Source organism: Canis lupus, chromosome 3 (assembly GCF_048164855.1).
Source record: "Canis lupus baileyi chromosome 3, mCanLup2.hap1, whole genome shotgun sequence".
NCBI lineage: Eukaryota > Metazoa > Chordata > Mammalia > Carnivora > Canidae > Canis > Canis lupus.
Window position 1 is genome coordinate 83,871,470 of NC_132840.1, and position 144,179 is coordinate 84,015,648.

The 144,179-nt window shown below is 45.8% G+C and overlaps 1 protein-coding gene and 2 long non-coding RNA genes across 4 annotated transcripts; 1 reads left to right on the forward strand and 2 right to left on the reverse strand.

Moving 5' to 3' along the window:
* Positions 1-10,983: 10,983 nt before the first annotated feature.
* LOC140631237 (uncharacterized) lies at positions 10,984-17,216 on the reverse strand. The gene is made up of 3 exons (XR_012028871.1): positions 16,816-17,216; positions 11,772-11,924; positions 10,984-11,201 (listed from the first exon to the last, which is right to left on the reverse strand). It is a non-coding gene; the product is annotated as an uncharacterized lncRNA (long non-coding RNA).
* Positions 17,217-18,016: 800 nt separating this feature from the next.
* Positions 18,017-91,584, forward strand: BARX2 (BARX homeobox 2). Its single transcript, XM_072822696.1, has 4 exons — positions 18,017-18,265; positions 77,150-77,450; positions 82,423-82,507; positions 90,562-91,584. Exons 1-4 carry the CDS (start codon positions 18,079-18,081, stop codon positions 90,826-90,828), a joined length of 840 nt encoding a protein of 279 aa, XP_072678797.1. The 5' UTR covers positions 18,017-18,078; the 3' UTR covers positions 90,829-91,584.
* Positions 49,402-58,112, reverse strand: LOC140631238 (uncharacterized). 2 transcript variants are annotated; one of them, XR_012028872.1, is made up of 3 exons: positions 57,703-58,112; positions 51,674-51,916; positions 49,402-50,655 (listed from the first exon to the last, which is right to left on the reverse strand). It is a non-coding gene; the product is annotated as an uncharacterized lncRNA (long non-coding RNA). The 2 variants fall into 2 exon arrangements; XR_012028873.1 differs by lacking the exon at positions 49,402-50,655 and adding an exon at positions 51,408-51,578.
* Positions 91,585-144,179: the final 52,595 nt, after the last annotated feature.

Here is a 144,179-nt window from a genome sequence, read left to right on the forward strand (position 1 = left end):
GCAGTATGTCATCGCAGGATGAAAATAGTATCTGAGGCCAGGCCTCAATATGTCCAGGAGGCACAAGTGTTTTAGTTACGTATCGCTGTGCAACGGACTGCTCCAGAACTTAGTGGTTCAAAACAATGACTTATAATTTCTAGTAACTCTGTGGATTGGGAATTCAGGAAGGACTTGGCTGGGCAGTGCATCTACCTCCTGTTGTGTCTCCATATGGTGAGGTCACCAGCTTGGTGGGGCTGAATAGTCCAAAAGGGTCTCACATGCCTGGCTCCATGGGACCCCTTTACGTGGTGACTGCCTTGCCACATGGCTGGTCTGAATTTCTTCACAGCACTGTGGTCCCTCAGGGTAGCTAGACTTCTTACATGGCAGCTGACTACCAAGAGAGAGGAAGAGGAAAGTAGAACTGCCAGTTCTCCTAAGTACCTGGCCCAGACGACGTCGCTGCTGCTGCATCCTGTCAAAGTCAGTCAGAATCCCAAGTCAGATTCATGGGAGAGAGGAAATAGTCTCTACCTCTTGAGGAGAGAAACCTCAAGGCCATAGAATTGTGGCCACGACAGTAAGTAAATGATACAAACAGGTGTCTCAGATTCCTGTGTTTTGTTTTGTTTTTTATCATCAGCTATTTCCACAATTAGCTTCGAAAAAACTCTGAAGCTCAAACCAGCGATGGTTTACGCACATGGATTGGCAGGTGGGCTGAGGGCTGACGGATTTGGCTTGAACCTGGTGAGGTTAATTTGGTTCTCCTCTGCATGTCTGTCATCTGCCTTTGGGGAGCAATGACCCAGCCTGGTGACTTCAGAAGTGAAAGAGTTTCAGTACAAAGAGAAAAGATCTCGAGTCCAGACAGACACAGAACAGACACATCACCTCTGCTTCATTCTATTGGCCAAACAAGTCATATCGCTGAGTGAAAAGGTGTGAAAAGTTGCATGATGAATGGATGGATGGACACAGGTGCCCCTGGCTCAGTTTATTTAAAAAAAAAATTTTTTTTAAGTAGTCTCTGCACCCAATATGGGGCTGGAACTCATGATCCCAAGGTCAACAGTTGCATGCCGTGCTGACTGCACCAGCCAGGAGCCCCCGTATGGAGGGTTATAAGCAGGGAAGAACTGGACCCTGAGCACCTGATCATCTTTATCCTCCACTTTCTCTTTGTAGATGACACTTTTCACCTGATGCTCTTTGAATGTGGGACTTGCAGTTCTGTTTCTCACTGAGAGCTCAGCCTGGGGTAACTTACAAATTCACTCATTCATCAATCTCAACTCAGAATCTACTTTTTTAAAATAAGATTTTATTTATTTATTCATGAGACACACACACACAGAGAGGCAGAGACACAGGCTCCATGCAGGAAGACTGACGTGGGACTCGATCCCGGGACACCGGGATCACGCCCTGAGCTGAAGGCAGATGCTCAACTGCTGAGCCACCCAGGCGTCCCGAATCTAATTTTTTTTTAAAGATTTTTAAAAGTTTATTCATTTGAGAGAGAGAGAGAGAGAACACAAGCAGGGGGAGAGGCTGTGGGAAATGGAGAAGCAGACTCCCTGCTGAGCTGGGAGCCTGAGGTGGCCCCATCCCAGGACCTGTAGATCATGACCTGAGCCAAAGGCAGATGCTCACCCATCTGAGCCACCCAGGCGCCGCTCAGAGTCTACTTTCTCAGGGGGGACTTTTCATGCATCCCTCAGAAAGATTTATGGTACCCTTCTCTCAGCACACCTGGTAGAAACATCTTCATTATAGTCATTATATGTAATTGTTTGTTCACAGGGTAGTAACAGCCACCATCGGTTGAGTACCTTCACTGTAGTGACGTTTTATGTATATAATTTCTAAACCTATATGACAGCTTTGCTAATTAGTCTTCTTTTGCTGTGAAACAAATCAAACAAATCACCACAAACAGCATTCGTCTGTTAGCGGTTCACAGTTCCGTAGGTCAGAAGGCCATGGTGCCAAGGACGGATCATCCTACCGAAGGCTGAAATCAAGGTGGCAACTGAAATCTTCTCTGGAAGTTCTGGAGAAAGTTTTGCTTCCAAGCTCCATCTTGTCACTGCCAGGATTGAGTTCCTGGCTGCTTTAGTTCCGGGGTCCCAGACTCTTGGCTGGCTCACAGACAGGGCTGCTCTCAGCCTGCAGAGGTCGCCCCCATTCCTCACCACGTGGTCCTTTCGATCTTCAAGTCAGTGGGGGTGCATTGAATCCTTCTTGTGCTGTAGATCTGCCTCTGACCTCTCTGCCCCAATCCAAAGGCTCAGGTGATTAAGCCAGACCCACCCACATTATCTCCTTATCTTAAGGTCAGTGGATTTGGAACTTAATTTCATGAAGTGGATCATTGGGTTCTTTCATTTCCCCCCAGGCTGTTTTTAGATTTCTCTAAATTGGGAACCCAGCACCACTGCCAAGGACCAAACTGTATTCCCTCCAGATTCATACGTTGAAGCCCTAACCCCCAGTGTATTGATATTTGGAGATGGGGCCTTCAGAAAGTGATTAGTTTTATATGAGATCATTAGGATGGGGTCCTCGTGATGAATTAGTCCCCTTACAAGAAGAGACACCAGAGAGCCTGCTTCCTCTCTCCCTCCAGGTACACACGTTGAGGGAAGGCCACGTGAGGGGATGTAGCATGCAGGCAGGTTCTGCAACCAAAGGCCAGAGCTGTCACCTGCTGACACAGACCCTGCTGGTACCACAACGTTGAACTGCCACTCCCTAGAACTGCGAAAAATAAATTCCTATTGTTTAAGACACCCAGTCTAGGGTGTTTTGTTAGGCAGCCTGTGCTGACTGAGACAATAGTTTATAGGGAGCATCAGCGAGGTCAACAGGAGACAAAATTGAAGCTGACTTCCCCTTCTGAGATATTTTGCTTATCCTACATTTATCTAAATAAGCCAGTCATTAACTTTTAAGGGCACTTAAGAACATTTTTAAAAATTGAGATAAAGCACACATATGGTACACAGCTCTTATGTTTATAGCTCTGGGAATTTTTTAAAAAGATGTTTTATTTTTTAGAGAGAGAGCAAGTGAGCACACGAGTGAGGGGAGGAACAGAGGGAGAAAGAGGGAGAGACCCTCAAGTAGACTCCCTGCTGAGTGCAGAGCCCCATGCAGGGCTGGATCCCAGGACCCTGAGGTCATGACTTGAGTCAAAACCAGGAGTTGGATGCTACCTGACTGAGCCACCCATGTGCCCCTCCAGGGTTTTTAAAAAAATATTTTATTTATTTATTTATTTATTTATTTATTTATTTATTTATGAGAGAGAGAGAGAGAGAGAGAGAGAAGGAGTGGGGGAGGGGCAGCAGGAGAGGGAAACTCCCCATTGAGCAGGAAGCCAGACACGAGGCTCTATCTCAGGACCCCAGGATCACGACCTGAGCTGAAGGCAGTTGCTTAATCAACTGAGCCACCCAGGCGCCTCCAGGATTTTTTAAAAAAAGATTTTATTTATTTATTCATGAGAGACACAGAGAGAGAGAGGCAGAGACAGAGGCAGAGGGAGAAGCAGGCTCCATGCAGGGAGCTCGATGGGAGACTGGATCCCAGGACCCCGGGGATCATGCCCTGAGCCGAAGGCGGATGCTCAATTGCTGAGCCACCCAGGCATCTCTAGAACTATTTTCCACAACAGCCGGACCGTCGTACATTCCCACCAGCGATATACAAAGCTCCCATCTCTCCACCTCCCTGCCAACACTTGTTATTTTCCATTTTCTGTGATTATCGCCATCCTGGTCGCTGTGACGCAGTATCACTCATGGTGGTTTTGATTTGCATTTTCCTAGTGACTAATGACGTTGAACATTTTTGCTCGTGCGGATTAGCCCTTGTGTATCTTCTTCGGAGAAACATCTACTCATGCCCCTTGCCTCGTTCTTAACTGGGTCCTTTGTGGCTTTGTTGGTGTGAGAATTCTTTTAATCTTGGTAGTAAATGGACCTCACTCTTCACTTAGACTTCCTTATTTTCCCACATCAGAATCATTCTTGAGAGTCTCAGGTTCTATTTTCTGAAAACCACTTCAACCTCTCCTTTTCTCTCACCCTCTTTACTTTGGGAGACCACTGCGTCTCACTTGGGGTAATGTTGTAACTTCTGGGCTGGGTTTCCTGCCTCCAGTTGGAGGCTCCTGCTCTGCTCCGGTCTGTACTCTGCAAGTGTCGTGGCCAGGGCTTTCGGAAGCACAGACGGGGTAATGTCACTCTCCTGCTATAAACCCTTCAGCGCCTTTCATTGTTTCAGAATAAAATGTGCATCGATAACATGGCCTAAGAGATGCTTTACGATCTGGCCCTACTTTTCTCACTTCCTCTTCACACTCTCCCCTCTAAACCTCTGCTTCAGCCACAGTGAGCGCTGCAGATCCCAGGACCACAGGACACTGGCACTTGGCTCCAGGTCTTACATGTGTTTCCTGTCTGTCCCGAATGCTGTCCCCCATCCCTTTACCCCTTGCTCACTCATGCTCTACCTCCAGGCTGTAGCTGGGCTAACAGTTCCTCTGGAAATCCCTCTCTGGTCCTTCTTGACAGCTACCTCTCTCTTGTGCTCCCACAGTTCCCATAACATAATCTTGGGGATCAGTCTGTCTGTTATGGGTGTATCAGTCTGAGGACCAGCTTTGAACAAATTTGGTGACTGAGGCAAAATGGATACTTAATAAATATTCATAGGATAGAAGATCTCTATGTTCAATTTGCATATAGTAGATACATCACAAAACCACAATGCCCTGCCACAACTAAGGCAATGCAACGCAATACAAAGAACATGGTGTTAAATATATTGAAATATAGCAATAGCCTGTCCCCAAACTCAGTTCTCTGATTGGCCGAGCAGGCTGAGGAAGGCAGCACGTCGGCTAGCTTCTTAGTCACTGTCCGTGGAGTCATGGTGGTTTTAGCAAGTTCCGTGAATTGAAGTTTTGCTTTGAAAATTTTGTGGAGGGAGGTGGGGGAGTTGTTGCAGTTACGTACAAACTTGTGTTTCAGACCTGACAAAACTGATCTGTTCAGGATGATCCATTGCAAGGAGAGGGAGGATAAGGAAATAGGGTTTGTTTTTATTTTTTATTTTTATTTATTTTTTAAAAGATTTATCTATTTATTTATGATAGACATAGAGAGAGAGAGAGGCAGAGACACAGGGGGAGGGAGAAGCAGGCTCCATGCCGGGAGCCTGAAGTGGGACTCGATCCCGGGACTCCAGGGTCATGCCCTGGGCCAAAGGCAGGCGCCAAACTGCTGAGCCACCCAGGGATCTCTCTCTTTTTTTTTTTTTAAATTAATTAATTAATTAATTAATGATAAATATATATATAGAGAGGCAGAGACACAGGAGGAGGGAGAAGCAAGCTCCATTGTTTTTAGTTTCATGAGAAAAATAGCAAAGTCACTCACTGGCAGCGTTGAATTTGCAATTTGTAGGGTCAGGGTTTTCTCTTCTGGTAGGAAATAATTGAGGTCTCTCTATTTCTCCTCTTTTAGAGTCATCTTGTTATTAATATCTTACCTTTTGCATTCTCCTTTGTTGGATCTTCAACTCTCTTTTTCTCAAGAGGGTTTACAGCCTGAGAAAGGAGCCCAGGCCTCATCTATGAACTCCGAGTACTGTGAGCGCACCCCATCCATGACTAAAGTGTAAAAGTCGGTACGAACCGCTGAACACACGGGAGATCTACCAGCATGTGCTCATTACATCTCTGAGACTAACCCACTTGGGGGAGCAAGCCTTTCTTCACGGTGGAGGCCCCCAAACCTGCGTGGGACGAGACCCGCCACCTCCGTCAACCCCAGGTGTGGGGCTGTCTGGGGCCCTGTAATGACACAGCCTCTCCTATATGGGGCGCTCTTCTCACCTGCTCCCCTGTGAAATGCCCTTACTAAACAGAAGTAGGATGAAATCCTATGGAACTCTTAGATGGGGAGTTTCAATCCAGATCTTCGGTAATGAAGGGATTAGGGCTGAGACTAGAGTTTAGGAGCAGCAGAGGTAAAGAGTGTCCCCTTGAGCCGCTTCACCACGACAGGAAAGCACAGCGAGTCCTGACCCCTCCGGCCCGGAGCGGGGCTTAGGGCGCCCCCGGAGCGGGGCAGAGGGGACCCTGGGCGCCAGGGCACAGCTACTTCGGCGTGTGGGTCCCTGGAAGCACGGCTGCCCGAGCAGAGACGACGCGGAGGCGGGACCCCGGCCCCGACCCCGGACCCGACCCCGCTTCCCCGCTTCCCCGCTTCCCCGCGCCGCTGCGGTGTCGTGACGTTTTCCGCCGGGAGAGGGAGACGGGTCCCCGCAGCCTGGCGCCGCCGAGCTCCGCGTCCGCGAGGGGGCGGTGTCGGCCGCCGCGCAGCCCGCGGGGCCCGGAGCATGCTCCGCGGGGAGGGTCGCGGGGCCGGGAGGATGCTCCGCGGGTCGGGGGGCGCGGGTCCCGGAGGATGCTCCGCGGGTCGGGGGGCGCGGGTCCCGGAGGATGCTCCGCGGGTCGGGGGGCGCGGGTCCCGGAGGATGCTCCGCGGGTCGGGGGGCGCGGGGCCGGGAGGATGCTCCGCGGGTCGGGGGGCGCGGGGCGGGGAGGCGCTGGGGGGGTCGAGAGCTCAGCCGAAGCCCGGGACCGTCCCAGGCTACCTGCCGCCGCGTCTGCCCCGCTGCTGGGACGGCTGTTAACCTTGAGCCGCCGGCTGGGACCGTCCCTGCTCGGATCGCTGCTTGCCTCCTGACGGTGCGCCGCAGACACCCTCTTTGAGATCTCTCTTTTTATTTTATTTTATTTTTTTATTGGAGTTCAGTTTGCCGACATATAGCATATCACCCAGCGCTCATCCCGTCAAGTGCCCCCCTCAGTGCGAGATCTGACTTTAGGATGTGTCCTTATTGGACTTGTTAGTATCGAATTTATCTCAGTTTTCGCAAATGCTTAGCTTTTTTTTTTTTTTTTTTAATGCAGAGGATAAGAAAAATACACCATCGTAAAACTGGACTCCAACCTCCCCCCACCACCTTTTTAAAAATTTATTAATTCATGAGACACTGAGACACACACAGAGAGAGGCAGAGACACAGGCAGAGGGAGAAGCAGGCCCCACGCAGGGAGCCCGATGTGGGACTCGATCCTGGGACCCCGGGGTCATGCCCTGGGCGGAAGGCAGACGCTCCACCGCTGAGTCATCGGGCTGCCACCTTTCTAAAAAAGACATTAACTGGGATCAGTGAAGAAACAATGTCCCGTGGAAGGTATGCTGTTGAGCTCAAAAGGACCCGGGTTTTCTGAAACCCTAGGATTTGCAGCGTTAGCAGCATGTGGGTGTCAAGTAAACCACTTACCTTCCATTTCCTCACCTGTAAAATGGGAATAAGTCACCCATTTTCATTCTCAGGAGTGTGTGAGAGCTCACTTGAAGTCACATACTTGGAAATTTTCTGTAAAAGGAAGAGCTATACAGACATAAACTATTATTGAATCACAATTCATTTTTTTGAACTTTGTATAATGTTTTTGGGAGAAAACAATAAATGATCATTGTAAAACAACCCAAACAGTACTCAAAGCTTCAGAAAGAAAAGTAAGTTCCTTGAAATCCCACTATCAAGAAATTGTTGCTGTTAACATCTGAGCCGACCTTCAGACACCTCCACATGCTCACATATGCATGTGTATACAGTGCCTCAAAAATGGAATTTTAAAAAAGATTTTACTTATTTATTCACAGAGAGGCAGAGACACAGGCAGAGGGAGAAGCAGGCTCCCTGCAGGCAGCCCAGTGTGGGACTCGATCCTGGGACAAAGCCAGCCACTCAACCACTGAGCCACCCAGGCATCCCTCAAAAATGGAATTGTATTATACATTCTATTATTTAAATATCTTCCCCCCCAACATTGCATAATATAGCTAGCATTGGTCTACCTTTAACAGCACATCTAAGGCTTCTATGTGGAATCCTTCCTCAATCTCACAGCAATGACACTGAGAATGAATTTTTATTGTAAAGACAGGGAACTGAGGAGCAGAGATGTGAGAGAGATTTCCCCATTCCTGCAGTTTCGTGTAATTTTACAATTAACATATTTGCTTCCACTTACAGCTTTTCCCACTTTTATTATTATCTCTTGGGCGCCTGTTTGTTAGACAGTAGCAAAATTAAGAAGGCTGCTTGTTTAAAAATATCAGTTCTCACACCTACGGATCTCTGGGGAAAGAGACCCAGGAGTTGGGAATTTTTAAACAAGCTCTCCTCCCAGGTTGTTATGTGTACAGTCATGTCTGAGAACCACAACCTTGGTTTAAATTCCTAGGTTGGGCTTACTGGATTGATTTTGAATTTGAGACCTAATGCCGAACTGCCTTCCAGAAATGTCATACCAGTTTACATTCCCACAAACAGTGTGTGACTAATTTGGCTTCTTTTGTTTGGGTCTCTGTGTTCTACGATATTACCTGGTAAATGACTTCTTATTTGTCATCAGGACAGTAACCTACTTGTAGGCCACTTTGTGCGTGTGTGCGTGCCTGTGTGCGTGTGTGCGCGTGCCTACCCTAAAGTTTTAACTCAAGGTTGAGCACTTTCCTTCAAGCTCGTCAATCATTTTGTGGTTCTCAGGACCGTATCCGCATATTCTGTTCCCGGTATTAGGTCTGTGTCTCTCATCTCTTCAGTGCCCTCCCTTATGCCCTGCTCCTTGTCTGGTCATCAGGTCCTCGTCTGTCGTCAGAGCAGTGACACCTACTTTTCCAAAAACTATACCGAATAAATGAAGGCATAAATTCTGCATAATTAGCCCTTACAGATGGAAAACAAATTCTGGTTCTTTCCACAAGAAGTCAACTACGATCTACCCTCCGCCCCCTGTTTGATCTTCCTCATTCATCCAGTTCTTAGTTCCAGAATCTAACTAATTCTCCAAAAAATCTTAACCCTACCAACCTCCAGCCTCCCCGTGTCAAAACTAAAATCCTCCCCCTTGGCCACATGAACATTGTTCCTTTCCCGAACCCTATATTTTATTAAGCAAGATTCTCATCAGATTCAAGTTCTAAATACAACTCTTTTTTTTTTTTCTTTTTCAAAAATTATCTTCCTCTTACCTGGGAAACTGGGTTTCTTTTCATTTCTTTGGTCTTGAAGTAAAGATCTAGTTTCTCTCCTAAAGGAGACAGACTTTTTTTTTTCCCTTACTAATTAATTGACAACCCTTAACAGCTAAGCTCTAGACATTTAACAAGTTATACACAAATATCAGCCTAAGAGAATGTGTACTCTGGAATATTCAGTGGGAGAGTGAGTCATCTCAGACAATATAAAGTTTACATTATTCGGTTATAACAATAAGTATTTCTAATTGTCTATGGCTTAAAAAAACCTTCAAATAAATGTACAGAGAATAAAGCCATATAAAATTGGACATGGGTAGATTAGCTGTACTTAATATTGCTCGAAATGCATATGGAAATATTTTCATCTAAGTGCATTTATTCAAGTAAGAGCTCACATTCTAATACAGATTTCTGAACTCAATCGTTCCATAGAACGTTTTGGATCAGAGGATTTTTTTGTCCACGAGTGAGAATCTTCATGTGAAAGGAAAATGGGGTAATATGAGCAGAAAGTTGGACTGGAATCCCAAACGCTCCCTCCCTTTCTCTGAGTATTTGTTTTTTCTTGGGTCTGTCTCTATGCGCTCCATAAAGATAATGATTCAAAATTCCAAACGTCCATTGAAGATATCATGTAAGAATCTGAAGAAATAAAAGAAGTGCATTATTTCTACTTTCTAGAGAAACACTCTGTGCAACGGTGGTTTAGATGAAAAGCTATACGCACCTACACGTGGTCATTCAAATCATGTGTCAGACTTCCTCAAAGTGGGGTCCCGTACTCACAGGGACGCTGGTAGGTTTCAGGGGGGAGTAAACGCTATTCTGTGATTTCTAGTTTTGCTACTTTTATTTCTCAACATTTCGCCTGCGCCAGTCTGCCCTCATTCTGGCGTGGTCCCAACCTTGAGAACATTGAATTCAAATGAGCACAGAATTGTCTCAGAAACGTGGCTAAGTCATCTTCAGACCCATAACATTCTGGCCTGAAATTCTATCAGGACACCTCCCAGACCTTAACTTGATAAAAATCACAACCTCCTTCAGGAACTATGGACCGTATTCTGGTTTCAGAAGAGGAAACCAAAACCTTTTGAGCTGTATCCCCTTACTGTCTTCCCTGAGAAAACAATCCAGTGTTCTGCCTACAAAGGACTAATTTGACTAATTTTTTTTTCCCCTTCCTTGGCAGAACCTTTTATTGAACTGATTGAAATGACCAGATGTTTTGGCAGCTTATGTAGACATAATCTAAGAGGCTCAATAATTGACTTAAGTAAACGTATCAGGATGTGGATTGGCAATAGTATCGGGGATTCTCTGTGCTGTGATGCCTTCAAATCCCCTTTTAAAAGGCAGGCGCTTATGTAATTGAAATGCACAGAGATTGGCACCACCTCATTCATATACTTCGGTAATTTACAGCCTATGGAACTCTGAGCATCCCTGTAACTTTTGAAAATAAGCAAGGAAAAGCATTAGAGATCTATCGAGATTGTCCTTGAGCTGTGTCCTTGAAGGGAAATGAAATATTTCTCTGCATTAAAGTCTCCGGATGAAAAAAAATTGGAAGCAAAATTTCATTTGACTCAGATTATCTAAACAAACAAACAAACAAACAAACCGTGATGTTTGCTTTTTTCCTAGTTTCTGGGCGTTTTAGATGAGAGTGTTGAATACCAGAACTTTCCACATTGTTTTTTGTGTGATAATTTATTGAAGAGTCTTATTTTTATTATTTATTATGATTTTGCTTGAGCACATTTTGCTGTGCTGTAATCTCTACTGATAATAAAAGTATTCTCTGTGAATAGCTCACAGGGGTCAATTTTCTCTTGAAAGCCAACCGTCGCAAGAAATATTTCAAATTAGAGTTTATTTATTAGAAAAGGAAATTCTCCTGGGTGGCTCAGTTAGTTGAGCGTCAGACTCTTGGTTTCCACTCAGGTCATGATCTGGGGTCCTGGGATCGAGCCCCACGTTGGGCTCTGCGCTCAGCATGGAGTCTGCTTAAGGATTTCTTTCCCTCTCCTCTGCCTCTTGCCCGGCTTGTGCGTGCGTGCTCTCTCTTAAATAAATCTGTTGAAAAGAAAAAAGAAGAAAGGTGGGGATAGATTAAAAAAGAAGAGGAAACTGTCTATATGCCTTTCTGTGCACGAAAGCCTGCCAACCGAGGCTGAGCCCAGGACAGAAGGATCCTGCAACTGGCTGGGCCACTTGACTCCATTTCCCTTCTCCTGAAGGCTTTCTTTTGAATTTGTTTAGCCAACAAATCCTTTTTATTTTTTTTAAAATTTATTTATGTATTTATTTATTTATTTGTTTATTTATTTAACAAATCCTTTTTAAAAATTCCTCTTGCCCACCCATCTCTTCAATCCCTCTTAAAAAAAAAAATAGTTTGCAGCCTGTGCACCCAGGCAGGTGTGCGGAGGCCACCCTTTCGCTTAGATCTAGGTAGGTGCTTAGCGCCTGGGTGCAGGTTTTCTACAATCTCCTTCTTACGAATCCAGGGAGCAGAGAACATCACGTTCCCTGTTGGGCACCCTGCACCCCGTGTTCTTAGTAAATGCTGTTCTGTCCCAGCTAATGGCAATCACGCCGGCGGAGTTCCGCAACCATCCGAGGCTCTCAGGGCTGTTGTTTTACCTTCCTGTGTCCAGAAGGCTGACTGGCCGGCCAAGCCTCTCCCTGTGCCCGCTGACACAGGGGCCTCCTGTCTGTGCTAACAGGCGACACGAGTGCCCACCTGCTCCGTGCTGGTTCCCCAGAATCCTGCCTCTCCGGCCTGCAGACTGGCCCCTGCGAGAGGAAGATGACAAGTCATGAGAGACCCTGCTGAGGTCCTCCTAAGGTAAAACAGAGAGGAAAATATTTGACAAGATGATTTGAATGAGATGTCACCCAGTGGTTGCGGGATCATGGTATTTACTTATTTATTTAAGCAGACCCCCTCCCCACCCCGCCAAGTAACAAGTGTAACCGAGCCAGCGTCTTGTGATGTGCGGGGGAGAATGATTGACTCCTGCAGATGTGCTGGGGCTGTGGCGGGAGGCGCCAGATGTTAAGCAGCACTTGGGGACTCTTGGTGGCCAGGCCATCTCCTTTGTGGTTCACAGTAGTCACCGGCTCCGGCACCTCCTCCGCTCTGTATTTCTCGCTTGATCTCAGCTTTTGAACGTGGAGCCCGAACCAACCCCAGTTGCATGTGAGACAGCAAAGGCCCTGACGCTTTCTGGAACTGCAGTTTTATTTTGTGATGGGTTTTGGGAGCCAGTTGCTGCTTTTACTGAACTGAAGGTCAAGGTGGTGGGGGGACTGGGGTTGCGGAAGCGAGAGCCTGGCACTCACGCTCATCCGTGGAAGCCTCCAGCAGACCTCGCAGTTGGCTGTCATCACCCACACGTGGCTGTTGGAGACCAGAGGTCAGGGGAGTGACCAAGTGACTGGGTGGGGACGGCACCCCGACTGGCCTAGCCCAGGGGTTCCTTCTGCTGACCCCCCCATGGCCAGAGCACTGCTCCCCTGCGCATTGAGAAGCTCCTTTTCTCTCTGCTTGTAGCTTCCCCCTTAGTGAAGGGTTAAAAATGTCAAAGCCAGGGATGCTCTAAACTTCCGTGTTTCTATTCACCGCATCATGACGACGACGGGAGAGGTGACATTTTATTTTCCTGGCTATGTCCGTCAGCTGAGAGAATCGAGGTGCACAGGCTGTTGGCAGAAATAGGGCTGTTCAAGGTCAAGGATGACACCAGTAACAGAGGGACTGGATGAGCAAAACAAATGATTTTAATCTGTGTACCAAACTTCTCAAATTTTTGGAAACATTTGGTTGATTAATGGCATTTCCCCTCTGCATATAAATGTTCAGTGCTGGACGGCCAGCTATTGTCTTTGTTGATTTGCTTTTTTTTTTTTCCCCCAGTTTAAGCTTTCCCTCCAGAAGGATGTTTTGAGAAAGGACAGAAGGACTTAGACCTTCGCAAACCCATTTGTCAAGTGGATTACATTTGTGCCCTCCCTTAAAAAGATGCTTTACACTCCAAGAGAACAGTTTTTGTAAATTAATATCATCATTACAAATAAGCTAGCCTCCTTGTCCACCCCCTTTGACTTCTTGCTGTTGCAAGGCTGCCCTGCTGGGCTCCACAGACAGCAGTGTGGGCATGGTCCTGGGGCCCGGGGGAATATTAACTTACAGTGCTTTCCCTACATTGCTTTTACATGTCTGAAACTATTTCAAAACGTAGCAACTGAAATACAAGTCATTAAATACACTTTACTAGAATAGAAAAAGTTCTTTTGTCCCTTTCTCCTCTTTGGAGCAAAGATGGTTGGGAACGTACTTGGCAGGGCTGCTTCGGAATATCTGCATCCACACATAGCCGGAGATTGTAGAAGGAATAAACTAAACTAAAGCTGAGGTCACCGAGGGTTAGAGCCTACATGCAATTTAAATGTTGCCCTAGGACTTTAGTGTTTTTAAAATGAAAAAAAATTTTTTTTATTTCTTAAGATTTTATTTATTTATGAGAGACCCAGTGAGAGAGGCAGAGACACAGGCAGAGGGAGAAACAGGCTCCCTGATGTGGGACTCAATCCCAGGACTCTGGGATCACACCCTGAACTGAAGGCAGATGTTCAACCATTGAGCCCCCCAGGTGCCCTCAAGCTCTAGGAGGTTTTTTTTTTTTTTTTTTTTTTTTTTAAGCTCTAGGAGTTTTAAAAGCCATTTTGGTTTATGGACGTCTGGGTGGCTCAGTTGGTTAAGCTTGGGACTCCTGGTTTCAGTTCAGGTCATGAAACAGAGCTCCGCATCAGGTTCTGCACCCCGGGGTTGGACACCGTGCCCCATATGGGGCTCCAAGCTCAGCTCAGCATGGAGTCTGCTTGAGATTCTGGATCTCCATCTCTTATGCCCATTCCCCCCACCCCACCGAAATACATACATACATACATACATACATACATACATACATTTTTTTAAAGACCCCATTTTTATGAGCTCTAGTTGAGTGGAGATACTAGGTATGAGCTGAAGTAGAAAAGAGGGATTCCTTGGTTTCTGACTGTCAGAGGCCACCTGAGATTGCAAAGATGTCCTTCTCCCCTTCTTTCTGGCTGGGCTCTGTCCCCGGAATCAGGTGCCAGATGGAACGGGGGAGGGAGGCTGATTTCCTGGAGCCTCTTGGAGGGTATGAATTGCTCTCCCCTTCTGTGACTGCCCAAGTGTGCCCCAGCGCAGACAGGCCTGTTCCGCTCCGTGTGTGTTCCCCTGGCTGGGCACCGGGGGCAGACACTGCCTGGGTGCCGTCACCAGAGGCTGGGAAGTGTCTGTGGGTCTCCAGCAGCTGGAAAAGGTTTGAATCTCTTTGGCAGATGTTTGCTGTTCCAGCCACTTCATTAATGTTGGAAACTAAACCCCTGACTATTCCTGACCAAAGCCCCACTTTGTGATTGACAGCCGGGGTGTGCTTCCTCCCACAGAAGCCCTTTACAGTCTGAGGGAAGGAGGGAGCGAGTGAAAAGAGAGAAATGGGAGCAAAATGGGAATTGGGCGAGTTGCCATTGCTAGAAACCAAAAATATCAAGAGAGTGGCAAAAACTCATTTGAGGAGAAAGACAGATTCAGTGCAAGAAATTAAGATTTGAAGTCCCATCATGTGCTTGGTGCTTGGATCTTTTACACACGTGGAATGAGCTCAGCTTTCACGCATTCATTTTTAAAAAAGATTCTATTTATCTGTTTGTTTATTTATTTATTTTAGAGGGAGGAAGGGCAGAGGGAGAGAGAGTCTCGAGAGGACTGGGACCTGAGCCCACTCCAGGCTGGATCTCACCCCTGAGATCATGATCTGAGCCGAAACCAAGAGTCCAACACTTCAGGGACTGCCTCCGAGCAGGTGCCCCTCATGCATTGATTTATTTAAGACACACTTACTGAGAACCTACTATGTGCCCGGTGCTATGCTCCAGAACACACCAGGAGCTCATTGTCCCGCGGGTGAAATAAACTTGCAAAAGTTAGTGGAGTAAAGGAACCACTGGGCAGAGGTAGGAATCAGCAGCCTTGGGGAGGGGGCAACCTTTCTGAGCAGAGGTGACATTTGAGATGGGTCTGGAACCAGCTTTTCAGGCTGGGAGGGAGGGAGGGATTGGGCTGTGGAGGGCATTCCCACGCGGGGAACAGCTTGTGTAGAGGCATGGATTACGAAAAGGCCAGCCTCGTGAAGTAGTTAGGTATTAGGAGGAGCACTCATCAATGAAAAAAAAAAATGAGGCTCAGCTTTGATTATAAGCGACAGAGGGCTCAAAGCTCCAGACTCCAGATCTGGGATCTCTCTCTCCGCGACACCTGGGGCGTGTGCCCTCAGGCCCCCTCTGAGAAAACTGGAAAAGGTGGAAAATCCCAGGAGTTGAATCGAAATTGCTCAGCTCTTTAAAACACTGCCGATTTCAAATCAAAGGACAGTCGGTCTCCCCGGGAGGGAGGGAGCGTGTGGGCCAGCCCAGGCCCGGGCCGAGCGCCCGAGCGAGCGGGGAGCCGCGGGCCGGCAGGTGACCGGGCTCTCGGCGCTGCCCCGCCGCGCGGCCCGCGGCCTCCCTCCCGGTGGCGGCGCCGGGGCGCAGGGACACGCGGGCGCGCCTCGGCTCCGAGTGTGGAGGGAGGCAAGGAGGAGAGGAAGAGGAGAAGGGGCGAGGGAGGGAAGAGGAGGGCGGGGAGGAGGAGGGAAGCTGAGTTGGAAGATGGAGCGAAGAGGAGAAGAGAGAAGGGGCAGGTCGCAGGCGGAGGGGAGGCGGGAGCGCGGGCAGGAGCGGGGGTCGCAGGGCGAGGGGAAGGGACGCGCGGGGTCAGGCGCCCCGGGAGCCCCAGGCACCCGGGAGGGAGGCCTGGAAGGAAGCAGAAGCGGGCAGCGGCAAAGGGCGGGCGGAGGCCGGGCCCGGGAGCGCCCTGCGGGACCCGACCCAGTCCACGCGGGGGGGGGGGGCAGCGCCTCGCGGGCATCGCCCCTCGCCGCGGGCTCTGGATGGGTCCCGAGCCCGAGCACCCCGCTTCTCCGCCCCTCCAGCCCCCGACTCTCCGCGCAAAGCGCCGCGCGCCCCTGGGGCCGGTGCCCGGCTCGTGGCGCAGCAGGTCCCCGCCGCGCCCGCGCCCTGGAGACCCCTGGGGGCCGCACCCGGCGGCGGGGCGGCTGGTCACCCGGCCTGGGGCGCGCCGGACACCTGGCCGCAGTCTTAGCGGGCCCCGGGCCCGCCCGCTTTGGGGGCGGGGGACGGAGAATGAACGAAAACAACTGTAAATGGAGAGCAAGGGAGGAGCAGGCGCCCCGGCACACGTGGACGCGTCGCGGAGGGAGATCCGCAAAGTCGCACCGCGAGCCACGGCTGATACTGGGCTCTAACTCGGCTTATTGCTCCGCTTTCTCCAAGCGCCCCCTTATCAGTCCTCCAGGTGCGTCCCTTCCGTCCGGCTGCAACCACCCCCGCCCAGGGCCGCGCGGCCTCCTGCCTCCGCCTCCAGGTTCCCAGCCGGACGCCAGCGGCCCCACTGTCGTCCCGACGCTCCGGCTCCCTCCTCGCCAGCGTTTGCCTCCCTGCCTGCCCCGCGCACAGCACTTGGGAGACAAAGTCGTGGGAGACCGGGGCCGCCGGGCGGGGAGGCAGGGGACTGGGTGGGGGGCCCCGCGCTCACCAATTCCAAGGGAGGGCAGCCCGGGTGCTCAGCGGCTTAGCGCCCGCCTTCAGCCCAGGGCGCCCAGGGCGCGATCCTGGAGACCCGGGATCGAATCCCACGTCGGGCTCCCTGCACGGAGCCTGCTTCTCCCCCTGCCTGTGTCTCTGCCTCTCTCATGAATAAATAAATAAAATCTTAAGAAAAAGAAAAAAATTCCAACGGAACACACAAGTCCGTAGGGATACTGACTGCAACAGGCCCGCAGGTTGGGGGAGCGCAGGAGGAAGAGGGCACGGCCCCCACCAAGTACGCGTCCTCGCGGCTCCCGAACCCCGAGCGCGGGCGCGGCCCCGGGAAGCCGGGAGTCGGCGGGACTCCTCCAGCGGGGTGACCCGCTGCGCTCGCCGGTCCTTGCGCGGCGAAAACGGCTTCTACACGTTAGAACCTAAAAAACAAAAAAAAACCCCAAAAACACACGCACACACAACAGAGGACGCACGCTCTGGGGGGCTTAGTTTTTCAGTTTTACAATTTATTATTGGGATAACGGTCAGGGCAGGGGGCATCGAGGGCTCGGGGTCCCGCGGGGGGCGCGGCGCGGGCAAGTGTGCGGCTCCGCGCGGGCCGGGAGCGCAGTGGGTCCGGGGGAGGCCGCGCGGGTCGTCGGCAAAGCCGGGGAGGGCGCGGGGGGCGGGGGGCGGAGACGCACGGGTCCTCGGGGCGCCTGGGCACGGACGCGGCTTCTTTCCAGCGGCGACCCGGCCGCGCCTGCCCCGCGGGCTGCGGGCGCGGCCCCGCCGGGAGGTGCGCGGGGTCGCGTCCCGGGGGAGCGGCGGGGGCGGCGCGCGCTCCCCGCACGGCGCGCACCCCCGAGCGCGCACCCTGGGCGCACACACCTGGAGCGCGTCCCGGGAGGGGGGCGGGGAGGAGAGCCGAAGCGAGCGTCTTAAAATAGAGAGGCTGGCAGAGGAGCGCGAGACGCGGCGAGGCGGGAGGCGGGCGAGGCGGGCGCGAGGCGCGCAGGTCGGCGGCCGCTGGCACGGGCGGGTGGGCGCCGCCGCCCCTCGGCGCGGCTCGGCCGGGCCCCGCGGGAAGCGCGCGCCGAGTGACAGCTGCGCTGGCCCCGAAGGGCTCCGCGGGGATGCTGGCCCGCGGGTGGGTGTAGACGCGCGGCCGGCGCGCCCGGTGCCCGCTCCCCTCCGCGCGCCTCGGAGCCCGGCCCTGCCCCCGCGCGCGGCCCACGAGCGGGTCAGGCCCCGGCCGCCGCGCCGCCCGCTCACCATGCACTGCCACGCCGAGCTGCGGCTCAGCTCGCCCGGCCAGCTCAAAGCAGCCAGGCGGCGCTACAAGACCTTCATGATCGACGAGATCCTCTCCAAGGAGACCTGCGACTACTTCGAGAAACTTTCCCTCTACTCCGTGTGCCCGTCGCTGGTCGTGCGCCCCAAGCCCCTGCATTCCTGCACCGGTGAGACGCGCCGTCGGGGTGCGGGGAGGGGAGAGGCTGGGGGGGGGTCAGCGGGGCGCGGGGCTCCCTCCCCGGGGCCGGGGCACTGGAGGCGGCGGCGGGGACCCCGGGGGCGCTCCCGCTCCCCTGCGCAGCCCCGGTTTCCGCGCAGAAAGTTGCAACACTTGCCCCGGTTCAGCGCCCAGCTCGCGGTTGCAGAAAGCGGGGGTGCAGCTCCCCTCGAGCCGGCGCGTCCGACCTGGCCTTGCCCCCTCTGGGGAGCCTGCAGGCCCCTCGGTCGTATCCCCCAGGCTCTCGACCGAATCCCGAAATCATTGAACTTTTTACTTGAAAGGCTCTGTTCCTCTGGGGCGGCAGCTCTGGAATCCGTCGCCTTGCGGTGCGAGGCAGAGGAGGTCACCCCCTTTTGTTTTAAGTGGCTGAAAAAACAACAGTTACAACAATAAAAACATTCTTCCCGTCTGGTTTTCTCTATCCGCGAGGGCCGAAGAAGACGGCTGGGGAAAGATCAACATTTAATAAACACACTGAGAAAGTCCTAGGTTTATGTGGAAAGTAAATCCAGAGGTTTTTTTATTTTTTATTTTTTAAGCTTTGAGTGTGTTAAGAGAAGCTCCAAGTTTCAAAGTGCCCTGGCTTTGGAAGGATTTAGGCTATTGAAAAGCAGGTATAGGAAAGAAAAAGAAAAAAAAAGTTGAAGCAATTTTTATCAAAAATAAGTTATCAGCAGTGCTTTCAACTAAAGGTAAAAATTCAGTATTTCCCAACTAAAAGAAACTTTGAGGTTATGTTTGTTGCACGCGTGCCCTGAAATAAATAATTTTGTTACAACTTAGGTTGAAAAAGTAGAGTGAAGAGCTAGCAGTGTTTTTTTTTTAAAAGATATTTTTTGGAAGCTTTCAGCCAGAAGCTTCTGGTGCACAGTGCTTGGAATCCTCTATTTTCTTTTGGTTTGAGGTTGTCCGTGGAACAATCAGTGAATAATAATCAGTGAATATGTAAATACAGCAAAGTTCTTTCGAAACCAAGTTGTTTCCACATGTATTTGCTTACAAATTAAATACAATATTCAGTTATGTCTTTGTAAATTAAATTTTATCTGTAAAGTGGAATTAGGCCTGATTCAGCCCATCACAAGATTTGCAATATTGAATTTTAAGAATCAAGAACTATATAAGGCGAGGAACAAATAAGACACTTTAGAAATAAGGTAGATATCCTTAATATTTATATTTTTGCATTTGTGTGCTGGCCTTGCATGTATAAACCCTTGAACGAATAGTTTGCACATATATGGGATAGGGGAGGTAGGCTGAGTCTTGTATTGAGCATAAGTCATCATTTGGTATGATAACTCAAACCTCTTGACGGGGGGAAGAAGATTTAATCACAAATTGCAATGTACCCTGCTAAGTACATTGCATTCCTGCAGGACCCTCGGACAAAATAGAACGATTCGGAGCACCCAGGTATAGCGCAGGGCGAGCAAAATTTGTAGGGCCTTTGTGCTATGCGTTGACCTGAAGGCAGATTTTCCTGGCTTTTAGCAGTTATACAATTTGGATCATAGTAAAAACATACTAAAAAAAGAAAAAAAGTAATAAATAACCCCAGAAAACAGTGATCCAGTCATCAATAGGGGCTGAGTAAGTTCTGTTTCACTGAATCTTGTATGGGAAATAAGTCAGAGGAAAATAAGATGATTCATATGTAGTTTTGAGAATGTTAAGGGTGAATTGCACGTGTATCACGAACTAAAAGTTTTGCTCGGTCTTGTGCTTTTGAAGTTCACTGATGGTTTGGGTGAAAGGGTGGTTGTTGGTAATGATTTTCTTGCCCTGTCATTCCGGTGTTTACTTTCTTTAGAATGTTCTTTGGAAAAAGTCGTGATTTTGTGCTAGTTGAGATTTAAAATATAGAAACTGGGATTTGCCAGCGGAATTAAACCCATAAAAACTGGCTACAATAGTCCATACTTTCAGGTCGTAAGCCTTTAGTGGGTTTACGATTACAGTTAAAGCCTTACATGTATTAGATCATGGGAATCCCATTAGTGACTTCTCAAGGGTTTTGCAAATACCACACTTTCAAAGCATTTTTGCTGTTTTTAACAGTTATGTTCAAGATCAAAAAATCTTAGACTGGATAAACTTAATCTTTTATATTAATTAAAAAATGGCATTAAGTTGCTGGCATTCTACATTCAATTCACTGTATGTGTGTTTTTATGTATACATATATATCTTTTTTGTGTGTGGAGTTTTTTTGTATATATGTATATATATATATATATTTTTTCTGGATAGGGATAAATATTTAGCACTTTTGGTAGAACTGATGTATAAAAATTTCAAATCAAGTGAAAGGCATACATTGGAATTAAAATTACTAAACTTTCTCTCATCCTTCCGTCTGCTCTTTTTAAAATTTAACTACCAGAAGTGAACTTTGCCAGGTAAAATAATGAAATAAGATTTTTTTAAAAAAGTTACGACCTTGCATAATAAGTATATAAAATTGGGGTGGATATAGAGCCACAGCATTTAAAAAGCCTCTATATAATTAAGCAGTCCACAGTGTTTAGCTTTAGTGACCCAAATGTCAGTTTATGGTACTGAATCTCCTCAGAGGGAAGAGCATGTATTCAAGTAAACTGAGAAATGGAAACATTTTTCATTTGGCAGACCATCACCTGACGGTAATTTATTATTAGACACTCTAACCTTGATGGAATACTCACCTTCAAAAAAAATTATTTGTTTTAACAGGCCCTTTCTTTTTTTTTTTTTTTATTTTAATAACAGGCCCTTTCTTATTACAAATGCAGTCATTTTAGGCTTAGAAGGCTGTCTCTAAATTTATTTAAGTTTCCCAAGAGGTGCGCTTGGGAAACAGTAGACAGCGAGAAAGGGAATCCTAGTCTTTGAAGCCAAACTGAAGGAACATTTGTCATTAGATTGAAAATAAAATTTAAAAAATCCAGCCCAAAGAGAGCCTCCATTTGAAAAAAAAACTTGTCACTCGGACCACTGATGAGGTGTGAAATATGTATAGAATTTACTTAGCATGTAACACAGTTTTATTTTAAAATCTGGTAATAGTCCTCCCCATTTAGAATGGAAATATATTGCCATTTAGAAATCAGTTAACAGTCTCTCATCAACCTTAGAACACTGACAGTGATTAGAGGCCAAAAGTGAGGTGCAATTTAGACTATCTTAAATCCGATTTAACTCCCGAGTGCATGATTTCATTTTTCTGGTCGTGATTAGTGTTTCTCGGTGGAAGAGTCGCATGAAGAAGTCTGGCTTCTCGGGACGGAGTACGGTGCAGATACACCGGCAGAGTCATTTCTGAAGGCTCTCCTTTCAGTTCCATCTTTAGAAACCAAGCAGAGTTTGGAAAAGATGAATAGCCTGCTTCACAAAAAACGAGGATAGAACAATTGATCCTAAGAGTTTTCTTGAGGATGGTGACCAGCCAACCTACTGTGCTCAGGACTTACAATTTTATTACAGTTATTTATACTTATAACCTAGAATTACCCTAGACTTGCACATGCGTGTTTTGGCCGGGGAATGTGGAGGAGGGGAGGGAGGTGAATGCAGATATTTGGACATTTTATAGCCTGTGACCAGCACATGGCTTTTAATTGATCCACTGAAACCTAGAGGCGAATTTCTTTCTCCTGGTCTGGTGGAACGGTTCTCTGGGATCTCCCAGTGATCTTCAGTGGCCAGTCTTCTAGAACCATCGGTGGAGGTACAGAGCTGCAAGGGGTCGCAGAGATCACAGACCCATCTCCCCAAGCAGAATGTACTTTTTTTTTTTTTTTTTTTGGTGAAGCGCTAGGGTCACATCGTTGCTTAAACGCAGTTTCAGTCCACGCTATACACTTGCCGTCCTTCTTGTTAGGGTACTCGCAAATCAGCAAGGCTTTTCCAACTTGGTTACACACCCGGGATAAATCCGTGCAGTCACACCCAAGGGACAGTCAACCAGCCAATTAAAAGGGGCATTTGGGGAAGAGTGTTTAAGAGGTGGTGCTGAGAACATTTTATCCTTTGGTGGGTCCAAGAGAAACACGTTCTTTGGGGTGGTGTCTTGGGTTCATTTTTATCACCAAGATTGGGTGGCATCCCAGTGAAAAATGAAATGAGGTGGGGACGTGTGTAATGACTTCTTTGGGAGGTAGGCAGCCAGCTATTGCTTCATGGAGTTGGCAGCAGGGATTCCCCAAATCTCAGCAGGGTCTCGCAGTCTGAGACCAAAGCCCACGGGATCTTGGGAACCTGAGGGTCGGGGACTGGAATGTTAATGGAAAAATGTAAACTGGGGTCCGGGAGAATGATCATTATCAACAGGCATTTGTATTGCTGCCAGAGGCAGATGGGCTTTTATTAGCGATCCTTCATAAGTGCTTCTCCTGTTCCCATTCTGAGGGTGAATAAGTCGAGAGATGCACGGCGTACAGGACTCCTCCGGGGTCACAATATATTTGGAGCTGAGCTCTTTTGGCCTTGTCAGTTGTTGTCTCATTTACTCCTTAAATTTTATAACTCCCTTGTGAAACAGAGGGGCTGAGGGGGTCCCCAGGGGTCCCTTTTAAGTGGTGACTGTAGTTCATCAGCACTTTCTTCTCCGGTTCTGGGTTCCTATTAACCAACGGGAAACTGATAAGAAATTTAGTCCGCAAGTTAAAATGCCTCCCCAAGTGTCTACAGTCTTTAGTATCATTTAATTCAACAATTTCATTCAACAGATACTCATTCTTGCTTGGTGATGGCACCGAGTTCAGGACATTTAAGTTTATTCTGAATCCTGACTCATGGTTGGGATACTTTAAAAATTCCTCTAAACTTCTCTGTCCAACCACTGCCAAGCCCTTCTTTGTTGTTCTCTAGAACGTATTGGGCAGTTCGGAGTTGGGATTGGGGGGGGGGGGGCGTCATGACAACTTAATACTTCTGCTCACCAGATGGTATCTTCTGTTTGAACTCCACCTAAGGGGTGTTATCGCCAGCCACGTTGTCCCATCAACCTCGTCCAATGGGGCCTGGTACCTGTCTTACGAAGGCCGCCTCTCGTGTCCTTGTGGGCTGTGGCTCAGGATTGCAGGTGCTTTGGGAGGTGAGCGTGGACTGCATAGAGGTGCTCGCTGTACCCACGCCGGGGATCCAAGTGAAAAGATTATTAGGTTGAAAAAAATCCCATGGATCTATAGGAAAAGCTGTAAGGATTATAAAAGGTTGTGTAAATCGTAAGGAGGCATTAAACTGAAAAATAAATACATAAAAATCCCCCAGAAGGAAGGAATAGGAGAAAAAGGAAAAAGCAGGTTTCCCTGCAACTCCCAGGCTACTGGATCTGAGCCTCGCGTGTCGCCCGGTGTCCTTCAGCTGCGCTGCCCGGGCGAGAGTAAAGGCGCTTCTCAAATTCTTGTCACTTTGCGGGTAGTAACTGGCTAAGGTCGATTTTACTGAGATGCACGTGGAGCCCCTTAAAACAAGGGATCCCAGGCCCCAGCATTCAGCGTTCACCGGGGAGGATTGAGTAGACGTCAAGCCAGAAGCATTGGTAGGTGTCACTTGCACCTTATTTTGAGGTCCGTGAGGAACCGGGGTGAACAGCTAGGGAGGCCACCCGATCTGCGTGAGGGTCCCTCCTTGGTGGGAAGCCCGTGAACTTGGGTGGGGGTCGCGGCGCCCGCCCCGCCACCCGGGCCCCTCGGGCCGGCTCCAGAGCGGAGGGCACTCAGGTCCTGTGGCTGAACCCGTCGGTGACCTCTTAACTGGAATGCAGGACCAGAGGGCTGGAACAGAGAGGGCCGCAGGGATTGGGATGAGATGGGCAGATTCCAGCCCCCTTCCACATTCTTCCTTGGGGAATGCCGCTGTACACGCCGTCTTGTGCAGCAAGCAGGTGTGTTTCGTGTGGCCCCAGAGCCGAACCCCACTCTCCCAGCCTCCTCGCGGAGGGCTCCCCTGGGTGCAGCACACGGAGAGTGGAGGGCACTGCGGGATATTCGGGGGGAAGGCTCCCCACCTGCGACAGGCCCTGTGTGCCTGCCTCTGTTCCAGCGGCCTCTCAGATTGGAATGGTTATTTCTTCCGCCACAGCACAGATGACGGGATGAAAATTGCCATCGGGACGTATTCATAACGGGGTTCAGATCAGAGCCTTGCACAAACTTGGCGATATTACCAAAATACGTGGTTCCAGAAAGAAGAGGTTTTTGTTTGTTTGTCTTTTACCAGAAAACCTCCGCAACCCCTGAGGATTTAATTTATTTTTATTGCGGCTTAATAGCAGTTAGAAAAAAAAAAAGTCTTGTTAAAATTAATGCTCTAAATAAAAACACAGTTAATTTTCCATTACAGTGTCTAATTACTCATCATCACCAGGGCAATTTTATATGGCAATTTAACTTCTTGAAAGTGGAAACTTGGCACACATTTAAGGAAGAAAGCAGTGCTCCTAGATAGGTATCAGAAGATGGTCTAATTATGTTTGGGCTAGAGTTGACTCTTACACATGATTGCCCTGGAGAAGATAGGGGGGTAGAGGGCCTCCTTCTTCAGTGGCAAAGGAAAAGTCTCTGGTTTCTTCAGTGCCAGTTGAAATTGAATCCGGAGGGAGAGAATTCTGAACGTTAGATGATGTGCAAGTACATCTGAAAAGGGACCCTGCCAGTCACCAGTTGAAGCTGATGTCAGGACTACTTGATAGGCCTGGAGCACAGCGATCTATGCTTTCTGACTCCACTGGCAGAGTTCATAAAGATGAACATGGCCTTTCTCCAAGGCAAGGTCAAGATACGACTGAATAGAAGCCAATCTGGGAGGATCTCCACACGAAACTAAATATGTTAAGAGTCCAAGCAGACAAGCTTACGTGGCATCCCTCTAGCTTACCGGCATGTCCTTAGGAACATGTTCTTCTGTATATCGGGGTTAGATAGCATTCCCACAGTGTGTGTCAGATGGGATTGCCTGTCACCTCGGGGATGTCAATGTCATTATTATTATTTTTTTTTTTTTAAAATCTTATAAGCCATGTGATGATTTTCTTTTTGCCTTTTTTTTTTTTTTTTTTAATTCAAGGATCGCTTATGATGTGTGGGAAAATGGAGTGGTCTTGGGCTTGGTGGGTCCTTAGGAGGCTGTAGCTGTTATTTCCACCCCAGGAAGGCTCAGCTGGTCCCTAACACTGGTTTACCTGCCGGCCTCTACCACCCACTTCTGTCTCCTCGGAGTTGTTTGCACTCTGTGACTTAACCTTGGTTGAAATTCAGAATTATGGCCATTTCACAGATGAGATTACAGCCACTTGCAGATTGAAGGAAGCATAACATGGATGTTTAGTTTACACGATGTCCAGGAGAATCGTCTTTGTACAGTTTCCTCGAGGTAGCTTACAAACAGCGGGGTCCCGATATTATGTCTTCGGTGGTGGGGGAGAACCTGGGCCAAGAGAGTTGCTGAGACTCCTCCTGAGTCCTGCTTTATTTATCCCAAAGGCAGCTACAAACTTGGGAGAAATGCTAGAAATACCCTTAACCCTTCTTCACATTCGTAACAGTAACAGGAGTGATTTTTTTTTTTTGAGTGCCTATTACGTAATAGGCACTGGACTAAGTGCTTTACCATCAGCCAGAGATCATCCCTGATGGTAGGTAGGATGGAGGTAGGTATTATTATTGCCACACCTGGGAAGCCAAGATATTAAGTAACTTTCCTAAAGTCACAGGACACATAAAGATTGCTTACAAAGCAATAAGAAAGAAGGCAAGTAGAGAAATTTGCAATTCATTGAAATGAGTATTGAGGCAGTAAAGATGAAGGCATGGCCTGCCTCCCTGGGAGTCAGGAAAACACAAATTAAAATGAGATACTATTTCACACCCATCAGATAGGCAAAAATGAAAGAATCTGACAGTATTGATTGATGACAGCGATGTAGAGCGATAGACATTCTCATCCGCTGATGGTGGGAATATTTTTTGGGTACATTTGCTTTGGAGGGCAATGTGGCAACACCCAGGAAAGCTGCAGACTCACACCTACTGCGCAGCTCAGCAGCTCCGGCTCTGGGTTGACGTCTTGGGAGGACGTCGTATGTGTGCAAAGGGACACACGTTTAAGAATGGTCATTTCTGGGACGCCCGGGTGGTTCAGGGGTTTAGCATTGGCCTTTGGCTCAGGGTGTGACCCCGGGGTCCTGGGATCGAGTCCTGCATCAGGCTCCCCACATGGAGCCTGCTTCTCCCTCTCCCTATGTCTCTGCCTCTCTCTGTGTCTCTCATGAATAAATAAACTCTTACCAAAAAAAAAATGGTCATGTCTGTGCTGTTTGCGGTAGGTAGTGACAAATCTAAAACAGTCAAGCCACCCTTCAGAAGGAAGAGGAATACAACTGCATGTGCTCTGTTCATGCAGTGCAATTCTATGTAATGAAAATGAATGAAGCAGCAAATGAATGAGCCAGAACCATATTTTACGTGTGTGTATCCACTTATCTGTGGATAAGTTTCAGAAATACAGGGTGGAGAAAAAAACACATTTCTAGGCTGATACTTACAGTCTGATACTATTTACATACTGCTTGAAAACATGCAAACTAATATTGCATATTGTTGTGGGAGGCAAGGGTATGGGATGAGGAGGGCTACCCACAGATTTTTATTTTCCTGTGTAATAAGAGGAAAAGAAGAGGCTTTAAGACATTAAGACTTAACAGCACTTGGTCATGAGTGTATCGGTGTTCATGACATTATTCTTTGTAATTTTCTGTATCTTTGAAATTTTTCATGATGTAACGAAAAATGATAGTAATGGGAGATCCAGAGTCACAAAGCTCTTGATCTTGTGGAACGTTTGGTGGCCTCCTTGATGGCTCTTCTGTCCCGAAACAGAAGCTTTTGGACGCGGGGCTTGTTGTATGCAGCCTCACAGTGGGGAAATGGACCGCTTTATAATTAGACGCATGTGTGCAACCCTCTCTAAAACAACCACGGTAGCTGCTGTAATTGGCTTTTGGATCTCACTTACCCCCCTGGCTCAATGGGGACACTATTTATCACCAGCATAGCTGCTGTTCCCTCAAGTAATACTTTGGCATATGAGTAAACGGTCTCTGAGAAGGGGATTGCTCCGTGAAGTGTTTGTTTACTCCAGATCTGCATCAGGAATCATGCACACAAGAGTCATTAGGTTTTTACCCTTTTCGTGATGTTTTAAACACACAATTTGGCTCTTACTGCATCTTGGCTTTTGTGTATATTTGCTGAGATGAAAAACCACCCCTGGCTTTTGACCTGCGATCCGTTGCTATTGATAATTTAACTTAAAAAAAAAAAATTGTCTAGGGACAGCTGGGAATAGGAAAGAATCTACAAATGTTAAAATGCCCCTTATTAGCCGAGAAGAGTCATGTTGGTGTTGACATAGAAACTGGCTGAGATCTCCCTTGTGTGTTGGACCCGTGATTTTGTGGGAAAACTTCGATGTGGGGTAGCAGGGCTTGTTAGGAAGGGATGAGCACCGTTGCCGTGGAAATCCCACAGATAGACAATAACGGGCCATCCTGTGGTTTGGAGAAGTTAACCTAGACCGCGTTCCTCTACCATGACATCGTGGTGGGAGATGCTCTGCTCAATCGATCTTATAAGCCAAAGACCCTTCTCTTCTTGCTGAAGAAGATAGTTCCAATTTAGAAATAATGCTTTAAGGCATTTTGACCCAAAGGTAGCCTTTGAGAGCTTTATCCTTCTGCATCCCTTTAGAGGGCAGGTGCTCGTCCGTGTGGGTGAAACTGTGCAGTGGAGAGCAGGCCAATGCGCTCCCCTCCTAGCCCACCCCTCTCAGCCTGAGCACAGCAGAGCCTGGAACAGCACAGGTTTGAATTGCACAGGTCCACTTATGCAGGGATTTTTAATTTTTTTGGATAAATACAGTTCAGCACTCCAGCTGTATTGTTTTCTTCCTTATGATTTTCTTCGTGACATTTTCTTTCCCCTAGCCTGCTTGCTTGCAGAATGCAAAATATGTGTTAACCATTTATGTCATTGGGGAGGCTTCTGATCAGCTGCAGGCTGTTGGTAGTTAAGTTCTGGGGTGGGGGGAGTCAAAAGTTGAACAGTGATTTTTGAGCACACCCCAAGCCCCATATTGTTCAGAAGTCAACTGTACATACAGAAAGCAAATAAATCCCAAGCCCGCGTCCCACCCAGACCATCTGCAGCCGGTGTCACAGAGCTTTGTTCAGTGCTCGGCAGTGGCAGCCACGGTCAGCAGGAATTAATGACCACATCTAGAGGATTGTGGCCAAATTGGACATGACTGAAGGGACGGTGGATCTGTCAGATTTGTTGCCAGTGAACAGAGTCTCATGAGTTGCAGGAGCAAGTTTGCTATTCATCTGACCCATGTAGATGCACACAGTGGCTGGAGGAAATCGGACGGACTGAAATTCTCGCTTTGTCGTGCTCAGTCAACCTTCTGGATCTTTTCAGTGAAATCTTATTCCTCGTAAAATGGGCTAGCTGGGCTGGAGGCTGTGAGTGGAGAAAACATTACGAAGAAAAGTTCCAAAGAGCTGCCGTGCAACTCTCTAAGTAAGATAAAATGCAGAAAGACTTGTTCTTGCAACCCATGAAATCTGTTCTCTGGCAACAAATCTGATAGATCCACCTTGGATCTTCTGTTTGGAACGACTTGGGAGAAAACAGGCGGGGACTTAGAAAATTTACGGTCAGTTTTTTATTTTTTCTTAGCAAGTTTTACCAAAGGACAGAGAGAGGAGAATATATTTCACTTCGTTTCCAGTCCAAGTCCTTTTCTTCTCATGACTGAACATTTTATTGAAATAATTGGTAAATCACCCCAGAGGAGATTGTTTTGGAGGATGTTGTTAATTTTGTTATCCCTGGATATCATGGCAACTCATTATTGCTCTTAGCACGTTAGACAGCTGTGTATCTTGGAAGCATGTTTTCAATCCTCAGTTTAGAAAGCACAGCATAAAGGAACGTTCTAATGGAGGCTGGTTTTGTTTTGTTTTGTTTTTAAACTGGGACATTGAGCCTTGGCACTTGGAACAATTAGCTGCGCAAGCAGAGTGCATTTCACTTTTTAGGTAACCGCAAAAGAAACATAACTATAATTTTAGATGGCAAACCTGTGGCCGACCCCAGGTGCTTGCCTACGTGAGGCATGTAAGTTAAGGAAACAGTGGTTGTGATCACGGCTTTTTGGGTGAGAAAAGGGAAACTGCTCCCGGGCAAAGAAGTGGCAACAAGGTCGTGTGAGTAGGTGGGAGAGTTGAGGTTGGAACTCAGGTCTGTGTCTTTCAGTATAAAGCTCCGTATAATGTATAATCATATGAAAGTATGCAAATTAGAAGTCAAGTCTGGCCCTTTCCGTGGAGGGTCCATACTGTGTGTCCAGCAGGGTCCGATGAACATGAAGGAACTTAATTTGCACCTGTTAATAAGTCCTTTGGACATATTTACAGTCACTTAGCATGTGCCAGTCAGTCCTTTCCTGTGGTTAGTTTGGGTCTCTGCATGATTCTAGACGAATTCTAAGAAGGGTACACTGTCCTTGGAGGAAGTGAGATCGTGGACCTACTGCCTCCTGGCCATGTGATTCTGAACCCATCTCCTTGCTCCTGGGTGTCAGTGTCCTTATTGGTGTGACAGGCCTAAGGCTGCTTTGGTCACACTGCTTCCATGAGCTGTGGTTCTCTAAATAAAGCTTTTCTCTGAGGGTCAAGGATGGAGTTCCCATCCATCCATCCATCCATCCATCCATCCATCCATCTCCATCCATCCATTATTGTGAACCAGAGAGAATATGCTTAACGACGAAATGGCAGCCAATTGCCTGGAGAGTTAAGACTTGGAATATTTTTCATGAAATACTGTTAAGTTAAAAAAAAAAAAGAAATATTGTTAAGTTTAGTGGGAGAAAAAAATCTGTGTACTTGTTTGGCATCATTTAAAAGGTTAAGAGACTGATCTGCTTCCACATTATATGTTGTGGAGCTGGAGTGGGTTCTGGGAATCTCTGTTTTTAGAAAGAGATTGTAATTTTTATAATGCAAAGTCAAGTTTGGGACCCACTGTAGTGTAGATACCAGGTTAATGGTGAGATTGATGTAATTTGAATGGCACGACTCAAATATAGGAACCTGTTTCATGGAATGATCCTAGTGGATGGATTTTGCCTCAGATGGTACTGGGTTTGTGTGCATTTTATTGTTTGTCTGACCTTAGGCAAGTCACTTAACCTCTCTGACACTCAACTTCTTCATCTATAAAAGGAAGATAATATTATCTGCCTAATAGGGTTAGTCATGCAGGTTAAATGAGATAATGCACATAAAGCTCTTAGCATAGTTCCTGGCACGTAAGTACTCAGTAATTGATAGCTTCTATTAAAAATAATAATCTTATAATCATAACCACATCTTGGTTGACTGGAGCACAGCCCTTTAGAGAAAGGTCACTATTCTTGATGAATTAAACTCAAGAAAAATGAAATACCTTAAAAAAAAAAAAAAAAACCACTTCACTCCAGGGCATTCTTGTGAGTTATGTCATTGCACTAACTGCCTCTGAAGGCCTCTCACAACCTGGGTGGTCTGTGAGCCAAGTTCAAGTCTTCATGAATAGGTATGTTTGATTCCCCCACTTTCCTGTTTTATGATATGAATTCAGAATTTTGTAAATTCCTAAATGAGCGGTGCAAACAGGTCAACACGACATCGTCACAAAATGTGCTTTGTTACTTTATTTTTTTTACGAGAGTTAGCTCGGGATTAGTTACCCGTAGGAAATGTTTCATCACCCAGCTGTGTATCCCAAGAACTGTTTCAGAAAAATGGCATAATTTCTCCACAAGTTTAAATTCTTTTCTTCTTTGAAGAGTACAGTTAGGGATAGTCTTTTCTTGTACAAGAGAATATGAATATTCTTCTCTTATTTCAGCGTACTGAGAGAGGAAAATACTTCAGCTGTGATCTTTTAAAATTGGTGATGTGGAAAAGGTAGCAGGTTGGGAAACAGTTGTCCTAGTACATTATCGGGTCTGTGATTCACAGGGAGTTCCAAATAAAGCCCCTGTTTTACAGCTTTTAAATTGCTCATGGGGCTAGTTTAAGGTCGCATTCGAAGTGGTACTGGTGGCTGTGGTGCTGAAGGAGCTGCGTGGACAAGGGTTTTGCGTGGACTTCCCCTGGAATTGTTTCTCAGGTAGGCACTGGTATCTTAGGAGGTCCAAAATCTGCTAATGAAATACTTTCATGGGTGAATCCCCTCCACAGGGCGAGAAAAATTCTCTTGATGAGGAGTTCTCCTCTTCCATGGTGTGAAGGAAGGCCCAGTGCACAGGGCAGTACCTCTGTCCCACCATGTACAATGCTGATTCCTACAAGCAATGTCTAGTGACATCATCGAGGTTCGGTGGTGGGTGGGGGGGCCAAGTGGAAGCAGGGGGGAATAGGACGGGTTGGTGTGTCATCATGGCCACCGTGGGGGTGGGACTGATGTGCATAGAGAGGACTCACCTGGTTCCCTAAATTCCTCAGGACCATTGTTGGAATGGGACTCAAGTTTGAGACAGGGATTTTTGGCAGCTTGTTGAGAATATTCTCTTAAAACTATGAATTCAGAGCAGTGTGAATGCGTTTGTAACCCGCTAGGAGAGGATTAAGTAGAAATAGGGGAGGGGTGGGAGGCGGGGTGTGGGGAGGAATGTCGGCAAGTGGGGAAAGAAGAGTCAGGGGTCAGGAAACAGGTTATACTCCTGAAGCCTGAAGCTTGGGTCCTCCGACACCCGTGCAGCACGTGCTGTCCCCAGAAGGAAAACAGATTTAAAAACGAGAATGGAATATTTCATTTTGGAAATTGCCCTGTGAGTACCTGCTTATTACCAGAGGCGTTCCTCATCACTGACAGCTGATGACTTCTGCTTGGGCAGTGGCCCACCCAGCCGCACTTGTTGCCTAATTATCATATATATTAATGATGTGTTAAAGAATTTCATCATCCTGGGTCACAAAAGATCACTATTATTATATGATAATACAGTAATCGTATGCGTGCAGCGCCAGGCAGGCAATCGCGTGTCCTTGATGTAAGGAGGCCGCGTGGGAGCCGAGTTCAAAGTGGAAATCCTGTCAGAGAACCTCTCTTGGGCTCTTCACTGCCTCTGTTTCAGGGTAAGAACGTACACTACTGAGTTTTTCTAGACAGCCAGACCAGAGGCGGCCAAATCTGGCCTACCACCTGTTTTTCTACTGCTGTGAGCTAAGCATGGTGTTTACATTTGTAAATGGAAGAAAAGAAAACAAAAGAAGAATAATATTTTGTGACCCGTGAAAATTGCACGAGGTCCAGATACTGGTGTCCGTGAGGTTGGTTGGGAGTTGCTTCCACACCGTGTTTGGTGGCTTTCGTAGGGCAACCGCAGAGGGGGGCGGTTCCGGCAGAGACATTGTGGCCCACGAAACCTAAACTACTTAGGGTCTGGCCCTTCACAGGACAAGTCTGCAGGCCCTGGAACTAGACTACTGCAGGCAGGTTCCTTGGTTGGGTAATAAGGTTATTTCAGAGCCACAACAGATGACGTCGTCCTAGTTATTCTAGGCCACAGAATACCTCCTTTGATTCATCACAGACCAGGGTTCTGTTGTCATCCTGTGATGTCTGTGTGGCCTTGAAAGTGGGAGTTCAGTGGGGAATTTTGCAGGGACTCTCTTAAATGGAAACAAGGCTCTTGGAACTAAGGATGAATTTCTGAACCTTTCTGGGCATAACACAAGATTTTTCTGCACGGAGAGAGGGGTTAAAAATATTGACCAAAAAGTGGTTGGTATTCAGCTGAATTTGGGAGACTTTTCTCTTTGCTGTCCCAACCCTCAACTAGTTTTCCCCGAGGAAATCTGAGGGTAACAAGTTAGAAGAGGTTGGGAGTGTCAGAATTAATGACCTTTTTCAGTTTCAGGTTTGGGTGACATTTGATATGCTTATTTGACTTTAGCTTCTGGTCTGTCCCTGGAAATAATAGCAATAATAATACAAGTTACACAATTACATCAGCACAGCCCCACCCGGGAGGGTTTGCATGGCTGGATAGAGCACTCGGTTGTGGTCACACATTCTGCCGTGGAAATGCACGCACATGTGTATGTGCCTTTGGAATTTTCAACTGTTCAGGGTCTGGGGCTACCAGGCCTTTCAAGAAGGACGAAGCTTGATTCTCCTGGTGCCTCCATGCACTCTTATTTTCTTTTAGGCACTTGGGTTAGGGTGAGGCTTCTGGTGTCCCAGGCAGCCTGGGAGCTGATGAAGCCCATTGGGAAGTGGGACATGTGAAATGAGTCTGACTTGTGATAACTTCTTCCTACCCATTGTTGTGTTTATCCAGCCACTGAGCTGAGAATCCTTCAGATGTTGTCCCGTCACTAGAATGGACTTGGTGAGGGGTGTGTGCACTGGAGAGTACGTTAACTCAAAAGGAAGAAATCATTGATGTTGGTAGGTAAAATTCGACCTCAAAGAGAAGCATGTGTGGTATATGCTACCTTGATTTCTCACTCCAAATGGAGATGAATTTGACAAAAGGGCAAAAATCGCAATGAAAACCGAAATAAATATAAAAACCAAAATAAATTTAACAGCAAACCCTTATTTCATACTTACTGTATACCAGGTACTGCCCTGAATGCCTTACATGAATTTATTTAATTCCTACCACAATCCTATGAGAGACTATTATTCTTTGCACTTAAAAATGAGGAAACAGAAGGGGAGAGATAGACCTTGTCTTGGGTGGCACAGTACGCAGAGGAGAGGAAATCACATTTTAGGTGGTATAGAGATTAACTACTTGAGGGGGTTATCTCTGATTTCTGCAACGCTAATATAGAGAGTGACAAAAACCAATCAAATATAAGTGGAGGAGCAGAAGAAAAAAATCTCAACTTTGTCACATATAAGGAACTCTTGCTTAATTTGGAGCTTAGACTCTTGAAAAACTTATTTTTATTTTTTCTTATTTATTTATTTTTAAAAAGATTTTAATTATTTATTCAGGAGAGACGGGGGGAGAGGGAGAAGCAGGCCCCCTGCGGGGAGCCTGATGTGGGACTCGATCGCAGGACCCCCCAGGATCATGCCCTGAACTGAAGGCAGATGCTCAACCTCTGAGCCACCCAGGTGCCCCTATTTATTTATTTTTCATTAAAAATTTTTGTTTTGTTTTTTTCTTTTTTAAGATTTGTATTTATTTATTAGAGATACAGAGAGAGAGAGAGGCAGAGACACAGGCAGAGGGAGAAGCAGGCTCCATGCAGGGAGCCCAACGTGGGACTCGATCCCGGGTCTCCAGGATCCTGCCCTGGACCAAAGGTGGCGCTAAACCGCTGAGCCACCTGGGCTGCCCTTCATTTAAAATTTTTTTAAAAGATTTTGTTTTTGAGTAATCTCTACAGCCTGAACTCACAGCCCTGAGACCAAGAGTCACATGCTCAGAGTGCCTGGCTGCTCAAGTCAGAGGAGTGAGCAACTTTTGACGTCAGGGTTGTGAGTTTGAGCCTCATGTTAGGTGTAGAGATTATTTAAATAAATAAATATTTTTTAAAAAAAGAGTTATCTACTCCACCGAGCCAGCCAGATGCCCCGAATTTCTTATTTTTAAAAGCAGTGCTGGGTACAGAATAGATCGTAAGCAGTATTTTTTTTTATTCTGATTTTCTTTTATTATGACTTATTTGGTTTTCCTTACCTAGTTCTTTATTTCCAGGCTGTCCAACTGTCCGTGGAATGATTAGGCCATATTTCCCCCCAAGGAACGGTATAACTCTTCCATGGCTGAAGACCTAGGGAATCTATTAGTGTCCGTATTTGCAAGGTGAGCTCAGGATGGACGCAGTTCAGTACTTGACTCCTTATGCTTTACTGCCTTAGGTACTGTTCCAGGATGGATATAGTTTAACTAAATTTTATCTTATTGTTACTATTGGAAAAATTTAAATGTAAGTAGATGAAACTGTTTATACAATGTGTGTGCAGATATAAAGATTAACAGTGCAGGGACACTGGGGGGGCTCAGTGGGTTGAGCATCTGCCTTCAGCTCAGGTCATGATCCCAGAGTCCTGGGATCATGCCCCATGTGGGGCTCCCCACTTCTCCCTCTCCCTCTGCTGTTCCCTCTGTTAGTGTCTCTCTTTCTCAAATAAATAAAATCTTAAAAAAAAAAAAAAAAAGAATATCAGTGCAGGGAACACCTGTATACCTGCCCCTCAGTTGAAGGAGAGGACCTTTCTTCTGCAGCTACCCTGAGCCCCTCCCTGCACTGCCCCCTTCTTTTCCTCCACCAGGGGTAACCAGCATCTCAGTTCCCTGTTCATGCCCTGCTTTTCTCTGTAGTTTGACCATATGTTTGTATCCCTAAATCAGAGATTGCTTAGCTTCGTTCATTTTTGAACTTGATATAATATGCAAGCGTGCTGTGTGTATTTTTGGTGGCTTGTGTTCTCGTGTAGCCTTGCCTTCCCCGGGGTTCGTGTGTGTTACATGTAGCTGCAGGTTGTTTAGCTTTTCATGGCTGTATGCTATCTGGTGTATAAATATAACATATTTATCCATTCTATCCATGGATTTTTGGGTTTTGTCTAGTTCTCATGAGAGATATTGTTGCCTTTTTTTTTTTTTTTGGAGGATTTAGTTTTAAGTCATCTCTACACCCAGTGTGGTGCTCGAACTCACAACCCTGAGATCAAGAGTCACATGCTCCACCAACTGAGCCAGCCAGGCCCCCCAGAGGTACTGTTCCTGTGAACATTCGTGTTAAATGCCTTTTCTAAAAACCAGTGGTCAAGAGGACTCACTTGAATAGTTTTCTTATGAAAAAGATAGTCTTATAGTTTAATGACACTGGTCATATCTAGTTTTTGCACAGGTAGATTTTTTTAATTTGGGGACATAGGCTGCATATTCAATGGATTTATTTTTAATTGCTTTTTTGGTTGACTTTATTCCAGAATTGACAGTGACTTGTATAGTTGATTTTCTAAACGAATTGAAGCATTTATTGTAAAAGAAAAAAAAATCACTGGAAATTAAGTCTGTCCAATTTTACGGTAGAGGTTTTATATATATTCAAATAAAATTAGTGGTTGAAAATACTCAATAATTTTAACTAGAATGTGAAGTGTTTTCTTCTCTAAATGAAACATTAAATAAGCTTTTGCCATCCAGAGCAATGAACACCAAATAGTGCAGTTAGGGAGGTGAGATGGCCTTCGTCCCAGCCCTGTTTATGTGGAGACTAGAAAAGAGATGTTTGATTTGAACAGTTTTCAACTTAAAAGAGGTAGTCCTTAAGAGTTTTTGAAATTATCTGCAGAATTGGGCAAAGGCACACAGATTTAGAACAGGTTAAGAATCTACAGTCCAGAGACTCCTGGGTGCTCAACAGTTGAGCTTCTTCTGCCTTCAGCTCAGGGCGTGATCCTGGGGTCCTGGAATCGAGTCCCACATCAGGCTTCCCACAGGGAGTAAAATCCTTTTTTTTTTTTTTTTAAAAAAAAAAAGGAATTTATAGTCTACTCTGCTGTTTTTGAGTGGAAAGAGGACCAAAGCCCAGAGTAATTAAATTACTTAACCGAGATCACAGTGGGGCCTGCTGTGCCTCTGAACTCCGGCTTCTCTAGAACAGCTACATGAACCTGTAGTTCCGCTTGCAAATTAGAAACCAGCGACGTCTTATCGCCGTCCTCCTTTTTGCTCTGGTGCATCTTGACTTATTCAGCATCGTTTAAGAAGTGAAATCGCCAGTGAAGCCATCAGTGACGGTGAGGCTGGGGTTTCCAGTCCCCTGGCCGCTGTGCACCCGGGAGAGGGGGTCCCTGGGCCCGGGACCCGCCGTCTGTCCCCGACGGTCTTTCGCGATCCTGCGGCTCACACGCCATCCGGGTGTCCGAGGAGGAGCACAGGAGCTTGAAGCAAATCCTGGCACGGCCACCTCGTCCTCAGCTCGGCCACCATCCTGGGCCACGATCCTGCCCAGCGCCTTCCCTCCTAAGGAGGCGGCAGCCTTGCGAGGCCTCCGGCGGCGGTTGGCTTAGACCCGGCTCAGGGCGCGAGCTGCTGCCTTGGGGCTGGGCCCGAGGCTCTTGGTCCTGGAATCTCCCGGGCCCTGCGGTCACGGCCCTGCGGTCGCTGCCCTCGGCGCCCTGCGCAGCTCCCTCGGCCCCTTCCTGAAATAGCCACGGGCCAGCGCGGAAGAAATGCGCCCTCTAATCTTCCTGGGCGGCTGAGCCCTGCCTTTGCCAGGGGCTCGGGGGCGGGGTGGGTTTGCACTTTGTTCTCCTTGAGGACGATCTCCCCGAAAGCTTAAGATTGGCTTTAGGAAGGGCACGGGAAAGGGGCACCTGGGGGGCCCAGCGGGGGAGCGCCTGCCTTGGGCCCAGGGCGCGACCCCGGGGTCCCCGGATCGAGTCCCACATCGGGCCCGCTGCACGGAGCCTGCTTTTCCCTCTGCCTGTGTCTGCCTCTCTCTCTCTCTCTCTCTCTCTCTCTCTCTCTGTGTCTCCTGAATAAATAAATAAAGCCTTAAAAAAAAAAAAAGCAGGGCGCAGGAAGGCAATGGGACTTGGAGACAAACTGTGCAGCCTGAGCTGGTGGCCGGGCAAGCTGCTGTGCTTTCCTCATCTTCTCCCTCCTCTGCTGGGAAATGGGTGTGTAATAGCACCAGTGCTCCTGCCTTTGCTCTAGACACTGAGTTAATCTCCTGAATCTTACATGGATGAAAGAATTCACCTCTGAAATAAATTTAAAATACACACACACACACGTATTTTATGTGTATATGTATCATTAAAATAAATATACACATGTATACGCCTCCTACATGTGTCCTGATGTTTCTGCCTCAGAAACTAGGGACTGCATCTGCAGAAAGTCCGAGGTCACGGAGCCTGTTGGATGCACAGCATGCCCGCAGCGGTGTCACACACCAGCTGGTTGCTTCCTCCATGCTCCAGCAGCACCTGGCTTAGCCAATATACTGTATTGAAATTTTTGGTTTATTTGACCGTCTCTCCTGTGGGGCTGTGAGCTTCCATTGGGCAAGAATTGGGCCTCATCCATCTTTGTGTCCCTAGCACCTAGCACAGTGTGGGCACTGAGTAGGTCCTGACAACAGTGTGCTTTTGAACCTTACCAAAGCTTACTGAACCCATTGAGATTTGTCTGTCTGGAATTTCCTTCCTGCACACATCTTATGGGCCATATATTTTTCTCTCAATCACCTTCTCCCTGCCTTCTCCACGCAGTTGCTCTTCTGCCGTCTAGAGACCATCCTGATCCTACCTCTGCAGTTTCAGATGGAGCTCCTCCTCCCCAGATCCACTTTTTGGGTGGTGGTCCTAAGAATTTGTAATATGCAGCTTGCCACACCTGGCTAAGGGACTTTAGTATCTGGAGTTGGCTGCTCCAGTGTGCGAATCCTTAAACTAAGCCCTTCTTCTTTATATTAAAGAGTCTGTTGCTGTTTTGTTTTGTTTTGTTTTGTTTTTCTTTTTAATTCCCTAAGTTCATATTGATTGTACTTCCCCCCCCCCCCCACGAGGGATAATGGTTCATTTCAAGTTAATCTACAAGACGAAAGTGTAACCTCCTGGGCCGGGGGCAGAGTTGCTCCGTGGCAGCTGTTAAACAGTGCATAGCAACTCCTCACAACGGCTTAAACATGAAAAGGGAATGGGAGTAATAGAATATGCTGGAATTTGATGAGGACACCGCGTGCTACGGGACATGGGATTGGAACTTGCAGTTGTAGACAATGACTAGGCCTCATAAGACCACAGCCCCTGAACCTTTAGCCCTGTGACGCCCCAGAAAAAAGGCTGGTGGAATCACCAGTAAGGCTCCAGTGTGGCTCAGGGAGCTTTACAATCCGCTGTTGCACAACATCCATTCCTTTCTTCCTTAACCTCCCATATCATAGAGACTTGCCGTTCTTGCCACCTTCATGTCCCATAAAGTTGATGATCAGAGTAATTGCAAGGCCTTTTAGAAGTTTGAGGGGTGAAAAGCATGAAGAAACTGAAAGAATTAAGTCACCTGAGATATAAAACTAGTATTTAAAAAAATTTATTTATTTATTCATGAGAGACACAGAGAGAGGCAGAGGGAGAAGCAGGCTCCCTGTAGGGAGCCCCACGTGGGACTTGATCCGAGGACCCTGGGATCACGACCTGTGCTGAAGGCAGATGCTCAACCACTGAGCCACCCAGGTCTCCCTAAAACTGGTATTAAACATCTTTGCATGAAAGGATCCGTCCCACACTGGCAGTTATTGGAAGATGCCCTAAAATGTTCACAGCATCATTTCAGAGTGTGACCCGTTTGGAAATAAGATTATTAATGAACTCACTTGCCTCTTTTTGTGCATAGGAAATTATACAGACGGCTGTGATTTTTTTTTCAGATTTTATACAAATCAGATTTTAAGCGAGTTTATAAAAAATATACAATGTCTGCATTAAAAACTATAGTGAGTTTATACCTCACACCTGTCAGAATGGCTAAAATCAAAGACACTGGAAATACCAGGTGTCAGTGAGGATGTGGAGAAAGAGGAACCCTCGTGTGCCTTGGGTGGGAATGCAAACTGGTGCCATCCCTGTGGAAGACAGTAGGGAGGTTCCTCAAAAAATTAAAAAAAGAACTACCATGTGATCCAGTAGTTCCACTAATGGCTATTTTCTTAAAGAGTATAAAAAACCACTAATTCAGAGGGATACACACACCCCTATGTTTATTGCAGCTTTAGTTACAATAGCCAAACTATGCGAGCATCTCAAGTGTCCATCAATAGAGCAGTGGTTAAAGAAGATGTGCAGAGTGTGAACATGCACATGCATGTAAAATGGAGTATTACTCAGCCATAAAAAAGAACGAAATCTTGTCATTTGCAAAAACGTGGATGGATCTAGAGGGTATAATGCCATTTGGGAGGCACCTGGGTGGCTCAGCGGTTGAGCGCCGCCTTCAGCCCAGGGCGTGATCCAGGGGTCCTGGGATGGAGTCCTGCATCGGGCTCCCTGCAGGGAGCCTGCTTCTCTCTCTGCCTGTGTCACTGCCTCTTTCTCTGTGCCTCATGAATAAATAAATAAAATCTTTAGAAAACAAATAATGTCAGTTGAAATAAGCCAGCCAGAGAAAGACAAATACCATATGATTTTACTCATATGTGGAATTTAAGAAACAAAACAAGTGAACAAATAAAAAAAGAGACAAAACAGTAGACTCTTAAATACAGAGAACAAACTGAGAGCTGCCAAAGGACAGGTGTTTGGGGGGACGGGTCAAATAGGTGAAGGAAATTAGGAGCACATGTATTGGGATGAGAACTGAGTAATGTATAAAACTGTTGAATCACTATATTGTACCCCTGAAACTAATATAAAACTGTATGGTAATTATACTGGAATTAAAAAATAAAACTAGTGAATTAAATTTAACTCTAAAATGATGGAGTCATCCACCTGGAGCTTTCTGATTAAAACAAACAAACAAAAAAAGGTGGGGCACCTGGGTGTCTCAGTGGTTGAGCGGCCGACTCTTGATTTTGGCTCCGGTCGTGATCTCAGGGTCCTGGGATCGAGCCCACACCCCCTGGGTCATGCTCTGGGCTCAGCAGGGAGTCTGCTTGAGGTTTCTCTCTCCCTCTCCCTTTGCCTCTCCCTCTGCCCACATGCACGCTGTCTCTCCAATAAACAAATAGATCTTAAAAAAACAAAAACAAAAACAAAGAAAACAGCCCTTGTTGTTTCAACTAGATTTCGTTAATAAAAAATCTCTCAACCCTTGTTCCTGTGGGTCAGCAGAGGAGTACGATATCAAATAGCCAATCTCGTGATGGGGGTGTCACACAGGCAAGGACTTGGGGCCGCAGCGAGGGAAGGCCCAGGTAGGCAGCCTCTAAGCTGAGGCCTCCGGGATGAATGGGCAGAGGGCAGACGTTTCTCACAAGAGCTCCTTTTCCTGGATGCTATAGCGGAGAGGATTGAACATTCTTTTGATGGTTGAAGATCTCGTGACCTTCAGGGCAATTATTTTTATCACCAGTCTTTATGTAGTGTTGGAAGTGAGTTGTATAAGGTATTCATCGAATATTAACAATAACAGTGTCTCATATGCATCTTGGGACCTACAGGGGTGCCTGAGTGGCTTAGTTGGTTAAGGAACTGACTTGATTTGGGCTCAGGTCATAAGCCCAGGGTCGTGGGATCAAGGCCCGTGTTGGGCTCAGCGTAGAGTCTGCTTGTCCCTCTCCCTCCGCTCTTCCTCCTGCAGTCTTTCTTGCTTTCTCAGGTAAGCAAAATCTTTTAAAAAATAGATAAATAAAATAAAAATAAAAGAAACCTACATAAACTCAACACTTGCGTAGCAGAAAGACAATGCAAACCATTAGGGTAAGTTGTGTGTTTCCAAATCATGAGTCACCATGGCATCAGAAATCCCCCTTTTCTTTTTTCTTTTTTTTTTAATCCCCCCCCTCTTTTCATCATTACTGTCTTGTGGAGTCAGGACGGTCTCCATATCTCTTGATGACACTAGGGCTTTGTTTTACCAGGAATGGAGGCTCATTTATTTACCGAGTTTACTTTTAATTTTGTAATGAGCTCCTAGAGTGACTTACACTCCTCGAGTGAGTTGTTTCACTTCTTTCAGACTTTTCTTTTGGACACAGATATCATGTGTTGAACACAGATGATATCATGCTCTTCAATTCAACTGGGAAACTTAGGAAAATGCAAAAACATAGTTACGTCTGTACACGTTTGCCTGTTCCAAGCAGATGCTCGATAAATGTTTGCCGAAGTAAATTTAATTGAGAGTTTAACCATTATTCACAGTTCATTGCGGAGCATTAGAATAATCCTAGTTGCAACAGGTGAATTAAAAAAAAAAATGTGTCGCTGCTGTTCCCGTTGGGATTTCAGAGCTTCACCTGTGAGTATTTTGATTCTGGTTCTTTCATGGTTTGGTTGGCTAAGTTCGTCAGAATCTGTGTGGGACGTCGGGCTCCCTGCATGGAGCCTGCTTCTCCCTCTGCCTGTGTCTCTGACTCTCTGCCTCTGTCTCTGTGTCTCTCATGAATAGATAAATAAAATCTTAAAAAAAAAAATCTGTGTGGGAGCTCAGGAAATGTGTTGGTTCACCTTGTATGGATTAGGCACTATTGACAAAATCTGTGTTTGATTTCAGGTCTGAAGAGGTGGCTTATAAAACCTTGAGAGAGCAGAGTGCCCATGATAGGGCCGGTGGGCCTGTGTGGTTCTGAGTTTTCTTGTCCTCAGAAGGGCTGGGATAACGGTGCTGTTCCCTAGTGACAGGCTGGCTCAGAGAAAATCTTCCCAGACCACTTTACCTACTGAAGCCACATTTGGGGAGAAACTAACCGCGTAACCACTTTGGGCAGCAGCTGCTCAGGGAACGTCACAACACACCACCTGTGTGATGGTCCATGCACCTCCCTGGTGGGGTGGGGGTCCCCGGATCAGCTCCCCTCTGCCCCTGGGGTTAGGCCATCGGTATTGTACCTGCAGCACACCGTCAGCTTTGTGGTCTCTCCAGGAGTGCAGTTAAATCGCCAGCTCCTCATGGGGACCCCTTTCCTCATGGGAAGACTTTCAGATTGACTAAGGGGCATAGTGGGAGGACAAGTGGTCCTGGAGAGCCAAGAGAACAAATTTGATGGGAAGTCAGCTGCTGCTTCTCTTGACCCTAGAGACGCGGCCTTTGATTAGAACCCTGGACCTTTAAATGGCTGCGCATCTGCTAGGCACCTTCATTTAGCACAGGAGCAATAGAAATGCAAGTCAGCTCAGAAAACATTCATTGAACGCCTACTCTTTGCCAGGTTGAGAGAGCAGCTACAAAGATGAATTATCCCCTCAGAGCTTACTGAGTGGTAAAGGGATACAAACATATTATAAGTCAATTAAGTCCTCTCTGGAGAGCACTGTAAAAGGTAAGCATGGAGACACCGTGGGAGCACAAAGGAAAGGATTTAGCTCAGTCTGTGTAGGAGGCAGCAGGAAAGGGCTGGGGAAGGTTTTATGGATGAGAAAGCCCAAGCTGAATCTTAAAGGATGAATAGGAATTAACCAGGGGGATGAGACTCCTGGGGGTGAAGCCAGGGGCATTCTGAGAAGAGGGAAAATATGACCCAGGATACCGTGGCTTGAGATGGGGTAGTATGTGTCTGGGAACTGCGGGCAGGTCGGTATTAGTAAAATGTGAAATAATACCAAGAGGTGAGGTTGGCAAGGAAGGGTCCCATGCCAGTGGGGGGCTTTATTCTGTAGGACCTGGGGAATGGCTTCATGGGTCCAAGCCAGGGACTGAACACTTGGGTTTGGTTTGGGGGAGAGTTCATTTTGGAGGATGGCTTTGACAGGCACAAGACTGAAGGCAGGAGAACCAGGTGGGAGGCTCCTGTCGTTATCCAGGCAAGAGAGGATGAACTGGGGCAGCGGTAGGAAGGGGCCAAGGAGGGCGCCTTGGGGGAATCCCAGCATTTAATGAGCAGGAGAGAACTAGGGGCCTGAGCCAAACCCCAGTCAGAGAGATGAAAGAAAAAATCAGAAAAGAGTGTCAAGAAGAAAGTTTCAAAAGGAATAAGTGATCAAGATGTTAGGTGCCACTGAGGGATCCAGTTAGCTCAAGGCTGAGAAGTGTCCAGAGCGGCACCATGCAAAGGGTGGGCCATGGGTCAGGTCAGCGGCACCAGCAGTGTCTGGGGGCTGGTTAGGAACGCAGACTCATGACCCACACCTTCAGAGACAGAGTCCCATGTGGAAATGGCCGTTGGTGACCTTGACATACCATTTTCATCCAAATGGTTGGGACAGACCCAACATGGCAGTGAATTTGGGGCTGAGTATGTAATGAGAAGGCCAAGATAATCCATAGTCTTGCAAGAAACTTGCTGGGGATGAGGATACGTCAAGAAACCAGGTTTTTAGCCAGGCAGAGACCTGAGCGCCTGCTTTGTGGCTTAAAGGAAAGTAGAAAGATTGAGGTTTATGATAAGGAAGGTGGATAAAGTAAAAACAAATATGCAGAAGACATAAATACCCTCACACAGAAGCGTGTGAACAAATGTAAGTCATTGTCGCGTGGGACCAAGTGCGGTCTTGCTGCCCCGGAGTCGTGAGGCTTGGCTCTCAGGCCCGGCTCTGGTTTTCCAGGTTTCGTTGAGAAGCATCATCGTGTATGAATAACAGCCTCTGGCTTTTTAGGGAACAGACTTGGTCTGAGTTCTCAGTCCGTCCCCATCAAGGGTGTAAATGTGGGCAAATTATTTAGACACGCCGAGCATGTTTCCTCATCCTTAAAAAAGGCAGACTGATACCCACTACGTAGGATCGTTACGGTGATTAAATGAGAAAGTATGTCCGTCAGCTCTCAGGTGTCACCTACTGGCATAGATCTGATAAGCGCTCGACAACTGTTTGAATGAGTGATTGAGTTAAGCGCGTTGCTGTGGGAATCAGTGCGTGACTAGGCAGGCTGTTTAATAGGGGCGTGTTGCAATTTCCTTATCTGTGAAGAAGGGCGAATAAGAGTGCCTTCATTATGGACAGGGTTTTATAAAGAGAAAAACGAGCTGTTCATGAAACACGTCCATGGGAGCTTAATGTTGCAGAAGTCAAAGGACGCATTTCACTTACGTTTGTAAATACTGCGACTTCGGGGGCGGCAGGATGAACTGGTTGGTTGACTCCTTTTGTGCTGGGCCCCCAGTGGACCCTCTCCTTGGAGAAATCAGTCGGTTAACCGGTCAGGCCACAACCGCTAAGTCAGGATCTGTAATGTGCAAGGGAACATTCTAGAACAACAGACAGTGGTGGGAAGAAACCAGGAGGGGCGTCAGGTCCTTCCAAGGAGAAGCTGGTCAAGGGGGGGGGGTCATATTGAAAAGCTGGGTGAAAAAATAAATAAATAAAAGCGGGGTGAAATCCGGATGGGCCTCCGGTTCCCCCACGAGACACCTGCGGGTTCAACCGGCCCAGCGCCCTGCTGCCTTGGGCCACGGGGCTGGCCCAGCATTACCAGGATGGTACAGGGCCTGCCCCTCTGCCACGCACCACTGTCCACCTCCGGGTCGTCGGACGGTGGCCTCGATGGCGAGCTGCAGGCCCTCGACACGGGCGCAGGTCCCCACGCTGCTTCCTTACAGCCTCCACCGCGAGTGGACTGGGGATCCTGGGGCAGCCTGTGTTTTCCTGAAGGCACAGAAAGGTCAGTAGGGGTAAGGGCGGCCCTAGAACAGGGGCTACGGTGCTGACCTGGGCTCCCGTCCTGAATAATGACTTGATCCAGGTTTCCAGGACACATGAGACTTCCCAGGAGAGGTACGGAAGGAAGCCCACGGTCACGCACGCGGCCACGCAGCCGGCTGGGCCACAGTTTTGAAGGGCGTTGCCACATCCCGAGGTTAGCCCCAGTCCGATCGGAGAGGGCTTCCCGGAGGCCGCGGGCTGCCGTGGCAAACAATGCTCCATTCACAGGTTACAAGGCCAGGCCTGTCTCCTGTGCCAACCAAAATGGTGCTGGGAATAGATGTCACTCTATAGTCTTGCTTCGGGTGATTAGAACCAATTAAGAGGGTGACACATCGTAGAGACGGGAAGAGAAAACACAGAGGGTGTTGATCTTTCTTTTTTTCCCCCTTGGCCCAAGAGAGAAAGCAAGTGTCTGCCATCCGCCTGCTTCCCCAGTCCACGTACACATGGCGGGACACCTTTCCTTTGTCAGTTCACCTTTCTAGGCTCTTGTCTTCTCCCCCCCAACCCCCCTTGGTTCATGAAACAACAGTGATGCTCCCTGCTTGGTAGGAGGACTGTCGTCTTAATAAGCCTGGTGGGAAGTGCTTTTCTCTTTGGGGACCCTGGCTGTTATTGCACATTTTTCATTCCCAGGAAAACACAAAGCCTGTCCATTTGGTGTGAGCGGTGAAGGGAGGGCTCCGACAGGTGCCATTGGAAGCCGGCCGGTGGAGGAGCCACTCGGAGGGCAGCAGGCTTGTTTTGATCCCCGCTCAGATGGAAGGCTTTAGCGGAATACCCTCTCCGGCCGGGGAGGGGACTCTTTGATCTCCCTTCGCCTAATAGGCAGCCCCACTGCTCTGTTTCCTCTAAGGACAAAAATAAACAGAGAAGCCGAGTTTGTGAACAGCTGCATAAACAATGCAATTTGGAAGTATGCAAAAAATATGTGGGTTATATATACATTCATACGTATATCCTCTTGATCCATGTTTTGCTTCCTTGTGACCATCGCATGATCTGAGAAAGATTTCCATCGGATGTAGTGAAATCCAGCCCCTTAATGCTCTGAGGGGTCGAAGGCCTCCGAGCATTTGGGCAGAAGCATTTCTTTCCCGTGGACCTGAAGCAGTTCTGAGACATTCCGACAATAGCGTAATAACAGCGAGGGAGTTTGCTGTGCCAAGAGTGGGCCGCTCCCCCTCCACAGGGTAGTGACTCGCGTTGACAGTCTCATGTGGAGGTGACGAATTGACACTCGTACAATGGAGCCTGCAGGTCCGAAGCCAAAGTCATCTTCCTTCCTGTGCCCCTTCTTTCCAAGGAGGTCTTGCTTTTGACATCCATCCTTTATTTAATGGGGTCCCCATTTGCCTGGTCCCAGGCAGCAAGCTCCAGTCTGAGTGTCCCTCATTTCTCTGTTACCCCCCACCCCTGGTCCATCTCCATGAAGTTTCTCTTTCTTGCCTGTCTCTTCGCTGAAACTCATAGCTCAGGCCATTATCACCCAGACTGAAGTCACAGCCTCCTAACTGGTAGCGCGCCTTTACATTGAGAGATGACAAATGAAAACGGGTTTGGTAATGCACGTGGTGGAAGGGGAAGCGCGGACGCACGGTGCTGGCTCCCAGGAGAACTCGGAAGACACACTGACTTTCAAAAGACAAGAGAGGTTAACCGTGTAGAGACTCCGTTTCACATCCGAATGCTAGTCTCCAGTTCTCTTCCACGACTTTCCCCCCGTAGCTCACCTTGCACCGTCCTTGTCCTCTTATCTCGGTCGTGGGGTTCCTTTGCGCGGGCAGTGCTCGCACCTGTTCCTCCTGGCGACCAGCGTCCCGGTGCTCGGAGTGCAGCTCGCTGCTGCACCTTCCCTTCCCTGAACATCCCGGGCAGAAGGGTCCACTCCCTGTACCGGATTGCTACAGGCCTTCGGTTCTTTGTTCCATATTTAGTTGAACACCTTGCTTTACAGGTGCCTCTGTGTATAACCTGTCCCCGTACTAGAGTACGACTTCCTGGACGGGACACTTCTTTTTTTTTCCTTACATATATTTGTTCCTACAGAGCGAAGCATGGTGCATTGCACAAGGTAACACCTAAATAAATACTTTAAAAAGATAAATGGAACGTACTAAACCATGATAACCGCACACTCACCGAATATCCCTGGTGCCATTGTTTGCTTCCAGCTTTATTGAGTATAATCGACAAATACAGTTTTAAGATATTTTCAAGTATATGTGATGATATATGTATCCACCGTGAAAGGACACCCTGCTGTGAATTAATACATCCATCGCCTCATATGCTTTCCTCTCTCCTTTCTTTTTTTCTTTTTTTTTTAAGATTTGTTTATTTTTATTCATGAGAGACACGGACTGAGAGAGAGAGGCAGAGGGAGAAGCAGGCTCCTTGCAGGGAACCTGATGCGAGACTTGATCCCAGATCCCAGGATCACAACCTGAGCCAAAGGCAGGTGCCCAAACACTCAGGTGTCCCTGAGCCACCCAGGTGTCCCTATTTTCTTTTCTTTTCTTTTCTTTTCTTTTCTTTTCTTTTCTTTTCTTTTCTTTTCTTTTCTTTTCTTTTCTTTTCTTTCTTTTCTTTTCTTTTCTTTTCTTTTCTCTTTTCTTCTTTTATTTTCTTTCTTTTCTTTCCTTTCCTTTCCTTTCTTTTCTTTTCTTTTTTCTTGTTTTTCTTTTCTTCTTTTATTTTCTTTCTTTTCTTTCTTTCTTTCTTTCTTTCTTTCTTTCTCTCTCTTTCTTTCTTTTTCTTTCTCCTTCCTTCCTTCCTTCCTTCCTTCCTTCCTTCCTTCCTTCCTTCCTTCCTTCCTTTACTTTTTTTGAGAGAGCATTTAAATTCTACTCTTGTAGCAAATTTTAATTATACAACATGGCATTATCTATTATAGTCATCATGTTATATGTTAGATCTCCAGAACTCATTCTTCTGATGATAATGCTGCCCTTTTACCAACCTCTCTTACTTGCCCCATCTTCCAGCCCCTGGCAACCACATTTTTACTCTGTTTCTAGGAGTTAGACTTAAAAAAATTTTTTTTTTTATATCCCACGTCTCAGATACTGAGCAGTGTTTGTCTTTCTTTGTCTTTGTGCCTATTATTTTAAACAAATGTTTAAGGAGCTCTTCATTAATAAAACTCACAGAAAATGTCCTTTCATTCCTACAACAGTCCTACGGCATAATTATTTCTTCTGTCCTTGTATCACGGTTTAGAAAACTGGGGCTCAAAGAGATTAATGGATTCCATCGGGACCATGCCACTTGTTAGTGTCAGGATCTGAACTCAAATTCAGGACTGACTCCCCAAACCCATGTTTATATTTTGGAGCCTTGTTGTCCCTCAGGAGCCTGATGTAGAGACAAGGTAAATAAAGCACAGTCACCATCACACTGCAGCAAGGTGGCTCCGGGAGGAGAGGTGCCTGTGGTCAGGCTCCGTGGGGAGACACTCGTAAGGGCATCACAAGAATCAGAGGACTGTGTCTGAGAGGGGCCTGTGAAGAGGATGGACACATGGACTTTCTCTGTGCTGGGCTAACCGGTCTCAACAGGGCTTGAATGTAGATCTGTTCCTTATAGGGTTTCCATTCAGCTCAGCATACATTTCCTGGTAAACAGTGACATTTACCCTCGAGTTTTTGGCTTTTTATGGCTTCTGAGGTAATAGGTAAGTCTGTAAAATGCATAAAATAGAGGAAGAGAGAGGCACAGAGAGACCACTAGAGAGACTACAGTAATTTATTTTAAAAAGCAGGTAAATGGGCAAAAATAGAGGAAAGGGATTGAAAGGTACAGATTTGCAGTCCTAAAATAAAGAAGACATGGGTGTATGATGTATACCATAGGGAATACAGTTAATAATATATAACAGCTTTGTAGGGTGGCAGATGGTAGCTAGATTTATCACTTCATACACAAATGTTGAAGCACTATGTTGTACCCCTAAAACTCATATAAAACTGTGTGTCAACTATGCTTAAATTAAAAAAAAATAAAATATGTGTTTGGTAAAAAATTTTAAAACTCAGTTAAAAAAAAAGCAACTGTGTTTTCCGTTGTTTTCAAGAATCCACACTGTGGAGAAAAACCAAGGGAGCACTGAGTGGGTATCTAATGAGAAAAACTGACAGCGGTCTGCCAAAAGGATTTTCTAAACAGACATACCTTTCTCACGTTCAAGTGGAGAGTGTCCGAGTCCTGGAGCCCATTGGATGGCACCAGAGAGGCCCCTTGGTTGACCTCCCACGTGCTGTGGGGCCTTCCTCCACAGAACGCACAGGTTGTCATGGGTTCTGCTTGGGTGTCCAGTGGGGAGGTAGGCACCTGCTGCTCTGCTGTGCGGCCCACCCCTCTGTGTTCGTAAAGTTAAAGCCACAGACTCAGACTCCTCATTTCGTGCTCTGGAGCCACACATGAGAAATCTGATTGTCCAGGGGAAGGCCCCTCAAATGTTCGAAGGCAGCTTCTTTGTAGTTCTGCTGAATCACATTGGGTTAAACTCCCTCCACTTTCATGTAACATAGGCTGGGGGTTGGGGGCACACAGAGGGGAGCCCTTGCTTTGTGTATGATGCTACTTGCTAAGCATACAAAGTGATAAGACACAGCTTTCCCTCCCCGTAGGAGCTCATCGTCTAGTTCCTCCAGAAATTCCTGGCATGCTATTGTTGCCATCACCCTCTCCTAGACAGTCAAGTTGCATTTAAAGGATGGTTTCAGCAGTTGGACCCAACGCTCTCTGCGCAGTCTTTGTACTTCCCTTAGTGAAGCCTTGGCTGGGCCGTTTGAGCTGTGATCAGCTCAGATCCCACTTTGCGCCCATCTGCACTCCGCAAACAACTGTGAAGTCAGATGGTTTCCATGTTGTATTTATTTTTGTAAATAGATTGAATGTTGTATTATTCATTCAGTCATTCAGTCAACTTTGAGAACTAAATATTTGGGGCTCTACTGGGTAGCGCTTCTCAGATGCAGTTCTGGCCAGACGTAGTTTTGGAATCCAGCTCAGTCTGGTAGGAAAGAGACACATAAACAGAAATTACCGATATGGGGGGGACCAGTGCTCTGATAGAGATGCTAGGCGATCTCAAAGGAGGGCCATTGAACCCTCCCGGGATAAAAGGGTGTGGGGAGAGGGGCCAGAGGAGGATTCCTGGAGGATCTGGTACCTCCGTCAACTCTTCAAACGCAATTAAAAGTTAACCAGGTGAGGGAGAAGCAGGCGGCCAGAGCCAACTTTGCAAGACTAAGGGGCGTGAAAAGGCCTGAGGGTATTTGGAGGAGAGGCTGAACAATAGGCTCCCTGAGGAGGGCGGAAGCTGCAGAGGTGGGCAGGGCCGGGCGGGGCCTCCCAGGCCTCCCTAAAGAGATTGGGTTTTGTCCTGAAAGCCACTGAAGACCTGTTGATCTTAGCCCCATTCCGGGCTTTAAAAATCCTGGTCATACCGTGCGACGTACTACTTTTTTGTGCCGGGAGGGGATTCGATAGGCACACCTTTTCTGTTTCTAGACAAATTTTGGATAAAAATAGTGCAAAAGGGGGTAATAAAAGTAGGACTGAGCCCCTCAGTATGCCCTGGGAGGGGGCTGTTAGTGAGCAGGACCACCGGCGGGCCGCGGGGAGGCCTTCCAAAGCCGCTCCGCCTGCCCGACGGGGCCCTCGCCCACCCGCGGCCTCCTGTTGTGCTTCATCTGCATTTCTGTGCCTATTTCTGGTCCCTGGCTGTGCTCTTCCACTCTGCGGCTGGTTCTTAACCTTGAGACATCTTCTGAAAGCTCTCAGCCTCCCGGGTCCCTGAACCATTCGCCAACTATGCTCCATCACTCAGCCTGTTTCTCTCTTTCATGGTACTTAGCACGGGTATGAGGCCGTATTTGTTTCCTTGTTTACTGTAGTATCACGTATGCGTGCTCTCTCTCTGGATCGCAGGCTCTACAAGGAGAGAGACCGTGTCTATTTTGTCTACTACGGGAGCTCAGGAAATATTTAGGTGCTATTAAAAGAGGAAGTTTCTATGGGAATACTACCTGAATGTGGTTGACGCGAACCCTAAGGGATGGGCAGTGACCTTTGCTGCCCTTAGCTAATTCTAAAACACTATCCAGGATCCAGAGCAATGGCCTCATGAGAGACCAGCTCCCATCATAGCAGGATTGCTCCTAAGTACATTCTTGGACTGGCTTGATACATTCTTGGACTGGTCTGTGATACAGCAGACTTCCCGGTCTCTCTGGTTGTGCTCTGGTGACCCTGCATCTTAAGCTGGGAGTCTATAGAGAAAGGCAGAGAATGGATATCAATGAGAATGATACGGACACAATGAGGTCAAGCTCAGTAAGCAGCCCTTTAAATCTTTAGGGAGCTGGGCTTATATGGAAATTCTATTTCTGTAACTGATTTTTGGGCTTAATGGGCTTGATGGGATTGGGAGAAAAGCAGGAATTGCAATGAGGCTCAAGGAGGGCAAAAAACACAGAAAATGGGTTTATTAACTTAGAGCCTTGGGAGGTTCATTAGAGTCCAGCAGGCCCGTCAGTCGGTCAATCAACAAGGGTTTGAAAAAAAAAAAAAAAAAAAAACAAAAAAAAACAAGGGTTTGTTGGTTTGTAGTTTGAATTTGGTTGTGAGTTGCTCTCCACCCTGGCTGCACAGTAGGATCCCCAGGCCCCACCATAGGCCGGTTACATCAGAACCTCTGGGGCTGGGGCCTGAAAATTAGTATTTTTAAAAAAACTCCCAAGGTCATTTTCATTTGCAGTTGGAACAGACACTCCTAGGAATAGAGTCTCTGTGGAAGACAATCAGGTACGAAATAGGGCTCCTGTCCTCGAGATGCTTGATTGGAGCTTGAAATTTAATGCCAAAAACTTAAAGTGATAATGTAACGTGTGCCCAATAAGTCGTTTATAAAATGGATGTAGGTGAGCTTGGAATAGGGAGATATTTTTGTGCTTGGGATGTCCGGGCACTCTTGATTAAGAGCCAATCATGTGCCCGGCCCTGAAAGAAGTTCTGAAGGAGACCCAGAGGAGACTGTCACACACAAGAAACTTCTGTTTTCGGTGGAGGGAAACAAAAACAACAAGCTCTAAGAAAAACAGAGTTCCGCTGCAACCTGGAAATTTAAGTGCAGTAAGAACTCCAGGAGGCATCCTTAGGTGTATTTGGGACAAGTTTCTCATTGCAGGTGGACTTTTGAGTGTCGCCTCAAAGAGGTGCAAAGAATTCATTGAATTTTATAATTTATAAAGCAGACAACAAGGACATGCTTCTCCCCAGCACCACCACGCGAAGCGGTTTCCACGGAGGGTGTCCTGTCGTTTGCGGGGTGTACTTGGGAGCTGTGTGTTGTTACGCCCTGTTCTTTCGGCTTTGGGGGGTTAAAGAGATGTGTCCAAGGTCACACCAAGTTATTAAGCAGGGTCAGCTCTTGAGCTGCACTTGTGACCATCACCTGTAGGACCAACGTGAGCAGGGGAGGGAGGCCCGAGTGAGCAAAGTGTGTTTTGGGTACGTTGCCTAGGTAGCAGGTTGGGTTGAGCGTGTGATGATTGGAAAGGTACCTTGGGGACCAGCTCCACTGTCAGGGGCTTTGACTGCCGTTTCACGGAATTTACCTCCATCTCCTGGAGACGGAGGAGTCCTGGAAGGTTTTCGAGGCAGGGAGTGCAGTGGTGAAAGCCGTTTTTAGGAAACCGGTCAAGCCCCAAGACACGGACAGCAGTTAAAAGGAGGTGTCAGTGGTCAGAGCGTGAAGGGTCTAAACAAAGTTAGTGGGATGGAGTGGGGACAGGTGTGTGTGTGTGTGTGTGCGGGCACGTGGGGGAGGGATGGCCCTTCTTTATGTCCAGAGGTGGCAGGGCACAGGGGATCAGACCTCAGGAGTCATTTATGTTTTTTTTGTTTGTTTGTTTGTTTTAAATTTTTTAATTTATTTATGATAGTCACACAGAGAGAGAGAGGCAGAGACACAGGCAGAGGGAGAAGCAGGCTCCATGCACCGGGAGCCCGACGTGGGATTCGATCCCGGGTCTCCAGGATCGCGCCCTGGGCCAAAGGCAGGCGCCAAACCGCTGCGCCACCCAGGGATCCCCATTTATGTTTGATAGTCGTTTTTGAATTTCCTTACATGGGTAAGGTTGAGAGATTTTGGAGTTAAGAGGGTACATTTTTTTTTTTAAGATTGTATTATTTATTCATGAGAGACACACAGACAGGCAGAAACACAGGCAGAGGGAGAAGCAGGTTCCCTGTGGGGAGCCCCATGCAGGACTCGATCCCAGGACCCCGGGGTCATGCCCTGAGCCGAAGGCAGACACTCAACCTGAGCCACCCAGGAGCCCCAAGAGGGTACATTTTAGAGCCAACGTTCAGAGAACAGTGGCAACTTTTCTGGAATTAAGTTCCTTGCATCTAAATGGGTGCTAGGCTTGCAAGGAGCGCATATGACCTTTGATCCAGTTCAGTTCGGGCTGTTATTTAATTTAGGCCCTGTGACTAAGCTGCCTTCTGTGGCTCCTCAAGAGCCCGGTGACAAAGGAATTACAACCTTTGATTCTAACGTAGGACTCCAGCAACATTTCCCAGCTTGCCAGTAGACCTCCTTGCTCAGTGCCTTGCTGTCCTCTCTTTCGTGTGAACGGACCTTCCCCTAACAACCTGAGACCTTTCTCCCCTGAGGGAGATCTCCTCCGAGTGTGGGATGGGAATCTTCCGGAGATCCTTTTCCTAGGCTTCCAGGATGCGCTCTTGATACCTGTTACCTGCAAGTCCTGTGTTAGCGCTACGCCGAACTGCCAGCACCAGGAGTTAGTCGGCTCGCAGCTCTCTTGTGACTGTTGTCGTGCAGTGGCTTGAGAAAGACCAGTGCCTCCATTGCAAGTGTCCCAGGTATGTGAAAATACTACCTGAGCCAGGTGTGAGAAATTCAGATGCGTTATTACTAATGATTTTCGGAAGGGCTGAACAGTTTAGGCCAAAAATAATTAGGGTGAACAATAGAGCTGTCAACAAAGCTCCCAAATAATGAGATAGCAATTAATGAATGGACTCATTGTTCTCCTTGGCTCCAGGGCATTATGTATTTCATTTTAAGTCATGGTAGGGAGTACAGTTCACGTATACCTTTATTTAAAACTGTTAGTTTAATGCCCATGGATTTTACTTTTGTTCACCATTTTAATATTCAGTCTTCATTTAAAAGTGAGATGATTCCCCTCGCCTCAACCCCGTTATAAGCCTTATGAGCAAGAGTGGTTTCGGTGCTCTCAGTTTACTCCCTATGATAGGCCTCATAGTTAGGCTCTTAATAAAGGTTCTGATGGTATTAATGATGATAATGATGAGTTTTAAGTGTGCTGATGTTGCCTACTAAGGCAAACTCTTTGATGTTTTCCATGACTTCGGTGTGGGGCCACGCTGGCCAGGTGTTCTCTCCATGACCCTTTCCCCCTTTCAGACCCAGAAGCATCAAGAAAAACCTTACCTTGTTGTTGTTATCATCATCATCACCATCATTATTTTTTAGCAAAGCCTGCAGAACGTCATGGGAAATGTTCTCACGTAACTATTCCAGGCAGCACGCTTTCCTTCCTACAGCTGGCCAGAGATTTCGGATAAGCAATATTGGTTGCTCTGCTGAGCCCATTTATTACAATAGGTATATTAAATGCGTCAGCCATCACCTTTAGCACCTCTCTCTTTTCCTCAAACCATTTCTCAGATCACGGAACATTGGATCCTGGGACCTTTTGATTCCTTCTTAAGACTAAATTATTCAAAGAGTCAGAAGCTGAGGAATGAGCATATCCTTCATCACACAAGATATGTTTAGACATTTATCAAGATTTGGTTTAACAAACTTCTCTTAACTTCCCCTTGTACCCTTCCTCCTGAACAAAAGTCATGACCCTTGATGTTTTTGAAGTGGATGGATGGCTTAACATCCCGCCGGTCTCCCTGTATCTCCCGTGGTCTTGTTTCTTGAGACTGCTTATTATGAGGTCTGGCATTGCCTGGGCTTTTAGCTCCCTTCTTAGGCTTTTTAGAGTCCACGTCTAGAAGGACCTATCCAGTTTCAGAGATGCGGACTTCTTAAGAATCTTCTGCCCTTTGCTTTATGTTTTTTCTTTTATGGGAAGGATTGGATTAGATGGGCTGGCTGTTCTCTCTGTGGGTCTTCCCATGGTCTGCAGGTGCCTTCAGGGCCCGAGGCTGGTACAGAAGATGAGGCCGAATGTGGTTTTTGTTTTTAAATTCCCACACTGTGACCCTGTGAGTTCTGCTGCTTCATTTTTCAGTGTTTGGGAACCAGGCCAGTGCCTTGGTCCTATATTGTTTACCCAGCCTTGACAGATGGGTGATGCTCCGTGGTTGTTGTGGAGAGAGTAGGGTGTGGTTAGGGGTGGAGGTGGGAATGTTGGTTAAGAAAGACTAGCAAATGTTAGTGTGTTGAGAAGGAGGAGGAGCAGTGCTGGGGAATGGAGACATTTGGCAGGACAACCTTTTCCTACAGAAACTTTCTCAGAAATGGCTCCGGGAAAATGAGTTGGCTCAGTGTTTTTGATTGATGAGCTTTGAATATAATGTGCAAAGAATTGTGAAGCTAAGGATCGTGTAGAGCCTTGCTAGTTAAGAACAAAAAGAAATTGCAGAGTCCATTCAGCTGCTCTTGGAGTTGGTATGTCGGGACCAATAATTTTCCCCTTGAACTATGACCGGCCAGAAGTCTTAACCAGTAGGTGAGTGGGTTAACAGGTTGTCACCACTCGTTTATGGTTAATTACTGCCTTAGAAAAGTGATAACTTGAACCTGACTCTAATACCTTCATTATAGGCCTAAAGATGGAAAAGATCAACTATGCTTCTTCCTCTCATCTCTGAATGGATGGTTTCCACTGAGATATTGGTATGGGATAATTTAGCTGCTGCCTGAGGTTATTTGTGGAGGCTTTTGGAGTGTCCTAGGAGTCTATCTGTCCATCACTTTATTTGTATGTATCCCTCCTGCATCCTGCCAGTCCTTCGCTGAGTTGTGGGGTAATAATATAGACACAGCTGGACCAGAGAGCAACACTGCTGTGTTCTGACTCACTCTCAGCCCCGTCCTCCAGGGCAGGGAGGACACTTGCCCCGGAGTAGCCCTCATCTCACGCTGTCAGCTGTGTGATGGGAGAGGGAAGGCAGGGTCTGGCCTGAAAGGACCTGAATGGGCAGCTGGATGGAGAGCCTGGGCAGTTGGGCCAGTGGAGGAGAGCTATGGCCCAGTTATAGGACCGTAAACCCACAGGGCAAATTGCATGTTTAAGCTCTTCTCTTTGGGGGGCCTAAAAGTCGCACTTGTCAAAAATCCTCTTTTCTGGGCTGTATCCGAGTAGCAGAGCTGAATCCACATTGCAGGTGTTGGAGGGACTGGGGCAGGTTGCAGAATCACGTTGTCTCTATGTTGGTGGTTATACTTGGGGTGGGAAGTGGGTTCTGTAGTGTTGACACCAAGAGGGGAGATATTCTGGGAAGGACTGTGCTAGCCCAGAGGTCCCTGTTGGATGATAAGTATAGCTCACATTTGTCTTGCCCCTTTCAGCTGATAGATAGTAAAGTACATAGAAAGTGACATATGCCGACTATGACATTAACGTTTCTGATTACATTTCAAAACCTTGTTCTGACATCCATCTTATTTTAGTAGGCCAAAGAGATCTCAACCTTTAAAAATATATACTTACTTTAAAACTCTGCACCTTTGATGTAATGTTGGTACAATTCTACACTGCAGTTTATTGACTCTTTTTTTTTCTGTTGCTAGAATGGCCTTTCTTGAGCCTGTAACCTGGAGCTCAGAATCTAGTGAGGCAAGGGAGCATTTGTTTTTTCTCCTTACTTTTCTCCAGCATTTGCTAATTTGTTAGCAGCAGGGGAAGTGTATTTGAGTAATTAAGGGAAACCCAAACAACACTGATACATATCTCCAGGAATAATGATTGCAAGTTCTATAAAAGCGCCTCTCTGCTTCTCACATGGTCAATGGGGAAATGGCTCCTGGAAAATGAGAAAATACCTGGGCATCTGGTTACAAATCCGAGTTCTATGCCCGTGTGTATGGCTTGGCTCACTTCTTTGGTCTTGGTAATAGGGCCATTATTTCTGTGTTAGATGGATTTCAGAATGTCATGTGTTGTTTCCATCCACGCTGTTCCCCAGGAAACACAACTGTTTGTTCTCTTTTCTGGCCTGGGCTAAAACCTTGGTGCCATCTTTCTTCCAAGCAGAGCTTCTCCAAACAGGATCTCCTTTATCTTTCAGAAATCTTTGAACGTCGCTGGTTTTTCTGGACGTGGGAATATACTTTTTTTTTTTGGTGTCTATATTTCTGTAGATTTAAATTTTATACATGGAAACCTGTTGCTTCAATTAATGTGATTTAAGAAGAAACAAAAACCCATATCCTTGCCTGCCTTTTTCTTTTGAGGATTGGGCCCCATGTCATAAGAATTATGGGGCCCTTGAGATAAGGGTTGACTCTTCTCAGGCATTGTGAGCCAACACCAGGGCATAACTCATTAGCACTCCCTGGAAGAAGCAGAAGGTTTTTAACCATGTGAGCGTGTACATTGATTATCTGGAACTAGTACTAGGATATCAGAAAGGAAAGTCCCCGGTAAATTGTATTTTAGAAATTTGGAAAGTATTGTGATATAATTAACTGATCATGGCCATGAATTAGACAGTTATCTGTGTAGATTCCAGATATGTGCCCGAGTCATTGATAATTTTTGCTCAGACTAAGAGATGGGTATGTACGAGGTTTAGCCCAATAAGCTCAATAAGCTTTCCTTCTTTTGTCCCCTCTATCTGTCTCGGTAGAGTTTAAGAGGCATGCGACTGATTTAGTGACTTGTTGAGTCTTTCCTCTTTTAGACTGACCCTTCCTACGACCCTTAACATAGGGCGAGTTGTTGTTGTTATTATTATTATTATTATTATTATTTGTAGTGAGCAAGTCAATGAAAATGTTGCAGGCCATCAAGCTGTAATACATAAATCAAAGGTCTACCCTTATGTTCCTCCTCTCTTCCTATACATGTATTTGCCCAATTTAGGAGAAATTTCTAAGCAGAAGTCTTTCAAAATGGCTTGTGACATATCACATTATTAGTTGGTAACCTCGAAAACACTCAAGCTTGGGCTCATCACTTTAGCTTCGGCTAAAAATGAGCCGCATGATTACAGCCACTGTGGAAAAGAGGATGGAAGGTACCTCAAGAAATGAAAAATAGGACTACTTATGATCCAGCAGTCCCACTTCTGGGTGCACATCCAAAGAAAATAAAATCACTTTCCGCAGAGATATTTCTGCATTATGTTCGTTGCACCATTATTCACAGCAGCCGTGGCATGGAAACAACTCAAGTGTCCATTGACAGGTGAGTGGATAAAGAAAACATAGAGTACACATGCAGTAGAATATTATTCAGCCTTATAAAAAGTCCTGCCATTTGTGACAACATGGGTGGACCTGGAAGACATAATGCTGAGTGAAATAAGCCAGACACAGAGAGAGAAATATTGCAGGATCTCACTCAGGTGTGCAGTCTAGCAACTCCTAGAAATGGAGAAGAAAAGGGTTACAGAGAGCTGGTGGTTTGGAAAAATAGGAAGATGTTGGTCAAAGGGGACTGACATCCGTTTATGAGACTGATGCATTCTGGAGACCTAACACACAGCAGGTGGTGACCACGATTAAGAATAATGTGTCGTGGGCAGCCCGGGTGGCTCAGCAGTTTAGTGCCACCTTTAGCCTAGGGCGTGATCCTGGAGACCCAGGATCGAGTCCCATGCCCGGCTTCCTGCATGGAGCCTGCTTCTCCCTCTGCCTGTGTGTGTCTCTGCCTCTCTCTCTCCCTCTCACTCTTGCTCTCTCTCTCTCTGTGTGTCTCTCATGAATAAATAAATAAAATCTTAAAAAACAGAATAATGTGTCTGTCGTGTACTTGATATTTGCCAAGTGTATTCTTGCCACACACACAGAAAGGCAATTATGTGAGGTGATGGCTATGTTAATTAGCTTGATTGTGATAGTCATTTCACAATGTGGGCCTATATCAAATCATCACGTCGTATACTTCATATGTATGTAATTTTTATTTCTCAATCACGCTTCAGTATAGCTGAGGGGGGAAAAAGGGGAATTGCAGTGGCCCAGAAATTTCCACATTTGTATTTACCATGTCCTCTGAGATTATCAAAATCACAGAGCTTTTAATTCTAGGTTGCAGAATGAGTTAACGATAAGAAGAAAAAAAAATAGACCACATGAAAGAAGGAAATACGTGTCTGTGGACAACCATTACTCAGTTCTTTGGTTAGTTCCTGCCTAGAATGACAGTACCGTGACATGAACAGATCATTTGTCCCTACCTCTAGGGGTGTGAGCTCTGGTCCTAGTTCAGACATTGGCTTTCTGGGTGACTCTGTTGAATATCATCTGCCTCATACATCAAAGGCTGGGCTAGAAAAAAATATTCTCTGTGTTCTGTTAGTCATCGTGTCATTAACTATAAATCACATGGTCCCAAAGTCTTAATTGTACATAGACTTTATGCAAGATAGTTGCAATCTGGATCACCTATGGGGCTAGCAAAGGAGTATACAGTTTATCACTCCACATCCTTGTGAAGTGAGAAGATTGAGTAGTGCTGGAGAAACTTACCTGTGGGCATTAAAACTCTCATTCTCAGCACACTTGTTTAATTCAGGTAATATTTGTTCAGTAGGTATCCTGGCAAAATATGGGAGGCACAGTGTGGAAGATAGAAATGTAAGGCAAGGACTTTACAGTCAGGTTGAGAAATTTAAGAGACACACACTGTCTCCAAGTATGATAATTGCTGATAACATGATTGCTTCTTGGTACCAAAAAGGGACCTTAAGAACCATCTAACGTCCTCATTTACGGAGAGGAAGATTCAAAGATCTCATTATGGACTGAAGGCTACATAAGCTTAATGTTGGCATTGTTGAGGGTAGGGTTGGATCTTCACAGACAGGATTTGGCCCAGTGTAGGGAAGGGGAAGCTCTTCTTGCTGTAGGGAGCAACTGTCTTTGGTCCTAGTTGGTCAATGGGGTAACCGTGGTTCACATGATTCATGTTCACTGGTTTGCAGAATCTTATTGCTGTTATTCTTACTCTTACCCTTATTAGTCTTACCTTTTACCATGTGCAAGAGCAAGACTCAAACATGAGTACATATTGATATTTCTGCTATATAATTTTCCAACGGTTTGTCTGCCCTTGATCTTAATGGCCTGAGTAGAAGAGAAAGGGAGAGGAATTTGTCCATTCTACCCAACAAGATCCTTCCACCAAACACAGAGTTTCTCTTTCCTCCTCTCCTTGATAGGGGAGTCTCTCCAAAGGTTGACTCCTTTTTCTGCCACGTAGTTCTGTGTTCCCTGACTTCATTCACTGTATAACCTTTAAGGAGGCACTTTTACCAGAAAACAAAGGGATTACCAGGAAGAGGAGACTGGACCACAGAAGTGATACGACCGCCCTTGTGATGTTGAGACAACTGGATGAAAATGCCTGTATCTGCCAGTCGTTATGGCAAAAGGGGATGATCTGATCCCTGACTATATCTGGGGGGCCTACCAGCCCCTGGTTTGTTGGAGAGCACTCCAGTTTAGGGACTTGCCTTCTTGTTCCGGCAGAGAACTCTTCCCATGGTCCCCACTCAGCAGAACCAGTCTCCACCTTAGAAGCTCTGTTATCCTCTGGTGAGGCCCAAATGCCGTTTCATGCTGTGTTTTTGTTTTTCTTAAAAATATATACATATATTTTTTACAGTTAGTATTTGGCAAATTTGAATACTTTTACCTGTCGTCTTTTTATTCTCTATTAGTCTTTGGTTAGAATCTCAGCTAATCTCATCCTTCACATCTCCGTTTAAATAACACCCTTTTGGGGGCATCCTGACTGCCTATATTTGGTTAAATCCTCTTGCTGAATGCTCTTTATAGCACCTTGAATTACTTCTTTCTTAAGTGTCCGCCATCTGGCCAGACCATAAGCTGGGCAAGGACCTGGTCTGTCTTGTGTACTGTTTTATCCTCAGTTCTTGGCACGGCGTCTCCATGAGGTATTCCATAATTTGTTAAATTAAATTGAATTTTATTCTCTTTTATCCCACTTTGTTTCTATTCTTTGCAACCAAAGGCAAGCTATAGAGAATACATTTCAGCCAGGATTAGAATGCATAGGGAGAAGGAGGAAATGAACTTGAATTTGGAAAATTACATTTTGGCACGAGACAGGTTCTAAGTTTGGCAGATGCTTTTCCTTCTGGGTAATCAGGAGCTCGCCTGTGGACCCGCGGGGCCACTTGCAGAAAGGTAACCTCTTGTGGCTTTTTCTAGAAGCTTTGCCCAGTGCCCTGGTGTTAGGCACATGTCCCCAGCTTGCCTGGTAGAGATTCCCATACTATGAAGGTGGGTCTGGACGTAGCAGAGAAGGGAGGACAGTTTCAGAACTGAAGTCAAAAAGATTCCCTAGTGAGTAAACTCACTGAACGTTTTTCATTCTTGAAATTCTCTTTGGCCATTTTCATCGAGCCTCTGCTCTTCTACTTGTGCTGCTTCCTCCTTAGGCAAGTCTGTCTTGTTTGTTGCTTCTTTTTCCTTCTCCAGCCCCATTGATAAAGTCGGACCCCAGGGCCCAGGCCTTGATCCTCTGTTGTTTGTAAGTGTTTATTTCTTGGAGATGGATTTGACTTTCAACCCTTCAACTCTGGAGCACTTCTAGGCACTATGGCCTGTGACTGTCCCTGCCTGTTAGGCATCATCGCTTGGGTGTCCGATTGTTACCGTAAACTCAATAAGCCTCTGTAAGCCTGATCTTTTCCACCAGGACATTCTCTCATGGCGGAGGTGCCACAGTTCCGGCCTGGGCCGCTAGAGTCTTTGGGTATTCATGTGTCTGCACCTGTCTCCCCCTGAGTCTGGTGGTTTTCCAGATCCTGTTGGGTTTTTCCTTGACAGTGGGTCCGGCATCCATGCCTTCATTTCTCCCCCCAACCCAACTCCTCCTCTTTCCACGATGAGGCCCTATATTCTCTAGAACACAGCCACCTGTCCTGAATTCCTAGGGTTCTTATCCTACCCAGCATTGCCACATGCTTCTTGGTTTTCCTTTGTTTTCTTTTTTTAATTTTAATGTCTCATTTTCCCAATGAGATAATTAGCTTTTTGAGGGCAGAGATGGAGAATTGTCTTCCTGTCTCCAGCAGTTAGCACAGAGCTGCAGAGCTGTGGATCAGGTTCACTGGTGATAGTGACAGTGAACAAGAAGACTCCTCCTGGTCGGCTTTGTGTGGACTGCATCCGTGGGACACCAGGACCCTCATTAGAAATGGCAAAACGCAAGGTCTGAAGCAAAGGGCTGGATCCGGTCAAGCACAAGAGAGCGGTGTTGTGACTTCTAATGAATAGAGGCATCTCCAAACTATGGAACATTGCTTCCTCCTGAGTGTTATGAAAAAAATCAGTGCCTCTCTTGGTCTGGCTCTTCATTGTTGGAAAATATTTCTCTTCATGCTCATTATCTGTCGTCTACCTTCTGCAAGCCCGTGGAGAGGTATCGCTGCCATTTTATAGAAGAGAAAACAGAAGCTTGGGAATCTGGTTTGACCAAGGCCGTAGAGCCCAAAGGTGACAGAAGCTTATCTCCAGCCCCCGTCTTCTGGTTCCAGGCAAAAAATGTGTGCCCAAGACATGGAGTTAGACACTGGGAAGAGGCGCATCCTGCTGTTGTCCTACAGAAGTTTGCAATGTCGAGAGAGAGAGAGAGAGAGAGACAGAGAGAGAGACAGAGAGAGAGAGAGAGGTGTCAACACATTAACTCTTACTCCAAGGTTTGAATTAAGTAAGGGTGAATAAGGACACAAACAAAATGCTGTGGGCGCTGGAAGGTAGGAGTGATTAATTCAGTCTTTGTACTGAGCAGCAGCTGCTCTGGGAAGCTTTCCGACAGTGAGTGGTTACGAGGTGTGGAAGAAAGCAGGTGTGGGTGTCTGTAGAAGACAGGATGGCCGGGAGGAGAGAGACTGTGCCATCTCCAGTATGTTCCTTGGCAGAAGGGCCTGGGGAGTGGCGGGGGCTCAGGGTGGCTGGCCCCCATCCCTGGGTAGTACGACGTCCAGGGCAGGAGGGGAAGGTCCCTAAACCCATCGGCCCCAGTGAGCTCGGTTGATTTTACCACGGGCTTTCTCGGTGTAGACCCGTGTCCCTGTGGGCGGCTGCCGTTTTGATGACACTGCGGGCTCACTGTGAGAGGACTGAGCTTGTCTCTGCTAAAATCCAGAATCCGAACAGATGGCGCCGTGCCATAGGCCTACCAGGGTCGCTCCGAGGTCCTCTGCCTATTTTCCGAACTCCCTACGTTTTTCTAAATGCACCCCCCACGCACCCTGAAATGTGTTCTCCCTCCTTCCTTGCTTTTTCAACCTTTGTGAACCTTCTGAAGTTTTTATGTAGCTAGATGCCTCTTCCAGGGTGGACAGAATGGCAGTCTCATGGGGATTTTGGAATACGTTTATTCCGTGTGTTTTTAATTCGTTTACACTTGACCCATCAAAATGCCCCCCTCCTTTTTTTTTTTTTTTCAATGAAGTAGTTAATGGCTGAGGCATTTTGTCAGCCTTTGAGTTGGCCTCTTAAAAACATTTTCTCTTTTCTTTCGTCGTACAAAATCACCCTAGAAACTTGGTGTGTGACAAAGCTGAAGGGCCCCTCGGAGCGTCTTTATATTCACTTTCATCCCTCCTCCCCTTCTTTCTCACGCTTACAGATTATCAATCTAGACACACGGTGACTGAATTTTCAGTCTCATTACCACTGACCCTCCGCTCAGCCTTTCCTTCACCCTCTTTCAGCATAAGGCAGGGCACGTGAATTCTAACCTGCTTCCCCTGCCGGTGTTAGAACTTGACTTTGGCCCGTCTAGTGTCTCCCCAGCTCCATTCTTCTTATTATTCATTTTTTTAAAATATTTTATTTATTTATTCATGAGAGACAGAGACAGAGGCAGAGACGCAGGCAGAGGGAGAAGCAGGCTCCCTGCAGAGAGCAGGACTCGGTCCCAGGACCCCGGGATCATGCCCTGAGCCGAAGGCAGACGCTCAACCACTGAGCCACCCAGGTGCACCTGCCTCCATCCTTCTTGGGAATGGCTGTGCTTTGGGCCTCCTAAGTGTTGCATGATTTTTTTAAAAAAATTTTTTTATAGGTCTGTAAAACCCAAGTCATGATTTCTGGAGTCTTGATAGTTCTAGGGGATGTCCGGCCAGGTTAGCCCTCCCGCCCTTTCCTGTTAAATCCCTGCTGCTCTAAGGGCATTTGAAGACCTGTGTGTGGCAAAGAGAACGTGGCAGTTTCTGGCGTGGTGGTCGTGCACTGCATCTGAGGGTGCACCTGACAAGGCCCCCCACGTGCGTGGGGCACGAGTAAGCCTGCCTTCTTGGTAAGGAGACGTGTCTGCTTTCCTTTTGGCTCACTCGCAGAGCATCAGGCCACTCCAGGGAAGGACAAGGAGGGAACAGCAATGCAACACCCACCAGGCACTTCACATAGGGCAACGCATGTCGTCCTCACCGGGATCTTCCGGGGCGATCTCCCATTAGCCCTCCTTGATGGAAGAGGAAACTAAGAAAGTGCGGGCAACCTGTTCAAGATCCCTCCACAAGTGGGTGGTGGAGACAGATCCGCTTCTTTCCCCTACCCCGGATTACCAGCCAGTTGGTTAGGAATGTGAGCCTACGGGAGTCATGTGGTGTGGGTGATTGTGTGATTTTTTCCCAGGAAACTCAGCTAGAGCCACCCGGTGTGCCCCATGGAGCCTGTCCGGTTATCTGGGAATTTCTGCACCGTGTCTTTGCGTGTGCTGCTTTCGACCCTCCGAAGCTTTCAGCGGATATATAGGTCACACATTCCTGGAACATAAATCAGTCAAGCAGGCAGCTTAGAGATTCTTATCCACTCAGACCTTTGGCCCTCGCCTGTGTCAACCGGAAATGTGGGTGTGGAGAGGCAATTTGGGGCCTGGTATGTTGGAGGATTGGACGAGGAGCCCACGGGAGGTGCGGAGGAACGAAAACTGTTCTTTGGGGCTTCTGCTGCGAGGGCCGAGTGCAGCTGTGGCTGGGGGGCCAGGCTTCTGCCCTGGAAGATGATTCACACCGAGGGCATGTGCCTGGGACCGGCAGCCCCGGGGATGCCCCTACCTGGCTCCCACAAACTCACATGTGCCAGGTCAGTGTTTCAGAATCAGCACCGTGGGAAGATGTTCTCTTTCGCCTACCCAATGTTCTGCGGCGTCCCAAGCACCCCGGGATGTCCCATGGCTTACCTACCGCTAGTGAAATCGGATTTTCTAATCCAAAACCTGATTCAACACGGTCAGACGTTTGGGAGGGAATGACTCCTAGGTACACACAATCCGCCGAGCCACATGATACCCCATCCTGCAGCAAAAACTTTGGTTAGGGGGTTGGTTGGAGGAAAACAGCGATTAGAAAATGCATTCATTGTGGTCATGTTTACACTCCGTTTGTCAACTAAAAATGTGTTTGTTTAAACAATGTCCTTGGTTTATTACAGTCATTACTCGGTAGCAGATAATGTGCTTGAATTTCACAAGTGTATGTAAATGATCCAGCAGCGCAGGGCAGCTGTCTCCAGTCAGCATTTCGACATAGTGATCATTCTCAGGCCGAGAGAAGGCCGTACTTCCTACAGAGCACAGCGCATCATCCCCTTCGCAGGGACCGCAGTGCCCCCTAATGTATGCATTAATGGTACATTTTTTCCCCCCGACGATTTTTAGCCACAATACCAAAATGTGGCTGGACGATCTCACCATCCTTTTGTGGGAATCTGAAATGGGGGTTGCAAGCGCTCTGAGATTATAGCTTGGGGCCAGTGTTGCATTGGAAATCGGGTCGTACAATAAACCAAGAAAAGACAGCAGACAGCTGGCCGAAGTACATGTTGTCTCACTTTTCTGCTCCCCATTGGGTTTGCCTTTTGGGACACTCAGTGCTTTGTAGCGCACACATCACCCACGGACTTCTGGTGCCGTCGAGCTTGTTCCTTCCAAGTACCCAAAACTCAACACATGGCCCCACCGCAGTTATATTACTTACAAGGCGGTCCTCCCGAAATCCCCGGTGGCCTTGTCTGTGTGCCTCCAACATCACGAGTAGACTGCGGCTCTGTCACTGAACGTGCACTGGAATTTCGGGTCAAGATTGCTGCAACTGCAGGCTTTGGTGAAGGACGGTGCCTTAGATCACTGTTGTTCATGGGAATTTTTTTTTTTTCTTTTGCAAGTAAGCCCTACATACAACGTAGGGCTTGAACTCATGACCCTGAGATCAAGAGTTGCTCTACAGACTGAGCCAGCCAGGCACCCCCGTTTGTGTTGTTTTCAGTGAAGTTTTTTTGTTGGGTTTAGGCCTCAGAGAACCAAACTGCATAAATCTCCAAAAGCCATTTATTTGTTGTTTGAGAACAGATGATGAACAATGTTCTGATAGTTTCAGGTGTACAATATTGTGATTTGACAAGTTTATGCATTATACTATGTTCACCACGAGTATAACTATCATCTGTCCCCATACGGAGCTATTATGGTCTCATTGACTATATTCCCTATGCTGTGCCCTTTATTCTCAGGACTTATTCATTCTAGAGCTATATACCTGTATCTCCCCTCCCCTTCACCAATCTTGCCCTTCTCCCAATCTTCCACCCCTCTGGCCACCATTCGTTTGTTCTTTGTATTTATAGGTCTGATTCTACTTTTTATTTATTAATTTTTTTCTAGATTTCATTCATGAATGAGATCATATGGTTTTCCTCAGTTTGATTTATTTCACTTAGCATAATACCCTCTAGGTTCATCTGTGTTGTCTCAAATAGCATGATTTCATCCTTTTTATGGCTACATAATATTCCATATATATGTGATTCTTATCTAAATATATATATATATATATTTAGATACCCTACATCTTCCTTAACCATTCCTCTCTTGATGGACACTTAGGATGCTTCTGTATCTTGGCTTTTTTTTTTTTTTTAATAATGCTACAGTGAACACATGCATGTGTATATCTTTTTGAATTGATGTTTTATATCCAATAAGTGTAATTACTAGATCATATGGAATTTCTATTTTTAATTTTTTAAGGGACCTCCATACCATTTTCCACAGAGTGGTTGTGCCAATTTACATTCCCATCAACAGTGTATGAGTGTTCCTCCAAAAGCCATTTTTGAATAACAGCAATTGCTTTCAACCTACGAGAGGATAGGATCATCAAAAGAAGTTTTTCCTTAAATTAATCTATAAGGTTAGTGTAACTTGAACCCAATTTTTAGTGAGATTTGCCTTTTTAGAGACTGACAAGTTGATGCTAAAATTTGACTGGACAAATAAATGAATGGCAATGGCCAAGAAAATTTTATAAGAAGAATAAAGAGGGAGGAGTTAGTCTTCCAGATAACAAAACTCCCTTAAAAAACCACAATAATTAAAGTGGAGTGGTCAGCTTGTATATTAGTTCAGTCAGTCGGAAGAGTCCAGAAATAGACACATGTATACATAATAGGACCTAACTAATTTTAGGGCCCCATATGGCCCAGTGCATATGTACAGAATTATATTCAAGGACAATAGAAATCTGGCCACGGAAGCCTTGAAATGTGAAGATCTTCAGTTTTTCTGAAAGCGCGTATTCACGGATTATACACAGTATACACCTGAAATGTTTTTCAGAAATTTTCTCTAAATAAGTATCCGTTGCTCCCTCCAAAGTTGCAGACTCACCCCAGTTTCTAGATGCGTATGCTCTTTGGCTTCCTAAGCCTTACCTCTCCCACCTGCCCCCTCCCCTACACCCACCACCTTCTCGTAGCAGCACCAGCACCGGTGTGTGACCGCCTCCGCGGAAGGCAGCCTTTGGGAAGGGTGATGCTGCTTTTCTGGGCAGCAGGAGAATCTCAGAATTCTGGTGACTGGAAACCCCTAGCAGACTCCCAGAATTCCCAGAATGAACAAAAAACTCCCCATTTTGTTTCTCCGGGAATTTAGTGAATCTTAAAGGTAGCATTTTAAGTCACTGGACTGGTCAATAAATGCTGTTGACATTGTTGGCTACCCATTTAGAAGAAATAAAGTGGCGTAATTTTACAAAATGAACACTTTTTAACAATTCTGTGTCTCAATAGGTTAGCATACAGGTTACTAGGTTTGGAGCATCTGTACGTTTGTGCTAATACGTAGGGATAGTTATGGAAGTTTATCTCTAAGGCTTAGGGTTGACAGTGAGGAGAGGGGACTTGTACTTTATATATTTCTGAATTGTTTTTAAATTTATTTTTTCCCCCAAAGATTTTATTTATTTGAGTGAGACCACAAGTAAGCGGTAGGGGCAGAGGGAGAGAGAGAAGCAGACTCCCCACCGATCGGGGAGCCCGACACAGGGTTGGATCCCAGGACCTGCAATCATGACCTGAGCCAATCCAAGTCAGACATTTAACCGAATGAGCCACCCAAGCACCCCTTATATTTTTTTGGGAACATATTGTATTACTTTTATAATAAAAATGAAAGAACATTTTCATTTTCTTTGGGTAAATATCCAGTAGTGGAATTATTGGATCATATAGGGTAGCTCTACTTTTAATTTTTTGAGGAGCCTCCATACTGTTTTCCACAGTGGCTGCACCAACGTACACATCCACCAACAGTGCACGCAGCTCCTTTTTCTCTACTTTCTCACCACTTGTTACTTCTTGTCTTTTTGATTCTAGCATTTCCTTGCTGAAAGAAGATGTGGTATATATATACACACAGACAGACAGACACACACACACACGCACAATGGAATATCATTCAGCTTCAAAAAAAGAATGAGACCTTGCCATGTGAGACAACGTGGATGGACCTAGAGGATATTCTGCTAAGGGAAAGAAGTCAGAGTGAGAAAAACAAATACCATGTGGTTGCACTTATATGTTGAACCAAAAAAACCAAACCAAACAAATGAGTAAGCCAACAAACAAAATGCAGAATCAGACCTATAAATACAGAGCACAAACCTTTGGTTGTCAGAGGGGATGGGATGTGTGGGGGGATGGGTAAATGATCGAAGGGGAGTGGGAGATGCAGGCTTCCAGCTATGGAATAAATAAGTCATGGGAGTAAAAGGCAACCACCTAGGGAATATAGTGAATGATTGTAATAGCATTGGATGGTGACAAATAGCAGCTACGCTTGTGGTGAGCGCAGCATAATGTATAAACTTGTTGAATCACTATGTTGTACACCTGGCACTAATGTGTAACATTGGGTGTCAACTATGCTCAAATTTAAAAAAAAAATGTTTTTGACCCCTCCCCAAAACAAAATAGCAGTTAAAGCGTTTATTGACTATTTCGGGGGTTTAAAATTTTATTTTTAATTTATATTCGGTAAAAATTCACTGTTTTTTTTTTTAAAGATTTTATTTATCCATGAAAGACACACAGGCAGAGGGAGAAGCAGGCTCCCTGTAGGGAACCTGATGTGATACTTGATCCCTGAACTCCGGGATCATGCCCTGAGAGGAAAGCAGAGCTTAACCACAGAGCCATCCAGGCGTCCCCAAAATTCACTGTTTAAGTGTATGGTTATGAGTTTTGACAAATGCATAAAATTGTGTAACCCAGAACCACAGTCAAGATACAAAACAGTCCTGTCATCCTGTCACTAGATGGTAGCTACATGTGTGGTGAGCACAGTATAAGGTATAGAGTAGTCTGATCTCTGTGTCGTACACCTGAAACTACACATGAATAATAATAATAATAAACCGGCCTTGTCACTTCCCCCCTTCACCACCAGTTATCTTGTGTTCCCTCTTTATGGTCAGTTTCCTCTTCTACCCTTAATCTCTGGAAACCACTGATTTCTAGATGTCTTCGCCATCTCTAGTTTTGCATTCTCCAGAATGTCATATAAGTGGAATTCTACAGCTTTGAGTCTGGCTTTGTTCACTTAGCACAATGTGTTTGAAATTTATTCATGACGCTGCGTGTATCAACACTTTGGTCCCTTATCGTTCTTGAATAGTATTCTCTTATCCCATTGTGTGTATGTGCCACACTTTATTTCTCCATCCTAGTTGAGGGATATTTGCGTTTCCAGTTTTTGATAATTACTAATAATGCCACTATAAACATTGGCATATAGATTTTTATGTTTTCTTTCTTTTTTAAGGATTTTGTTTATTCATGAGAGACACAAAAAGAGAGGCAGAGACATAGGTAGAGGGAGAAGCGGGCTCCCTGTGGGAAGCCTGATGTGGGACTTGATCCCAGGATTCTGGGGTCACGCCCTGAGCTGAAGGCAGATGCTGAACCACTGAGCCATCCAGGCGTTCCAGGTTTTTTTTTTTTTTTTTTGCGTTCCAGGTTTTTATGTTTTCATTTCACTTGGCTTAATACCTAGGAGGGGAGGATTACTGGGTTATATGGTTGCTGTAAGTTTAATTTCATACGAAAATGCCAAACTGCTTTTCAAAGATGGTATACTGTTTTGCATGCGTTCCCATCAGCGGCGTAAGAGAGAGAAGTTGCTCCACATCCTTGTCAACACTTGATATTGTCAGTTTATAAAAATTTTTTGACCATTCTAACAGCTGTGTAGTGGTATCTTGTTGTAGTTTTATTTTTTTAATATATATTTTATTTACTTAGAGAGCACTATGCAAGTGAGGGGAGGGGCAGAGGAAGGGACAGAAAATCTTGAGCAGACTCCACGCTGAGCACAGAACCCCCACGTGGGGCTTGACCCCAGGCCATGAGCTCATGACCTGAGCCAAAATCAAGAGTCCCACGCTCAACAGTCTGAGCCACCCAGGCTCCTCTTGTAGTTTTAATGTGCATTTCCTCAATGGCTGATCATGCTAAGTATCTTTTCCTGTACATATATACTGTCTATGAATCCACTTTGGTGAAGTGTCTGCTCAAAACTTTTGCTCATTTCTTATTGGGTGATTTTTTTTTAATTGTTGAACTTTGAGAATTTTTAAATATATCCCGGATGCAAATCATTTGTCAGGTGTGTCATTTGCAAATATTTTCTCCCCGTGCGTAGCTTATGTTTCCATTTTCTTAGTACTTTTGCCAAGTAAAAGTTGTTAATTTTTAAAAAAGATTTTATTCATTTATTTGACAGAGAGACTGAGGGAGCACAAGTAGGGGAAGCTGCAGAGGGAGAGGGAGAAGCTGGCTTCCCATTGAGCAGGGAACTCAATGTGGGCCTCCATCCCAGGACCCTGGGATCATGACCTGAGCCAAAGGCAGACGTTTAACCAACTGACCACTCAGGCACCCCTAAAAATTAATTTTGATGGAGACCAGTTTTCCCCCTCTTCTTTGATGTGTTATTCTTTGGGTGTCATAGCTAATAATTCCCTGCCTAATCCAAAGTCTCAAAGATTTTTCTCCTGTGTTTTCTTCCAAAAGTTTTATAAGTTTGTGTTTAGTTTTGGATCTATGATCCGTTTTCAGTTGATTTTTAAAAATAAGTTATGAGTTCTAGGTTCCGTTTTCTCTTTTTTTGCATATGGGTATTCAGTCATTCCAGGACTGTTTGTTAAAGACTATCACTTCTCCATATTAAAGTTTTTATTTTAAAAGAAAGAATAGGACTCTGTGTAGCATGAGGACTCAAATACCTTCTATCACAAGAGGAGAAAATTCTTTAGAGCCATTGGCTCAGAGAGAGTCCTCTTTGCTCAGAGCTCATTTTACTAGCAGTGTCATAAAACCAAACATATTTTATACTCCATTGCTGCGATTTCTAGGTTGTTGAGATTTTTTGTTTTTGGGATTTGGTTTTTTTTTTTGGGGGGGGGTCCAGATTTTCAGAAGAAGCTTTAACTACTTATGGGTGTGAAAATTCTTTTTTGACAAATTGGACCTATATTAAAACTTTGCAATGAGAACAAAACTAAAGTTCATTTAGTCTCTTTCTTTTTTAGATTACAAAAATAATATGTCTTGGTAGTAAAACATAAATACAGTTGACCCTTGAATAATACAAGTTTGAATTGCATGGGTTCACTTCGATGCAGATTTTTTTCCCAATAAGCACAGTACAATGTATTTTCTTTTTCTTACAATTTTCTTAATAACATTTCCTTTCTCTAGCTTCATTGTAAGAACACAGTATATAATAAATAAATAATAACACAAGATATGTGTTAATCAACTGTTTATCAGTAAGACTTCTGGTCAAGGGTAGGCTACTAGCAATTACATTTTTGGAGAGTCAGAATTTATACATGGATTTTCAACTGTGGGATCAGTACCCCTAACCCCCGTGTTGTTCAAAGGTCAGCTGTATTGCAGAAGTATCATCTAGGGGTCAGGATACCATGACATAGTGGTTTCCTACTACTTCTGTTGCCTTTCCTTGGTCCCTTTGACGGGCTTCGTTTCCTTTTTATGGCCTTAGATGTTGGCCTACCCCCTTGCCCAATCCTTGGATCTTTATATTTATTCCACTCACTCTCTAGATGGTGTCATTTAATCCTGTGGTTCTAAGTGCCACATGTACTCCCATGAGTCAGGGCTGTGTCTCCAGCCTAACTCCTCTCTGAACTCCAGACTGGTATACGTAGTTGCCTCTTCAACAAGGCTACCATGTGCCATGGCAGCTCTTCTAAAACACAGATCCTGGTCGGCTCTTCACCCAGTCTTTCCCTTCATGGTAACTGGCACCATCGTTCTTCTATGTGCTACGGCCAAAAACCCAGACCTGACTTGGCAGCTCTCTGTAGCTCAGACATGACATTCAGCCCTCGCACAGGCTCTTCCACCCTAACAGTAAAGCACATGCAGCTCACTCCTGCAGCTGCTACCTTTCTGGCCCGTGGCATGGTGGTCCCTGGTCTAGAACACTGCCTCGCCTCCTGGCTTAACTTCTCGGCCTCCACGCCCACCCCCCAAGTCGGTCCCCTGCACGGCAGCCACAGGGACCTTCAGGATGTGAATCACATCACGTCCTTCTGTAGCTCAACTCTCGCCAATGCTTTTATCACATCCTGAAGAAAATCCAAACTCTTTGCCCTGGACTTTGAGAACTTACGTGATCTGACTATGGCATATTTCTCCAAATTATTATTTCCTATGACACGTCCCCCACCCCCCGACCCACTCTGCTTTTTTGCTACTCTTTGAACACAAGCTCATTCCCACTTTAGGGCTTTGCTTGACCTGGTTCTGTGCCCCTGGGTGCTCTTGCCAAGGTTCTCCTCTCCACAGAGTCACCTGTCTGCCCAACTGTCATCTCTTCCTTGCCTCTCTGAAATGCCTGCCCCCTCCTCACCTGCCCCATCTTCTCAATCTGCTGTGGTTTTCTTCATAGAAGTTATCACACCTGGCATTATATATATTTATTTGTTTGCTGTCTACCTTCCAGACTAAAATGTAAGCTTCCTGAGAGTGGGACTTTATGTTATTTACTGCTCTGTCCCCAACTTTTAGAACAGAGTATAGCCCCATAGTAGATGCTCAATAAACATTCATGGCAAGATTGAATACAGGATTAGAGTAATACATGTAGACTACTTTTCACCCTGTTTCACTCCCACACCTTCTCTAGAGGTAACCACTGGTAATAGTCTGGTGACTAATTTCCTGGGCTTAAAAAAATGCACTTATAAGTACAGACACACATCTAGATTTTTTTAAATAGATTGTAAATTGTCCCATACCTTTATTTTCTCTCAATAATTTATTTTAGAGTTTTTTTCCATTTTAATTTATCTATTTTTCCATGTAATCAATCAATCTGTTTATACAGATCTTTTTAGTGGTTACATTGTAGCTCATACTGTAGATGTACCACAATTTAATCATTTTCCTCTTGACATGTGGGTTGTTTTTCCTTTTTCACAATTATAATCAAGGCTGCAGTGAATATACTTGTACATAAATCTCTGTGCAAAATTGATCTCAAATTATAGAATTGCTTGATCAGTAATGTGAGAGGTACTGCTTAGTTTGTCCTTAAAGACTATACCAATTTACACTCTCACCAATAATCTATGAGAGCCCATTTCCCCATATCCTTGTCAAAGCTAGATACTACCACTCCTCCAAAGTGTTTTTTAATGTTAGGGGAAAAATGTTTAACTTTCTTACAAAAGAGAAAGCTGAAACTCTGGTGATAAAAAGTCTTATAGATGGGTAGATAAGTAGCCACTCCCTGTACTGGTAAGCTCCTAGGTTTCTAGATCATAAGTTAGCCTGTTTAATAAAGGTGGTTCCTTTTTAAAAAATGTCAGAATTAGGGATGCCTGAGTGGGTCAGTGGTTGAGCATCTGCCTTTGGCTCAGGGCGTGACCCCGGGGTCCCGGGATCGAGTCCCACATCAGGTTCCCTGCATGGAGCCTGTTTCTCCCTCCTTCAAAATCTTGAAAAAAAGATTAAAAAATAAAAAATAAAAAAATGTCAGAATTAAAGGAATAAAGTGATTTGAGTTGAGAAACACCTCGTGTCTGCGTCTATAAAGAAGCTTTCAGAGACTGTTTTCAAAAAGGGACATTTCATAATGTATCCTGGGAGACCCAAAACCACAGGCCTGACCGAGTATTCTCATCTTCTTGCTATAATTCATTCCCAGATGATTTTTTTTCCCTCAAAAAGAATCCACAACACAAAACCTCCAGTGTTAGCATTGGCTGGAGAGTTAATGGAAGACATAGCCATTGGTGATTTATTATTTAACAACTTTGTGGTTTGTACTGGGCTTTATGAGAAGGAGTCAAAGAACAAGAGAAGTTATCTGTTTTAATACCTGTACCTGAGATCCAAGACAGAAGCACAGGGATGAATAAGAAGACAAATGCCAACCTAGAGGAGGGAGATACAACACAAGTAGCACCCGGGTGTTGCTGTGACATTGGTTGGTTTTAACCCAGAGCCAGTGTGAGCATTGGTTGGCTCGGATGCTTTGCCTTTGCCCTTGTAGTGAGCCATCAGGGCTGGGCCGAGTCCCGAAGGGCGGCCCCTGGGTCTTCTCTACTTTCATCAGATATCAAGATGGGCTTGGGATGAGAGGTACTCTTATGGCATCGGAATAGAGTTTGAAGAATTCCTTGAAATTATCTATTTTTACTCACTACATGGTTGGCAAGGCTGCGACCCAGAGAGACAAAGCGACTTACATGGGTCCCGATCATGACATTTTAAACATGATACTATTGAATGATGGAAAGGAAGAGCTCTTTTACTTGAACTTCAAAGACATAACAGATTCTTGGACAGAAAAGTACTCTGCCTTGAAATTCCTAAGGCAGGAGTGGCACATAACTAGCATATATGCCACCATACACCCCCGCAAATGCCCACGGCAGACTTGGGCAGGCAGCCTCAGCTCTGGTTTCTCAGCCAAGCTCTGACCCAGCCCGACAGTCCTGCCTCACACGGCGCTGTAGGCCGTGAGCGGGTGCTACTGGAGCTGAGTTTTCCCGTGAATTAAAATCTGTTTCTGTTTGCCCCCCTCTTCTGAATGATGTGCCCCTGTGATTCATGATGTGATAAAAGTCCTAGACTTCGAGCCAGAAGAACGTGGTTTGACTCCTGGATCTTCTTGCTCCCTGGCTCCCTGATCTTAGGCAAGTCCCTTAGCCGTTCACTCAGGCTTGTCTCTGAAATGAAGGAGTTGAGTTAAATCATGTTTAAGCATCCTTCCAGCTCTGAAAATGTTAGGATTCAAGTTTGGAGACCTCTCAGTAAGAATTCATAGTTGCAACTATGGTTTTTTTTTTTTTTTTTTAAGATTTATTTATTCATGAGAGACACCGAGAGAGGCAGAGTCACAGGCAGAGGGAGAAGCAGGCTCCATGCAGGAAGCCTGATGTGGGACTCGATCCCAGGACCCCAGGGTCACGACCTGAGCTGAAGGCAGAGGCTCAACCACTGAGCCTCCCAGGCGTCCCAGCAACTATGTATTTTTATAAAGAGCAGAGGTGGCTCTCAGGCAGTTTGTATGTCGCAAATCTATTCTGTATTCTTCAGTACATGTTTCTAGCTTTTTCTGGCTTTTTGAAGTTTCTAGCTTTTTCTACAACTTCTGCTCAGACTATTGACCCATATCCATAAAATCAGAATTTAGAGGTTTAAAAGGGGGGCAATGCCCTCTTAATACCAGATGAGTTGCAGGAGCCTCTTCTTGGCCGTGGGGAGCTTGGGTGTTCTCACCTGCGCACCCACGACTTCTAGGTCTTGAGGTCCTTCTTCTTCCCTTTCTCCCATTAGAGAGAGACCCTCCTTAGGATCAGAGGCCCGCCCCCACTTCATCAAATGGGTCTGGGCGAGTGGTCCTCTGAGGGCCCCTGGCTTCCTTCCACCCTGGCTCCTCTCATGACCTGCCCCCCTCTGTGTCTTCTAGGCCCCGCTTCCCTTCGGGCATACCCTCTCCTCTCAGTGATCACCCGACAGCCTACGGTCATCTCCCACCTGGTCCCTGCCACCCCGGGAGCCGCCCAGGCACTGTCCTGCCACCCAGCCTCCGAGGCCACCTCCGCTGAGGCCCCAGGGGGCGAGGCCCTAGGCAGCAGCGAGTCGGAGACAGAGCAGCCCACGCCGCGGCAGAAGAAGCCCCGCCGGAGTCGTACCATCTTCACCGAGCTGCAGCTCATGGGCCTGGAGAAGAAATTCCAGAAGCAGAAGTACTTGTCCACCCCCGACAGGTGAGAACCTGGAGAGGACTTTCCGCAGGGGAGGCCCTGGGGAGGGGGAGACGCCCTTGGCTGCCGGTGTGGGGCGGGTGGCCTCCGGACTGTTTTAGGAGGCCCTGCAGCGTGGTGGGGGTGTCGTCCTGGCTCGGGGCCCGGCCTGCTCAGCAGAACCCAGCCCGCCAGCACGGGCGCTGCAGCCCTGGAGTCTGCCCGGTGCTGGACATCCTGCCCCTGCCCCATCCCCGTGTTGAGCTCCTCCAGTGGGAGAGGCACAGTCGGGTTTAGAGAACGGTTGCCCAGGCTGTGAACTGGAAAACAGGTTGTTTGTGGGGTTTTTTAAGATTTTATTTATTAATGGGGGGGTAGGGTGGGCAGAGACAGAGGCAGAGGGAGAAGCAGGCTCCACGCAGGGAGCCCGATGCAGGACTTGACCCTGGGACTCCAGGATCACGCCCTGGGCCGAAGGCAGATGCTTAACCGTGAAACCACCCAGGCGTCCCAGGTTTGGTTTTTAAAGCCACTTACACGTAAGATCAGGTGCAGTGGGTTCGATGTGGGACTGGGGCCCATGAGCCTCAGAGGCTTCCCCCCACCCTCCAGCTCCCCAGCTGGCCAGGCTCTTGACCTCGGTTGAGGAGCTGTTCGAAGTCCTGGTAAATTCCATGGATAACAAGTCAGAACCCCTTGGCTGAGAGATGAGGAGGACCTGGGTGAAAGTCCCTTCTTTAAACCCCTTTGAGATCCAGGTGAGGGGACTGTGACCCCAGCTTTACTCAGAGGCTTTAATATCTCACCTTATTTTTTTTAAAAAAGACTTTATTTATTTATTCATGAGAGACACCGAGAGAGAGGCAGAGACCCAGACAGAGGGAGAAGCAGGCGCCATGCAGGGAGCCCGATGTGGGACTCGATCCCGGGACCCCAGGATCATGCTCTGGGCCGAAGGTGGCACTAACCACTGAGCCACCCAGCGGTCCACTCTCACCTTATTTCTTTAATTTAGTGTCTTTGCTGCAAAATATGCAAGAATGTATGTCTTACCTTGTTCCTTCAAACTCCGGGGATCTGGAGATGGCTGAGCTAATATGTGATCCTATTTATTGGGAGGGTTTTCTAGGCCCTTTTCCTGTTCTTTTGCTCACTTGCTTGTCCCTATGAGGTTTGACCCTAGTCCCATTAAGGGGAAAGGGAAGAAAACTCAGATGCGTCTCCTAAGCTAGTTAGTAGCTGTTTGACCCAAATTTAAATGGGAGAGGAGTGTACAAATCACTGACCAAAGGGCACTCGCTTACTGATTCAGTTCCTCGAGCGCTCATCAGCTGCATGGTGGGGACTTTGCTGTGTGCAGGGCACTGTGGCAGAGGCTGTGAGTCCAGAAAGCAGGAGACAAGAGGCCTACTCTGGAGGAGATCGTAGGGAAGGACAACAGGTAGCTATGACACAGGGCACGGGTCCCGGGGCCAGGATGTTACCAAGGCCTGGAGGAGTATAGAGACAGTGCTGACTGTGCCAGGCCGGGGTTGGGAAGGCCTCTCAGAGGAGGCAGAGGAGCTCCGGTTCCACGGGGAATGGCACACACAGGCACGGAGGCCGTCTCACCGGGCGTGTGGAGGGAACTGCAAGTGGTCGGGATGTCTACAGACCGGGGTGCAACAGGAGCGTGGCAGGAGACGAGGCTGGAGGTGGGAAGGCTCGGATACCTGGCCAAAGAACCCGGACTTGGTCTTCACTGGCAGCCACTGAGAGCTGGAAGGGACATGGCCAGGTTTACATTTTAGACTCGCCACCTTGGTGGCACAGAAAGTGGTTCATCTCAGGGGGAGAGGGTGGAGCAGGGGACTGGGAGGGAGTCTGGGGATCATCACTGAAGGTGGTGAGAGTGGGAACAGGGAAGGGGGGATAGGTTGGAGAACAGTTTTGAAGGTGGAATGGACAGAGTTGACGTTGGCTTGAGGAAGAGGCTTGAGGAAGAGAGGAGACAGCTAGGAAGGCTGTGTCTCCTGGATGGGCCACCGCGTGGACAGGGATAGCGTGACCGAAGTTGCAAGGCCAAGGCCAGGTGGGTTTGGTGGAGGAAAGAGGGAGTTCTGTTTGGACTTGAGCATCTGGGGAGCCTTTGGCCAGACGGTGGAGATGCGGCTGGTAGCTGGGGATTGACAGAGGGCTCCCCGGGTATCGGCAGCTATTCTGGCCCCCTCAGCGGCTAGCGGGGAGCCTCGGAGAGGTGGGCGGCCAGGTGAGGCGGGTGCCTTGTTTAGGACTTGCCTGGTGGCCCACCGAAAGGGCTTCCACAGCCTGGGGAACATTCTAGGCTTACTTTCTAGAAGCCAGGGAACATTCTAACAGAAATGCTAATTCCTCCTCAAGCTCCTGGGACTTCCTGCTACCTGCCCAGGCACCTCTCAGGTGACCTACGCAGGATTGATTCACTTGCCTGGGGAGAAGGACACCATCTGGCTGGCGTGGAAGCTGCCGCCTTCCCCCGCCCTCTCCCATGTTTCTCACCTCCCTACGTGACCAGGGCCATGAGCACGGCCTCCTCCCACAGCTTTCTCCCTCTCCCCCCTCCCTGTTTGTTTCTCCAGTTCCCTAGGTGACCCCATTTAAGCGAATATGCAGGGAAGTGAGAATTTGTAACGGTGGCAGGTAATGAGAGAAAGCTGATGACAGTGAAGCCAGAGTGAGTCAGGGGTGCATTTTTCCCAAGTGAGCTAACCCCATTTGCTAAGGCAGAGCTGTGCACGGAGCCTGCCCTTGACTAATGCACCTGATGGCCTCAGGTGAACCGGGCTGGGAGGCGCAGTGGGCGCCCGGGAGGCCAGAAGCCTGGGGGGCAGCCCCTGGGTGTTTGGTTCCTAATGAACGGCTGCCTGGGAAGCAGGCTTCGTCGGTGGGGAGAGCTCAGTGCTGTTGGCGCTGGGAGTTCGCCTTCCGTCTGCTAATCCCCTTCACTGAAACTGCTGGCTCCCAGTAGCCCTTGCCCTGGGACAGCCGGATCCGTGTGAATGCACGTGTGACACAGGTTCCGAAGGGTTCTCAAGAAATTCTGTATTACTGGGGATTTAAATCGTGGGCTCTGGTTGGAGCAGGGGGCCCTGCACCTGGCAGTGCCAGCAGGTAGCACCTGGAACCTTCACTGCTGATGCCCATTGGTCCTCCTCATGGTGCGACACTGCTCAGCGCTCCCTGGGGAGAGAAAGTTGCCACCAAGAACTGGCACCTGGGAGTCCCCATGCCTCAGGCTTAGTGGCTGCAGAGATTTGTGTGACATAAGGGACCTCAGAGCCACAAATTATAATCCTCAGAAGCCTCAGAACTGTAATCCTCAGAAATCCAGGAGTTGGGAAGTGGTGGTGAGCACCGCTCCCTGTGTCTAGGGAGCCCATCCCAAGCTGCCGCTCTGGAAGTCCAGACTGCTGCATTGAGCAGGGTTAGAGCCACAGGGTGACAGCTGATGTTGGCTCGAGGAGGTGGTCCTTCCGGCCGGTGCTCAGGTAGGTCTGGGGTTCTTCTCAAGATCGGCCCACAGTAGTAGTCTTGAGGACTGAGTTCTCTGTCTCATTTAATGTGCTCCGGTCGGGTTGTTTGCTAACACCTTGTGATGTGACATCCGTGCATTAGCTCCACAAAAACCAGAGCAAGAGCTTCCCCTGGACAGATCTAACTTGTACAAAAAATATGGTGGGTGGAGGGGAGCCCCGTCCAGGAGGAGGCAGGCAAGTCGGACGGAAGTAGGTGAGAGGCTTCACCTCTCAGGCTAGGGTCATCGACCAGGGGTCAGCAAAATTTTCCTTGTATAGGACCAGAGAGAAAATAATTTCAGCTTTGTGAGCCGTTACAGTCTCTGTCACAACCACTCTACTCTGAGGCCGTAGCCTGAAAGCAGCCCGGACAGTACGCAGACCACTGGGTGTCTGTGTTCCGATAAAAACGTTCTTCACAAAAATGGGCAGCAGACAGGATTTGGCCATGGTCACCGAGGGATCCTAATCTCTCCAAGCTTCAGGTCTCTCATGCATAACATGGGTATAATTATACCCATCTCACAGTGTTGTGAAAAGAACAAATAAGACAGCGTGCGTCAGGGGCTGGGCATCAGGCCTGGGATGCCGTGGTACTGGGGAGTTGGTTGCTGTGTTACTGGAGTAGCTCCAGCCTCCCACTTCCCAGGATTGGCTTTGACATTCAGGACTTTCCAGAAGGCTACAGAGAAATGCAGAACCATGGTTAAACCAGCAGGAGAATGGGGAACAGGAGGGGGCACCGATTTAAGGTTTCTTTTGGAACCCAACATTATGACAGGTTAGGGCAGCTACAATGAATGAGCCCATCCATCAGAAAGTAGTTTTGAGCCCTTGGTCTGGATTTAGAGCATGATAGGCACTTTTGTGGACAGAAAGGAAGCCCTTGCAGTCGAGTCAGGGAGGCAGAAATGGCTCATGGGAAGCAGTTAGAGCACATTTGAGAACGTGGAGCCACCCAGGTGCTGGCTGACCAGTGGGAAGGTCCAGAGGGCATAACCTGGGGAGGTGTCATGGGGGTAAGGAGGCTTGCCTGCAAGATAGGGGGGCTTGTGCTGGATCTGGGGTGATGAGCAGGATTTTGACAAGGATGATAGGTCTTTACTTTTCCTTTCCAGTTTGGATTTGGGGTCAGAGTCCTCATTTTGTACAGGATCCCAGTAAAGACTCTTGTCAGGTCAGAAAGGGGACTTTGCAATCATGGCTGAGAAATCCTTTTTGGGTCCAGGGTAGACAGTGAATGTTTTCAGGATGACGGCCCCAGGAGTCGGGTGTCACTGGGTTGTAGGCACCTGTTTCTTAGGTTCCCAGAGTTTCATCCATGAGATTCTTGGAAGGAAAGTAAAGCTCTTTGGGGAAGAACCAGTTTAATGGGGGAAGTCCACGCTTTGATAGCGGTGCATGGAGCTAGTCCACAGGACCCCATCTCTACTCATCCTTCCTTTGTATCTCACACCTTCTAGGTTGGACTTGGCCCAGTCTCTGGGCCTCACTCAACTGCAAGTGAAGACTTGGTATCAGAACCGTAGGATGAAGTGGAAGAAAATGGTAAGAAGGGAGAGAGGGAGGGTCCCTGTGCACCCATCATGACGGGGAAAAGTCTCACTACAGGGCTGGGAAGAAGGCAGGAGGGACCATTTGGTGGTTTGGGTTCCAGAGAGTGGAAGACCTTTCGTGCTGCTGGCTGGGAGGCAGGCAGTTGGAACGGTCAGATAAGCCATTCCTGCTGACCTGCATTTCCTGACCAGAAGGATATTCTTTTTCAGAGTTTCCTTAGAAATAAAAGAAAGCCCACAAGCTTCTCAGTTGCTAGTTTTAACCCCACCTGCTAGCCTTTTCAAAGAACTTCCTTCCCCCCTCCCACCAGTAGCTAAGAATAGAAGTCGGTGCTCTTTGTGTATAATGACATATAGGGCACATCTGTCCCTGCGGCTCTGCGTGCTGTAATGCAGGCATTCTCAAGCTTTAGTGGGTGTCAGAGTAACCTGGATTGCAGGTAAAAATGCAGAACTCTAGGCCTTCCCAAGATCCCGAGTGCAGAGGACGGTGATAGGGCTGGGAAGGCGTGTGTTAACAAGCTCCCGGGTTCCTCTGATGCTCGGGTGTAATGGCTACGGCTTCCCTAACACTGCTTCCCTACCCAGCTAATGAATCATTCCATCTTTGGTTTCTAAACGGACCTATTAGCATAAACATCTCTCTAACCAAAAAACCCCAAATATATGTCTCCAAATTTGACAGACTCCGCTTCATCATCATTCTTTTTTTTTTAAAAGAGCAAATTTGAAAAATCTGTTAAATCCAAATTTCCCAAAGTAGCTGAGTGTTTCATTGACAGTTTTGTAAACCATAGGGGAAAAGGTCAAAGCCCAGAGAAAAGGGGTGAGCTGGGAAAAGAGGGTAGAAAGCGGCCTGTTCTCTTGAGAGACCAGGTATCCTGTGAACCTGTGCCTCACTGGTGTGGACCAGGCGGGCCAGGCCTGCTTGGGTGACAGTCTCATTGGCAGACCCATCTGGTCCCAAGCCATTTTTTCCTGGTGTTCAGGGGCTGGAATATGATGGGGTTTTTTTGGTTTCGTTTTGTTTTTTTTTAAACAATGACTAAAACTGAGGTTCATCTCCCGCCCCTAGTTTTGGGAAAGTGGTAAGTTAATAGATATTTGTAATAACTAGTAGATACTGAGCCATTTTCTCAACTTTGTGCTTTTGTCCAATAATTTTTTTTTTCTGAAAACTTTCATTTTTGCCATTGCCTGCTAACGATGAGAAAAATAAATACATTGTAAATTAATATTACTGGGGAAATTTTTATTTTATTTTATTTTATTTTTTTTAGAAAGCCAACAGGGCAGCATTTATTATGTTCCCGGAAGGGAATTCCTGGGAAAATCTCATCACTTCCTCTTTGGGGACCTGGGCCTGCGCGGGAAGGATGTTCAGGTGCAGGCGGCATGGCTCCCGGAGGGCGCGCAGAGTGGGGCTGAGATGTCAGTACAAACACACATATGCTGGATGAATCCACAGATGTGTGTTAGCGTCTCTTGCGAACTGTGCCTCATCCCAGGCACGGTAGGAAGTGATGAAATAAGATACAAGCCTGCGTCCACTGCTTTTGTGATCTCGTTGGAGGATCAAGGTCCAGAAAGCAGCCAGGGAGCACATGATGGTGAATTATGATTATCGGGTATTTGAGAAGGGTACAGGGAGAAATTGAGGGATAAATGGGATTCGATTAAATACGTAGTCATTCCAACACCTCGAGGATTGCTGAGACGCATGAACATGATGGCAGAAACCTCCCGGGGAGCTGATCTCGGAAAGAACCAGATCTGGGAGTCAGAAGCTCTGGGCCGAGTTCCCATGCCTGTCCCTCCCTGGCTGATTTTGGGCAAGTCCGCCACCCACCTCCTTCCTCGTCAATCATCATCATCGAAATCAGTGTCTCCTGAGTGGCAGAGGCATTGTTGAAATTGGTTATCAGCAATCTCTTCGTGAGTCAGATGATCAACGAACTGAAGGCTTGCCATCCCTGCCAGCACCGCCCGATGCCTGTGGGACGAGCGTGTGCCTTGGCCTCTGACGTCACTTGTTGTTCACCAGCCGCCGCGCGGCTGGCACAGGCGTGAGCTGGTTGTGGAGGGTCATCCATGTCACGTAAAGCAAAATGGGAGCAACTTAGCAGATTTACGCCCAGAGAGCATGCCACAGGCCGGCCACATTCAGCCCCCTTCGGAGGCAGGAGCGCCGAGCTCTGCGTTCACTCCAGCAGTTGCATCTTGAGCTTATGAATGGAGCACCAGGCCGCGGAGACGCCACGATAAGTCACGAGCCCGTCCACTACAAAATAAAATTAGAAAAAAGTACTCCCGTCAAGTGGGAGGAGGCCGACCTGTGGAACTAGTAAGTGTTCAGAGCAATCCGGGCCAGATGGGGTTTCCTGGGTTCAGAACCAGGGTAGAGAAAGGGAGGGCTTCCTGGAAGAGGTGCCGTCGGAACTGGTTTTGGTGGACCGAATAGGAGTGTGGCGAGCACAGGTGGCAAGGGTGTCCCGGGCGGGAGCATCTGGGGCACTGGAACTACCTCTGAAGGGCCGGAGCTCAGGGGTGCTTCCGTTGTGGGCCCCCCTTCTGACTCCCCCAGAACAGCGGGGCATTGTTGGGATCCCGATTGCCTCATATGTTTTCCTGCTAGAACTCTTTCAAGGCTATCTCTTCAAGTACTGGGAGGAAAAGAAAAAGCTAATTGGGTAATAAAGATGTCTCAAGGCTAGTAACCTAATTGGAACTGGAAAAAGATTAGCACTTGATTCTCAAGAGTTCCTCCCACGGTGGCCAAGGAGAGCGCTGCCAGAGGCCAGATAGCATCTCTGACTAGTTTTTACCGGTCAGCGTGTGTAACCTATAGCGGGTTGGGTAAATTTCGTCTTGCACATGAGGTGGGACGCTCACCCCCTCTTGCATTTCTGTTCGGCCCGGGTTCCGGGAGGACCCAGGGTGTTTCGCAACAGGCTGAACGCGCCTCAGCATTCAGGGATCTCTTTCAGCTCTCAGACACCACTCTGCGAGAGGATCCCCGTGGGTCCCAGCTTCCCGGTCACAGACTTGGGTGGGCCGCAGACCACACACCACCATCCTCTTCTGCTGCGAGTCTCCAGACAGTCGACAGTTCCATGAAGCGGCTGCTGGTTGCTTTCTGTGTGATCTGGAGCAGGTTACTTAACCTCTGTGGGCCTGTTTCCTCATGAGTAAGATGCCCAGGACCTCTGTTCCCTGTAGGGTCGTGGTCCTGTATTAGCTCATCCCTGTAAAAGCCTGACAGCAGTGCTCGCTGCAGTGTGCAGCTGAGAAATGTTAGCTGCCATCCTCTCTTCCTCCTCCTCCTCCTTCTTCATTATTATTATTATTATTATTATTATTATTATTGACCTAGCCATGTAACCCATGTCTCCAGAGAACCCACACTTTTGGAGGCCGGAAAACATAGGCCGAAAATGAATTCTGCGGGCTGCTGGGGCCCTGAACCTTTCTTCTGGATGCGAGGGACCCTGGCTGTTTGCTCTTTCTTGTTCTGCACCTGCCGGGCCTGCTCCCACCCAGAGCCGTAGCACGGGGCCCCCTCTGAGGTCGCGTTGCATCTTCAGGCTGGACGGGAAGGGGTCTGTGCTGGAGAATCCACACATGCTTTTTAGCTTCATGGAAATGGTCATCAGTGTGTCAGAGTCTCCCTGCTGCAGAGAGCTGCCGGTGAAGGCAGAGGCAAAGGGGCAGGAAGCCCTGCAGTTCAGGAGGCCGTGACACAGGGTCATGGGGTCACAGGGTCTGCAGATACATGTCAAAGTCAGGAACGACAGCAGCACATCTTACGTCCCTCTCGCTCATTATGCACCATGAGCTATTGGTAAGAGCATTGGACTCGGGTGGGCAGGGTTTTGTGTTCAAACTCAGCCCTGACCTTGGCCTCCTCTTTGGCTGTGACAGACCGACTACCTGCGCCTGCTCGGTTTCCAGTCTGAGCAATGGGGGAGGCAGGAGGTCCCTCCCTGCACTGCCTTTCCGTGCTCTGCTCTCAAACTGCCCGTCGCCCACCAGAGCACCTTGGGAAGGAAGCAGGCCTGTCCTGACATCTTTAGCAGCAGAGCATTTGAATACCTAGTGTAAGTGTTTTGGGGGGAGGAGGGGAGCTGCGGTTGGCAGCCAGCACAGCTAGTGTAAGCAGGTGGTATCGAGCTGTTTTTCCGAGAGGTGGATGACCTCAGGTGCGGTGGGATGTCTGGACTCCCCCGACCAAGGGGGACTAAATTGGCTTTAGGAATAATTTGGAAGGAGGGATCCCAGGGGGTGGGGGCACGGGGTGCATGAGAATGCGCAGCTCCTGGCATGGGACGGTGTGAGATAATTGCATGTCTCAGGTGTGCTGGGAGGCAAGGGGCCAGAGGTCGAGTGCGGGAAACAGCCAAGAGCGTAGTTATCTCCTAATTATTGCTCGCGCTGGAATGTTTTATTCCATTTAGAAAATGGTCTGATTGTTTTTCTTTTCTTTTCTTTTTTTTTTTTTTTTTCATGCGGTAGGAAAACAGCCAGGTGGGGTCTATCCAAGCTGTGTGGGTGGTGTTCTCTAATTGCTGGGCTGGACTTTCTTTTGCCAATTAGGTGGCTTCCTTAGACCTGCCCTTTTTTAACTTGATTACTATATGGGGCAACTTAATTTTGTATAACCTCTTTCATACCAAGTGGAGCGGCTTTCAACACGTAAACTCCGTCTTGGCACATCTGGGCACTTTCAACAGCCTGCACTCAGAGTGGAATAAAAATCAGATGCTGACTTATGTGAAAAGGAATACAGGGACGCCTTCTCCCCAGAGGTGGATCCTGTCAGCATCCGTACCTCGTTAGGTCCCCTTCGTATTGGTGCGTTAGCTGTGTGCATGGAAAGTGCAGTGGCTGAGTAGATTCCCAGCTAAAACGAGGTGTTTATTGAGAACTTATGTGTTTCCTCACACCTTATACAAAAAAATAACTCAAAGTGAACCATGGACCTAAATGTAAAAGCTAAAACTGTAAAAGTCTTAGAAGAAAATTCAAGAGTAAATATTCACAGCCTTGGATTTGGCAAGATCCTTCAAGCACACCAAAAGCAGGGGCAAGGAAAGAGAAAATAAAGTGGACTTCCTCACACCTAAGAAGCTTTGTGCTGTGAAGGACATCACCAAGAAGGTGCACAGACAATGCAATGCACAGAATGGGAGAACACCTTGGCTAATCTTGCATCTGATAGTGGACTTGTATCCAGAACGTGTATAAAAAGCCCTTACAGCTCGGTAATTAAAAGACAACCAAATTTTCAAATGGGCGAAGGATTTGAATAGGCATCTGTCTAAAGAAGACGTATGGCTGGCCCATAAACACAGGAAAAGATGCCCATCTCCCTTAGTCATCAGGGAAATGCAACTCACAGACGTGGGATAGCACGGTCTACCCACTAGCATGGCTGTAGTCAGCAAAGCAAGTCATCAGGTATTGCTGAGGTTCCGGAGAACTGGAACCCTCATAAACTGCTCATTGGAACGTGGTGAAATCACGTTGGAAAACAGTCTGGAAGTTCCTCAAGAAAAACACAGAGTTACCATACGGCCCAGTAACTCCACTTGTAGGGATCCACCCCAAAGAAGTGAACAGATGCTTCTATATTCGTCTTCATAGCAGCACTATTCACAAAAGCCATGAGGTAGAAGCAACCCAAGTATCTATCGACTGATGAATGGGTGAATGGCATGCGGTATATTCCTATAAAGGATATTAGTTGGCCATAAAAGGGAATTGAAATATTGATAAAGGCTATGGCATGGATGACCCTTGAAAGCATTATGCTGAGTGAAAAGAAGCCAGTCTCAGAGAATGACGTACTGTGTGACTCAAGTCATATGAAATGTCCTGAGTAGGCAAATTTGTAGAGACAGAAGGCAGGTTAGTGGTTGCCTAGGGTTGGGGGGCAGGGGCTGGGGAGAAATACGGGGCCGCTGTAAATGGGTGTTGGGTTTCTTTTCGGGGGTGATGTTCTAAAGTTGGAATCTGGTGATGGTCGTACAATTCTGACTGTTCTAAAAATCACCAGATTGTCACTGAGTGGATGCTGTGTATGGCATGTGAATTGTATCTCAGTAAAGCTGTTTGATAAAAGGAACTTACAGCTTATTGAGTCACTACATTCATTCTTATAATTCAACACCTGGAGGTCCTGTGCTTCTCTCAAAGGAAAGAGAGTAAGTATTGAGTGCCTGCGTCGAGCTGGTCCTAGGTTATTTGTCTGGAGCACGAAGCAAGGGATAGATGGAGGGTTTATCCTCAAGGAACCTGTGTTCGACTACGGACAAGAAGACTCAGCTAGTTGTGTAACTAGCAAAAAATGTGTTTCACTCCCAATGATCTGTGCCAATCCAGGTTCTCCTGAGGCTCTTCTTACGAGCTGCCCGGAAAATCAGCAGCTACACCAGCCCAGAGTTCAGAGCCAATGGAAGAAGGGCCTGTCTGTTACATTCTAAAGCAATACATAATGCATATTTTTAAAGTTCTCCCTTTGTATGTCATGGTATTCCTGTGGATGTCACACACTGGGGTAATCAATGTGCAAGTCCTTTGAGATCCACAAAGGCTATTTGGGGCACTGTTATTTCTCTTGCTTTATATCCTTCTGGAGGGAAAGGCTCATTGTTCAACACCAGTTATTGGATGCCTGCTGTGTGCAGGGGCTGAGTGGGAAGGACAGGCCAGTAAACAGGCGGTGACTGTGGTTTATGAAAAGTGTGTCGATGGGGGAAGTGTAAGAGCTCACAGCCTACCCGGTGGAGGGCCTTTGACTGTAGTCTTGGGAGGTCAAGGAAGGCTCCCAGGAGAAGAAGCATTCACTAAGCTGAGTTAACCAGGTGAGGAAGGTGGGAGGCCTGTTCTGGGCCGTGAAGAGGTATTATTATCTCTGTTTTGTAGATGAGGAAACTGAGGCTCAGCCTTTAAAGAACTCTCCCAGAGACAAAGCTGATTAAGTAGCAGAGTGAGAATTTAATTGAGTTATTCTCCTGTCAAAGCTAGCTGGAACGTTCTATGTCTCTACTACGGCTTTGAGCGATTCACTTGTATATTTCTTGTAACATTTTTTTTTTTCTGATTCCGGAAATAACGTATATGTGATCATTGTACTAAAAAATTAGACAATGCGAAAATGCATAAAGAAAAAAAAGTAAGGGCAGCCCGGGTGGCTCAGCTATTTAGTGCCGCCTGCAGCCCGGGGCGTGATCCTGGAGACCTGGGATGGAGTTCCACGTTGGGCTCCCTGAGCGGAGCCTGCTTCTCCCTCTGCCTGTGTCTCTGCCTCTCTCACTCTCTGTGTCTCTCCTGAATAAATAAATAAAATATTAAAAAAAAAGAAAAAAAAAGTAAAAATCATCCATGATCCTGACACGGCCAACAGGGTTGTCTGAACTGAATTCTCAGATTGCCTTTTCAGAAGGTTGTACCGATTACACGTCCACACTAGAGTATGTATTTTCCTGCTTGCTACAAATATGTTCTCTTTAACTTGTCAACTTGATAGATACTACATTCATATTTTAATTTTACTTCCTTCCTTACTGTTGAAGTTGGATTTTTAAAAATATGTTTGTGGTCATCTTATTTAAAGCCAAAATATGTGAGGCTTACTGAAAGTGCATTGAATATTTAAAGAATGAAGATGTCTTGGGGCGCCTGGGTGGCTCCGTCAGTGAAGTGTCTGCCTTCGGCTCAGGTCATGATCCTGGGGTCGAGGCCCATGGTGGGCTCCCTGCTCGGCGGGGGAGTCTGTTTCTCCCTCTGTCCCTCCCCCCACTCATGCTCACTCACTCTCTTTCTTTCCCTCACGGAAATAGTGAATAAAATCCTAAAAAAAATGTCGCTCTAAAATCATAATCATAATAAAGAATGACGATGTCTTTATACTCTAGAAGTGCCGGGTTGAAAGTACTTCTTGCAGACCCTCACTGCTGGGAAGGAATGACCTAGACGCTGTTGCATGGCAAAGTAGAGGGAGGACAGTATTTCTTGCATTTAAGGATGCTTTTTCCTCCCACACAGGTTCTGAAAGGTGGACAGGAAGCACCCACAAAACCCAAAGGTCGCCCCAAGAAGAACTCCATCCCCACATCGGAAGAGATTGAGGCTGAGGAGAAGATGAACAGCCAGGCCCAGAGCCAGGAGCGCCTCGCACCCTCCCAGGGACAGGAGGAGCTCTGTGATGCCCAGGAACCAAAAGCATGCGATGTCCCCGTGGACGGAGTAGAGCCCCCCAGCCAGCCCCAGGAGTTGCCAGTAGCCTCTTCGGAACCCCCACCATCAAGCTAAAATAAAAACTCTTTGTGGGGGAGGGAAGGGGGAGACGGGGAGGAAATGAAAAGAGGGGAGTCAGGGAGGCTAGAAAGAGATCTGCTTCCCAAAGCCTGGCAAACTCCGGGAGAAGAGACGAGCATCTCCCTGGGTGCTCAGTGGTTTCATCCCAAGCTTTTGACGAAGACTTTTGCTTGCCTTACAGGCCTTTCTCTTCCCAAAAGGCTGCTTTAGCCACGAGATGCCCTTGATGAAGGGAGACAGTGCCTTGGAACTGCCTGCCCCACCTCCACCCCCAGGTGAGGGCTGCAGGGCTCACTCTGGCGCTGGGGTGGCGGAGGACTGCCAGGCCCTCTCCCTGCCAGCCTCTGGGCAGCCAGGCATCGCAGCAGAGAGATCGTGGAGGAGCTTGGGCAGCGGGCCTGGCTTCCTTGCTGACTCAGCACTTATTTAGTAGTTCTAAAAGAGAATTTAATGTTTTTTGGTTGTTTTTTTTTTTTTTTTTTTTTCCTGGGGGTGGGAGGATGGGGAGGTTGGGGCCGGTGAGGGTGGGCAAAGAAGAGTTGAGGGAAGGGCGTTCTGAGTTACTAGAATTGTTCCTGAATAAAGTTTGTTTGAAGACACGTGTGCCTTTGTACCCACTATAAGACAGGTGACCCGAGAACTGAGAAGCCTGGTTTTTCTTGCTTTATTGAGTTGCCATCTCTGAAGCTGCAAAGCAGACATGTTAAGATAACTTTTATTTTTTAATTAAAAATAAATCTTTCAAAAGGATTGGCTGTTTCGTGTCTTCTGGAGAGTATATTTAGCCCTTTCTGAATACATCTTATGGAAAGAAAGGGCCGGAGAGGTAGCCGGGCTCCCTGGGCTTACATCCCCCCCCCCACCCCTGCTATAAAATAAGAGCTTGGTCTCTGCCCACCACCCCTCCCACCGCCTTCTGCCAAAGCAGCTCTGCTCTCAGCCACTTTACATCGTGGGCTTCCAGCTTGAAAAACTGCTTTACTTTTTTGAAGACATAATAGATGTTATGTGCTTCCAAAGTCCAAAACAAAAAGAAGTCTTGCATCCGCGCCCCCCCCCCCCCCCGCCTCGTGCCTTCCCTCCCCCTCCTCTCCCCCATCCCGCAGGACTAACCATTTTTATGGGTTTCTTGCTTTTCTTTCTTTGTTAAGTATGCATTTGGATGATGGGCTCTGCAACTCTGAACAAAAGATTTGAGAGCCGCTTGGCTAGATGTGCTCTGCAATTTTATTTATTTATTTTTTAAAAGATTTTATTTATTCATGACAGAGATAGAGAGAGGCAGAGACACAGGCAGAGGGAGAAGCAGACTCCCTGCAGGGAGCCCGATGCGGGACTCGATCCCGGGACCCCGGGGATCACACCCTGGACTGAAGGCAGGTGCTCAACTCCTGACCGCCCAGGTGCCCCTGCGATTTTAAATTTAAAACCATGTCCTTTCAGTAAGACCAGGAAAGAGGTGGGCTCCGGACTCGCCGAAGCAAGAACTCTGACTGCGCCGTGTCGTGCCCGCTGGCCCAGGGCCCGGGTCCCACCGAGGCCCCCTTTGCCAGCATCCCCGCGATGTCCTGCAAGGCACAGCGCCCACCCGCCGACTGTGAGACTGTGAGCGATCACCCAGCAAACTACCTGGTTGTGGGCTCGGGGGCCACCGACCGGCTCCCACTGTGGCCTGGACCCCGGGGCAAAGCCGGTTGCTAGCCCTGGAGAACAGACCAAGTCATGGCCTGGACGCTCACCCGGGGTGGCCGCAGCGGTGGCGCGCCTCGCAAGGCCTCCCCGTCGCTGCTGAGCTCAGGGGAAAGCAAGCGTCGTCCCGCCGCTCAGGAGTGTGCAAGGCCGCGGGTGAGGCTCCGGTGCGGCGCCTCGAGCCCCCCTGCCCCCCGGGGACAGCCCTACAGGCGGGTCCCAGGAGCCGGAGCCCACCCCCAGCCACAGGTGGGTCCCGCTGGCGACCGACTGGTCCCGCTCCTGGGCGACTGCTGTGTCCCGCTGAGCCCGGCCCAGAGGGATTCGGCCTGTGGTTGCTGCTTCCCCGGGTGGTTTTCTCGTCTTGTCGTGGGCTCTGCTGTCCTTCCCGGAGGTGTCCCCAATGGTGACTGTTGTCGCTCGGACACACGTGCGCACAAGGTGTTCCTGAGCCTGACTCCGGCCCGGTGTCGTGGCCTGTCATCACTGTTGTTTCTAGGGGTCGGAGGTATTTCAGTGGACGGTCTCTCCTTCTGCGTCGGGAGCTCTGAGCCCGAGGTCACCTCCGCTCAGGAGCCCTGGGCTTGGCCTCTGGCCTCAGCTCCGTGGGGCCTTGGCCTGCTCTTCCTCCACCTTCCCCTTTGCCCTCCGCTTCCCAGGACGCCTGATGGTGCCCGGACACCCAGCTCCTCGAGGTGTCTGGGGTGTGAACAGGAGGCCGTGCTCAGTGCAGCCCGGAGCGGGGCTGTCCAGCGACCTCTGACCTCCAGCTTTCCCCGCACGGAGCCCGGCCTGCTCGCTCTCGGCGGCTTCGCATGAGGCCTGCCTCTGGACCGTGGCTCCCCCAGAGTCCTCCACCTCGTGGGCCTTGCTACTCAAAGGCATCCTCTCCCTTGCCTGGCCTCCAGGGTGGCGAGCCCGTGAGGGTTCGGGGTCCTCTTGGAGGGTCTGGTCACCTGACGCTTTCTGCAGTTTTCCCGGAGAAGGGAGAGAGCCGAAGCCACCTGCCTGTGCAAGGAAGCCGGGAGACCTCGGCTTTTTGTTTTGTTTGTTTTTCTGCAGCGTCTCTGCTCTGGGCCTGGGGAATGAGTTTACAAGCACTTTGAGCAGATGCCGCCCCCTCGGGCCACGAAGTGGACTGTTTCTTCCAGTTTTATAGGACGCCTGTTAACCAGGGAGGGGTTAAGCTGTCTGTCCCCGGGTCAGGAGCCTTGCCGGGAACCAAGCTGGGGGCCAGATTCCCAGCCGGGACCTTCAGGGTTAGCAGTAGCACATTGTTCCCCTCGAGGAGCTGAGGTGCTGGGGGTGGGGGGCTTGCAGCATCAGGGTGCCCCACAGGTCAGCTGTGTCCTATGCTGGGACTGGGATGGGGTAGGGCGTTCCTGGCTGCAGAAGGTGAGGCCACCGTGAGCCACCGCCTCTGCTCCCACCCCCTGCATTGTCCACGTTAGAGAGCAAGGATCTCTGGAGCAGGTTCTCGACACGGGACGGGTCCAAGTGTGCGAGCCTAACCCTGGGCTTGTGTTCCGGGTCGCCGGGTCCTCTGATTTGCTGAGGGTTGGTTGAGACACAACACTCAGCCCTCGCTTGACTCAAACAATAGCCAGACAGGGCTGCGGCTGTGAGCCTGTAGTCCTCAGACCAGTCTCAACAGATCCATCAGCCACCAGCCCTCACTAGGCCGGTTCGAAGTTTTTCTCAGACTAGTGCGTTCCAGAGCTGTCCTAGCGAAGGGGTCTGGGGCCCTCCATGAGCCCCTGTCCCCTTCCTCAGAAGCTTCCAGTTCCCTGCCCTCTGCACGACCTTTCAACTCCCTGCCACCCGGCCTTGCCCCACGGCCTGGGCCGGGCCTAGGAGGCGCCTTCCTCAGTGGGCTGTGCTCCGTCAGCCGGGTCACGCGCTGTCCACTCAGCAGAAATCGCGCAGGGCCCTTGCAGGACCAGATTGCAGCGCGTCCCAAGGGGGTACCCGCACCCCCCCCCCCGTCCCTGTCCTGCCCGGGCCGGCCCCCGGGTCGCCGGCTGACCCTCAGGCCATCTTCTGTAGGTGCCGCCGGAATCGGACCCCCTATCACGTCCGAAGGATCTCTGAGCGGCAGGAACGACTGGGTTCCAGGGTCGAAATGTGCTTTGCAACCAGAAACGAACAAACAGAAAAAGCAAACTTGTTTCTCAGGATTTCTGTGCGCTGAGTTTCGGCTTCTGTTTGCCTGAAGCCCTGAGGAGCTGCTGAGGCTCTGCGCGTGGATCGGCCCCCCGCCGCCCCCCTCACCCCCTTCCCCGCGCTCTTCTGCACCGCGTGGCCTCGTGTCGCATCCCCCACGGGGAGGGGGGCCTGAGCCTCCCCTCTGCCTCTCAGATCTGCTCCGAGGGGCCTCAGCCCCAGCCGGGCCCGCACCCCGCCGACAAGGTCCTGCCCCCGACCCGCCTGGGCTCCTCTCCCCTTCACCTCCTCCTGTTCCTTAGTAACCTCACCTCCTCTCCAGTCCAACCTGTTCATTCTTCTCCACCTCTTCCTCTTAATGCTCCCTTTGTCATGAACACCGTGGACTCGTTCTGTTTTCCTATGAAGAGCCTAAAGGCCCGAGGCTGTTTTTCGGTTTCTGTGTTCCGAGCTCCTTTTCCTGCGCTCAGGGCTCCAAAGGCCCATCCATCGGCGGGTACACGAGAGGATCTGGATGCGCCTGGGCCCTGTGGATATCTGTCCTGGGGGCCCAGGGGTCTTGGGTTCTCAGCAGGGTGGTGGGTACAGCCCACCCTCGTTGAAGCCTTGAGGCCCCAGATCTTGAAGCAGCTCTCCTGGTGGTCGGCCCCTGTTAGAGCCCCGCTCCTTGGCTCCGGGGCCTGGGGCTGCCGGCGCTTTGCAGACAAGACAGAGGGCAGAGCCAGAGGCCCTTGCTGCTGGGGAGACATTCCCTTCTCCCAGGGGAAGCAATGCTGGGCTCGTTTCCCCGGGAGCCCAGACCTAGGATCAAGCCCCCCTCTCGCTCCAGTTTGCCGATTCCTTTTGGAAAAAGTATTGAAGGGGCTCCGAAGAGGATGCCCCCGGGAGATTTCTCCTGGAGGAGCTCACAGGCAGTGTCACAGGGGGCAGTTGGGGAGGAAGACGGGCCTAAACACGTTAGTCTAAAGCAAAAATTAACATCTGAAATGTCCAGACCGAAATCACAGCCGGCAGCTGGCGGTGGGTTGGTGAAGCTGTGTGACCTGATTCATGAGGTGACATGAAGTGGCTGAGGGAGGTGAATGCATCCTAAAGGAACGGCTCTTGGGGCCGTGGCCGGGACGTCGTGGCATACCGCGGGACCCAGCTTTGAGGACCGCGGCCAGCTCGGAAACCTTGGGATGGGCAGGAGCTTTAGACGTCCTTTCTACCCACAGAGGGGGAGACTGGGGAAGACGTCAGGGACCTCAGAGGGGACCCCAGCTGGCCAGGGGGCAGCCCGTGGGCTGGTCCTCTGCCCTCAGGAAGCCCTCCAGGCCTCTACCTCCAGAAGCAGCATGAGCCCCAATTCAGACCCACAGGTGCTTCCTGAGCATCTGTCCTGTGCCTAGAACTGTGCTGCTGGGGGCGGGGGGCTGTGGGCAGGGAGGGGGCAGGTAGCGCGGCCCCACCGCAAGTCAGCTACAATCTTGCTAGAGAAACTACTCTAGTGAGTGTGGAGGAGCCACAGGGACCCCAGCTCGGTTCGTTCTTTCTTTTAAAGATTGCATTTATTCATGAGAGACAGAGATAGACAGAGAGAGGCAGAGACACAGGCAGAGGGAGAAGCACGCTCCCTGCAGGGAGCCCGATGCAGGACTCGATCCCAGGACCCTGAGGTCACTGCCTAGGCCAAAGGCAGACGCTCAACTGCTGAGCACCCTCCTCCCGGCAACCCACCCCCCCTCCAGCTAGGTTTCTGAGGTATTTCCAGCTGGCCTTCCCTGCGAGAAGGTTCTTTTCAGGGCAAGGAAGGTGACCTGTGGACGATGCCTCCCTCGGCGTGTCACCAGGCTTGACCCACTGAGGCAGGGTTAATATCTTAAGAAGGCCCCTTGTTCACCTGGGATGGGGGGTTAGCCCTGGAACAACAGGTGTTCGCGAGTTCTCCCTGCATATGCCCCTAAACCCCGATTGTCACCCAAATCCTGGGTGGGATGGGACAGACCGAAAGCACCGGCGGTGCCCTCTGGGATCTGGGCTCGGCCTCCCCGGTCCCCCCCAGTCCCCCGCCCCCTGCCCAGGGACGCGGTGGCCTCTCCCGCGGCCTCTCCCCCCAGGCCCTACCCATCCCCCGGCTCTGTCAGCCTGTCGCCGAGAGAGGCAGGTCGACAGGGGCCAGGAGGGACCGGGCGGCCGCTGCCCGCTCAGGGGGTGGTGGTAAATCACCGTGACAGGCTCCTTTCATACCTGACCTCCTTTCTTTCCCAAACCCGCTTCCCTTCTGTTTATTTTTGTTGCAGATTTATTAGACACGCAGCTAAGTGCCCATTTAGCTCTGCAAACTGTCATCACGCCTGCTTTATGAATAAGATCATTCACTGACAAAACCCTTTAAACTTTTTTTTTTAAAGCAGGTGGGGAGGCCTGGGGTAGAGGAGGAAATAGTGCCCTAGGTCAGCGGGGAGGCCAAGAACAACCGAAACCCAAGCCGCAGCCTCTCCAGAGCTCAAGAATGTCACCTGGGCGCTCAGGGTTGCCTTGAATTCACCCCGTCCGTCAAGACGGGCGTCATCCGTCCCGCAGGACTCAGGGGTCTGGGGTTCTTCCCTTTGTCTCGGCTGCCTGAGAGCAGAGCGCTCGGGCCGTGCACCTGCTCAAGGTGGTTGCCAAGGACCTCAAGATGCGTCTGGCTGCGTGCCCGCCATTTTGGGATCTGTAGACAATGGCCTTGACCCGAGCCCTCCTGGTCTGTGAGGCCTTCCCTCCAGGTGGCGTGTCTTCCCAAGCCCCTGGATCGCCCCCCGCCCCTCACACACACACACCCAGAGCTCTGCTGGAAGTAGTAGGGCTGTGTGTGGTGTCCTCACACGCCCTGGCGTATAGTCACAAGGACTGTCCACACGGTCACATGGCATCATCTCCGTACCCTGTGAAGTAGGCTCTATCACCAGCCCCGTGTCAGACAAGGAGAAGCTGACACAACGTGGGGAGGTAAGTCCCCACACAAAGTTGGCCAACACAGCTGGGAGGACTTGTCATCCCTGACCTGGGCCTGTCTCGGTTCTGTCAAGGCTGAGTTGACTGAGCCTGATCTCAGGGCAGAGCAAGGAGGTAGGCCGACCCTTCGCCCCTCGGCTTCCCCCACAGGTACCTCTCCCCCCACCACCCTATTCTCCTGCTGTTGTAACCTGGGGTACCTTCCACAGCATGACCTCACGTGTAGACAGTAGACGTCAGTCTGCCCCGTGGATGTGAATGACCAAGCCCTCCATCTCCCCTCTCGTACCAGCAATGGGGCCAGGCCCCCTCCCACCCGCCCACCCTTTCTATTGTGGATCCAGAGGCTTGGCGATAGTTGTTGTACCGTGTTGTCCTTCGCAGTGACTGTGGGGCGGGATGCTAGCGCCAGGAGGAAGCCCAGAGGATGGAAGGGGCGCGTCTGAAGCACACTCACAGGACAGCATCCTCAGTGCCGGATGACACGCAGAGCTAGAGGCTACTGGCCGCCAGCCCAGGACGGGAGCGGCACAAGTAGAAGCTGGAGGGTGCTTGGTAGTAGCTGCTCAGAGTGCTGAGTCCTCTGTTCTAGCTCTGAGTGCGGACGCTGCTCTTTCTCAGCAGCTCTCCGAGTGACCTCGGAGGTCACAGCCAGATCATCACGTTTCCACCCCAAGAGACCCTAGAGCCAGCCAGCCTTCCTCTTCCTGCTCCTCGCTGTCCTCCTCTTCTTCGTCTTGGCTTCTCTCTAAGCCAATTATTACTTTTTTTAATTTGAAGTTTGTGTGCAACGCAAAGAAATTCCATATAACCAAGTCACCATGAGTCACAGCATGGTTGCACAGATACGACGCACAAGCAAAGCAGATGTTCAGCGTACAAATATGAAGCAAGAAGTGGTGTTCATTTACACATACAAAAGCTTGAGATGTGTTGGAGCTGGTTGTTTTGTGTTGCTTTCTAAGGATGGCAAACATGTGCTTTTATTAAATAACCGAGGCTGTTGTGCCTGTTTGGACACTGGAACACGTGTGTGGTCATGGCAATCAATTCAATGAGTGCATATTTCTAAAAAACACACCTGCACGTAGATGCAGCTCTACAAGACTTACTTGTCAGAATCAGGCTGGTCTTATTTATTTATTTTTATTTATTTTTAATTTTTTAATTTATTTATGATAGTCACACACACAGAGAGAGAGGCAGAGACACAGGCAGAGGGAGAAGCAGGCTCCATGCACCGGGAGCCCGACGTGGGATTCGATCCCGGGTCTCCAGGATCGCACCCTGGGCCAAAGGCAGGCGCCAAACCACTGCTCCACCCAGGGATCCCCGGTCTTATTTATTTTTAAAAAGATTTTATTTATTTATTCTTGAGAGACACAGAGAGAGGCAGAGACATAGGCAGAGGGAGAAGTAGGCTCTCCACTGGGAATCAGATACGGGACTCGATCCCAGGACCCTGGGATCACGCCCTGAGCCAAAGGCCCTGAGCTCAACCACTGAGCCACCCAGGCATCCCTCAAACTGGTTTTAGGCTGTTAGGTTCTAACTATTTAAAAACACTGGCTGATACAGAATATGCTCCACAAGCAGCTAGTTGTAATTCATAACGGTGGGGAAAAAAGTATTTACAGAAATAGCAGAAGAGAATTTTTATGAGTTTAATTCACCTGAGTCTCCAGTGGTCTATTTGCCTTATATTTTATATCTTGCAAGATTTATAAATATGTGCTCAAAATGGATCTTTTCAATTTTTACATATTACTTTAAATCTGCTGAAAAAAATACTAATTTGAAGTTATATGGGGTCATCTTGTAGCTCAAGGAATCTGATTCTTGGGGCCCCTGGGTGGCTCAGCAGTTGAGTGTCTGTCTTCAGCTCAGGGCGTGATCCTGGGGTCCTGGGATCGAGTTCTGTATTGGGATCCCCACAAGGAGCCTGCTTCTCCCTCTGCCTGTGTCTCTGCGTATCTGTGTGTGTCTCTCATGAATAAATAAATAAAATCTTAAAGAAAAAAAAAGAATCTGACTCCTTTTGGTGAATGGGACTATACAAAGGGAAATGCCCAGCTCTTCACCTTTCTAGCATAATAAGCAGGAGTCTGAACTTAAGAGCTGGGGTGGCTCTAAGTCTCTTTTTTATCTATAGGTCTCCCTCTCTTTTTTCCTCACATCCAATTTATTAGCTAATTGGACATACTGTTTCCATGAATGTTAAAAATATTGCCATCAGAATGAACTCATGATGTATATTATCTTAAAAAAAAAAAAAAGAGTGTTTCCTAGCTAGCTCTACCTTTCAAAAAGACCAAGAACAATGGTTAGCCCAGTGCCAGTGGAAACTTTTGGCTCCTAGATGGTGATCTCAAAATTTTATTTTCCATTAAAAGGAACCAGGACAACTTAGAAATGATTCATTCCATTTCAGGGGCAGCGATTACATAAGGTTGATTTGGAATGTCTTGCCTTCTAGCGAAGGCAGCGAGGCTAGCAAACTTTGTTGGGTCATGTCAAAAGGATGGAGAGGCCGTAGGAGCTAACTTGAAGAAGCTTCCATTGACTACACCCAGGGCCATGCGAATGTCCATATGAACAATAATTGCAATGGATTGAAGTACATCAAATATGTATAAATCCATGTGTTCAGAATTTTAAAAATAAAACAAATTCATCGCTTTCAAAGGGGTGTTCAGAAACCAACTCATGATTTTGAAAACGGGTAAATAAAGAGAAAGCATCAAACATTTACCAAATACGAACTATGCTTCCAGGTAATGAAGTAATTGATGAGGGAAATTTCTCTGGGAAAAAAAAGTGAGCAGGAAATTATTGGTTTCAAATGTCACTATTCAGAACCTGGTGGAGTGAATGAATCTGAGCGAAGATTGCCAACGCATGCTGTATTACAGAAAGAGACACAAGTGGACAGCGTGCATAACCTGATAAAAGTGCACACCACTGCCTATGAGGGAATCTTGCAAAAGGAAAAAAATTGAATCTGAACCTGATTGAGCTCCTCTTAATGGTATCAATTTATAGGGAATAAAGGGACAATGGACATGGTAAATGATGCCCCAGTGATGGAATCAGCAAAATCCAGAGAATTTCCCCAATAGCACTTCTAAATGGGCTTTCTTAACTTCCCCCACCAAGTCACCCTCACTGTCTTACCTCAACAGTCCCACCATGAACCTTGTCGCCATCCCAAACTGACCTACCTTGAAAGTGACTAACTGAAATAGTGTACTCTCTGCTCTCTGATCACGATTTTTAGTGTTTCCCACTTAGTTCAGCCATTTCCCCTACAACCATTCCCAGATGCCGACTTCCATTCTTCTTTCCTAAAGATGTATTTATTTGTTATTTTAAAGAGAGAGAGAGAGCATGAGCGGGAGGGGCAGAGGGAAGGAGGCTCTGAAGCAGCTCCACAATGAGCGAGGAGCCAGATGTGAGGCTCGATCTTATGACCCTGAGATTATGGCCTGAGTTGAAATCATGAGTTCGGTGCTCAACCGACTGAGCCACTCAGGTGCCCCCCATTCTTCCTTTTACTAGACATATAGTGTTGCATCTGCAGTGATGCCTCCAACTTTCCACTAAAAAAGGAAGCCATTAGAAGGGACTCCCTCAACACCCTGCTACCAAAGCCACGAACCTATACCTCTGTCCCCAGCCTCTCTTTTCTTCCTCTTGTCACTGAAGAAGTGTCCCTCCACTTACGCACAATTAGATCTCGGACCTGTGTTTGGGATGCCCACCTCCAACTTTTGGAACTTTACTACACTGATTATACCTTCTCATTCTCGACTCTCTTCAACCTCCATATCTATCACGTAAGCATTATTTTAAATAGCTTTATGGAGGCACAGTTGACGTACAATATGCTTTGCATGAAGTGTGTAATTTGACAAGTCTGATGTACGTATACACATGCAAAACCATTTACCACAATCAAGATAGTAACCATATCCACCACCCAAAAGATTTCTACATGCCCCTTGCTAATCTCCTCCTGCCCCACTTCCCCAGGCAACCCCTGACCTGCCTTCTGTCACTGGAGATTAGTTTGTGTCTTCTGAAGATTTAGATAGATGGTATCATCCATCTGGCTTTCAGTCAGCATAACTTGTTTTGAGATTCATTCATGTTGTGTATAAATAATTTATTCTTTTTTGTTGCTAAGCAGTATTCCAAAGTATATATCACCCCAAAACTGTTTATCCATTCACTAATTGATGGACTTTGGGGCTGTTCTGAGTTTTTGGCTACTACAAATACAGCTGATAGGAATATTAATGCACAAGTCTTTGTATGGACATCTGCTTCCGCATGAGTAAGTACCTAGGAAAGGCTGGATCATAAGGGAGCCTTATGTTTAATTTTTTAAAATTTTATTTATTTATTCATGATAGACAGAGAGAGAGAGGCAGAGACACAGGCAGAGAGAGAAGCAGGCTCCATGCAGGGAGCCCAGTGTGGGACTTGATCCCAGGTCTTCAGAATCATGCCCTGGGCTGAAGGCAGGCGCTAAACCGCTGAACCACCCAGGGATCCCCCTTTATGTTTAACTTTTAAAGGAACTGCCGAACTATTTTCCAGAGTGGTTGTACCATTTTACATTCCTACCAGCAATGAGTAAGAGTTCCAATTCCTCTATACCCTCACCAGCACTTAAGACGGTCACTCTTGGGACAACTGGGTGGCTCAGCAGTTGAGCATCTGTCTTCAGCTCAGGGCATGTTCCCGGGGCCTGGGATCGAGTGCTGCATCGGGCTCCTTGCGGGGAACCTGCTTCTTCTCCTGCCTATGTCCTGCCTCTCTCTGTGTGTCTCTCATGAATAAATAAATAAATAAATAAATAAATAAATAAATAAATAAATAATTTTTTTAATACAGATTTTAAAAAAAAAGATGGTCACTCTTTTTACTTATAGTCATTCTAATAGATATGTTGTGGTTTCTCACCGTGGTTTTAATATGTATTTCCCTAATAGGCAATGATGCTGATGAGCATCTTTTCCCATGCTTGTGGTCCACGTATCTCCTTATGTGGAATGTCTACACAAACATTTTACCCATTTGAATTGGATTATTTCTCCTTCTTTTTCTTCTTCTTCTTCTTCTTCTTCTTCTTCTTCTTCTTCTTCTTCTTCTTCTTCTTCCTATCCTTCTCTTTCTCCTCCTCTTCCTCTTCCTCCTCCTCCTCCTCCTTCTTCTTCTTTTTCTTCTTCTTCTTCTTCTTCTTCTTCTTCTTCTTCTTCTTCTTCTTCTTCTTCTTCTTCTTTCTTCTTCTTCTTCTATCTCTTTTATATTCTGCATACAAGTCCGTTATCAGGTGTATCCTTTGCAAGTATTTTTTCTCCACTCTTTGCCTTGTCTTTTCATTATTCTTTGACAATATTTGGATAACCAGAAACTTTTAATTTTGATATCAAATTTGTCAATTTGTTCTTTTTGAATTTTGCTTTTTGTGTCATATATAAGATATTTCTGTCTAACTCAAGGTCACAGGGATTTTATCGTATGTTTTCCTATCTTATGTTTTATCCTATGTTCTTCTAGAGAAGTTTTATCATTTTAGATTTTTACCTTCAGATTTATAATCCATTATAGGTCAATTTTTGTGTGAAATGTGAAGAATGGACCAAAGTTCTTTGTCATTTCTTTAATCTTTCTCTTTTGCATATGGATAGCTAATATTTTCACAGCCATATTAAAAAAATTATACTGAAGTGGAATAAGTGAGATAAATTTCTGCTTTTTTTTGTGAAAAGCAGTTGTCTGCATATGTATGGTCTCACTCACATACATCTGGACTCACTATTCTGCCTGTGTTGATCTATTTTCTATCTTTATACCAATACCAAACTATATTAACTACTGTAGCTTCACAATAAGTCTCGAAATCAGTTAGCATTCACCCTTCAACTTTTTTCTTCTATTGCAAAATTTGTTTTGCTGTTTTAGGTCCTCTGCATTTCTGTATGAATGTTAGAGTCACTTTATTAATTTCTACAGAAAAGCCTGTTGAGATTTTGATCAGAAATGCATTTAACTTGGGTAGAACCAACAATTTAACAATATTTACTATCTCCACCCATGACCAAGGCATACTTCTCCGTTTATTTAGGTCTTCTTTAATTTCTTTCAGCAATGTTTTCTCATTTTTAGTGGGCAAGTCTGTCCTATTGTTAGTCGGATTTCTCCCTAAGTATTTTATAATCTGATACTATTGTAAAAAGTCAGCATTCTGCTAAACACCGAAGGGAATAATCTTCAACTTCCCAGGATTCTCCCTGGGGGCAGTGTTCTCCTTTTTTGGTACTCTGTCCTGCAAAGTGGCCTTGGTCTCCCTGAACCTTTGGCTTTGTCTGTTCAAAGGGAGACAGCAAGTCTACCAAGTGTTGCCTGAATTCCCTGTCCATGAGCCACAGCCTGGAAACTCTCTCAAGGCAGTGAACTGGGGCAACCTTATGGCTTGGCTCATTTATTTCCCATCTCTCAGGGCAATCTCTGTCCTTGTTTCCTATAATTTGGTTCAAGTATTTTACCCGGTGGTGGTTGTTTCAGGCAGAGGGTCAATCTGGTCACTGTGACTCCATCTTGGGCAGAAGCAGAAATCTATCTCATAAATATTTAAATATCAACTCTCCCATTTTAAGAAACAATCAACATTTAAAAATATTTCTTCATCCTCAGCTACTGCCTTTTTTTCCTCCTCCAGCCATGTTTCCTGGAAAAGTTGTCTGTATTCCATTTCTTTACTCAGTGGACTCCAATCTAGCTTTTGTTCTCCCTTCACTAAAGCAAATGTTTGTTTTGTTTTGTTTTTAAGTTTATTTAAGTAATCTCGACACCCAATGTGGGACTCCAACTCAGCCCCGAGATCAGAAGCAGCATGCTCTTCCCACTAAGGCAGCCAGGTGTCCCGAAGCAGTTTTTAAATTAAGAAGAGCTAAGACTTTTATGTCTCTAAAGCTGGTGAACAAGTCTCAGGATTCATCTTACTTGGCCTTTCCATCTATTTGACTATTCCCTCATCTTTGGATCCTCTCTGTCTGGATTTGATAACACCATGTTCTTCCACTCTCCCTCTTTTGACATCTCTTTCATGGGTTCCTTTGTAGGTTCATCCTCATCTATCAAGGCCAGTAAATTCTTGCATCTCTCTAGGTTCTACATAGACCTCCTATTTTCTCTATGATCTATATTGCCTCCCTGGTCCTTAAAGACTTTGGCTGTCTCTCTTTTGACCTTAAACTTTCTAGTTGGGTTCTACTTTCCAGAGGGTGTCTTGGCTCAGGTGGAAGACCCTGCGGGAAAAGCATCCCATGATGGGAACCAAAACTAACCCCTCAAGCATAATGATTGTCCTGACCCAGTAAGACACAATACTCTGTGTGACTGACCCCAAGGCAATGATTGACCTGACCTTTCCTGCTCATTTGTGCATCCAGCCAACTTTGACCCCTATTTTCCTGTAAACCTGGAACTGTTTTTGGCATTTTGGAGACAGTCATTGAGATGCTCCATCAGCTATCTTTCCCCCATGTTGGACTCAGTGAAATAAATTCCTATCTTGTTTCATTGTCACTCATTTCTCTGACTGTAGATTTTGTCAGCAGCAAGTGGCTAAACATGGTCTGTTTGGGACCCCTGGAACCGGGTGTCCTTGTACCCCTGCACCTGGCTACAGTTCATCTCATGAAAATTCACAACTTCAAATATAATTCAGTTGCCTACTCAACATCTACACATAGTTGCTGAAAAATGCGTCATAAACTCAACATATTAAAATTAAACTCACGATATTCTCCCAAACGTGGTCTTCCTTTCTTCTTGGAAAAAAAAAAAAAGACAGTAAAGGTAGATTATGCTGTGTTTCTGTGAGTGGCATTATCATCCATCTAGTTATATAGGTCAGAAGCCCAGAGAGCACTCTTGGTCCTTTCTACCACCTCAAGCTCCTTATTTTATATATTACCTCTATCCTACCACTTTGTGGCAAACTACCATTTCCTATTAGTGAACTGTACTGACCCATTACTGAAGAGGTTCATTTTGCTATCTCTCCTAGGGGCTGTTTGCTTCAATATGGTTTATTTTTATTTTTTTTTCAATATGGTTTAAAAATTAAAACAATGATATAATATTTGGAGGGAAAGAAAGAAACCACATTTATATCATTTTTCTTATGGTATATTGCTTTAATTATTATTTTTCTTATTTATTGTTGTTAATCTCTTACTGTATCTAATTGTAAGTTGCATTTTACCATAGGTATGTATGTTTAAAAAAATCTAGTATATATAGGGTTTGATACTATCCATGGTTTCAGGAATCCACCAGAAGTCTTGAAATATATCTCCTGCAGAAAAGCAGGGGGGAATGGCTACTATACAGAACTCAAATTTTAATATTCCTGGGACAGGGGGTAAGGGAAGGAAATAAGTGGAAGGCAAATAATTCCTTTTATTCAAGTGACAAAGAAGTTGTGACTTCACTTCCTGTATAGCCTTGGTACCTCATTCTTGCTTGTGTAAGTTTTGAGTCCCAAGGATTGTTTTGATCTGGAACAGTTAAAAATTTTTGTACGGTTTTGTGGCTTCTTTGCTAATATGATAGCTTTACAAGTTTCCTGGCCTTCATTCTGTTTCTTCTAGTCAGTGTTATATGCCAGTAACTATATGTAAATCTCTTCAGTAAGACTAGTTCTCTACCTTGATTACTTACTGTGCTTCCTCACCAAGTTTATGAGTTCCTTTGAAGTGAGCTGTGCTAATAGGCTTGGGTGAAAAGGCCACAACCCTTCATCCCATCTTTCCTAAAGGTCAATTTCTTTCCTAAGCTTCTCTCTTTCTTACAATATTTGTTGAAGGCAGCCCACAGTAACCAGCACACACTAACATCCGGGCTCTTTCGGGGCCCCTCCCCTCGAGCTGTACTCTGGGTCTTCATGGGGCTGCCTTCTGAGTTAGCACAGGCAAGTGTGTGCCAAGTACTTTGCCTTTGGATTACTCCAAATAATCCAAATGTAATCCAAATCCAAATGTAAATACCTTTCCCAGCCTTCATTACCAGTTCTCTTGTCATTGCACTGCTAAGCCAATACCATGTATCCTAGCAGGGTTATTATTTTTTTTTGAGATGGCAACACTCTATTTCAAGGTCCAAAATCTTGTGCAAGTCAAGGTATGCTAATTGCTTTGTAAGACAGTCCCCAAAATTTCTGTCACATAGCACAGTGAAATTCACTTGTTGCTCCTGTAGTGGCCCAACGTGAATAGTCCTAGTCCCATGCTTCTCCTGCATGGCCTTCCTCCAAACTGAGCATTAGGGACCTCATTCTAGAGGCTCTACCAATTCTCACTTTCTCTCTCTCTCTCTCTTGATTTTTCACATGGTTTTATTATCTTATTCAAATAAATTAAAAATTTTGTTTCATCATGGTAAGTATACTCTTTAATCCCCATCACCTATCCCCCCACCGCCTCACCTCCTCTCTGAAAACCATCAGTTAATTCTCTAAGAGTCTGTTCCTTGGTTTCTTTTTTTTTCTTTGCTCCGTTGTTTTATTTCTTAAATTCCAATGAGTGAGAACATATATTTGTCTTTCTCTGACTGACTTATTTCATTTAGCATTATACCCTCTAGCTCCATCCATGTCGTTGCAATTGGCAATGACACTCTTTTAGTCACTATTATATGCCAGTTCTGAAACAACATTTCATTCTTTTTTATTGCTGAGTAATATTCCATTGTATGTATACACACTACACTGTCTTTATCCATTCATGTATCCATTCATCTGTCAATAGATGACACTTGGGCTGCTTCCATAGTTTGATTATTGTAAATAATGTTGCAGTAAACATAGGGATGCATGTATCCCTTGGAATTAGTGTTTTTTTATTTCGGGGGTAAATACCTAGTACTGCAACTACTGGATCATAGAGTAGTTCTATTTTTAAGCTCTTGAGAAAGCTTCATACTGTTTTCCAAGAGTGGCTGCACCAGTTTGCATTATCCCCAACAGTGCATGAGGGTTCCTTTTTCTCCACATCCTGGCCAACACCTGTTGTTTCTTGTGTTGTTGATTTTAGCCATTCTGACAGGAGTGAGGTGATGTCTCATTGTAGTTTGGGTTTGCATTTCCCTAGTGATTAGTGATGTTGAGCATCTTTCCATGTATCTGTTGGCCATCTGGATGTCTTCTTTGGAGAACTGTCTGCTCATGTCTCTTGGGGCCCTGCTATCTCTTAATGTCTCTCTGAATCTTCTGCATCCACCTGGCAAGGAATACAGTAAAGGTTTCAGTGGCCCAGGCTCAGAGGTGGGATACATGCTTCTGTCAAGAGTAGCTGGGACTTATTTACATGCTGCATCTCGTTGGAGTAAATCGAGCAGATATAGTCTTGCTGTGTTCCTAGGAAGAAGAAATGGGTTTGCTGAACATCTAGCCAGAATCTGCCAAATCAAGAACAATTTTCTTTTTTAAAAAAAGATTTATTTATTTATTTATTTCAGAGAGAGATCAAGAGAGAGAGCATGAGTAGTGGGGAGCTACAGAGTAAGAGGGAGAAGTAGATTGAGTAGGGACCCTGGGATCATGACCTGAGCTGAAGGCAGATTCTTAGTTGACTGAGCCACCCATGTGCCCCTCAAGAACAATTTTCATTATTATTACAAATATCTGAAAATGAGAGCACATGGTCCCTGAAAGTTCTTGGTGGCAGATAACCATCTATCCAATAGACCAAAGGCAGTTACGTGTTGGGAGCAAGTTGGACTAGATGATCTTGGAGGTCTCTACCAGCTTCCTGATCAGAGAAGACAAAAAGTCAACTAATAGCCACAGCAACAAAAGATAATTAATATGTTCACAAATCATGGTCCCATTTGACCTTCTATTCTTGAAGCCAATTAGCTGTTTACATAAGGTTCTCACTGTGATGAGAGGTAATAACAAATGTCTAGTGATCCTGGCTAGATTTGTGAATTTCAGACATACTTGAGGAAATGTGAGTGCACTTTGGTTTATTATTATCTATAAGCAGGCCAAATATTTACTTAATAATTGCCTCTGGGAATTAAAATATAAACCAAACCACAGTGAATACATTTACTAATTGCCAGCCTCTGTTGAATCCTTAGCTATGGAGTTAACACCATCCTATGAGTGGGAGCTGCCTTAATAAAGCAGTCTTTGACCTATGATCACAAAATATCAAGGGGTCTCATAAAAAGATTATATTTCACCACTCTAAGAATTCGGGGAGCAGTTTTCTTTAAAGGGAGGCTTTATTGTTCTGAATTCTTTTCTAGCCAACTACCTCTGTCATATGAAAACTTGGTCATTATGCCACTCAGCCATTATAAGCACAAGAAAATATGGCAAATGCAGGAAGTTCCTAAAAGGAATAGAAGGAGTTGCTGCCCTTTTTATAGTGTTTTACACTACACATTTAAAAATATATTTTATATTTATATATTTTATATTTATCTATTTATATTATAAAGCACACTTGTTTTTTTCCCGTCATCAAAAGACTATTGACTGAGTTTTTAGTTGTACTAAGTGCATAGGGCACTGGAACTTAACAAGAGTAAGAAGTAGTTCTTTTCACCAGGAGCTCTTAGTCTAGTAGAGGGATCTAAGCATGGGGGAAAATGTGTTGGAAATCTCTACAAAGTACAACAGGGCATAAAACATGAAGTGATTATTTCCAACTATGGGATCAGGAGGCTAAGAACAGAGAAATTTCATAGAGAGGGTAATGATTGAGCTGAATCACTCCTCTTACCTAATGGCAACTTCCCAGGCAGGTAGATACTATTCCCTTCATTCAGATGAAGAGACTGAGGCTCTGTGTAGTCATACGACTTGTCTAAGCAGAGTTGGGAGTTGAATCTAGGTCCCTTGCCCTTTTTGCCCCATCACACTTATACAAACTATATATAGGTTGCTAAATTATAGAGACACAGCAGAGTTATAGGGTCCAGTTATCAGTTATCAGTTATCAGCTCAGCTGATAACACAAATATCTGCCTTTATTTCCCTCCTCATTAGGTTAAGTTCTTTTTTTGGGACAAGGCTAGTGAAGTTCTGTTTTGAGGAGACAAATCCTTTGTGGCTGGAAATTCTCATGCGGGCCTCCCCATCACCATCATATCCCTGCCCTTGCCCCCCACCCCACCCCTCAGGTTCCCATTCATGGGACTTCGGCTGTATTTCACCATTTTACCCTGGCTCTGAAGTCCTACCCTGTCCCCAAGGAGCCAGCTCCTGCTCTGACCTTCTCTAGTACTGATTGACATGGACTTGAATTGTTCTTCAGTTGATGAGTCTTACCCTGAGCGCCCCCCCTCCCCCGCGCCATGCCTCCCAGGCTGTAGGCCCCTCAGGCCAGGACCTACAGTGTCTCCAGCCTCCTAGTATTTGGGCAAGGGCTGATGGTTTTATTAGGGAGACATAAAAAGCAATGTGCTTTTCTCCTGATGTTTTAGAATATCCTTATTGGGTAAAATAAAAAGTTGGCAGCCTACATTGAGTCCTTCAATTGCATCTGTGTCTGCATGTACACGTGCACGTGTAAATCCTATTGCTCTGTGAAATCCAAAAGTTTAGGATCCATTGCCCTAGTGGGTGGTTCCTAAATCTGAGGGATGTAAGAATCGTTTGGGACAATAAAAAATAGATTCTTGGTCTTTGTCCCAGAACTAAGGAACTAGAAAATGAGGGCCTTGGGGACTCCATGTTTTTTAAATTTTTAAAAAGACCTGCAGATTATTCTGACGGTGGGTGGCATTCAAATTATGCCTCAAACAATTGAGACCGTTTGGGCAGATGATGATGGAGGGAAACAGCCTTCAGAGCAAGAAAAAAGTGTGAGCAAAGGTGTGGAAGTGGAGAAGCAAGTGCGGATGTTGTTTGGACTGATAAAATAGAGCTTAATACGAAAGATTTCCTGAATACTAAGTAGCTTTTGGCTGTTTTAGGCAGATCATACAGTACAATTTCCATGTTGTGGAAAGCTGTAAATTTTTTTGACAGAATGATTGAGAAGGGCTTGTGGGAGCAGGGGCAGGCTCTGGAGGTTTTCAAGAAGAGCTACAGGAGCTCAGAGTGTGATGGGGAAGGGAGCTGTTGAAGGTAGAGAAACCAGTGAGGAGGCTGCTCACAGAGCTCCAGAGGGGGCTAATGAGGACCTGCATGGAGGTGAACACCAGTGGCTTTGACGTCAGCTCCTTATTTTGTGGTCTGGCTATGAGTCAGTTGCTCCCTGCTCTTTGTTGTTGCATGTTTGTCCTTTACCAAGCCGACTGAGCGCCCATATCTAGGCTGAGTTACATGCCCCCCAGAAGCAGAGGAGGTGCCTCTTCACTTTCTACAGAGTCCAGGCAGAGCAGCTGGAAATAAGGTATTTGATGAATGTGTCCACTTAGATGATCTTCCCACATAGCCCTTCTGGCCTGAAAAGATCCCCCTGAACCCAGAGATCTATTTTTCTGAATCAAATTATTGTCCTAAATGAATGATGATAGAGAAATGGGGCCAAAGAAGAGCCTACTAATAATTCTGAGAGAGATCAGATTTAAAGAGGAGGCAATCCTTTAATTCCAGGTGATATTGCTTCTGCTGCAAACCCTGGTGTCCACACCACCATACAGAAGAGCCCTGGCTGTGCTCCCCAGCCACCTGATCCCCAGAAGAGGCAGGGAACATTAGCCGTTCCAAAAGTGGGCATGATGGGCTGGCTACTGGGGGTCAGGTGGGGCTGAACACTTAATTTTAGCCACAGCCTGCCTCTGTCTTTTCTGGGAGCGATTGGTGTGACCAAGATGCAGAGAACCCTAATCCTATCTTGGCACAGAGGCAACCTGACATTCGCCAAGGCTCTTCCACCCAGAGATTCTACTTTATAAATAGAGGAACTAGTCTGCAGGATTGTAGCGAGGGTCACTGAAGCATATTGCATGGTGATAGAGTGATGATGGGATTTCCAGGACAGAGGGGCATTCTTGGCACTAGATCGAGCTTTCTTGTCTTAGGCAAGACTGCACTGTGGGCTGATTGGGCTTTTTTCTGTATCACCTGCACTTCCGTTTTAGTGGAGGAAAGCAGTATACGGATACAAAATCTAGACTGAGGCTTTCATTGATCCCTAAATCTCAGAGATCTTTGGGCAACGGAAATTGTGTATCTGTGTATATTAACCCATAATTGTGCACTATGGGTACAAATGGTTATAAATCACAATATTGTATAGTGGACATTAATTCTTTGTGATCGTCCTACAACTCTCCATTCCTCCTTTCATTTTGGCAACTTACCATATTATGAATCCCCTCTTCCCAAGGCAGAAGCCAGAAAATCCATACAATTACAGACCTCACCCAACTATGGTACAGTCACATGATCTAGGTTCTGGCAATCAGGCATGCCCTCACGAGGCCTGGATTCAGAAGTAAGAAATATGAGAAGATAGCCACACACGAGTGAGCAATCCTCAAGCAGGTATAGTAGCAGAAGTCTCTGGATCTTCGGGAGTGGTAGAGTTCCTGGTTATAAACTATTGTGAGACTAAGTAGATGGACATTTTTTTGGCTGCTTACTTTCAGGGTCTAGCTCTCTTGGCCTCCAGGAGATTCGATGAATTACCTAATATTCTTAAACCTTTTTTTCCCTTTAACTTAAAGAGCCAGAATAGCTTCTACTCTTTGCATCTAAAGACCTGACAGATGCACTGATTGGTACTTGGAATGGTTACTGGCAATGAATGCTCGAGGAAATGGGAACCCACTGGTTGGTTACCCGAAGTGCTTGGATTTGAAGGCAAGGCAATGCTTGTTTAGCTGGAGTTAGAGGAGGGGATGCTGGTAGCCCACAAGAGACAGTGATGAAACAATTACATATATTATCATATGACTTACCTACCCAAGGCGTTGGTGGCCTCCATGTTGGAGGGCCTGAGGAATGTGAGTCCTGTGGGCTGAGCTTTGGTGCTTTTAATTCTGTTGGAAGTTTTAAAGAAAAGAAATGTTCAGTCAAGAGTTAAATTTTTTAGCGCATGAGACTATCCTGTAACCAGGTAGCTTCTACGCTATCTCTTACAGCCATAGGGCTAAAGGAACTGAAAATAAAATTCACAATGGGACACCAAATTCTAATAATAGGTTGAATTCATTGCTCTAAGAGAATTCTTATATGGAAGTTAGGACACTGCCTGGGAAGGAGTCAGGCATGAAGAATTGGTATGAGGACATTTGATACATCTCAATTCTCACAGTCTCATCAGGAGAGAATTTTCTCCCTTCCTCATTGTCTATTGTTTCTGCATAATGCTATCGTAGAGGTAACATTTGGTCCTTATGGGCTATGCTAACCACTTCGTACTGCCTTCAGATCTATAACTAAAGTCAAATCCTTGGATATACCAGGGAGGCGATTACAAAGTCAATTTGTGGAAGTTACAAAAATGATTAGATTTTCCTAATTTCTATGGTTAAAAACTGGGAAGTACACATGGCTAATAGATGATAAGAGGCTGGATGAGATAAGAGTAGAAATGTAATCTTAGATAGGGATAAGCTGATTAATATAGGTTCATTTAGTGGAGATTTTGAATTGAATGTGTCAGCTCAAATAGTTGAGAGCAACTTTAATGGTTTCTCATTCAGTTGGTTAAAACTTAGACTCACCAAAGATTTATGCCAAATAAAACTTGAGATGTTAGACATTGTTAGGGAAAATGTGGAGAGAAAGAAATCCCAAGACTACCAAAAGAAAAGGAATCTTGGAGTCGATTTATCATTGTGACCCACTCATTAACCCATAACTATGTTTTTGAAATAACCCAGAAGACACTCTATTCTCTAAGACCTTGAGATATAACCTTAGTGAAGAGAACACCAATGGATCAGACCTTGAAATATATTCTCTAAGACCTTGAGATATAACCTTAGTGAAGAGAACACCAATGGATCAGTGTTGTATTGTGGCTGTGGTTTTCTGCAGTCTGGGGTTATATATGGAAGATATTTCTGTTGAAATCAGCTCTTTGAATGAAGATTACAGAGTAGTATAGTAGCAGAGGTAGCAGCATTTATCCAACAAGAGGCAAGGCAAGATTGGTGCATATAATATATAAGTCAAGGTTCAATGGGAGATAACAAGGACTTTGGCTCCTGGCCAAGATGAAAGAGCCAGAACCAGATTTGCCCTTCCATCTGAAATATTTAAAAATGAGAGAAAAAATAAAAGACCATGGTTTGAAAAATTGAAAATCAGGTAATAAAGGAAAATTATCTCCGAGACATAAGAAACAAGGGAACTCTTATGATGATACCAACTTACATTCAGGAGACAGTTTCTGAGGAACTCTCCTTTAATGCAAGGAAGCAGACCCAGGCAGAATTTTGTAACACCTCTGAACTGAGAAGACAAAGCTGGGACTGTAGGAAGAACAAAATGATTAGAGTTTGCAGAGCAAAGTACCAAGAGGAAACACTTGCATCAAGAGAGAGCTCTGCAGGGCTATAGAAGATCCCCCCTTGAGTGTAAATAAGAGTAAAGATTAGCAAATATATGTGAGGAGACTATCCTAGGCCAGGGAAAGAACCACATTAAAGAATTAGAATGAAGAATGTTTGGAACTCACACAGAGCTCAGGATAGTTCCTGTTCTCACCTGTCAGGGTGCCAAACTTCATAATTCATGAGGCATCAGATATAGTCTCCAGAAGGTCTTTGCTTGAGTAGTGGGGAAGTATTAGTCTTAAATGTTGCTCTGACACCAACAAAATAAACACAAACACAACACTAGAGAGGATCAGATTATTTCCAAGCAATTTAACTGGATTGCAAAACAAAGATACAGCATATTTACAGAAAAATACAATATTCAACAGCAAACATAGTAAAATATACAATACCTAACATCCAATCAAAACGTATAGATATACCAATCAGCTGGAAAACATAGCCTGTAATGAGGAAAGCAGAGTTAATTAAATGAAACTGACTCAGAAATGATACAGATGATGAATTAAAAAATAAGATTTTTTTTAAAAAAGATTTTATTTATTTATTTTAGAGAGAGAGAGAGAGCATAAATGGGAGCAAGGGCAGAGAGAAGGAGAGAATGTCAAGCAGACTCTGCACTGAGCATGGACCTCAACATGGGGTTTGATCTCACAACCCTTAGATCATGACCTAGCTGAAATCAAGAGTCAGACCCTTAACAAATTGAGCCACCCAGGCACCCTTAGAAAACAAGATCATTAAAACAGTCATTGTAATAGTTATAATGCCTGAGATGAAAAATTTGCTGGATCAGATTAACAGCAGATTAGGTATTACAAAAGAAAAGGTTAGTAAACATTTAGAATAGAAACTATCCAAAATGAAACATTTAGAGCAAACCCATAGAATGTAAGTGAGCTGTAGGAAAATTTCAAGCAGCACAATATACATGTAATTAGAGCCCCAAAAGGAAAGAAAAGGTGAATGGCAGAAAAAAATATTTGAAGAAATAATGGATGGACATTTTCCAAATTTGATGAAAACTTTAAGACTTTAAGTTCCCAGATCCAGAAAGTTCAATAATTCTTTTTTTTTTTTTTTTGAGAGAGAGAGAGAGATGGGGAAGGGGCATAAGGAGAGGGAGAAAGAGATCCCCAAGCAGGCTCCATGCCCAGGGTAGAACCTGACTCAGGGTCCCTTGACCCTGAGATCATGACCTGAGCTGAAATCAAGAGTCAGACACCCAAACTACTGACCCACTCAGTTGCTCTAAGTTCAATAAATCTTAAACACAAGATACATAAAGAAAACTACACCAAGACATATCATAATCACTTACTTAAAACATGATAGAAAAGTAGCCAGAAAAAATAAAAACAAAACCATGTACAGAAGAACAAAACAACATTGACTGCAAATTCCTTCCTGTAAACCATACAAGCCAAAGACAGTAGAGTAACATTATTGAAATAAAGGGGGAAAAATCAGCCTATATACCTAGCAGTTCTCCAAAAATGAAAGTAAAATAGACTTTTTCAGACATCCAGAATCTGAAAGCATTTATCATAATTTATCATTGTAAGATAGAGGCCTATCTTACAGTAAATGTTAAAGAAAGTCCTCCAGGCAGAAAGAAAATTAAACCTGTTGGAAATTAATATCCAGACAAAAGAATGAAAAAGGGCACTGGAAATGATAACTACATGGATCAATAACATATATCTTTGTCTATTATTTAACTTTCCAAAAAGATAACTGACAGTGCCAATAAGACTAATCACAACTATTATGGGGTTTATTATATGTGTTTACTTTATTTTATTTTTTATTATATGTGTTTAAATAAAAATACAGATACCAGCTGAAAATTTGAATCTCTACAAATGCTTCAAGAGGACTGGAAATGCTAACCATGTGGATAAACAAACAAGACTTTTTTTCTTTTTTTAAGAAAACCTTTTTTAAAAGTAACTAAGTGGGGTGTGTGGGTGGCTCAGTTGGTTAAGTGTCCAATTGTTGATTTTGGCTCAGGTCATCATTTCAAGATCATAAGATTGAGCCCATTGTGGGGCTCTGTACTTGTGGAGTCTGCTTGAGATTCTCTCCCTCCACCTCTCCCCACACTTTCTCTCTCTCTCTCTCTCTCTCACACACACACACATACATACACATGCTCTCTCTCTCAAGATAAATAAATAAAATATTTTTAAAAAATTAAAAAATAAATAAAAGTGACTAAGCAAAAACAACAACACATTGTGGAATTTACAAGATATAGAAAGGAAAAATGTATGACAGTACAAAAGCCAAGAGGAGAGAAATAGAAGTATATTGTAGTAAGGCTCCTATACTTTATGTGAAGTAGTATGATTTTATTTGAAGATAAACTGTGATAACTTAAAGATGTATTACTATAAACCTGAAAGCAACCTCTAAGGTAGTCAATAAATTGTTATAGACCAATATATATTACCTAAGTATCTATATAGCTATCTCTCTCTATCTATCTGTGTACATTATTTTATATATCTATATCTATCTACATAGACAGAAAGAGAGAAAATGAGTGAGAGATCAGTTATGTTACTAGGCACATGAACGTATAGCATTCTCATGTCCTCTGATGAATTGACCCTTTTAATCCTTATGAGATGACTCTCAAGTGAATTTATAAAGATAATCTAAAATTGGAATCCAACTGAGCATCAAAAGAGGAAAAATGAACCAAAAAACAGGTGTAACAAATAGAAAACAAATAGTAAGATGACTCAATTAAATATAAATGGTCACAGCACCCCAATTAGAAAGCAGAGATTGTGAGGTTGGATAAAATGCCAAGATCCCACTATGTTCTGCCTTCAAGAAACCCCCTTCAAATATAGACACAACTAAGTTAAAAGTAAAAAGAGGGTGACTGTGTGGATCAGTTGGTTAAGCCACTGCCTCTGGCTCAGGTCATGATCTTAGGGTCCTGGGATTGAACCCTGCATTGGGCTCTCTGCTCAGTGGGGAGTCTGCTTCTCCCTCTCCCTCTACCCCTACCCTCCCTGTTCATACTCTCATACTCTTTCTCAAATAAATAAAATCTTTAAAGAAAAAAAAGAGCAAAAGGGTGGATAAAGATACATCATGCTAACACTAGCTAAATGAGAGAATGGGTATTTTAATATCAGATGAAGTAGATTTCAGAACAAAGAATAGTACCAGGGATAAAAAGAAAGTATGCTCATAGTGGTAAAGGGGTCATTGTATCAGAGGATGTGCCAATACTCAAGGTTAATGCACTTAATAACATGGGTTTAAGATATATGAAGCTGGGGCACCCAGGTGGCTCAGTGGTTGAGCATCTGCCTTTGGTTCAGGGGGTGATCCTGAAGTTCCTGGATCTAGTCCCATATCAGTCTCCCTGTAGGGAGACTGCTTTTCCCTCTGCCTGTCTCCCTGTGTCTCTCATGAATAAATAAATAAAATCTTTAAAAAATAAAACAAAATATATGAAGCAGGGGCACCTGTGTGTCTCAATCAGTTAAGCATCTGCCTTTGGCTCAGATCATGATCTCAGGGTCCTGGGATTAAGCCCTACATCGGGCTTCCTGCTCAGCAGGGAGTCTGCTTTTCCCTCTCCCTCTCTCTCTCCCACCCTCTCACACACATGCACACATGGTCTCTCAAATTAATAAATAAAATATTTATAAATATATGAAACAAAAACTGATAGAACTGTAAGGGGAGATAGACAAATCCATAATTATGGTTGGGGATGCTTCCTTCAATAATTGATAGAACAAGTAGACAGAAAATCAGTAAAAATGTACAACTTCCTTTACCTAGGTAAAATATATTTTAGGCAATAAAACAAGTCTCAATAAACTTTAAAGGATTGAGATCAAATTTGTTTTCTCTCTACAATGGGATTAAATTAGATATCAAAAACAAAAAGACTACTAGGAGAATTTCCAAATATTTAGAAACTAAATAACACACAACCAACCCACGGGCAAAAAAAAAAAAAAAAAAAAAAAAAAAATTCCAAGTTAGAAAGTATTTTGAACTGGATAAAAATACAACGTGTCTAAACTTGATCCAAACGTATCCCTTTACGCAGCTAAGGCAGGATATAAAGGGAACTTTATCTAGCATCTGTATTAGAAAAGGCTTAGTGACAAGTAACAGAAACCACTCTACCAGAAAGAAGTTGAACACAGTGATTTAGTGCTCACAGAAATCCCTGGAAGAGCTGAGGGATTGACTTTTAGGGCAAGCAGTTGAGCTTCTGCACTTTCAACAATCAGGAAGATAGGGAATCAGGAATCACCTCTATAAATGATAGCTCTAGAAACATACCACCAAAATCCACCACCCATGGAACAACAAGCCACCATCATGTAACAGCTAACTCCAGAATCAAATGATGCCCACTAAACCCATACTAGCAAAACACAAATGCTCCCCCAATCCTGCCTCTTAATGACCATAAATTTAAAGATTGGATATTGGGAATCCAGTCAACCCTGACAAAGAAAAATTCAATACAGCCATACAAATGCTATGTAGGTATGCTTGCTAGGGGAATCAATGGAAGAAGCAAATGCATGGTTTCTACCTCAATTTAGCCTTCCAAATTTTATGCAAAAACATCAGGTTGGTGGAACCCAAATTACATCTAGAGTCACAGCTACAAAGGTATCCAAGAAATGTGGCTTTCCATTTTCCAGCCTCTGTTGTACGAGAAAGAGGGTGAAAGGATGGCCACCATAATAACTACCATGATCGCATAGGTCTGAAGTGGTAACTAGAATGATCGTTAGCATTAGTAGTTGCTCCTAAGGACTCAAGGACCGAAATAGTTGGTCAACTCATTAGTGTTTTATTTCAACTCTAAAAGAGAGAAGAAGAAATCCTAGGTCTGATGAGCAGAGGTGTGTCTCTAGCAACTACAATAGAGTGTCTGGGCGCTCACCGAATTCCCAGTTCTTACAGTTTGGAACACAGACGATTCTACAGCCTCAAGGACATTACAGATGTAATGATTTTAAAGACTTAAAAGATGCAGTTGTAGTGAATCCTATCATGTCCCTCATTTAACTCACCTGGTTGGTTGATATGCGTAGAAAGATTATCTTGGTAGTCAGCATTTTTGAGTATCCTTTTGTTTTGCTAATTTCCTATATTTTATGTATGTATGTATGTATGTATGTATGTATTTAAAGTAGGTTCCAGGCCCAATGTGGGGCTTGAATTTACAATCCCTAGATCAAGAGTTGCATGTTCTTCTGACTGAGCCATCCAGGCATCCCCTAATTTCCTATATTCTAAGACCTCATATTCTAAAAAGCCCACTAAAATGCAAAAATGTGATCTAGGTTCTACCCATCAGATAGATTCTACTGGGACTTGAATTTAGAAGTAGGAGGTAGCTCTAAGTGGGGGAATGGTGTCTGCAGAGCATGCTTGGTGAGGCTAGCTGAGTCTTTCACGGGTAGGATGGTAGATCCTATCACCATGATGTATGATTTAAATTTCTTATAATTTTGGTAGAATCTCTGACATCTGGTTCCAGGCATTATTGGTACCAAACAGCATTTTGTGGAGATGTTTCTACTAGAGAAGCCATTGAGTATGGTTGCTGACCAGACTAGGATTCTGGCTCTCTGGCTCCCCTGGAAGTTCAGTTAGCTCATAATATCTCTTAACAATTCCACACTTTTTTTTTTTTTTTTTTTAATAAACTAGCCAGGCCAGACCCTGTTGTTTGCAAACACAAATCTGACTGGTGCAACAACAAACCTTCTGGTATGCATTTTAATCAGGCATCTCAGTGGAGGGGTGTGGAGTTTATGGCTTTCTTAGTAAGGAAAAAGAGAGAGAGAGAGAGAATTATTCTCAGAAAATAAATACACAGTAGGGGTTAGGCAAGAAGGAGTTTTCAGGATATGTTCTGGGTTCTGTAGACGCTTCACATAATTTTTCAGGCCATCTATACCAACTGGGCTTACAGTGAAAACAGACATTCACTTAGTCTCTGAAAGCTCCTCCACCATTAAAGAAATCCCAGCTATAATTCTTTAGTCAGATACATGTCCCTTACAAACGTTTCCTCCTGGCTTGTGGCTTGCTTATTCATTTTCTACATGGTATTTTTTGTTGAGGGAAGTGTTTAATTTTGGTCAAGTCTAATTTATCAAGTTATTTCTTTTATGGTCATTCTTCCTGAATTTTGCTGACGATGTCTTCCCCTACCTTTTGGTCGTAGAGATATTCTCTTAAGTTTTCTTCTACATGTTTCATAGTTTTACCTTTTTATGTTTAGATCTCTAGTTCATTTAGAGTTAATCACTGTGTAGAAAATGCAGTAGGAGTTCATCATTTCCCACATGGATATATATTTGTTCCAGCATCATTTGTTGAAAGACTTTTTTCTCCCATTGGCTTGACTTAGCATCTTTTTGAAAATCAAACTGCCATATAAATGTGGGTCTCCAGCAGACTTGTCTAAATAATTTTATTCACATATTTGTTTATCCTCGTGCCAATAACAATAGTCTTGATTATAATGATAATACATTCTGAAGTCAGATATTTTGTCTTTCAATTTTGATCCCTTTTTAAAATTTGATCTTTAAGACGAACATTCTAGTAAAAGCAAATTTTAAGACGTATCATTCTTTTAATTTTAACACATGTATACATTTATATAACCATCACCACACTCAGAATACAGAACACTTGCACCTTTTCCCCACTCCTGAAATCTGATAACCACTGATCTGTTCTTTGTCATTATAGCTTTGTCTTTTTTAAAAAATTTTTTTAGCTTTGTCTTTTAGAATATGTCATATAAACAGGATCATATCGTATGTGTAAATGTTTGAGACTCAATCTCAAATTGAGTCATTTAGAAGCGACTTTTTTCATTTTAGAAGCAGCTGCTCAGTTTATACAAAAGCCCTAGATCTATTTAGGCTGAGATTGCATTACATTTACGGATCCATCTAGAGTATTGCTATTTCAACAATACTGAGTCCTCCAAGTCTATAAACATGGTATATCTCTCCATTTGATATAGGTCTTTTAAAATTGCTCTCAGCAGTGTTATGTAATTCTCATTAATCGGTTTTGAATGCTCTTTGTTAAATATATGCTTAAATATTTATGATTTTTCACATTATTATTAATGGTATTTCAAAAAATTCATTGCCAGATTTTGCAGTAATGTATAAAAACGTTAACTGCTCTTTATGTTTTTCTTGTATCCTGCAAATTTAAAAAATTTATTGTTAGTTCTACTAAGGTTTTTTTACTATATTTTTTACTAGATTTTAAAAGAATTTTCTATATAAACAATTATCATTTGCAAATGGAGACCATTCTATTTCTTATTTCCTAACCTATGCCTGTTTTTTTTTTTTTCCCTCACCTTATTACATTGGATAGGATTCCTATACAATGTTGAATAGAAGTGGTACAAGTAGACATCCTCCCCTTGTTTGATCTTAAGGGCAATGTGTTCAATATTTCACCATTAAGTGTAATATTAGTAGTAGGTCAACATCAATGAAATGAATAGGCAATTTACTAAATGGGAGAAATACTTGCAAATCATATATCTGATAAGGGGTTAATATCTAAAATGTATAAGGAACTCCAGCAACTCAATAGCAAGCAAACAATCTGTTGAAAAGTGGGCACAGGATCTGCATAGACATTTTTCCAAAGAAGACATATAGATGGCCAACAGCTACACAAAAAGTTGCTTAACATCACTAATCATCAGGGAAATGCAAATCAAAACCACAATGCGATATCACCTCCCACCTATTAGAATGGCTGTCATCAAAAAGACAAGAGCTAACAAGTGTTGGCAAGGATGTGAAGAAAAGGTAACACTTGTGCATTGTTGGTGGGAATGTAAATCGGTGCAACCACTACGGAAAATAGGATAACAGTTCCTGAAAACGTAAAAAAATGGAGCTACCAAATGATTCAACAAACCATTTCTGGGTATACACCTAAAAGAAATTACAACAATATATCAAAGAGATAGTTGCACACCTGTGTTTATTGAAACATTATTTACATTTACATTAGCTAAGTATCTCTTGATGGATGCATGGGAAAACAAGCGGGATATATATACACATGGAATATTATTCAAGCACAAGAAAGAAGGAAATCTTGACATTTTTTACAACATGGATGGAACTTCAGGGCATTTGCTAAGTGAGATAAGCCAGAGAGAGAAAGACAAGTACTTCCTAGCATCACTTAAATGTGGAATTTTAAGAAATCAAACTTGTAGAAACAGAGAAGAAAAGTGGTTTTCAGGGGCTGAGAGATGGTGGAGTGGGGAAAGGTTAGTAAAACGGAGGGTACAAACTTTCATTTCTAAGATAAATAAAGTCTGAAGATCTAATGTAAAACATGTTGACTGTAGTTAATAACACTGCATTTTAATTATAATTTGTTGAGAAAGTAGAACATAAGTGTTCTCACAAAAAAGAAAAAGATAAAATATGTGAGGTGATGGATGTAGGATGGTGGGAATTCTCTCACCATGTATATGTAGATTCTATCACCATGATGTATGTTTTAAACTTCTTATAATTTTGTCAATTACACTTCAATAAACCTGGAAAAAATGGAGTATCAGAGTAATGGGGAAGGTGGCAATAGTGACACCATAGTTTGAATACCTTTGAATCTGCCCCCCAAAGTAGACAAAACTGTAGAACACAAATTAAAAACCCAGGGACAACATTTAACTGCAGAGCGAAGTATACATCATTCAACAAACCACAAAAATACAGGCAGGTGAAGGTAAACCACCGATAGCTATAAGTAAAAAAATACTGAAATTAGTGAATTACATTTAACACTTGATAGATCACTTTAAAAAAATATGTTCACATTTGGCATTTTAATTGCACTGTAATTGATGAGGAACTGAAGCTCAGAGAAGGTAACTCATAAATAGCAATCATATGAATTTGTGCCAGCACTGAGCATACAACATCTCATATAATCTTTAAAATAATACCATGAAGGAAGGGTTATTATCCTCATTTTGCAGATGAGAAAGTGAAGCTTCCAGAGCTTATAACCAGCTATTTCACATAGCTAGTCAACAGAAGAACTGAGATGTGAACGTGGGATTCTCCAATTCTAAGTCTCAACCCTTTCCAAGAATTCTGGAGCAGGAGGGGAAGGAGGAAGGAGGACGTTCTTCATGTAAATGCTATACAGGCTGAGTTTTGAGATTTCAGTAAGATTTAGTCAACTAGAGTCATGGATAGTTAGCTGGGAGACGAGTTCGAACAAAACAATGTCAGCAAAAGATCAAGACACAACAACTGGCTTATTTAGGGAATTGGAAAAAGAACCAAGTGGCTGGATTCTGGGGTGTAAAGGAGGTGGTGCTGGGGGTAAGGTCAATCATTAGATCTGGGAGATCCTTGAAAAATAATGGTTGCCGGATTAGAAGTGAATCATTCTGGAAGCAGCGTGGAGGGTGTACTAGAAGAAAGAGAGACTGGTAACCACGAGGCTTTGGTAATCAATAATTCAAGCAGAAGATACTGGTGGTTCGAAAGGGACATCTTTGCTTGGCCACGGTGGACTTAGATGCTTCTGAGAAAGGAAATTAGGCCTCTCCTCCTTACTCTTAAGTTCTTGACCGAATGTGCCAATGTGCATGGGGCTCTTTCCTCCTTAAGAGAAAGCAGTTTAGCACCTGCCTTCGACTTAGGCATGATCCTGGGGTCCCGGGATTGAGTCCCATGTTGGGCTCCTTGCGTGGAGCCTGCTTCTCCCTCTGCCTGTGTCTCTGCCTCTCTCTCTCTCTCTCTCTCTCTCTCTCTATATATATATATATATATATATATAAAATGAATAAATAAAATCTTTAAAATAAATAAATAAAAATAAACAATGCTGATTCTTACAGTTCTTGAAAAAAAGAAAGAAAGAAAGAAAAATAATCCAGAAGTTTGGGGAAAGAAGAGAGAACCTTGAGGAGGATGGTTGAGTGGCCTGACAGCTGCCTGTTGACTGGTTCGGAGATGCTAGAGAAAAAGTTGCAGAGCTAAAAAGTAAAGGAGCCATTTCCACAAGGGTCTTTGTGGACCTTCAGGTACAAGCTGTGACCAAGTAGAACACAATGGGCAGAGGCACTTCTCTCTGATTGGTATAGAACTCAGTCAAGATCAAATATGGCCATCCTATAAAAAGTATTAGTAACAGAGCTGGTGGTGATGGACCTGTTTGTGGTGTGTGAGTGTGTGTGTGTGTGTGTGTGTGTAGATATTAATCAGAAGATTGTATTTGTTATGAGTATCCATGAGAGACCTGAAGCATCCCAGACACCCAGGAAGACTTCAAGAAGGGCTGGATTTTCTTGTGGCAGGTAAGTGTTCAGATCTGAGAAGAGCAGTGTGTGTGTATATGTGTTCCCACTTGCATTCATAGGCCTGTGAAATTGGGGCAGGTCACTGGGGAGTGGCAGTAAGGAATGGAAAGTGGGGAGTGAACCATGAAGTATTTTAAAGGTGGAGCCCACAAGGCTTAGTGACCAGTCAAATGTACCTATTATCTAGACAAAGCTGAAGATCTCAAAGCTGTGTCTACAGTGTACACACATGCATGTGTCCCATGATTAGTGGTCATGGCTGTCAGTGCTTCAGGCTGTTATGCTTCTAGGGTTGTCACTTACTGTCCCTTTTTTGTCTTGAGTGGGCCTCATTTCCAGAACCAAGCCCCCTTGCTGGCTTCTTCTATAATCTACTGATTCCACCTCTGCAAACTCATCTTCCCCGAGGAGAGGTACTCAGGAATCAAACTGAAGATAAATCTTTTCTTCTCCAGCCAACAGACATAGTCTAACTAAAATTTTTATCAGGGTCTGAAAAAGAAAGAAGGAGGAATTATAATTCCAGTAGATCTGAATTTGGAAGAGTTTCTGGGTTTTGTTTGAGGAGAGAGCACAGGATGAGCATTTAACTATTTCATGCCATCCACCTGGCAGAGTTAAGTTGGTCAAAGATCTGTCATGCTTAGCCCTGCCTGGAAAGTAAAGGGAGAAGGAGCAGACCCCATGATGTTCCCAGCACAACATGAGCTTGTGTTCCTTCACTCTGGCTAGGATCAAGCCCAATTAGATGAGATTGGGCCCTCCAGGCACCAAGTCACCAGCCCTCAGCCAGCCTTTCTACTCACATGTTTGATGCTTTCGCCTTGACAGGATGCCTCTGTGGCCTTAAGCTCAGGGTAGCTAACAAGCCTCCCTCAGCTGATCCAAGCTTACTCTTGGTCCCTAAGGCACCAAGAGAGATAATCCCAACTCCCAGCACTAGGGTTTTTCCTACTAGAAAAAAACAAAACAAAACAAAACAACAAACCAAAAAAAACAAAAAACAAAAAACCCACAAATATCCAGTAACGCTTGCTTTGGCTCTTGGCTCTAGGGTTAAAAGTGAAATGGTCTCCGTCATTGGGAGGCTTATGGGTGAGTTGGAGTCAGACATGGAGATGAGGCAGGTAGACATACAGAATCAAAGAGTTTTACAGCTGGGAGGGACCTTGGGAGTCATCAGTCCAATCTCTCACTAAAGGAGAGGATACTGAGTCCCAAAGAGGTTAAGTGACTTGCTCGAGGTCACAGATCCAAAAGAGACAGAATTCAGATTTAGCTCTGGGCTGGTGAGTACAGACTTCTTTCACTATACCACCTTCCACTTACTGAAGAAGTACCGTGTGCCAAGTACTTTCTAATTACCTTACTGCATTTAACCCTCATGACAGCTTACTTAGGTAGATATTACAAATCTCATTTTAAGGAGGAAGAAATAAAGTTTAGAGAGAGAGAGAGAGAGAGAAGTAAATTTTTCTAAGTCCATCCAATGAATGTATAGTCCCAGTATTTGGGCCAGTTGGGCCATCTGGTTTCAAGTTCACGCTCTGAAATGCCCCTCTGTGTGGCCTCTCCAACATTAGTGGCCTCTTTCTTTACTGCTGTCAGTGAGAACTCACCAAAGATGGAGAATATTATACAATCTGTGGCAGCTTCCTGTCCCATTGTCTTTCTTAGGGCCATTTATTTTGTACCCTCAACCCAATATCGCCTCATCAGGAGTCCTTGAATGGGCCTGCTTGGAAAAGAGGAGTGCTATGGCCTAAAGTGGTAGTGAGGGCCTCCTTTTAAATACCCCTAAAATGCCCAGGCTTCCAGAAAGACAGAGTCCACTGTATTTTAGCAACTTCAGGCCATGAGTGAGCACTGACCAGTGCAAGGGAGTAGTAGAAGTCCTACAAAAGGACTCAAGGTCTCCACTGGGCACCTGAAACTAACCTAATTGATTCTAGATATTGAATGGACCAGAGAAGTTAGTGTGGTAGAAAGAGCACAGAATTTTGTTTGAGTCTTGGCTCTGAATTTGTCTCTGACCCAAGCATGTACCTTTTTTGTGTATATTCAGTAGCCTGTGAAATACTTCACTCAGGAAGAGGCATTACACGCATACCAGCCTGAGAGAATGCCCAACGAAGACCAACTGGAGCAGGAATGGGAATAATTAAGACGGCTTCCTTTAATAGTTGAGACTTATGGAAGACTTTGAAAGTCCTAGACCACTCTGACCCTGGAAAACATGCAGATGCCAAGGTTATCCCAGAGGCAACCAGCAAATCCCCATCCTGCTGGCACCCCTCACCGAAGCCTCCACCTCATCTGGGCTCAGCCTCCTTGGCTCCCACTTCAGGCCTTTGGGGAAAGGTTGACATTAACCAACAAAGAGATTCTTTGAAAAGCCTGGGAGCCCAGAAAGAAAAGCACAAACTGGACTCTCCATCTGCCTGCTTGGCTGTTGTGTAAGAGCTGGAAGGGGAAGAGGAGTGGCAGGGGCAGGGTGGCTCACAGTGGCCACAGTTAGTCCCCTGCTGCGGGAGAGCCAACTCTGCTGACAGGCTGGGCCTCTCCCTCAGGTTTTCCCTGGGACTAGACAAAAGAGGAATAGAGAGCAGGAAAAGGGTGGAGGCCTCAAATAAAAATTAATTAACACTATCTATTTTTCTTTCTTTTTCTAAGGTAATCTCTTAATCCTAAGAACTGGGATTCATGTGTGCCCTTTGGTCTATAACCAAAAGGGAAGGGAAGGAAGAATCCATCATGTTCAAGGTTTCACCTGTTAGATTTCCTTTTCTCAATGGCTCTTTGTGTGGCAGTCTCCTGAGGTGAAATAGACCTTCTAGACTCTGAGTAAGACGGGGCAACCTTAGCCAAGGTTAGCCATCACCAGGAAAGCTTTCACATGGAGAGATTGGGAACTGCAGGGAAATTGGTATCCCAGAACTTGAGTTACTAAGGGAAAGGGAAGGACTACAATTGTCTCCCGACTGCCATCCAAATCACTCTTTACCCCGTGGATAGATCTTACTCCATATCCCATTTTCTCTGTTTCCATCCAGTCATCATTTAAGGACTAAGAAATCAGAAATCTTGAAGTTAGAAGGTTTTTTCTAAAGTCTTTTTGTTTAGACTCCTACACAATGAAGATAGGAAAGCCCTTGCTATCCAGGTCTTCACTGTCTGGAAGGAAGAAAAGAGATAACTGGATAGGAAATGTGAAAAGCAATTTAAAGCAATTTAAAGCCAATTGGAAAACAAGAAGATACTCTTATTATTCTTTAAGCAAACTGCACCACCATCCACTTAGTTGTTAAAGCCAGACACTTTGGAAAGCATTACCAATTCCTTTCTCCTATACCTCCACAGCCAATGGTCTAGGCCCCTATCATCTTTTGCCTTCATTATTGGAATGTTCTAAGTTGAGCTGCTGTTCTAATACATTGTTGTTTTTCACTCTCACTTGCAAAGCACAATCAGAATTTTCTTTGTACTATGCAATTTGACCATATTTCTCTTCTGCTTCAATGGCTTTCTACTGTTTTCAGAATAATTTCCAAACTCCCTAGTACAGTATTCAAGGCTCTCCTTGGTCCTCAAGATCTGCTTCTCCTGTCCTATATCCACAGTATTGAAAGCCTACCCTGAATTAGTATGATATGCTCTACTTGCCTCCCTAAACCTGGTACATTCTGCCTGGATCATCTTTTTCCTCACACTGGCTAACTCTTATCTGTTCTTCATGTCTTGAGTTGGTTGTCCTGTCTTGTGGGCAGCTTTCCTGACCCCTTCTGTACTGGATTAGGTATTTCTTCTGTGGATTCCCATGACTTTTTACTTGCCTCTATTGTGGCAGCTATCCTCTTTGCCCATTACCTGTTTGTCCTTCAGATTAATCTGTAAGGTTTTTAAAGGGGATTGTAGAAATAGGGTGGAAAGGGCATCTCCATAGTTTTAATTCACATGAACTCACCTGTATGACTGTATTAAAAAAAGAGAGAAAGAATGATGGAGGGAGTAAGCAACTGCTATTTCAAAAGTACTCAAGCAATCCTGAGTGATTTCCACTCAGCACCAAACAGCACTCATGGGCCCCCACATAATAAATCTTAGGGGGATGAATGTAATGTCTGCTCAAAGGTTTTGTTTATTTGTATTTGTTTTGTTTTGCATCACATAGCGACTAAACATAATCCACAGGGATCCTCTAGTGAGGGAGCAACAATAAGTTCCAACACTGGAAGAGATGCTGGTGACTTTGGACTTACTGAGACATTGCATTTCAGTCCCTAATACAGTGCACCCCTAAGGGACTTTCAAGGGTGATTCATGCTACATTTAATTTTTGCTTTTTGTATGCTTTTAGAACAACACCCTATATAATATAACTCTGCTCTATCAGCTAAGCTTGTCTCTTTGCCCCATCTATATGGCTGTTATAGGAGTTATCGTGCTTTCATCTGACCTGAGATAGGCCAACAAATATCTTCTCCAAGATGAGTATATTTGAGATCCAGATAATTAAAGCCTTGTTCTCTCTTGTGAGTGAAGTGATAAGATGAAAAGCAAAAGGGTCCTATTTTTCAGCACATGGAAAAAGCTAGTCTGTTGAAAGGAATAGATGGGATGGAGAGAGAGGTAACCTAAAATTGCAAAGGCTGATTCAGCAGGTGTGTGCTCCTTATTGCTGGAGAGTCATAAGCAAGGGCTAGGTGGTAGTAGTGGTGGTGGAGACAGGGAGAATATTAACTGGGTATATGCTTCCTTGGTGCTGATCTTAGGCATATGAGGAAGGATGGAAGACCCTGATGAATTTTAACCATGAGTCTGGTGATTCTAAGGGGTATGAAAATAGGTAGTGGCCTATAAATGTGAAGAATGACAGCTGCCTTGGGAGGGAGAAAAAAGTTAAAGGAAGAACAGTGAGTGAAGATGGGAGATAACTGAGCTAGTTCAGACAGGAAATGAAGTAGAGTGAATTAAGATAGAAATATTGACCTTAATAGCAACCTAGACTGAATAATTAGGGTATGGAGATAATTGTGCCTCAGAGAGCTTAATGACCTCAAAGTTATACAGCTGCTAAAGCAGCAGAGCCCAGATTTGAATTGTGATCTATGTGACTTTAAGGTCCATGCTTACCAATCATCTGGTCTAATCCTGTCTTATGACAGGTGAAGACAATGAGACTTTGAGAGGTGAAGTGCCTTGCCTTAGGACACCAAGATATTCCAGTAAAACCAATCCTAGGATGACCAAACCTGTTATATTCTCCTTGTAGATCATTCATTGCTATCATAATCAGAGAGGAAGTGGGGAGTTCCTGAATCCCTACAAGGCTCTGAAAGAAACTCTTTCTTCATTTGTGCCACTGTCATCTCCTTGGTAAATGAGGGAAGATATTGACAAGGTGTCATGGGAGTGAGACACTTGGAAAATACAAATCCTTCTATTAGGAGATTCCAAGCAATTATTTACTTGTCAATTTAGGAAGGTAGGGCAGGATTAATTTGAGCTCAAAGGATCAGGGTAAAAATATAGTGTAATTATTATTATAATAATGATAATCATTATTAATCTGTAGATTTATACAGATATTACTCCACCTTCAAGTAGCTTACCTGTTATAATAGGGGATAAGCCAGTAATGAAGTTATGGATTGGAAGGAGGAAGCAACTGGCACAGTGAACGACAGAGGTAGACAAGCAAGCTGGAGAAAGAAAGCATCCTGCTTTTGTAGTGATGGAAGGTTGAAGATAGTCTGACAGGCAAGCAATTTTGTAGTAAGTCATAAACTATTCATAGTAAGGAAGATTTTTCAGTGGAGTCCACATTTTTAGTTGTCCTTATTAGGAACAAAAATAAGAATGTTGAGTGAACTGCCTAAGATCATATAGGTTGTCAGTGACAGACTTTGGATAGAACTTTGGTCTTCTTCTGCTTAATTCTGTGCTAGTCCAATAAGAGCCTACCTGGGTGCTAGAGAATGCAGCAGATTGAAGAGAAAGACCAGAAGAAAATATGTAACGGAGTAGGATCAAATGCCCATCTCTGTTTTCCATCCATACCTTTCCCACAATGCATTTCAAAAAATATAAGTAAACCCAAGTGTGAGGAGAGCCTTTAAATCTCCATATCAGGGGCTGTTTCGAATCAAACTGGCTAATGAGAATGGTAGGGAAATTGTAGGCTCACAATAAGATAATGTGGCCCCATCAATGCTTTTTATTTTTTTCAGAATTGAAAATCCATATAAATGAAGAAGAAAAGAAAAGACACCATGAACAAATGCCTTCTAGTAATTGTGCACCTACTTATTTTATGTTAACTCCGTACCATTTCTCATTTAAGTCTCAAAGCAACTCCATCCATTCCACATACATTTGTTTGTGACCTACTATGTATCGAGCACTGGGTGGGGCCCTGAGATTTACTGTTAAGCAAAATATGCATAATCCTTGCCTTTAAGGAGTTCCTGATCCGGTGGGTAACATAAATACAAAATTAAAATTATGTGATTGGTTAATTAATTAACGATAATAGAGTTCAGGCCATTAAAGAGAAATATTCAACAAAATATAGCAAACATCCTTTCTTTTCTTTTTTTTTAAAGATTTATTTATTTATTTATTTATCTATTTAACAGAGACATAGAGAAAGCCAGAGAACACAAGTGAGGGGAATGAATGGCAGAGGGAGAGGGAGAGGGAGAAGCAGGCTCCCTACTGAGCAGGGATTTGAGTGTAGAGCTTGATCCCAGGCCCCTGGGATCATGGCCTGAGACAAAGGCAGATACTTAACCAACTGAACCACCCAGGGGCCTTACAAACATCCTTTTAAATGTATAGTTGACTTGCTTAGAGTTAGAGAAATCCCCAGGCCCTCAAAGCAAAGAATAAAATATAAACAAGATTGGAAAGTATAAACTAACAGTTCGTGGGGCATGTGGCATGAGTAAGGTACAGAGGGTAGAAAGAACACAGGTTATTATCTTAGTAACCATGGAGCTTAGATAAAAATACTTATATTCATTCAAGAAAGAAGACCTTTGGCACTTCCCTAAAGATGAGTAGATAAAACTGAGACCCTGAGACCCTCAATGCAATCTACGACACCCACAGTATTAGTGAAAGGATAGACTTAAAACAAACAAACAAACAAACAAACACACAAAAACAACTGCCAGCAGGCAAAGGGAGATGAAAATGTGCATTGTCTTAGTCTGGATTCTGATAGAGGAGAGTAAGTTCCCCTAAAACCTTATAATTTTAGAACTTCAAAGAATTGGGGGTTTAAATGTACATGACCTTGGGGAGGAAGTAGCATAAAAGGTGGTCCTATGCTGATATCTTAGGCAAAAGCAAAAACAGAAATTCCCTGAAGAGACAGAGACCCTTCCTTTCATATCTACATAAATACAGATGTAATGCGGCCTCACAAATAAAGCCACAAATAAACCACTATCAAGATGAGTTCACAATTTACCATTATCAAACAAAGAAAGAACCAAGTCATCAGGAGCATTCAAAAAACAAAATCATACCTAACAAAATTAGACCCCCAAGAACTTCAGTAATGTAATGAGATGAAAAAGCCCCTAAGATAAATATATTTAAAAATCATTAAAGACACAAAATTAAGATTGAAAAAAGGGACCAAAAATGCTTTAAAAAACTAGATAATTGTAAAAAAAAGAACTAAATAAAGTTTTTAGAAGAAAAAAAATACAGTCATTCAGATTAAAATGAATTAAGTAGATTAGAGGCTGCTGAAAAGAGAATTAATACACTGGAAGTTAAGGTAAAAAATTAAAGAAAACAAAGCTCAGAAAGATAAAAATGGAAAATGGGAAGTGAGATCAACAGACAGAGAATAGACTAAGATGCCAAGTTATATCTATTACAAGTTTTAAAATGAGAGAATTGAGAAAATAAGAAAAAGAGAATGTTCAAAGACAATTTCCTAGAATCAATAGAGAAATGAATCCTCAGATACAGGGAACATACTGAATATTTAGCATGATAAAGAAAACCCATACCCAGATGCAATGTAACTAAACTACAAAGAAAAAATCTTTTCAAGATGAAGAAAAATATTTTTTAACCAAAGAGAAAGACATAAAGAAATGTTTATTTTTTTATTTTTATTTTTATCTTTATCTTCTTAAAAGATTATTTATTTATTTATTTATTTATTTATTTATTTATTTATTCAGAGAGAGAGAGAGAGAGAGAGGCAGAGGGAGAAGCAGGCTCCATTCAGGGAGCCCGATGTGGGACTCAATCCCAGGTCTCCAGGATCACACCCCAGGCTACAGGCAGCCCTAAACTGCTGTGCCACTGGGGCTGCCCAAGAAATGTTTTTAAACAGAGAAAGGTAAGATACCTTCAGAGAAAAAGCATGCAGATTGACAGCTGACTTACAGCACTAACCATTGGCAATAGAATACTATCTTCAGAGCGATAAGAGAATAACATCATAAACCTAGAATCCTATACTCAGTTAAAGTATCATGCAATAATGACAGTGAAATTAAGACATCTTTGGATAAATGAAAACTGAGAATTTTCATGAACAGAAACTCACTGGAAGAACTATTAAATTGTGTATATATTTTAAAAGAAACTAAATCAAAAAGTATCAGAAGGAAAATTGAGCCAAGAAATTGATAAATCTGTAGGTAAATACATGAATTGACCACTAAACAGGAAAAATAATGATGGTTCATTAGGTGGGATGTAAAAACAGTGAAACTAAAACACTAGGCAATACTGGGCATTATATATTTCATATGTAGTATGAAAAGTGCTAATGGTAGCTAAAACATATTCACATAAAATGCTAATGGAATTAGAGCATATAATTTATAAATCAACAGAGTGATAGGGAGAAAATAAAGAAACTTGAAGCAACCCAATAGATGGCAGGAAATGAGAACACAGATGAAGGGTGAGTAGGAGGAGTCAGTTTAGGGTGTAGGGGTATGGGGAAGAAAGATAAGGTGAGGTTGGAGAGACAGGAATAGCCCAGATCTTGTACAGTAGATTAAGAATTTTGATTTTGATTTTAGAAGGTAGATATTCTTCTTTTTAAGATTTTATTTTTTATTTATTTATTTTATATATAGAGAAAGCATGAATGGGGGAAGGGGCAAAGGAGGAAAGAGGGAAGGAAGAGAGAACCCTAAACAGACTCTTTGCTAAGCCCAGAGCCTGACATGAGGCTCAGTCCCCTAACCTGAAGACCACGAACAGAACCAAATCCAAGAGTTGGACGCTTAACCAACTAAGCCACCCAGGTGCCCCAAATGAAATATTTCTTTCTAAAAATTGTGGAAATTGAGTCTCAGAAGTTAACTAACTCATTTACATTTATTCTGCTAAATCAGAGATAGAACTATAAGGTATGTTCAGTTCCAAAGCTTTTCCTCATTCCACTGTGCCATGCTGTAATTGCTATGAAGACATCTGAAGACAGAGTGTCTGACTCAGAACATTGGCGGAGCTAATAACAACAATGATAATAATCAGTAACATTTACTAAGCACTTACTATATACCACAGACCATAAGGACATGCTTTGTCTCTTTAATCTTCACTATTATGAAAGAAGAGTTATTATTATCTCCATTTTACATATTTGAGAAAAACAAGGCTTAGATGCTTTAAATGATTAACAAAGAAAGCAAGTGGCAAAGCAAGCTATGAACCCAGATTCATCTGTCTCCACATTATAGGGCTAGAATTCCTGGCCTTGAATACCCAGCCTTGAATCTACTCCATTAACATAAGAACTCCTTAATTTTCTTTGTCCCTGTCCAAACTTTATGCAGATGGACGCCCAGTTTACAGACTTGTAATAATATAGCATAACAACTTCATGTGTCTCCCTTCTGTATGTGTAAAATACTCCACTGAGTTGAGGTCCATTATTTGCTTCATTACTCCTTTCTTGTTGGCCATTTAGTTGCAATCACTCCCTCTCCCATAACCTCAACCTCTCCCTCTTAATTAGCCCTTTCCTCTGAGCATATAATACACTCTCATCTCTCCTATCCTACAATTAAAGTACTAAACCTACTCCCCTATCTTTCTCCTTCCCTTTTCTGTCAGGTTTTCTGAATAAATATTCCTGCTTAGAGTCTCCATTAGTCATTCATGCCTCGATCTGCTGCAATCTAGTTCCTTCAATCCTGTTTCCCACTTAGCTTGGGCAGCCTCATCCATGTACATGTCACAAGTACCATATTTGCTGAAGCCCCATACCCAGACTTCTCCAAAGAATAGTCCAGGGGTCTGAGGGCTAGGCTGAGGTTGGAGACCAGTCTATACAACCTAATAACTTTTTCCAGCAGTGTGAGCAGCTTGAGAGAAGTAGAGGAACAGTTAGGATTCATCTTGGTTTGGACTTTGCCTAACATAAGGAGGGACAAACCCAGAGGGGAATTGAGAGTATTGGTGAAGGTGGAAACGAAGACACAAAATTCAAGGTCATGCTCAGATGGGGCAGTGCAATGTGGAGATACTCCAAGCTGGAAAGGAAGGAGTGAGGACAGGGGTGGCTGACCAGGAGAAAAGGAAGGGACCGAGAACAGCAGTTATAGGAGTAAACAGTTATCCTTCCAAGCAAGCTGGAAGGATAGAAGATTGTATTCAGATAGCGGGATATGATGTTTCGGATCCGACATGGTACAGTTTGGGGGATGAAAAGGACAAGTGCTTGGGGGTGAGTAGTCAAGTAGAGTCAGTGAGATCCAGACGTCTATATAAAGGCAGACGTCACCCAGAATGACAGTTGGACATGAAGTAGAAAGCCTGGGCCACAAGCCAAAATTCTTAACAAATGTGGGGAGAGGCCAAGAGATGAGTCAGTACCTGTCAGTGATAAGGGAGGGTCTTTCTAATGCTCCCGATTTCAGTGAGGACCACCACTCCTCATCCACTTGCAGAAGCCTAGCATTCATCCTGAACATCTTTCCCTCCCTCACTTCTCTCCTCGTCCATCTCCAACTTTTGTTAAATGTCTATTAAATCTCTCTGGAATCCACCGGCTTCTCTGCATCACCACTATCATCACTGAGGGCTGAGATCCCATGGGCCCCTGTCGGCCTCTCTGCCGACATCTGGTCTCTGCATGGCCATCGTGGCGTTAAGCATCTTGCCTTCAAATGCGACTTAGTCTGGTCACCACCCAACTCCTGACGTGCCATCATACTCTTTCTTGAAACTCTTCAATGGAGTCATGTTCATCTAAGGCTAGAGGTCAGATCCTTCACATTCTCCGCGGCACCTCCCCTCCCCAAACTCATGCCACACCTTCTCCCTCTCCACTCTTGACTCTAGCCTCACTGGTTTCCTTTCACTCTCTTGAAGGCGCATGACGCAACCTCTGCCTAAGCCATTCTCTCTATGTTGAATATTGTTCTCCACTCTCCAATCAAGCGCCCTCAGGTCTCCCCTCCACATATTCCTATGGTGACCTGTACCTCTTCTTGGCAGCACAAGCCACTGAAGTGCTTTTGCCTGGAGCTGTGGGGTGACATGACTCATATCTGTCTTCCCCCGCTGCACTACAAGTGTGGTGAGGATGGGTACTCTCCAATTCTATCGCCACTTTGTCCTGATTCCTAGCGTGGAGCTCGGCTCTGTGTGGTAGACAAGACGTGCCACCCGGACCACCTTCAAGGAAGAACTTGCTGTCCATCTGTGGGGAGCACAGCCAGCAGACAGCCTCCGAATGTCAGCCACTGTAGGGTCTGCCTCAGTCACAGACAGCAGCATCTCTGCAAGCTGGACCCTTTTGAGGACAGTCTGGATTCAGTGATTGAGTGAGGCAGGGTGTGGTGAGTCCCCGAACGATATGTCCAGGTCCTAACTCCCTGAATCTTTGAATGAGAGCTTAGTTGGAAAAAGAGTCTCTGTGAATGCCATTAAATTAAGGCTCTCAAGATGAGATCATTCTGGAGTTAGAGTGGGCCCCAAATCCAGTGACAGATGTCCTCAGAAGAAAAAGACAGATGGAGATTTGAGACTCGGGCACACAGGAGAGAAGGTCTGTTGGGGCAGAGGCAGACACCGGAGTGCTGCTGCCACCAGTCAAGGAGCGCCAGGAGCCACCAGGAGCTGGAAGAGGCGAGGAAGGAATCTCCCCGGCGCCTTTGGCGGGGGGCCTGCCCTGCAGGTACCTGGATGTCGGACTTCAGGCTCCAGGACCGTGAGGACATACATTCTGTCGTTGTGCCTTGTTAGAGGACACTGGCCCACGGGGGCATAAAGACCTGCATCTGGGCCTCGGTGGTGAGACCGAGGAACAGCCCCCACTCCACAGTTCGCTGTGGGGCCTTGAGGTTCCGACAGGCCTGCGTCACATCCAACTTTTTCTTCTTCCCACTCTTACTTTCGCGCTGCCTCCCTGAACAGATTTCCATCCCTAACGAGCATCTCCCACTCCACGCTCGGTCTCACAGACTGCCTCCAGAGAGCCCGGAGTGACACGACTATAATAAGAGCTTTGTTAAATGAGTTGGTTAAGTAGACAGGGAGTTCCTGAAAGGCAAGAATTACGTCTTGTTCATGTTTACGATCTCAGAACCTAGCACGGTGTCTCGCACAAAACACACGTTCAATAACAATTTACTAAGTGACAGAAAGAATGCCTGCCCGTGGACGTAGGATGAAGTGAATCTATAGATTAAAATGAATTCTGGTGAAATGCTTTTGGGTATCTCTTGTGAGCCTACGCCGAGGAAAGAAGAAAGGAAAGAAGGAAAGAAGGAAGGAAGGAAGGGAGGGAGGAGGGAGGAAGAGTGATTGATTGTTGCTTGCTTGTCACGAGCTCAGCCAAGCGTTGCCATCAGGCTCTTTTGAGGGTGGGAATGGAGAGGACACAGCCTCCACAGAGGATAGCTTTTCCCCCTCGAGGGCAACATTTTTGTTCCTGCAGAGCTAAGACTCTCCCTATCACCATGCAGAAATAATTTCACCACCCTGCCCCCAGCCATTCTGACATAAATCCTTACAGATAAATGTTTTTAGTGTAAAGAGCAGAAATAAAACAGGAGGGACATGTTCAAACAAGGCAATGGAATGTGAGTGGAGGAGAAAGAATTGCCACTATTCTCAACAGTTGAAAAGTCTCTGTGAAAGAGATGGGATTCCAGAACGGCTTTGCAATGCAGCCTGTCTCAGGGGAGTGGGATCCCGGGGTCATCTCCTGCAGGGCCTTCTTGTATAGGTGAACAAACTGAAGCTCAGAAGGAGCAGGTGATTTGCTCATGGTTCTGCGAGTAGCTCAGTGGCAGAGGAGAGGCTAGAAACCGAGTGTCTGTCCAATAAATCCTAATGAATCATAGGAAGAAAGGAATGAAAGGAGAGAAGAAGGAGGTAAGGGAGGGAGGGGATCCTGGCAAAATGAACAGGGTTTAACATATGAAGAGGGAAGAAAATAATCAGGCTCCGGCTAGGTGCTCTGGACAGATGATATCATTTATTCTCTACAACAATGATGTGAGGCAGTAGCTACTACCTTCATTTTATCATCTATGATGGTGAACTAAGAAACACTGGGTGAGGGGAACCTGGGGGGCTCAGTGGTTGGGCATCTGCCTTCAGCTCAGGGTGTGATCCCAGGGTCCTGGGATCAAGTCCTGCATCGGACTCCCTGCTTCTCCCTCTGCCTGTGTCTCTCATAAATAAATAAATTAAATTAAATAAAAACCCAAAAAACAAAAACCCTGAGTGAGTTCCCAAGGAAATGGCCAAGCAAGGATTCACACTCTAGTCTGTCTGACTCCAAAAAGCATACTTTTCCAGGACGACAGGTTGCAAGGGAGAAGAACAAGATTAGAGTGGAAAGTCAACTTTCCAGTCAACAGAAGGGATGCTGTTAAGTGGGTTACTAGGTGGGGGAGACTGAAAAGGAGGCCAGGAGTGGGGTTCGAGTAACCTAGGAATCCCCAGGAAAGTCTGAAAGCTCATGCTGATAGTAATAGTGCAGGGGAAGCTGTCTTCCTATCCCCAAATATCTAAGGAAAGAACAGATGTCAGTAGTGTCTGCGTCTGAGTTTGAGGGAAGGCTTGATGCTAAAGGGGGAACACTGGGTGGGTAGGGGGGCCATGATTGTCCCTGTGGGGAGATGACTACCAGTGTGTCAAGGGTATGACTGCAAATGACAAGAAATAGCGAGATGTGCAAGATGGTATCAGTGAAGGAGGGGGAGAGGTTGGGTGGGCAGAGCAAAGGGCCATGTGGGGTTTTGAGTGATGCCTGAGAGGTTTCCTCCCGGAGGAACCCAACAACCAGGCATGCTGCTCATGGCGACTGGGGGGTGGTTCCTGAGAGGCAAAGAAGGGCCTGACGTGGGAGGACAGTGTGTTTGAATTTACAATGGTGAGAACTAGAGAAAAGGGTGAAGGCCACTGAGACTAACTCAGTAACGTGATGTTTTATTTTATTTATTTTATTATTTCTTAAAGATTTTATTTATTAATGAGAGACACACAGAGAGAGGCAGAGACACAGGCAGAGGGAGAAGCAGGCTCCCCACGGGGAGCTAGATGCGGGACTCAATCTCACGACCACAGGATCACAACCTGAACCCAAGGCAGACGCTAAACCACTGAGTCACCCAGGTGCCCCTAAAGTGATGTTTTAGAAATCTTTTTATTTTCTTAAAGATTTTATTTATTTATTTATTTATTTATTTGGGAGAGAAAGAGAGAGCCCGAGTCGGGGGAGGAACAGAGGGAGAGAGAGAACCTCAAGCAGACTCCCCGCTGAACCGACGTGGGGCTCCATCTCATGTCCCTGAGATCACGACCTGGGCTGAAATCAAGAGTCAGGTGCTCAGCCAACTAAGCCACCCAGGCGCCCCTAGAAATCTTTAAGAGTCAGCACATTCTTTCCCAGCTATGGTGGACTAGCTTGCAGCAGGCCAACACAGCTGCTAAGAACAACTAGAAAAGCCAAGCAAGATGCAGATTCCCTCATACTCTCTCTTTCTCTCAATCTCTTCTTGCAGATTTTCTCTCCGAGAGGCCCTGGGGATATGGCAAGCAACTAGGACCTGAGGGGCCACATCTCATAAGGAGGGGAAGCTTATTGAGATTTGAGTTGAGCCCAACCTTCTACATACCGAGCATTTGTTAATCGTTGGCGTGGGGCGAGAGGTGAGAGGAGGGAGAGAATCAGAAGAGCTTAGGCAATCTCATGAGCTAGAGAGGTACGAAGGGAAGCCTCTCCAAGGTGGCCAGGACTTGTGAGGGCTAAGACCCTGGAGAGGAGTGAGCCTGACACCCAGCGCTGATTCCCGCGGCCTTTACTAATGAAGCTGGGCAAAGCAAGAGACTAAGAGGGCAAGTGGAAGAGGCTGAGAAGCAAGGCAAAGTTTTTACAAGAACAAAAATCAAGGTTCAGTATCTCCTCCAGGATGTGGGTGAGGGGGTCCTAGAACACACCTTGGGTTCTCAGTGGGGACCCCTGAAGAGCTAGAGCAAACCAGCTGGAGGTAGAGTCTTAAGAAGACTGCGAATACATTTCAAGGCAACTTAATTCATGTTGGGTTCAGCAGATCTGATGCCCAGTTACCTGCCAGAGGATAAAGTGAAGCTTTTGTAGAGCGGAGAAGCATCTTTCAGAACCTCTACAATATTCAATCCACGATATCCAATAAATGATTACCTGACATATGGAGAAATAGAATGAATGAAAAAAAATCAGAAAAGGGGACTTTTGCACATAGGTGATCCGGGTAGGAATTATCCGGCACAGATTTTACCCTACTATATTAAGAAAAAATAGATGACAAAACAGAAATTCTCACCCTAGAAATAGAAGCTTAAAAATATCAAATAGAATCCTAAAACTGAAAAATACAATGATCGAAATTTGACCTCGATAGTTCAAAAATCAGATTGTGCACAGTTGAAGAGAGGATTCGCGTGTTGAAGGTGGACCGAGCTAGAGGCAAACAGTAGGCTCTCGCACAGATACACCGGTGCTTGCTGGGATCATGTTCCCAACCACCTGCATGCCAGCTGTGGCTTCAGGCTCTGCTTTGGGGGGCCCCAGGCTGAGACAGAAGGGCTCCGTTTACCCCGAGAGCATCACTGCTGTGTGCATGGGGGCCAGTAGACCTGCTTTAATTCTCGCTTCAGCATCGCAGAAACACAGTGTGTCCAGAATATTCTCTGTCCCCTCCTCCTAAAGCCAAACATCTTTGGTGAATCGGCCTGTCTCACCGTTGGTGAAATATCCTGCCGGACTGGCACCTGCAGCTCCAACCCTGGAGCACTTACTGGTCAGAACAGTCAGGGCGCCTGGGTGGCTCGATTGGTTAAGCCACTGCCTTCAGCTCAGGTCATGATCCCGGGGTCCTGAGATCGAGCCCCGTGTCGAGCTCCTTGCTCTGCGGGAAGTCTGCTTCTCCCTTGCCCTCTGCCCCTCCCCCTGCTCATGCTCTCTCTCCCTCTCTCTATCAAATAAATAAATAAAATCTTAAAAAAAAAAGAGTAGGCAAATGAGCCCCCACATTCGAGGTTGCGTTAAGCCAGCTAGCTGCGTGGAGACGGGCTTATACTGGGAATTACATGTACACGAGGTGCTTTAAATCACCTAATTGCTGCAGGGACGCCCCAGACTGGATGAGTCTTCCCAGCTTTGGCTTGGTCTAGGCCCTACCTAACGATGCTTGTGGGGAGCAGAAATTTGATGTCGTGAGTGTGGTCTGCTAGGCACGTCATACCACCTTACCGCCTCTAAGTCCAAATAAACCCAGTTTTGAGCACCGCGCCCTGTTAGGATGGTGGCAAATGCCATCTCCGTCACTGGGCCCAGCACCGTGATGGTGACGAGCCCAGCTTCTGAGGCCTATTTGGGTCTGAATTCCAGCTTTGCCACTTACGAGCAAGTTGCTTCTCATTATTGTCTACTCGCTATGATTATCCCCACTTGACATGAGAAGCATCTACCCCGTTGGCTCTGTTGGCTCGTGGTGAGGATTAAATGTGTAAATATGTGTAGAGCTTTAGAACACCGCCTGGTGTGTTAACCACGTTACCTGGGGTAAGGTGGGGTGAGGCCAGACACGCACCAAGCCAGAGAACTAGGAAAGAATTTTGAAGTGTGGCGGTGCTCACAGCTCTCTGTGTGGGACACGGCACGCCACGCAGGGGAACCACCAGGGTGGGTCGTGGGACAGAGGTGGGAGCTATGGGCAGGTCCCTTCATTGTGGCTTCTGAGGGCAAGAACAGGCAGGGCAGGGCAAGCAGGCTTAGGATTGGGTAGTTTGAATAATTCCACGGGGCTCTGTGGCATCGGAGTCGCCCTAGTACTGGCCCTGGGCAGTGAGGGTGGCGGGAGGGTGCTCTGGAACGTGCGAGCCCGATCAAAGACGTGCTCGCCGGTTGGACTTAACTCTGAGCACTCAGGCAGGAGAGCTGATGGCTCCTAGTCAGGGCCTCAAAACTGGGTCAGGACAGCACTTTTTAAAAACTCTATTATGCTTGGTATGTAGAAAGTTCTCAGTAATGACAAATTCACAAGCTGATTATGGCTCAGGGTCAGAGGGCAAGAGGGAGGGACTCACACCGTGACGTCCCCCTCCCAGGAGCATTGTGACAAATTACCACAATGTAGGGACTTAGGACACAAATCGATGATTTCCCAGTTCTAGAAGTCAGTCATCTAACACGGGTCTCACTCAGGCTAAAATCAAGGTGTAAACAGGCCTCCTCTCTGGAGACTCTGGGGTGAAACCATTGTCCATACTTTGCCAGCTTCTAGAAGCCACCTGCATTCTAGAGGCCACCAGCTTCAGGAGGCCACCCTGCTCAGCGTCCCGTCCTCCCTGTTCAAAGCCAGCAGCACGGCGGCATCTTCAAGTCCCTCTGTGACTACAGCTCTTCTAATTGGCCCTTTTACTTTAAAGGATCCTGGTTATCTTCCACCCACCTGGATAATCCAGGAAAACCTCCCTATCTCAAGGTCCCTAATTTAATCTCAACTGCAAAGTCCCTTTTCCCACGTGACACAGTTACTGGTATGTTCATCACGGAAGTCCACATGGTCCTTGACGCCAGGCAGCTTCCGCACCATGACTGAGCCCACGAATCCCTGTGGAGGCTGGGAGTCCGCGAACCTCCCTGGTGGACCCCGAAGCCATTTGCCTTGGAGGTTCTCCACTTCCCAGCTCTTGCCATTCCCACGGGAGTCCATCAGCTTCCCTGTCTTGGGGACCCCATCCCATCTCCCACGCGGACCCTCTCCCTATCCTTCAGCTGAGTCATCCCATCCACGTACACTCCAGCTTTTGGAAAATAGAAGACAGGAAAGGGTCTGCTTTTGAGGGGCTCCTGGGTGGCTCAGTTGGTTAAGCATCTGCCTTTGGCTCAGGTCATGATCTCACAGTCCTGGGACCGAGCCCACCATTGGGCTCCCTGCTCTCCCTCTCAACCATTTGTGCTCTCTTGCTGTCTCTCTCTCTCTCAAATAAATAAACAAAACTTAAAAAGGGGTCAGGAGCGTCTGCTTTTGACTCAGCAACAGGAACTTCCCCAGGAGGAAGGAGACTAGGTTAAAATAAAACCCCATGGAGCTATCCTGCCACCTTCACTGGGGTGGTTTGTTTAGTGTCTGCCTTCCTCACTAGACTCAACCCCTGATGGCGGAGGGTGTCTGTACCCCAGTCCTAGTGCAGAGTAGACACCCAAGAGACAACCCTTGGCTGCCTTTCAGTTCAAACAACCGACACCGCTCTCCTAGCCTCTAATTACTCTTATTATTCTAGCAGGAAGAGCCTCCCTCGCTGTCCCATCATGCTGTCTCCCGGTACTCCGGTGTCCCCCTCTGGGATGGTAGACTGAGTTTTCTGACCTGGGGCAACTAGGGGGCATTTCCTCCCCTCCCACAGCTGTAGAAGCCAGATGCTCTGTGTAAGGCTGTTGAATATAATTTTGAGGGAGGGGCACTGGGAAAGGCTCCCATCCGTCCATCCGTCCATCTATCCATCCAGTATTACTGGCACCTACTAAGTGCAGAGGGTGACAGAAGAAGTGATATTTCTAGAGCACCTCCTATGCGTCAGATACTGTGCTGTGCATTTTATGTGCATTTTTATCAGAGTTTGGTGGCAAAGCTTTACTCAATAATATCTTGAATGTGACTTGTATGCTTTTCATAGTGTTCAAAGTGTTTTCCCATCTCTAGTCTCACTTGGATTTCAAGAACCTGGGTGGCGTAGGCATGGCAGATAGAATCATCCACGTTTCAGAGCGACGGGGACTGGTGTCCAGAGAGGGGGCTACACGGAGTCGTGCTAGTGGTCGTGTTGAAGGCGGGGCTCTGGAATCCTGCTCCAGCAAACCTGCCCTCCCATCCTCTCTGCTCCGGTTGGTTTTCACAGCCTTTCTTCCGCAGAGAAACCTGGGCACCTCTCCAGGCATCGTACATAGACAAGTTCCCCACAAAATACATACCCTCATGTGTGCAAAGATGAGTGCATATTTGCATGCACACACTTGGGCACAGATATATGCACACACCCATACACATATGGGTACCTACCCTTCTCCTAGAGGGAACTCGTTCATATT

What these genes read in the sequence shown, in the direction of transcription:
- BARX2 (XM_072822696.1), top strand. Translation starts at nt 18,079, where the DNA reads ATGCACTGCCACGCCGAGCTGCGGCTCAGCTCGCCCGGCCAGCTCAAA. An exon ending in TACTTGTCCACCCCCGACAG is followed by an intron (nt 77,451 to 82,422) that starts GTGAGAACCTGG and finishes CACACCTTCTAG; the next exon opens with GTTGGACTTGGCCCAGTCTC. An exon ending in GGATGAAGTGGAAGAAAATG is followed by an intron (nt 82,508 to 90,561) that starts GTAAGAAGGGAG and finishes CCTCCCACACAG; the next exon opens with GTTCTGAAAGGTGGACAGGA.